Source organism: Acomys russatus, chromosome 1, assembly GCF_903995435.1.
Source record: "Acomys russatus chromosome 1, mAcoRus1.1, whole genome shotgun sequence".
Classification (NCBI taxonomy): domain Eukaryota; kingdom Metazoa; phylum Chordata; class Mammalia; order Rodentia; family Muridae; genus Acomys; species Acomys russatus.
Window position 1 is genome coordinate 44,266,145 of NC_067137.1, and position 144,179 is coordinate 44,410,323.

The following is a 144,179-nucleotide window of genomic DNA, read 5'->3' on the forward strand; positions in this document are numbered from 1 at the left end:
TTAGGATCAAATGAGAAACCAAAGCAGCATCTCATTGATGACACAGGAATACAGTCCAGAGGAACCCACCCAAACACCAGATAAAGTCCATCCCTTTATGAAGGACAGGAGGACTGACTACAGGAGCAGGTGACCTCCTGGGTTCCTGGGCTACAAAGGCCTCAATGTGTTTTCAGTTTGTGAGAAGAACCCATCCCCCAGTATCAGCAGAGGCAGCAGGAAGTTTCCAGGGAGAAGCAGATTCAACCTTAGGTACCACCAAGCAGGAACCAATGGGGTTACAATCCACTGTGCAGTCCTTGAAACTTTCTACTGCCTCTGCTGATGCTGGGGGATGGGCCTATTGTGGACCAGCACCCAGGCTCTGCTCAGATAGAACACGGGCTGAAGCCTAGCACTATGAATAAGGGAAAGAACAGCTTAGGCTGGGATGTAAATCCCAGAGAGAAGAGTGTAGAAGTGGGTGATCCCTCAAAGGCTCTGTCTGCACGGACAGAAATGCACTGCCTTGTTTGACTTTGTAATCTTTCTGTTTTCTTTGGATTCACCCATAAGTAGAACAATGCATGAATGCAAAACATATGCATTCATGAGACACTCAGTGCTACCTTTCTGATCTTTCTGGTGGCAGCTCCCCGATGGTTAGCAGATTATGCAGAGGCTCCTAGCTGACATGAAGACCCCCAGCTAAACACAGACCTGAATGCATATTGGTCTCCACAATTTCTCTTATTTTTTTAAATCTGAATCAAATTGCAAATGTTAGCAAGCACAGAGTTTGTGTTCTGCCCTTCACCAGCACACCATGTAGCCCAGTGCAGGGTCCAGAAGGGAGCTAAGACACATTCATAACAAGGTAGCATAAGCCAGGCCACAAAATACGGGCATCTTGTATAGAAGCTGTGTATTTGTTACTGTGTCTTACACAGTAGTCAGCACAGTTAAGGCACTTAATGGCACATCTCCTGTTCTATGTTCCCTGAAAATTCCATCTCACATCTTTCTAATTCATTCCTTTTGTCTCCTGAATTCTTAGATTGTCATTCAATCTTGAGCTGTTGTGGTCTTAGGACTTCACAGAGGCTCTACCTAAAATCTCTGAGCCTGCACTGTCTGTTCTCCATTCTATATGGCGTCACATTTCTGCCCAGCATTTTGTGTCTGAGGTGTATTTTAATATATCTGTCTAAGATAAAACTAGACAACCTTGTGTGCTACCAAAGTTCTGTGAGTTAAGTAGAGCAAGTCACTCTAGAAGATGGGCATACTAGTTGTAAGTATGTGGTCAAACGTATTCACGGCCCTATTATTGAGATTTTAAATATTAAGGCTTCTTATGATTGAACTAATATTTATACTTTTTATATCACATAGCTGAGCAGTTCTGAAGGCTAGCACCTCTGGCTCCTAATTCACTTGTAGCATGATGAACAAAATGCCATTAGTGACTGCTGGCTATCTGAAACAAAATTAGACAGGGAAGTACCTATAGTCATATTTCCAAAGAACTCAGACAGGTGGTCAAACCCATAGAGCTACACCAAGCCAACTACTACTGTGAGTGATTGCACACTTTGCATATCACTGATTTAAATGCTCTCTGAAGCCACTGACTAAAGGGATTTAAGCAAAGGGGCCGTTGCGCATGTTCACCAACTAATAGTCAGTCTCCTCTAACATGGATTTCCAAACACTCTTCAGTCATCCTGCCAAAGAGAAATACTGATCTTTAGATAAATAAGAAATTCTTTAGCAGAATAGGTAAGTTTTGTTCTCTTAAAAAACTTTATGAGGGCTGGAGAGATGGCTCAGAGGTTAAGAGCACTATGTGTTCTTCCAAAGGTCCTGAGCTCAATTCCTAGCAACTATATGGTGGCTTACAACCATCCATAATGAGATCTGGTACTTTCTTGCCTTCTTCTGATGTGCAGGCACACATATGGGCAGAATACTGTTCAAATAATTAATAAATAAATCTAAAAGCTGGGTGTGGTGGCACACACCTTTAATCCCAGCTCTGGGGAAGCAGAGGCAGGCAGATTGCTGTGCATTCGAGGCCAGCCTGGTTTACAAAGTGAGTCTAAGCCAGCCAAGGCTACATAGAGAAACCCTGTCTCAAAATAAATAAATAAATAAATAAATCTTTAAAAAATTATGAAGCCGGGTACTGCGCCACATGCCTATAATCCCAGCACTTGGGGAAGCAGAGGCAGGCGGACCTCTGTGAGTACAAGGACAGCCCAACACTAGATAGATAAATCTTGTCTCAAATGATTCAGAAGGTAATGTTTGACAAACAAGAAAAAAAGAGAAAGAAAAAAAGAAGAAGATAATGACAGGGTATACTTCAGGTTCCCAGAAGATGCTTTCCAAATGTAGGAGACCAGAGGTGGAGCACTTGACTTGTTCTATATGATTCAAACTATGTTTTTGCCTAAGTTAAACCATATTCTTCCCCTAATTGCTGTCATTTGCCAAAATGCAAGAGAAATATTATATCTCCTTGTGTTCTGTCTTACATATATTTTATTGTGAGCTAACAACCCAACACAATAAATAAGTACACATACTTTTGGGAGGGTCTAAGGAGTGAAAAAAATAATAATACAACGGGGAAAGAACTGGTCAAATCCACAGATTAAACCATCATGGTTATTAAAAAGACCAAAACCTAGTACAGATTAGTTTCATTTAGCAGAACTATAAACTGACAGATTATCAAAGCAACATCTATGGGAGAGCAGAGAACTTCACACATCATATCAGATACCTCATAGCTGATGACCTATTGAATCAGCATGTGTTGAAAATTTGTTTTACTCTTATCTAATAGCAGTTACCCTTAAAGAGTGGGTGACATTGGACCAAAGCAAACAGGAACTAAGCGATGTGGTACATACTTGTAGTCCTGGAACTCAGGAGGTGGGTAGCGGTAAAAGGATCGGGAGTTTAAGGCCAGGTTGGGCTACATAGAGACCCTGTATCAGAAGTGGGTGGGGCGGGTAGGAGGAAAAAGGGGACCAAGTGTAGCAGGAGAACAAGAACTGGAGACTGAAACCTCAAGATTAACACATGAAAGAATCAAGTTTACAGAAGCCCTTAAGCCTGAGAAAAAGCCCAGGAAATTCAGATGACAGGAAGATGCTGTGTAAATGTCCGGTAGAAAACACTTACACCTTTATGCCTGGCTCATTACACCTTTATGCCTGGCTCATTTTTACACTTTCCTCTGCCCATTAGTTCTCTTCCACTCTCAGGAGTGCATTCCTTTTCTTAATAAACCATTTCTATTTCTATCCACACAGCCTTAGTCTTGGGATACCAGAGCCTAGAACTGGTGCCCTCTGAACTCAGATCTGCAGCCTAGACTAAGCATGTTCATCTATTTTTTCATATACTGGGGAGGAGGAAACAAAATATGCTTTTTCTGAGATTCAGCGTTTCCTCATTGTATATCTGATCTCCATGCCAAATTTTAAAGCCGTGACTCTCTCTCTCTTTCTCCATCCTCCTGGCATATGCCTGGATTTACAGCACTTCCGCCTTTTTTGCTTATTTGTTTTTGTTTGTTTGTTTGTTTCTAAATCTCTAATAAAATTATTGCACTTCCTTCCTTCTGAGTATGTTTATAAATCCTTTTATTAGCAAGACTAGCGTTCAAAAGAGCACTCTAATTTCCTTTGTAATAGGTAGTGGGTGGGAAAGAGGGCAATAAAAGAAAAGGAGGAGAGGAGGAAAGGAGGAAAAAATATTAAATATATTTAGGAAAGCATTTGTTTTGTTGAGCACAGATTTGCCAGCTCACATTGCATAATCAGTTAGTGGAATCAGTGTTGGTTTAGGCAGCTGATGTCCTAGACACTCAACCTTCAGCTCCCCTGTTCATAAAAGCAAAGCAGAGATAGAAGAAACTGAGTTTTACCCACTCTCCTTCCCCATCATAGCCCAGTCGGACCCCAAGGCCCTGTTCTCTCTCCAGCCAGCCAGCCCTTGTTCTCTCTGTACAGTAAGCCTGGTGGCCGGCTCATTTCCTTAAAAAACAAGAAGCAAGTGGAAAGAGTTCTTGGAAGCTGCTCAAGAACCTCCAGTCTTGGCTGCTTTTACTGAGACATCCAACTTTTTCAGAGAGATGAGCAGAGATAAGTAGTTTTCAACCTCCTTAAACGTTAAAATATATTGTTGTGAAGCCCAATTGAAAAATAAAAACAGAGGGGTGAGTAAAAACACCCGCCTACCCAAGCCTCCTGACTTAGGTTTGATCCCAGGAAGCCACATAAGGGTTGTCCTGTGATTTCCACATAGACACTGTGGCATACATACACCTACTCACATCATACTCACAACACACACACACACACACACACACACACACACACACACACAAATAATGTAATGATGATGTTCATACAAAATCTTTGTTAAGTGCAAGTCCTGAATTGTTCAGTGTCCCATGATCACATCAGCCAATAAAATCAAGAAACAAAGGAGAGTTTTACACAAAGACTTTCAAATGCAAAAGTCCTGCTGCCTGTAAAATGGAGATTACAGCTCCAAGTGAGGTACAGGGGTAAGCTGCATCCGTACAGACAACATGGAATCAGAGATAATGAGGTATTTGCTTGAGTCAAAGCAAGCTGTGTTTTCTGATATATATTAGCAAACCCAACACTCCGATACTTTATTTTAACCTGTCAGTGAACTAACCAACTCCTCAATCAGCTGCTACGACTGAGGCTGACATCACAAGAGCCAGTCTCCAAAGTCCAGAATTCGAAACCACTTTAAATGCTCCCGAAAAGAATTATGTGTGGTTCTTTCAGGGCACTGACCAAAAAAGCTTAGGATTGAGATGTGCTTGCCCATCACATAACTAACAGGCATTGCAGGAAAAGCAAAGCCAGGCACATAACAAATTTCCAGTTCTGAAGAGAATTTAGCACCGTGCTGCAGATTCGATCTGTGGTACCTATCACAGGCTGTGGGAGAAGAATCAAGACTCTCCACATTAGGTGGAGAAAGCAGATACGATCCACAGGGTAAAAACCATGGCTTTTTCAGGCTCCGACTTCCTGGTACCATGCATATATGAGTCTATGGCACACATGTATTTTATGTGTAATTATAAACCACCTTTGAGTTTTCTATTGCTTGTCACAACAGCCATTGGTATGTCATTTATTTCCAACTTTCAGATCATTTATAGCCTGGACTACACATTCAGTGGCTTAAACAGAATGCATTCCTGTTCAGCTTTAAAAATAAAATTATAAAAACATGATACAGATGGGAGGAGAAAAGAAGCATGTATAGTTAATATTGTCTCAGTTGAATGCAAGATTAAGGGCACATATAATACGAAATCTTCAATAGGGTGTTAGAAAAACCAAAGAATAGAGAAATATTACATTTGGCCACGGCAATACAGGGAAGAAAGGCAGTGAATGATCGAGGAGCTAAGCCTTTATCACACCTAGGACCAACAGCCATTTTTTTGTTTTGTGTTGTTTTGTTAGAATAGTCTAGCCTATTTTAAATGATCTTCTGCCTTCAATATAACTGTGATCACCTAAGCATCTTACTGAAACCAAGGTTCAGGTAAGCAAGGAAATCCAAGCAAGGCTTAGATTTTATTTCTAACTTGCTGATCCAGAGACTCTAATTATCACCCCCAACATCAAGAGACACCAACACTTCAAGAAATTCTGGAGAAATGAGAAGCTTCTGAGTACAAAAGAAATCTGCAGGCATGTGTTGGTTGATCTTTCCAGTATGTTCATCCTTTTGAAAACTGCATGTATGAGAAAGAATACATACAGAGTGAAAATCTGCTGTTAACCCCAAAGATCAAATAGAAGTGATGGTGGGGTTAGAAGAATGCATTTTCCCTGGGTAACAAGAGACAAAGCACACTCATATCTTCCCAAAGCTCCAGGCTCAGTTGAAGTTTGTTCTTCCTGAAGGAGATTTGGAAAAGCAGGTCCAACCGCACCACACAGAATGTCTCTTTCTTGTGAGCAAAAAGGAAATCTTAAATACTAATATTTATAGCATTATAAATTAGATGGCATAAAATGTATGTAAGAAAAATAATTCTAAAATACCCACAACTTGTTTTTAAAATTCATTTCTATGTAGTGACATAATTTTTAGCAGGTTGACTTTTTTCAAAAAAAGGAATAGAAGATAGCAACTTTGCTAATGAAATGTTTATTTACTTTAAAAATAAGGTACCCATGGGTTCTTTAAATAACAAACATCTTTAGCACAGTTAAGAATCATGTCAGCTTAAAATTCACCAGTATTCCCAGGGATACATATAGGTAATTACAGGCATAGCCTCTGAGCCCGCTCAGCAAAAATGATTTTGTAAGAAGTTGGCCGTCACTTCAGTCCAATTTTATAGATGCCAAATGTTTGGGCATCTGGATGGTTGACTTTGTCTTTCTTCTGTGTCTGAATGCCCCTAAACTTGATAGAGTTGATGCTGGCATTTGATATAACAGTTTCTCAAGGGTGGTATATTTTAAATGATGAAGAAAGTTATAATTGCCCACTCTCCATAAGGAACCACTCTTTCACAAATATGCTAATCATAAGGGTTCAAATAAATGTCAAACATGTAAAGAGCTTTCACTTCCTATACATATGAATTACAGAAAAAAATGCTGGCTTACACAGACAGAATTCTGCCTAAAAATGGGCAAGGTTAGATGCAGCCAGAGTTCACTGCCAAACTCTGCCAAGACAGAGTAAGTAAGTCCTCAATAGTTCTTGCCTCACAAATATGTCTGTCAGATATATTGGGCCAGAAGGCTGAAGATGATGCTCCCATGTTATAGAGAGTGTTGGCTGACTGCTCAGGTAACTGTCTCAGTCATTTTTTTTTTTTTTTTTTTGAAGCTGCTAACCTGCACTCCGGGTTCACTCAGGCACTTAAGTTTTATCCCTTCTCAAGTCTCTGATGGGTTTGAAGACCAGATAGTTTAGTCTTTCAATTAAGTTTAGTTAGTTAGGGGTCAAGATGCTTTTAGATCAAGATAGATGTTTTAAGTTAATAGAGATGAGTATGATAGATCTTCATCTCCATTCAGAAATTTAGACTCAACAAGATAGGAAAGATGTTTACTTCAAGTTTGGCAAATACAAATAGCTAAATCACTATGAATGTAACATTTATATAATTCCTGATTGTCTCATGGTTCTTCTTGCTGTATGTAGTTTATTTTATTCACGTGTAAGAATATAAATATATATGTTTAAAAGTAACATAATGAAAATGCTTTAAAAATAAAATTAAAAATACCACAGTTTCATTAGAAGACACAAAAGTAATGATTGCTCAAAATGTAGGCAAGCACTCACAGCAACTGGGACATCTACACAATATTGTTAAAAATGAAATATGCAACAACTGCTTTGGAGAAGGGTTTTCTTATTTCTTAGAAAGTAAATCATATAACATTTGTGACCTATTCATTGTAATTCTAAGCACTTATGCAAAATAAAACACACACATGTATAAACACAAAACAAAAACAAAAACAAAAAATGTTGGCTTAACATAAGTTACAGCTTTGGAGTGGCTATAACTTTTTTCATTATTTTCTATCATTCTCTGATTTCAACATGCTGAAAAAAAACCAATTTCTTCATGTTGGATGAAATTTATAAAAAACTTGTCTTTAGAAATATCCACCAAAGTTGAGTAAGAACATAACCATCAGAAGTAAGAGGAGTTGTCCACCATTTTAAGTAGAGCCAATCAATTCACTTTAGCAAAAATCAGTCCCTCGAAAATTGGTTTATCTTCATGCTATAATAGGAAATACCTATAAAACCACACCCATCAATGTCAGATATTGTATCTATCTAGACCTCTCTGTACCTGCCATGATAACAACACAGGCATTGATAGATTTTTTTGCTATCAAGTCAGGCTTTGCATGTTCTGGATAACGCCAGGGCACATACCTTCTGTCTCATGAACTTACTATTTTTTTGTAATATAAATGCAGTGCAGAGTCAAATATTGTGACATGAAAGACAAGAAACATGTTTTTTGTTTGTTTGTTTCAGTAATGTTATATCAGTACAAAAATACAGACTTTCAAAGGGAAAAAAAATCTCTGATAGCTAGTATTGATTGTCAATTTGACAACATTTAGAATCATCTAGAAAAACAAACTGTGAGGGAGCTTCTAGATCAGCTCAATTGCTGTGGGAGGGCCCACTCTGAATGTACTTGCACCCTTCCATCACATGGACTCTTGAACTAAACAAAGAGGGAAAAGCGAGATGAGAGCCAGTGACCATCTCTCTCTGCTTCCGGACTGTGAATGCAATGAGACCAGCTGTCTCGTGATCCTGCAGCCTTCTCTCCTTGATGATTTGTCTACTCAAACTGTGAGCCAAAGTAAGGCTCTCTTACCTGAAGATGCTTTTTGCCAAGATTTTGTGGTTTGCATGGTTTTTTGCTCTGTTTTTGTTTTGTTTTACTTTTTCAGCAATGATCAACGTAACTAACATGGTGTCCTAAAACAAACAAGCAAACAAACAACAAGTTATTCTTTCTTAAATCCGAATGTTTTCCCTTGAGGAAATAAAAAATAATAATGTGTTGGTGACATTCAGCATTTAGCATTGCACATTCAATAATCAAGGAACAAACCCAGACCCATCATCAAAGCAGAGACAGCGAAGGCAGCCAGGCCCATCATCAAAGCAGAGACAGCGAAGGCAGTTGGTTTATTCTTATCATCACAGATATGGGTCTCACCCATTATCAAAGAAGTTACTTTTTGCAGCATATAGAGGCTTAATATAGAGAACCACAATCAGCCAGCATGCAGAGAACAGTGCCTATCTCCAAATAGTCTTCTATAATACATCCTCTGCACCTAAGCCTCAGGGAACATTGTGGAAGATGGGGTAGAAAGACTGATGAGGTAGAAAGACTGTGAGAGCCTAAGAGCTGGAAAGACTTCTCTGAGCTAGTATCTTCTGGATATGGCAGGAATATTATACCTACAAACTCCCAATAGTACAATTGCCCTTTTGAAAGACTCTCTTTCCAGGATTTAAATTACCCCTAATTACTTATTGCTATAGCCATAGGTTAGTGCATCTCTCAACCCTTATCAGAAAACTTTCTTCTTGCAGTAGGCGGCAATTAAGACAGAAATCCACAAGTGGCCAACATGCAATGAATTTGAAGATGGTGGCGAGCCTGGCACTTAATGGCGCATACCATACCTTTTCCCTTCAGTGCCAAGGATCTTCAAGGAAGATGTTCAGAGATATTGTAAGATAAAAGTTGTTGGGCTGGAGAAATGGCTCAGTGGTTAAGAACTCTGCTCTTCCAGAGATCCTGAGTTCAATTCCCAGCAACCACATGGTGGCTCACAACCATCTATAATGTTATCTGATGCCCTCTTCTGCAGATAAAGCACTCATATACAATAAATAAATCTTTTTTAAAAAAAAGTTGTTGAAGACTTCAAGGACACCATCTTTTCCAAACAGAATAGGGCACTTGCACATATGAACATACAGTAATTGGAACAGCACGCACAAGACCTGTGTAAGCCCAAACTAAATAAAATTCCAGCACTATGGCCTGCTGTCATCTGCATGTTTATATGTTCACAAACTTCTATTAAAACCTAATTCTCAATCCAACAGTATAGGAGGTAGGACCTAGGAAAACTGAAGAGGCCATGAGAGTAATCTCATTATGGGATTACTATGGAAGAGGACCTAGGAGCTGCCTAGCCCCTTCTACCATTGAGGAAGCCCCCAAGAAGGCACATATATGTGAAAAGAAGGCACTAACCAGAATATACTGGTGCCTCCTTATCTTGGTCTTCCCAGGCCCCAGATTATGAGAAATAAATATGCTATTGATATTCTACCCTGCTTATGATATTTTTTATAGGAGCCCAAATGGGTTGGCATAATATCTGATTGCTTTTCTCATAAGGACTGCATAATAACAGTGAGGAAAGTATCAGAGAAAGCACGTTCAAATGTTCTTGTGACTGTAGGTAAGGCTCTGATGAGCAAAATGTAGACATTTCTAATAAGGTTATAAATCCTAGTGTGTCTGTATCCAGGAAGAAAATACCACATAAATATCCACTGAATTGTACATGCTTGTTGCTTCAGATTGAAGCAATAGGCATTACCCACATATATGGAAATTTACCCACTGGCCTAGGGCACAGTCTAGACTACAGCTTTAGACTTAACCTGAACGCTGCTGCCTTGGCCACTGACTCACTAAACCGAGGCCCAGTCGTTATTTATGTCATGGCTGCTGCTACTGGTGCTTTCATGAAAATTTGCTAACTGGGGTTATTTAGGTGCATTTATAGATTTATCTTTTATGTTTGTGAACAAATTACATATTCTGAATCAATATATATTCTATAGGATTTCAAATATGCCCTCTTCATAAAATATAGTCAGAAATGAAGGGAAAATGTAAGTAATTAAGACATACACTATTATATATTAAATTGATAACTTACTATGTGCTTTTTAGGCTTGTTGGAAGTAGTCTCTGAGCACAAGAAATCCTTCCCTTATCTCAGATTCAGTCACATTTATGTCAACTGTCCTTCAAACTCCTAATCTTAGGTCATGTTGTATCCTTTTAAAAAATATATTTTATTAATTTATTCACATTACATCTCACTGTTATCCCATCCCTTGTATCCTCTCATTCCTCCCTCCCTCCCATTTTCCCCTTACTCCCCTCCCCTATGACTGTGACTGAGGGGGACCTCTTCCCCCTGTATATGCTCATAGGGTTCTTAAAGGATACAACATGAAGTCTCTTCTTGAGAGCAGAGACTTCATGTTGTATCTTTAAAACAGCTAAAAAGTAAAGCTTTAGAAACAGAGTTTAATCCCATAGTATAAAAGTGCCTATGGTGGGGACACAAGGTCAAAGCTCATCTTAAAACAAACAAACAAACAAACAAACAAACAAACTCTATCAGGAGCTCCTGCTAATGGCTTCAACACAAGCTTCCCCAGTTGATTTCTGCCGGATGTTTGCGAGCCCACAATTTGATGATGTTGTTTATGTTTGCTCTATCAAGGTACTCTAGTCATCTCTAGTGGATTTTGTATCTGATTTAATGATATATTGCTATCTGTATACTTCTTCTACATATATTTACTATCTGTTCTTTCACTTTTGTTTTATATGGTAATTCACTCATTTGAGACCCAAAGTACAGCAGGTATAGATCATTCTCCAAGGTATACAGAAAAAAATATATTAACTAATACTAAAAACTAATCATTATTGTGTTAAATTTTTATTAAATTTTAGACAGTGTAGTAAGAAATTAATACATGTTATTGTTCCAAGCATTCTGAGGTAGTATGTACACCTGACATTTTCATGTACACAATGAACACATGGGGATCAAGATATATTAACTCATCAACAAGGAGAGGAGCAAAAACTCAAACTGTATTTGCAGTGCTTTCACATTTAATTCTGGAGAGGATTAGGGAGGAGTCATAAAGGTTCCTGTCCTACTGACTCCCTTTTCTTCCTTTCAGCTCCTATTTCTATCTTGACCTTTGACATTCCAGGCCTGACCTTGGATGCTCTATTATGTAATTTCCTCTCCCTGACACCCATGCCAATATGAATAGTCTCCTGCCATGACAGGGCATATTGAATTTCCCTTTTCCTACAAGGATTCCCAAAGCAGTTCAAAAAAAAGCATCAATACTTTTATTAAAATATAGTTGTTAATCTTTACTGCCTGAGCACATGCCTTCAAAGGAACTGGTCTATTTCAAATTATCTTCATATTTTGGCAACACTGGATCTCATAGCACAGGTGCCTGTGATGATTAATATTGGTTGCAAACTTGGCTTTCTGGGCTTTGGTCTTGTTTGGGGCTTGTTCCATTCAGCTCCTTATTCCTCCCGTTTGGTATTGGATGATTACTCTGTGCCTTTATAACACTGTTCATTGGGAGGGCATGGCTTCTTTTTCACTTTTTCACTGAGTTTGCTTGCATCTTAAAGGAGAATTTAAATTTTTACTTTTGAACATAGCTACAGTTTCTGAGACTTCAGGGACTGCATAGGTTTTGCACTTGTGAGATGGCTGTGAAACTTTGGAAACCAGAGGGACACATAATTTGCTATAATTTGCATTTTAAGCATTCCATGTGTTGGAGAATGGGTACCTGGCTTGCACTATTGGAGGATGAGGTTTCCTTGAAAGATGAAGCCTAGTAGGATGTCTTGAGTCACTGAGAGTGTGCCCTTGAGAGGGATAGTGAGACATCAGCATTTCACTCTCTCTATTCCATGCCTGAGATGAGCAATGTTGCTCCATCACATGCTTCTTTTATGTGTTCCCACCATGATGTGCTCCCTTGCCATGTATCCAAAAGCAATGGTCTGAACTCTAAAACTTTCTCTTTATAAATTCATTATCTCCATTATTTGTTTTAGTAATAAAAAGCTGTCTGATAGTGCCCAAGAAATATTGGCTGTAGTAATTATTTGTATCTGTCAGCAAAAATACATAGCAATGATACACTTAGCCATTTTTTAAGTTATATTACCAAACACCAGTGTTTATATAATGATCAAGTACTCTATTGTTGAAAGAACAGTAGTTGAATGGAAGACACAGAAAATCAACTTAGTAGACCCAAGCAAATAGCTCACTAGATAAGAAGGCTGTTGCTGCACAAGCGAGGAGTCCTGAATGTGACTGTTATTCCCCACCTGGTGACAGGGAAAAGCAAGGGGCTCTCTGAGGCTTGTTAGCTGCCAGCCTGACTCTAGGTTCAGTGACAGGCCCTGTCCAAGGAAAGTAAGGTAGAAAGTGACAGAGCAAGGCACCTGCCATTCTTCTCCTGCCTCCACATGCACACCGGCACATGCTCCAGCACACACCTGTGTGCATATAGCGCACACAAGAGAAAAGAACAAAGCAATGGGCATGCCAGGAAACCCTAACAGAGCAAAGCAGATGAGCACTGTGATAGGGGAGCAGAGGGTGCAAGAGAGCCCCTAGCTGGCCTGCAGAGGTCAGTGGGAGATCAGTGACAAGGTCAAGCTAGGCTCACAGTCAGTAAAAGCAAGAAGTAGGAAGAGAGGAAAGTGTAAAAGTGAGTAAATCTTAAATATAAAGGAAATAGAGTTATAAAATGCACATGGTGCACATACATACATACAGGCAAAATACTTGTGTGCATAAGAAAACAATATTTAGGGATCCAAGATGGCGGCGAGCAGTGTGGACCGTGTTTGGAGGCTCCAGTGAACAATTCAGGGATTTGCACAGATTTCTGAGCCAGGAACACCGAGGTCCGAACATCACGGCAGTGGGAGTGCTCCACGGTTCGGAGGGACCAGGGTGCGGAGGACCTGCGTGCCCCTGCACACAGGAGGAGCGTGGATTTTCTCTGATCGGAGCGGCAGCGGCAGAGGCAGCAGCACCAGCGGCACCAGCAGCGGTGGCTGAGGTTTGCAGCTCATAACCTTCCGGTGGAGGCGATTGGTGTGGTGGCTGGTGGGAATTGCTGCGGGAGAGGGGACTCGGGGCAGGATTTGGGTCGCATGGAGCCTTCGGACCCAGACTGGACTCGGCGGACAGTTCGGCCCCAGAGTCCCGGGTACTGGCCCAGCCCAGCAAGCAATACTACCCGAGGCACTAACTCAGCTTTGGCCACAGCTCCCCTGCTGTGGCTCAGGCTTAGTTGAGCCCGCAGCTCCACACTAGGCAGCACCTCAGCTCAGCGGCAGCTCCCCTGCGGTGACACAGTCTGAGCGGAGCACTTGGTTCCAACACAGGCGCTAACTCAGAGCAGCCGCAGTTCTCCTGCTGTGGCGCAGGCTTGGCTGAGCACTCAGTTCCACCCTAGGCGCCACCTCAGCTCAGCGGCAGCTCCCCTGCGGTGACACAGTCTGGGCGGAGCACTTGGTTCCAACACAGGTGCTAACTCAGAGCAGCCGCAGTTCACCTGCGGTGGCACAGGCTTGGCTGAGCACTCAGTTCCACCCTAGGCGCCACCTCAGCTCAGCGGCAGCTCCCCTGCGGTGACACAGTCTGAGCGGAGCACTTGGTTCCAACACAGGCGCTAACTCAGAGCAGCCGCAGTTCTCCTGCTGTGGCGCAGGCTTGGCTGAGCACTCAGTTCCACCCTAGGCGCCACCTCAGCTCAGCGGCAGCTCCCCTGCGGTGACACAGTCTGGGCGGAGCACTTGGTTCCAACACAGGCGCTAACTCAGAGCAGCCGCAGTTCTCCTGTTGTGGCGCAGGCTTGGCTGAGCACTCAGTTCCACCCTAGGTGCCACCTCAGCTCAGCGGCAGCTCCCCTGCGGTGACACAGTCTGGGCGGAGCACTTGGTTCCAACACAGGCGCTAACTCAGAGCAGCCGCAGTTCTCCTGCTGTGGCGCAGGCTTGGCTGAGCACTCAGTTCCACCCTAGGCGCCACCTCAGCTCAGCGGCAGCTCCCTGCGGTGACACAGTCTGGGCGGAGCACTTGGTCCACCACTGGCGCTAACTCAGAGCAGCCGCAGCTCTCCTGCTGTGGCACAGGCTGGACAGAGCGCTCCGTTCCACCAGCTCTAAGACTGGTTGGACACAGTGTGCAGTTTGAATCCAAAATTCCTGGCTGAGATTGGTGGTCAGTTCGGGCCCTGAGTCAATAACTGACCACAGCACGCACTTTGGGCCAAAAGGCCCTAGCGGAGCTTACTGCGTAGTCCCAGCCCAAAAATTCTGGCTGGACCCTGTGTGCATTTTGGGCACAGAATCCCTAGCTGAGCTTGGCAGACGGTTCAGGCCCTGAGAATCTAGCTGAGTTCAGCCCGTGGTTCGGGCCCAGTGTTCCTGGCTGGATTTGGCAGGGAACACAGAAGGCTGTGGATACCTTGGCCTGACCCAATGCTCATTCAGAGACCCAGAACAATTGCAGGATCCACAGCACAGGGGGGCTGAACATCACTGGCTGTGAAAGACCAGAACAACAGGGCTAACGTCCTAACATCCACACCAGTGAAGCTTTGAGCTCGCAGCCTAGGGAAATCATGACAAAACAAGTGAATCTATCGTCAGACACCCTCCATCCAACTCTGGAAGCTACCCAATAAAAACAAAGACAGCAAGATGTCTAAAGGACAACGAAAAAGCATACAAAAAAAAACCCAAAACAACATGGCGTCTCCAGTTTCCAGCTATCACAAAGAAAACGACCCAGAGAACTCAAATACAATGGAAATACAAGAAAATGACCTCAAATCCTTAGTAATGAGGATGATAATGGAGGAAACAAATAAAATTCGTAATCAAATGCAGGAAGATGCGGATAAACAGGTGAGAGACATAAAAGAAGCACATAGAGTGGAACTGGAAAAATTGCAGGAAAATGCAAACAACCAGATGAAAGAAATAAATAAAACGGTTCAAGCTCTGAAGACCTATAAAGAGGCAAAGGAAGAAACTCAGGAATATACAAAAAATCAGATGAAAAAAATCAAAAAATCAGTTCAAGATCTGAAAATGAAAATGGATTCAATGATAAACACACAGACAGAAGAAAAACGAGAATGTGAGACCTCAGAGAAGAAGGCGAGCAACACAGAGGTGAGCTTTTCTAACAGAATCCAAGAGATGGAAGAACAAATCTCAGGGCTAGAAGATACAATCACAGATATTGAATCAACCATTAAAGAAAATGCCAAATCTGGAAACTCCTGACACAAAACATCCAAGAAATTAAGGACACCATGAAAAGAAGAAATCTGAGGATAATAGGCATTGAAGAAAGAGAAGACATCAGACTCCAGGGCCCAGAAACTAGTCTCAACAAAATCATAGAAGAAAATTTCCCCAATCTAGAGAAAGAAATGCCTATAAACATACAAGAGGCCTACAGAACACCAAATAGAATTGACCAGAAAAGAAAAACTACCCGCCACATAATAACCAAAACACAAAACATGCAGAACAAAGAAAAAATATTAAAAGCTGCAAGGGAAAAGGGCCAAATAACATTTAATGGTAAACCTATCAGAATTACACCCGACTTCTCAGCAGAGACCATCAAAGCCAGAAGGGCCTGGACAGAGACCCTAAGAGACCACAGATGCCAGGCCAGACTACTTTACCCAGCAAAATTATCAATAACCATTGATGGAGAAAACAAAACATTCCATGACAAAAACAAATTCAAACAGTACCTATCCACAAATCCAGCTTTACAGAAGGTACTAGAAGGAAAACTCCATCCCAAAGGGTCAAGCTACAACCAAAACTACCCAGGAAATAGATAACTATCCCATGGCAAAAACACAACTACACAAACGCTCGACTGGAAACAACATCAAAATTAAGACTCTTAACAGTCACTGGTCATTAATATCTCTCAACATCAATGGCCTCAATTCTCCAATAAAAAGACACAGACTAACTGAATGGGTACATAAACAAGATCTAACATTCTTCTGCATCCAAGAAACACATCTCACCCATAATGAAAGGCATTACCTCAGGGTAAAAGGTTGGAAAAAAATATTCCAAGCAAATGGTCACAAGAAGCAAGCAGGCGTAGCCATTTTAGTATCGAACAAAATAGACTTTCAACCAAAATTAATCAAAAGGGATGAGAAAGGACACTTCATACTCATCAAAGGTAAAGTCAACCAAGATGACATCACAATTCTGAACATCTATGCTCCCAATACAAGGGCACCCACATTTGTAAAAGATCTCCTAAAAAAGCTTAAACCACACATTGATCCCCACACAATAATAGTGGGAGACTTCAACACCCCACTCTCACGGAAGAATAAGTCATTAAAACAGAAACTAAGCCGAGAAATAACATCATTAACCAATGCCATGGGTCAAATGGATCTAACAGATATCTATAGAACCTTTCACCCAAACAAGAAAGAATACACCTTCTTCTCTGCACCCCATGGAACCTTCTCCAAAATTGATCACATCGTAGGTCACAAAGCAAGCCTCAATAGATACAAGAGGGTTGAAATAATACCTTGTATCCTATCAGATCACCATGCTCTTAGGCTGCAATTCAACAACAACAGAAATAACAAAAAGCCTACACATACATGGAAACTAAACAACTCTCTGCTAAATGACACCTGGGTCAGGGAAGAAATAAAGAAAGAAATCAAGGAGTTTCTGAAATTCAATGAAAATGAAGAAACAACATACCCAAATTTGTGGGATACATTGAAAGCAGTGCTAAGAGGAAAATTCATAGCACTAAGTGCCTTTAAAAAGAAATTGGAAACATCACACATAAGCATCTTAACAACACAACTGGAAGCCCTAGAAAAAAAAGAAGCAGAAACACCCAAGAGGAGTAGACGCCTGGAAATAATCAAACTCAGGGCTGAAATTAACAAATTAGAAACTAAGAAAACAGTCCAAAGAATCAATAAAACCAAAAGCTGGTTCTTTGAGAAAATCAACAAGATAGACAGACCATTAGCCAAACTAACTAAAAGGCAGAGAGACAGTATTGAAATGAACAAAATCAGAAATGAAAAGGGAGACATAACAACAGACACTGAAGAAATTCAAAGAATCATAAGATCCTACTTTGAAGGCATATACGCCACAAAATTTGAAAATCTAAGGGAAATGGACGATTTTCTTGGACAATTTCACTTGCCAAAGTTGAATGAAGAACAGATAAACAAGCTAAATAGTCCCATTTCCCCTACAGAAATAGAAGCAATCATCGATGGTCTCCCAACCAAAAAAAGCCCAAGGCCAGATGGTTTCAATGCAGAATTCTACCAGACCTTCAAGGGCGAGCTAATACCGATACTCTTCAAGCTACTCCAAAAGATAGAAATGGATGGAAAATTACCAAATTCATTCTATGAGGCCATAGTCTCATTGATACCTAAACCTCACAAAGATTCAACAAAGAAAGAGAATTTCAGACCAATTTCTCTTATGAACATCGATGCAAAAATACTAAATAAAATACTTGCAAAACGAATACAGGAACACATCAAAGATATCATTCACCATGACCAAGTAGGCTTCATTCCAGGCATGCAGGGATGGTTTAATATACGGAAATCCATCAATGTAATCCACCATATAAACAAACTGAAAATAAAAAACCACATGATCATCTCCTTGGATGCAGAGAAAGCATTTGATAAAATTCAACACCCATTCATGTTTAAAGTTTTAGAGAGATCGGGGATACAAGGCACTTTCCTCAACATAATAAAGGCTATATACAGCAAGCCAATAGCCAAAATCAAAGTAAATGGTGAGATACTCAAAGAAATTCCTCTAAAATCGGGAACAAGGCAAGGCTGCCCACTCTCTCCCTATCTCTTCAATATAGTGCTCGAAGTTCTAGCCAGAGCAATAAGACAACAAAGGGAGATCAAGGGTATCCAAATGGGAAAGGAGGAAGTCAAATTATCCCTATTTGCAGATGATATGATAGTGTACATAAGTGACCCTCAAAATTCCACCAGAGAACTCCTAAAGCTGATAAACAACTTCAGCAAATTGGCTGGATACAAAATTAACTCAAAAAAGTCTGTAGCCTTCCTATACACAAATGACAAGCTTGCAGAGGAAGAAATTAGGAAAACCACACCCTTCACATTAGCCGCAAGCAATATAAAATATCTAGGAGTTACCCTAACTAAGCAAGTGAAGGACTTGTATGAAAAAAATTTCAAAACTCTGAAGAAAGAGATTGAAGATGACCTGAGAAGATGGCATGATCTTCCTTGCTCATGGATCGGGAGAATTAACATAGTAAAAATGGCCATCCTACCAAAAGCAATCTACAGATTCAATGCAATCCCTATCAAAATACCTACACAATTTTTTAAAGACATTGAAAGTTCAATTCTGAACTTCATATGGAAAAACAACAAACCCAGAATAGCTAAAAAAGTCTTGTACAATAAAAGGTGCTCCGGAGGAATCTCCATGCCTGATCTCAAACTATACTATAAAGCAATAGTAATTAAAACAGCATGGTACTGGCACAGCAACAGGCTGGTTGATCAGTGGAATCGAATCGAAGACCCAGATATGAATCCACACACATATGGTCACTTGATTTTTGACAAAGAAGCCAAATCCATTCAATGGAAAAAGGATAGCATCTTCAACAAATGGTGCTGGTCTAACTGGAGGGCTATGTGTAAAAAAATGAAACTGGACCCATATTTGTCACCTTGCACAAAACTCAAATCCAAGTGGATTAAAGACCTCAACATAAAACCAGAGACACTAAGCCACTTAGAGGAAAAAGTGGGAAAGAGCCTGGAACATATTGGCACAGGAGACAACTTCCTGAACAGAACACCAACGGCCCAGGCCTTAATGTCAACCATTAATAAATGGGACCTCATGAGGCTGAGAAGCTTCTGTAAGGCAGGAGACACTGTCAAGAGAACAAAGCGACAGCCTAGAGACTGGGAAAAAATCTTCACCAACCCTACATCTGACAAAGGTCTAATATCCAAAATATATAAAGAACTCAAGAAATTAAACACCACCAAACCAAGTAACCCAATTGAGAAATGGGGCTTGGAACTAAACAGAGAATTCTCAACAGAGGAATATCAAATGGCTGTGAAACACTTAAAGAAATGCTCAACCTCCTTAGTCATCAGGGAAATGCAAATCAAAACAACTCTGAGATTCCATCTTACACCCATCAGAATGGCTAAGATCAAAACCTCAAGTGACTCCACATGCTGGCGAGGATGTGGGGAGAGAAGAACACTCCTTCATTGCTGGTGGGAATGCAAACTAGTACAGCCACTTTGGAAATCTATCTGGTGCTATCTCAGAAAAATGGGAATAGGGCTTCCTCAAGACCCAGCTATTCCACTCCTTGGAATATACCCAGAAGATGCTCCAGCACACAACAAGAACATTTGCTCAACCATGTTCATAGCAACCTTATTCATAATAGCCAGAACATGGAAACAGCCTAAGTGTCCCTCAGTAGAAGAGTGGATAAAGAAACTGTGGTACATATACACTATGGAATACTACTCAGCTATTAAAAACAAGGAATTCCCGAAATTTGTGGATAAATGGATTGAGCTAGAAATGATCATAATGAGTGAGTTAACCCAGAAGCAGAAAGAATCAAATGGTATATACTCACTTATATCTGCATACTAGCCCAAGGGGCATGTCCCACGAAAGCCTTCACTTACCAGGAAACAGGGACAGAGGGGAAGGCATCCTATTGGGACTCTAAATGAGAGACGCATGGGAGAATAGCAAAATAAAAGGATACAGAGGGTCCTAGAAACCTACAAGTAGAACAATGTGATAGGCAGATTTGGGCCCAGGGGTCCCGCTCAAACTAAGGCACCAGCCAAGGACAATACAGGAGGTAAACTTTAAACCCCTTCCCAGATCTAGCCAATGGTCAGAATATTCTCCACAGTTGAGTGGAGAGTGTGATATGACTTTCTCACGTACTATGGTGCCTCACATTTGACCATGTCCCCTGGAGGGGGAGACCTGGTGGCACTCAGAGGAAGGACAGCAGGTAGCCAAGAAGAGACTTGATGCCCTATGAGAATATATAGGGGGAGGTGATCCCCCTCAGGAACAGTCATAGGGGAGGGGAATAATGGGAAAATGGGGGGGGAGGAAGGGGAGGATACAAGGGATGGGATAAACATTGAGATGTAACAAGAATAAATTAATAAAAAAATTTAAAAAAAAGAAAACAATATTTAAAAATATCTTTAAAGAGAAAAGAAAATGCACTAGACAAAAGACCATGAATTTCTGAACTCTCAGGTTGGCCAGAGTACAGGGTATTGTCCGTGTGCAAGACCTCCTTTTTGTCCTTAGTCCGTGTCTGTACCACTTGGCCAATGGGAGAGGCAGCCCCTGGAGTAAAAGCGAAGCTCATTTGCTCCATTCTGAGTATTGATAGTAATTCACATACCTCTCTGTTGTCTCCAAAGTATACTCTATCTAAACTAGGGTAGGGCTTGGTAATGGTTTCTTCCTGGGCTGCTTACGATTGGGGCAGGGGCATCCTAACAGCCAACTCCTTTTATTTATAGTGGATTTAATCCTACCTGTGGTGGAAGAGCAGCCCAGGATCTCTATGCTTAAAAAAAAAAAAAAAAAAAAAAGCAAAAAAAAAACAACAGAAGTCCAGACGCGTCTACAATTCTACCCATCTACTTCACATCCACTCAGGCCTAAATCTTGGATCCCATGGAGAGGCAGTGTCCCAGAAAGAAGGGACCTGGATACCTACATCAGACATCCCTCTTAATAAGAGTGCATGAGAAACATAGTCAGTATGTATGAGATTGCTACTCTGTATTGATCTGTCAGAACAGTTAAATTATCATCGTCTATGGGGCTGTGTAACACTTTTCGGATCTCTACCTGAACCCACATCATTCTCTGTGTTACTTTTAATCAGGATATTTTACTGTCTGCAGAAATATACATAAAATGTAAATAGTTTGGTGTTGCCCCTGAGCACATAAAATGCTATTTAACTCAGATATTCCTATAGACATATTTGGCTGTTCGAATGCTCTCTTAAACCACGACAGGGGTTTTTATGTTGAAGATTGATATGCACATACAAAGTTATTTCCACTGTTGCCGTGGAAAGATGGCAGGCTGAAGCTGCCAAAGAGCAAGGCACTACCATGTCATTCTCTTCTGCTTGGTTGTACAGCACTAATAAGAAAGCATGCCTGCCCTTCAGGCCTTTCCTACATGGAATAGTCTCTTCATTTTGGCTATGGGAAAATATTGAACAAAAGTAAAGCAGCCATAGTATCAAGTATCTTGGTGGAAAACTTTGGCTCATGGATCTTCTCATGATAACAACAACAACAACAACAAAAGACATCAAAGAAGAGGAAGATGCAAAGGACCTCTATAGTTTAACATATGGGGTAGTAAGATATAGAACTCCATATAGAGTTCTGAATTCTTTCCTGAATTCTTAGACAGTTAGACAGTAATAAGAACCTCCTAAGATATTTATACAGTTTCTAGTACATTCTTAGCATACTATTTCATATTGACACTAAAATCAGCAGAATATATTTTCTTGTAGTCTATAATGCTATTGTTTATGAAAGATGACTGTTCATCTTTCTAATAAGATGATTGTTAAGTAGCTACACCCTGGTAAACATATATGATTATTCATTTTAAGACATGATGTTTGTATTTAACTGTATTATATACTTTATCATGGAAAGAGAGAGAGAGAGAGAGAAAGAGAGAGAGAGAGAGAGAGAGAGAGAGAGAGAGAGAGAGAGAGAGAGAGAGAGAGCGCAGTGGTTTTCACTGAGTGTACTGGCACACGCCTGTATTCTCAGCACTCAGGGAGGCAGAGGCAGGTGGGTCTCTGTGAGTTTGAAGCCAGCCTGGTCTACAAAGTGAGTTCAGGACAGCCAAGGCTACACAGAGAAACCCTGTCTTGAAAAACAGTTTTTAAAAATAAATAAAAAAGAGCAGTGGTTCTTAACCTTTCTAATGCTGCAACCCTTTAATACAGTTCATGTTGTGGTGACCCCCAATTATAAAATAATTTTTGTTGTTGCTACTTCATAACTCGAATTTTTCCACTGTTCTGAATCAAAATATAAATATTTGTGGTTTGTGATGGCCTTAAGTGACCTCTGTTCAATGCCCTTCGTTCAACGCCCCCCACCCACCTCCACCAAAGGGGTCCTGACTCACAGGTTGAGAACTACTGGTTTAAAGGGAGCTAATATTCATCTAAAATTAAATATGTGCTTTTTAGGGACCAAGCAAAGTCATGTTTGAAAATGAAGTTTATTTTACATTGTTTATGACTCAAGAAAATTGTCCAAGAAAATAAATTTCTCAAATAATAATTTGACATGGATATGCAATGAAGGCTCATTACGTACAACTTTTAGCTCCCTGTGGTTTTCTTTGTATCATACAACTTTCTCCAGAAGTAAATTAATTCAAATCTAGCAAATAAACAATCCCCTCATAAGCCTGTGTGTGGGGTGAATGTTTTTGTCAGCTTAACACAAGCTAGAGTTGTCTAGAAAAGAGAACCTCGATTGAGAAAATGTCTCTGCCAGGTTGCCTGTAGGCAAGATTGTATGGCATTTTCTTGATTGATGATTATTAATGTGGAAGGGCCCAGTCCACTAGGGACAGTGCCACCCCTGAGCAGGTTGAGCAAGTCATGCAGAGCAAGCCATGTGGGGCAAGACAGTAAGCAGCACTCCTCCATAGCTTCTGCATCAGCTCCTGCCTCTCAGGAAATGAAAAGGACTGTCCATATTTTCTTGTAGCCCATAATGCTACTTTTTATGAGATGACTGTTGATCTTTCTAATAAGATGATTGTTAAGTAGCTAATACACTGGTAAACAAAAATGACTATTCATTTTAATTCATTATCAATTTGTGATTATTCACTTTAATTCTTTCCACTGAGTTTCTGCCTTGGTTTCCCTCAGTTGACTGTGACTAGGGATATATAAGCCAAGTAAACTCTCCCCTACCCAGGTTGCTTTTGGTTATGGTGTTTATCACAGCAATAGAAAGGGAAAGTTGGACAGGCTAGAATAGAATTTCTTGCTAGTTTTCTCTTTTTAACTCAAGAAATCCTTGACAATAGTCAGTTGTTCATCAAGAAAAGTAGAAATTACATAAATTTAATAACTTTTCTCTTCTTCCCCCCAAAAAATAGATGTTAAGCTAATAGTAATAACTTTGGGTGAATTACCTTCAGCTTTCTATAGGAAGTTGTTTGTTATTTGTAGTATTACAGAATTATATAGTTCTAGATTATGGACAGTATCCATCCACTAAGGCTCACTTTATGCAAAAAATAATTGAAGTAACCAAGTAATATTCTGATCTACCTGCAAATCCTTGTCAACTTGCATGTGTGGTGCTGTAATCAACCTTGGCTGCTGAGGAACTCAACAACACACACCCCCATTCTGGTAAGTGGAAAGCATCACAGAATTCATCCTGACAATATATAAAGGCTGAGGAAACACTAATAATAAATATATTTTTTCAAGTAAGTGTCTAAACCCTGGAACTGTTTATATTGCATGAAACAATGGGGCTTGGAGTCACGTTGGCGTAGAACTTTGCAAGATTGAATAAACACATAAATCGTCTCGTCTTTGATTGTTAGAGTTCACGTCCAAAAACCAAGAAAACACACATTTTCTCTATTGCTTGTGCTCGTAACCATCTTTGTAGTGCACTGAGTTAAGCATAATGCAACTGGGTGATAGGAAGGAGCCCCATGAGGAGCGCATATGTCTCACTGAAAGCCAAAAAAAGACAGAAGGATAATATTCACCACCAGCAAGGTTCGTTGTGCTGCTAGGATTTGAAGGGGTAGATTTAGTTCCATTGTTGTTGTTTTGTCTTGTCTTCAAAATTGAGGCTTTTGGTTCTGTGAAGCATTGTTTTAAATGGGTCTAAGTAAGTCTAAAAGAGTATGTGATTAAGCAAAATATAATCACAATAGCCTAGAAGTTTTCTAAGTTTCCATTGCACTGTGGTTAGTGGTGCGTAGATCTGCAGATACCAGAGTGCTAGATGGCTGCTGACCCTCTGAAGAGGAAAGCTGTTGGGCATGTCATCTCTATAACCAGAGAAACTTTATGTCCCTTTTATACATGGATAGAGGAGGAGAGGAAGGGAGAAGTACCCTCATCTTATCTGCTTAAAATCTGTTTCTCATGGTATTTTACTTCATCTTGCATGCATTTCATTAGGAACCTATGCATTTCAACTCTATTACATGCAACAAAACTAAATAAACTAAAAACAAACAAACAAAAAACTAAACTAAACTAAAACAAAAAAAATAAAAAATTTTAAAAAAACTCTAAATTTGAAAATGAAATTGTTTGCTTTTCAAGATAGACACACCTCCCAGGGGACACATTTAAGGGTCTCCCATAGCTACTCGTCCCACTCCACCAGGCGCTTCATCTTCTAAGGCAACAGAACCAGTGATGGGAGGGAGAAGGTGGTGAAGAGAGGAGACAGAATTACAAGGAAAGGATCCATGCAAGCAGGGGCTTGACACACTGTGATCCCCTCCTCACCCCTGGCCAAAGCAGGTGAGCACCTGCAAGGCACTGCATCTCTGCAACAGCCTGAGCAGCTGCAGGTTAAAGATCAAGGCTTTTAATGCTTGCGTTCTCTCTTTCTGATGTTGTACTAAGAACGCCTTTCCTGATGTGACCGCTGACTTGGAGGACGTCCAGCTCTTGCCCAGAAAGCACCAATGAAATGGAAAACTGTGCAGTTGGTAATACTTATCACAAGGAAAAAAAAAAATCAAGCAAGTAAATTGCTGAGCCTCGTGAATGTGCCTGGCTATATCCAAAAAGATCAAACTTTCTTAAAGATGCAGCTTGTTTGACAAGAGCTCTGGAGCCGACCCAGGCCAGGGTCCAGCGTGGTACAGCAGTGTCCCTGCCCTAAGAACCTTCGCAGGTTGCTTGGATCCCTCCAAGTGTCCGGCTTTCTGCAAGGCGCTAGGGCTCCTACCGTCTTCTTCAGACCCCAAACCTGCCTGTGTTCAGCGGATCTCTCTTCAGATAAGTCCGGACTCTAGATGATACTCAATGTTGAGGCAATCAAGCAGCTCCTTTTAAATAGCCCAAGATCTACATTTAGACAAAAACAGATCCCAGTTCCTGGTAAAGGCGTTTCTGCTCATCCTGTCACTGGTGACAGGAACGGAGGGAAACAGACTGAGGGAGAGGGAGACAGGGGAGGCAGAGGAAGGACAAGAGAGGGGGAGACTAGACGAGGGTGGAGACGTGAGGGAGGGGCGGAGACTGAAGACTGGGCCAGGAGGGGACAGGGGAGGGGGATGAGAGAGCGAGAGGCGGAGGGACCTGACGAATATCCGCGCCCCAGAGCGGCGCTCGCTTGGTGGTTCTAATTAAAGCGGCGCTCGGAACCCGGGGGACCCGCCTGACGTCGGCGGCCGCGGGGATAAGAAGCGCCCGAGGACAGCGGGACTCGAAGCAGTAGGGTCAGCGCTGTCCCCGTAGGAGCTGTGCGTCCTGTGTCCCTGCGCTGGACAACTAGGACTAGAGCTTAAGAAGTAGAGTCGGGACTGGGGGGACCAAGGAGCGCGGCAGGCGCAGGACCGACAGCGAGAGCTCGGGTGCCCGAGGGCAACGCGGGCTCCACGGCGTGGGCGCAGGTGCCTAAGGGCAGCGAGGGACCCACAGCTGGCAGGTGCCCCGGCCTCCCACGTCCAGGGCCGCCCATCTGCTCTGCGGCCGCGGACCTCCACAGCCCCCGCAGGAGGCCCGGCTTCACCTGTGGCCTCGCATCTCCAAGAGGTGTCCAAGACCCTGCGCGCGGTCCCCGCGGTGAAAGAAAGTTGTGAGGCGCGAGCTCCGCGTGCGGGAAACTTGGGTGCCGGCTGGTGGGGCGGCGGGTCCCAAGACCCGCTACGCAGACCACCAGGGCCATGCGCGTGTCCGGGCGCCCGCTGCTCCTGGTGCTGCTGCTGCTGCTGAGCACGGTGGGGGACCGGGGATGCGCGCAGCCCCGGGGGCCTGCAGATCGGCAAACGCTGCTGAGGTTGCTAGTTGAGCTGGTCCAGGAGCTGAAGAAATTCCACACAGGAGACTCCAAGAGGCTGCAGCTTCTCGGAGAGTCCGAGTTTGCCCTGGGCCGCAGAGAGGCCACGGATTATGGGGCAGACCAAGAGGAGCAGAGAGTGGGTGAGTGTTCCTCGGTGTAGACCTAAAGTGCTTAGAGTGGGTGAAAATCCAGCTGTGTAGATTATATTATGAAACAGAGTAAGGGAGGGTTCTGGCGGCATAGATTTGAAAGGCAGAAAGTAAGTAGTGAGTGGCTGGCAGTGTAGACCTGTGGGGATAGGGTGTGGAAGGGGGGGCCTAGCAATGTGAGGAACAGAGTGGGTAAGTTTCCCACAGTGTCGACCACAAGGTACAGAAAGAAAGTGCTGTGGCAGTACGGCCCAGTGGGGTTGACAGTGGATGAGGATCCGAGCAATGTAGACTCCGAAGAACAGAAAGTGAGTATCTTAGCAGTGTAGACCTGAGGGGTGACTGGTCTGACTGGCCAATCTACGAGGTAGAGAGTGAATGAGGGTCCAGGGATGTGGATCACAAGGACCGGCGTGGGTGAGGTCCTGGCAATGTAGACCTGATAGAGGGAGTGAGAATGAGTACTGGCGATATAGACCTGAGAAGGCAAGGAAGTGAGAGTGCCCAGCAGTGTAGACCTAAAGGAAAAAGAATGGGTAGGGGCCTGTCAGTATGGGCCCTGAAGGAGAGTTCACCACAGTGTGGACTGAGGAGTAAAAGTGCGTCTTAACAGTATGGATTGAAGGGCTACCTTCCATGTCTGAAAGACACATTATATCAGTATTTTCTTAGAATTGCTTTTCAAAAACATGTGTTTAAAGATAAATCAAGTTTTAAAAGTGTTTGTTTTGATTTGTTTTTGCTTGTTTCCCCAAAAGAAACTGGCAGAAACAAGAGACTGTGTAAGCTTCTAAGATAACAGTCCTAATCCCCTTCCAAGACTTGCTGGTGCCCAGCTCAGGACACTGCTCTTTCCAGCCCACCATTTCCAGCAGGGGAAGAAGTGGCCAGAGCTTCCCTGATGGAGCCTTTCCCAGAGTGGCCCGTGGGAATTTCTCAGGGAAGCACACAAGCTTTTAATGCTTTCATGACACAATTAGGTCAAATATGATAGGGTCACTTTTGTGTAAACGGACTCAAATAAGGAGTTCATGAAGAAAGGCCTTGGGGAGCAGGCTCTACCTCCCTCATGGAAGACTCAATGTCTCTCTTCAGCTATTGGGAAAGGGGAGAATGATATTTCTGGTAAAAATAAAATGTGACATTACACAATCATAGCTCCTGTGGGCCAGAGACATAGAAAATGACTGCAGATGCTGAAAATAAAGTAAAAACAATATCCAAACTCAGAAAAAAAATCAGGGACCCATCACTGGGGACCAGGTACCAATGAAAGTGTGACTATGAGATGGTGTGTAAAAACGTTTCCTTGGGTTCCCTGCTTTGCCTTAGAAACCAAGGTGATGTACATTCCCTCTTGTCCATACCAGCCTATCAGAAAACCGTAAAGAAATTTGATCCTTAAAAAGTCGCCTACATTGTATAATGTTCAATGACACATTTTAGGGGTTGAAGGTTCAGGTCCATTCCTTAAACATTTAAAAGCTGTGGAGTTTGATCTCAAAGTTCTTCGACTTAACATGTATATAAGTGATTCATCCATTGGAATCTATCCAAAAAAAAACATTTTTTTTTCATCCTGTAACTTTATGGCCTCGGACTCTTATAATATCCAGAGAGAATAGATTGGTAATATTGGAGCTTTAAGAATAGTTAATGCTACTGGAGAAAAATCATGTCCTGACCTAAGCATCCACATTGTATTATGTCCAACTACCAAGTGTTCTCCTATTTTATCTGGTGCACTGCAGTATGGATAACGCAAGTCTCAAAATTTCCCCCACATTCACTTAAGATCACACTTAGTAGGTGCTCTGTTCAAGTAATACGATTTCTCACTCCTCATAGAGATTGTTCCTCGAGATCTAAGGATGAAGGACAAGTTTCTGAAACATCTCACAGGTGTGTGTTCCCTTCACTCCTCTGCCCTCCCTGCTCCTTTTTGCCCTGAGTCTTTGTGACTTTCTTCCTCTGTGTTCCAGGTCCTCTTTATTTCAGTCCGAAGTGCAGCAAGCACTTTCACAGACTTTACCACAACACGAGAGACTGCACCATCCCTGCATGTAAGTGAGCACCCAATAGACAAATGGAGCTCCATTCTTTCTTTTCAGTGCAGGAGGTCTGCTCTTTGACAGGTGTGGGGGACTGAGTGTCCCTACCTGACTGGATTGGGGCAGGATGCCCAGACATTGGAGCAGATGGCTTAAAGTCTGCAGCAACCAATGCCACCAGAAAATATTTACCTCATGACAACCCACTGGACTTAAGCAGCTCTTGCAATGGGCTGAACTCTTTCGTTCACATCCTCATTTGTTTGGCACAAAGTCCATATTCTACTCAGTTGAACATCACACAGGTCAGACGGTTGCTCAGGGGTCTGCTGGTGGTCAGAGTGTTAGGGTATACTGAGTCTAGTTGGCCTGAAGTTTTTCCATCAACCTTTTTTGACCATCTCCACTGCTCTGACCAGTGCTGTTTTCATGCCATCCATACTGAAACCCTCATCACCCAATATTTGTATTTGCTATTCCAAATGCTGCTCTTCTGACTGTTCTTCTTCAGCTCAGAGACATAGGGCTCACGCGTTGGCCCATTTCTCATAAATCTTTACACTTCTTTTCACTTTCAACATGCTTCATCTATTTATCTACCACAGTATATTTCACTTCCCGAAACTGACTCCTTGCATTCTTCATAAAACCATTTTTTAAAATGGGATGATGACTTTCACCTAATTTAAGGCTCACAGGAGAAAAGCCTTGTAGACACACCAGGACCTGGCTGGCTGCTTTCAGAGATGATAAAGAGGACAGCAGGCTAGCTGGCAGGCGGAAGTAGCCTCTTCCACTTGCCACAAATATACCATTTATATGAAATAGAAATTTTTTCTGTTTAGGCAGCAGAGCTTCTCTGAACAATGGTGTCTGTCATTTATAGACTGCTTCTGTGTGCTGGACATTGCTAGGTAGGTGCATGACCTCACACCTGTGGGTCTTGGCCCAGCAAGGCTGCCTAGTGAGCAGTTATCAGACTCAGTCAGGCCTGAAGCCCAAGGTGAGCAGGTCTGCTTCCTGTAGAACTCGAGTTTTCATTTGAACTTGCCATGTGGACCTCTTGTATCGTTATCTCCCCTTCTTTCTTGTGCACTGAAACCATCTTCTGTTAGAGAATTACTACCTTGTTTCATGGGGGCCACAGAACCATTTTAGTGTTTAAGTGTGTGTCTATAATAAATATTACCGTACAATACAATAATATGATTCTAGATTCTAAATTTGAGCATGACCTTCTAGCATTAAGACCTATTCACTTTGAGGTTAGAAGACAGAGTTTCAATTGCTTGTCACAGAAACATCAACAAGACCAGGCTCAAGGCTCATGCTTCACTCTGTAAAGTCTCCGCAAGCTTCTCCCAGGGTGTCATGCTGTACTCCACACTGTTGTATCCTTTTGTAATAATATATAAAGACTTCTGGTCACAGCTCATGCTGATCCCTGGAGGTGGGAGGTTGACACATTTATGCATTGGAAACATTAGCCACTTCCATCTCTTCTTCCACAAAGAATCGAGCAGCGGTTCTTCTGGGATGTTCTAGGGTGTTCAGAAATTCACTGAAATCCTGGGGTGTGGGAATTGGTACGGTCTAGCCTTTTTAGATAGCCGTGGGAGCCTGGAGAATGAAGAAGCAAGCCTCTCTCATTCCCAATAAACAGAATGCAATCTACTACACATGCACATCAGTGGTTGAGGACGACTGTTTGAGACTTGAATTGAGTATGGTGGGAACACCCAGGGTCTTTGCAGGTTACAAGTGGGAGTATTTACAGTTTGCTAATTAGATCACTTTTGAGCTCAGGGTCCACTCCACCTTGGTCTTCAGGAAAACTGCATCCTAAAAGGTGTGGAGGAAGATCAATGAAGCACAAATCTAGATCAACAGTTACAAACAAGTTAGGATCTCTCTCCTCTCTGAACCACGTGTGTACGTCATAAACATTTAGAAGGGAACTTTTGGGGAGTGTGCAAAAATTTATCATTATCACTCATTCATTCAGATTCTTCTTTGAGGAGGAACACTTCCATTTTAAGGGTTTTTATTACTCCTGAGAAATAAACTTTAGTAAATCATCAATGACCAAAGCTTTCCACGTAAGTTTGTCCTGGGGAAACTCTCCTCTAGCTGTGGTAGCTGAACCTTGCTACACTTTTTTCGATGGAACAGAAGAATGAAGTGTGGAACCACAGGACACAGCAGTGAACATCAGGCTGCATTCCAAAAAAAAAAAAAAAACTGCCTTTTTTTTTTTCAGTCTATATTTGAAAATTTGCTTTAAAAAATTTTAATTCCTCTTCATTTTGATGATTGGGTCTAAGGCCTCCCACAAGTACTTTAACACTGAGCTATACTCACCCCCATCTCTTTTTTATTTGGGGGGACATATTCTTAAGTTGCTCAGGGTGGCCTCAAATCCACTCTGTAGCCCAGCCTAGTACTGAACTTCTTATCCTCCTGCCTCCACTTCTCCAGCCTGCCCTACTGCTTTTGACGTACTTACTTTCAAACATCACAGCAAAACTCTGTATTACGGCTCATCTCAGGTGGGACTTAGTCTGCATGCAATCTGAAAGAGGCCAAGGGCTGTAAAAAGCCCATGTCACTAGAAGCAGCACTTGTGGCATTTCTGTGGCCCTGGTAGCCATGGTTTAGAGGATGCTGTCTGTCTGCTCTGTAGCTTTTATCTGATTTCTGCTTGTAATGCCAGTTTTCCCCTAAAGTAAGTAAGGAACTTAGAACTCATGATTGCAGATAAGACTTGATTGCTTCTAGGGACTTCAGGTATTTTTTAAATGGTTATAATAATTTATATACTTGGGGAAAAAAAACAAAACAGCCTATGTTTAATTTTAATGTTGTGCAGGCAACTGACAAGGGTCTATGGTTTGTTTCCACTGCAGACTATAAAAGATGTGCCAGGCTACTTACTCGGCTGGCTGTCAGTCCCATGTGCATGGAGAGATAAGGTAAGCTCCCAAATAATTCTGGTGTCAGAATCCCATGTAGGTCATAAAAACATATGGGCATCTAGACTCATGCACTCTTTCATTACAGTAGCCTCACTCTAAGCAAAAGACAGCCAACTTATTTCAAAACATTGGTCATGAGTAGAAGGCTCCCCCTGCTGGCTCTCCACAATGGACATTGTTACTGGATGCTCATGGCTGATTTCAGCCGACAGTTTACATCAGGATACAAGTTTCCTATTGCTGTTAACTTCCAGGCTCAACTATCACTGACATTTATGAACGAAAGCACATGTCCTTCAATTTTTACTTAATAAACAACATAGAGAATGTGGCAGGCTAGAAACTGTAGCTCCTTGCTGCCCAACAACGTACTGCATTTCAGCCCATACAAACACCCAATTTAAAAACTGAAGCATGGGGGTGGGGACATAGCTTGAAGCATAAGGGTACCCGCTATGCAAGCGTGAGGCTCTAAGTTCAAATCCTACTAGTCACGTAAATGCCAGACATGGTAACAGACACTTGTAATCCCAGAGCTGTAGTGGCTACACAGGAGGATCACCTCACCACCAGCTTCAGTGAGCGAGCCTGTCTTGAAGGACTGCGCTGGAGCATTATATAACAGGACACATGACATCTTTCTCTAGCATACATGGGTGTGCACAAGTGCATACACATGTAAATACAGCATAGACACAAGAACCCAGAAACACGAAACTTGTCAGATCTGCATTCTTTTTGCACCTTAATAAAGTCAAACAAAATTTTAAGTTATATTATTTGTTACTAACCACAGCCACACAAGCTTTCCATATCTGGTAAAGGTCTGTAGTCTTATCGTTATAGCAGAAGCCTAACACAGCTAACATAAATGTTTCTGAGTGCCCATCCACAGTGTTTAGTGGCAGGACCGTAAATGCACTCTCTGGTTGTAACCGTACACTGGCCTCTTGAGGCACTCAGCTGAGCTGCTAACAATGTGTAGAGGGAAGATGACTTGACTTCCCAACACAAATTCCACAGGACTCAGCCATTTCGGGCAGATTGACAGAATTTTAATTTAATCAGTTCCGTATTTTTATGTCATAAGTGTGCCAGGCATTATTAGGTAGGAATTCATAACACAAATGAGACCTACTTCCTGAATGCAAATGGCTCTTCCCAGAAAAGATGCCTGCTGTCCAGAAAATACAAATAAAAAGTGAATGTTGCATTTTAAAAAATTGTTTAGCTTGTCTCATAAAAAATGGATGAGAAGAGCACTCTTTTATATACAGGCATGCTCGGAACAAAGGCAGCACAGTGCAGAGAGGTAAACCTTGGGGCTGGCTGGGTCGGAGGGCCAGTGCACAACAGCCTCATAATCTGGATTGATTCTTTATCAGGATCAAGAACCACTAAAATAAGGGCTTTCTACTCAGAAGTGGAAGAGCAGCGAGGGCTGCACAAGCATGCTGGCTCACTGGGCATGGTGGCGCACGCCTTTAATCCCACCACTTGGGAGGCAGTGGCAGGCAGATCTCTGTGAGTTCTAGGCCAGCCTGGTCTACAAAGCAAGTCTAGGACAGCCAGGGCTACACAGAGAAACCCCAAAACAAATAAAAAACAACAATAACAGAACCCAAGCATACTGGCTTTCTCTGGAGGAAGCAGGTGCTTTTATGCCAAAGCGGAGAAGTGCATGCCCTCCATGCCTTCTTTCCAATATTTTCAATTATATATGTATGTATTACATCTCAATTGTTATCCCATCCCTTGTATTCTCCCATTCCTCCCGCCCTCCCCCTTACTCCCCTCCCCTATGACTGTGACTGAGGGGATACCCTATGCTCATAGGGTATCAAGTCTCTTCTTGGTAGCCTGCTATCCTTCCTCTGAGTGCCACCAGGCCTCCCATCTCTAACTATGCATTTATAGTATACAGTAGTTTTTCTTTTAAATGGACACACACACACACACACAACACGGCATGCTGCTGATTACTGGGGGATAAAAATGTCACTTCCATTATGTGTCTTTATAATGGTGTCACCACCTCACTAGGAACACCCTTGGCAAGTATTCCCATTTACTTGTAAGTCAGGAGAGAATGTTCAGCGTATCCTGACAACTGTCATGCCTTTGGTCCCACCTAGCCTCCTGAGGGCTTGCACAGGATTCAGTTTCCCAAAGAGCCAAACCACCACCAACACACAGTATTCATATGCTGCAGCACATCCATGCTTGCCCAATACACACTACAGAAACACAGCAAGGAAAAGGCAAGGCATGTTGGACAGATACAGCATGAGACAGCCACAGTAAGGTGCACACCGGCCTCTGCTACATCCCTGGTACTATTCAAGAGTGAATTTGACAGAGTAGTGCGACACAGTGCAGAGGCAGGAAGATCTGTGTTCACAAACTTCCGCACTGAAGACCACCTGCTTCAACATTCACGTGTCCTAAGTAGAATAGGTTGTTTGGCCAAAACATGGGTGTGTGGGGCAGTTTTAAAAACACTAGTATCCCTGCCAACTATTAGCTTAAAACTTTATTCACTTTTTAAAGATTAAACCTTTAAGTCAGAAAGGTTTACATGGATAGCAAACCTGTATCTAGTGGCCACCAGTATAAACGCAGCTATGTATCTCTATACTTTGCAGATTAGTTCAGGACACTACTCAGACCCTCAGGGCTAGAATAAAAAACACTATGCCTCACCATGGTGGAGAAAACCCGAGCACACATTCTGCTGGTTCAGCAGCCGCATGAGGCTTCCGCTGTATCCAGTCCCCATTTCCTCTCTTCAAGACCACTGGACTAGCACTGCTGTCCCAGCTCTAGACCAGAGGCTAAAGGGCAGACTTTACAAGTCCTAGAAGAAAAGAAATGTGGGGAAGCTCCGCAACTGCCCCAACCAGAGAAGGCTTATTCTTAAGTCACACCAGAGAAGGCTTATTCTTAAGTCACACATAGACCTAAGTGAAAAGTCTGAACTCTGGGGTATTTTTAAAGTATAGGTTTGAGTACTAAGTATCTAAGTACCTTGTTTAACCTGAATATGGCCTAGTAACCTAGACACTACCCTTAAGACCAAAAGGGAAACAGGTATTCCAGCAAGAAGTACTGAAAGGATCTTGATTAAATAGTAGCTTTATGGTGTACAGTGTAAGGCAAGCACTCTTTCCAAGAAGTGACACAAACTGCAAGTCTGTTGATTGGATATCTAAAGAACGCTTTTGCACATGTAAGGCCACAAAATAAACTTCAGCAAATATTTACTCATGGGTGTGCACAATGGCTTCCATCCCTGAGGTAGTGAACACATGGTAACCAAAGGATTGCCTTGGTTTGCAGGTGGGAGTGGGGGAAGGCTCTAGACTTTGAACATAAGAGAAAGACTCCTTGTTTATACATGTGTTGTTACACTGCTGAACTACCAGTTCCGCTAGAATTGGTGAGTAGCGATATGAAATCAAGTATCATTGTTTTCAGCTGCAAAGGAGCGACACACCAGGAACCTTGAAAAGTGCCTTGGAAACCAACAGAGAACAGAACCATCTCCATGCCCATTTCCTGTGGACAGAGATTTATTTTTGCACTCTTCCATAATTCCTTTGCATTTTCTATGTTGCTGACAGTTTACAAACATACATTCAGCAAACCAGTGTATCTGTTGGTGAGATTTGCCAGTCTTAGATTATAATAGAGAAGACACCACATGTGATGTATAGTGCTATAAAATGAGGTATTTCCCTTTTAAGATTAGGTGGAATCACATGGAATAATTCTTTAGAAATATAGGCAGAACATTAAACCATATTTTCATAGAAAATATAGTATGATTTGACATTTTGTATTACTTCTACAATTAAACTCCCAAAGTATACTTTAAAACTGCATGGAAAACTTTAATGAAAACCAAAAAAACCTCAGTTGTTTTGAAGACAGTGGCATATGTATCTGTGGATATGCCCAGGCCAGTCCTATTTGTCCTCTGTTGATGTAAAAGTACATTCCAGCTATTGTACAATATGTAAATACTGTAAATAAATACAAGGAAATAAATGAGCTGTTTGGTATAATGAACAGTCTTCAGAATGACTCTTCTATGTTATTGCTATATACACACACACACGTGTATGTATGTATGTATGTATGTATGTATGTATATGTAGAGGTGACTAAGTATTGACATAAATTCCTGATCACTTGGTCTCATTTGGCCATCAATATTCCAAGTAAGTTCATATCCATCATTTTCTACATGATTGTAAGAAAATGCCAAACTAATAAGAATCCTAAGAATAGTTCCTTTTTCTTCTTTTTTTCAAGACAGGGTTTCTCTGTGTAGCCTTGGGTGTCCTGGACTCAAACTCAGAGATCTGCCTGCCTTTGTCTCCCAGAGTGCTGGGATTACGGGCGTGCACTACTACCTATAACAGTTCCAAATTTTAATGGATGTATTTTAAATATGATCTGATTGAACCTAAAAAGGTAAGTTTCTCTGTTCACCAAGCCCTTATACACATGTGGTGCTTATGAACACAGCCATAGAACATTCCAAGGTTCTGCATCTAAGATATACTTGTAAAAATTCAAGAAGACAACAGGATTTTACATAAAAGAGAACCTGAGATCCTGAAGCAACTATCAAAGCAGGATAGAAGAGAGTTTTGACTTAATCTGTTTCCTTACTGTGGTGCCTGCTTGTCCTTTCCCTTCCTAGCTCTTAGCTGTGAAAACTCAGACCCAAACCCACAGAGGCCAGCAGCAGTCCACTGGCGAAGTGTCTGTCTTTGCCAGGACATCATGGCCTTTCTGTGAGGAGAGGGTGTGGGGACAGCTGCTTTCCTCCCTGGCCAAGCTTCCTGCACATTCCCAGGACTCTGTGCTCCTTTCAAACATCAGGATGCCTCTTTTTCTAGTTCTCTATGGCTGGAGATCACCAGTTGTGACCAGACAGTTAAGACAGGCTAAACCAGACAGCTATCACCTCTTCAGCTAGGAAACCTGCAAGCAGCACCAGCTACAAGAAGGTCCAAAAATAAGTGTAGTTCCTGAGGTGTCTTAATTAAGACGTACACCACAGCAATGTGCCTATGTTTTCCATCACTCTACTTTCTAATATTAAGTATACAAACTTACACTAGAGAAAATAAAAAGGCACACAGAGGCAATGTTTTAGATTTTTTTTTTTTTCATTTGTCAATAAGAAAGCAGGCAGACACTAGATTTCTATTTTGGATGTATTTGATAACTTCCCAGTTTAATTCACTTTTCTGGCATAGATCTATATAAATTTGAGGTCATTCTTCTGAACGTGCACTAAAATTACTTATGCCTGCCTGTAACTTAAAAATGTGGATAAAAGAACACTTACAAACACATACACTACTTAAGCACACTTACCTTTTTTCTTTTTTTTAAAGAGGCAAAGTGGCTCAAATAGAAACAAAGCTCAAAAAACCAAGACAAACACCAAGTAAGAATAAAAATGTTAATTTTATCACTGTCATGCCCATCTTTTATTATTTGCTTGTGTTTTAGACAGGGTGTCACTGGACAACCCACGAGGGCCTGCTGGAATTGCAATCCCATTATCACATTCAGCTTCTCCTCTTTCTAAAGTAGCTGAATGCCCTCAGTGAATCTGAGTTTAAACTCCTCCAGCGTTACATGGACGGCCACTATGGATGGAGCTATTGCCACAATAAGAGTCTAGAGTAGAGAGGTATAAGGCAAGCGAGCAGCACCCCCGGGTGCTCTCCATGCCCACACTCCAGTCAGAGCAGGGCGCCTGGGCTGGCTGGGCTCAGAGGCCGATCTGCACCTTGTAGGTCATTCTTACTGTATCGGGTTTTATTTTATTCTATATTTGCTCGTTCCACTATCTTGTCATTAGGGCAAGGTGAGAGGTTCAGTTGGTTTAAGAATGTTTATCCACACCTCAAACTGTCTTACTCAAGTATATTTATCCTTCTGAACATATGCTTAATTTTCACTTATAATGATTTGAATGATATGCAGTAAGTCACTGAAAAGACAGGTGGGAGACAGGGATAGGGACTGCCACCACCCTTGAGCATGGTGTTGGTGAGAGAGTTGCTCAATGGTGGTGGGCTGGACCAGCTACTGAGTCTTCTCCAGGAAGGCCTTGCAGCACCTAAGGCATTGCTGGTACACCACCTCGAAGTCAGAGTCATTGCCCTGCAAGGACATAAAAAGAAAACTCAACAATAGTTTATGATGACAATGTCCTCACAAGACCCCAGAACACATCCTGCCCATTTAATACCACGGAATACACCCCACCCATCACAACAGCGGCGCTAAACCTGAAGTGTACTTACATAATAGGGGTCTTCAATAATGAGCTGTTTCTGTGGATCATAGCTCCCAAGTAGCTCAATTTTAGCTTTGCAGTTTTTAACTTGATTACTTTTTCTATTCAAATCTCTGTAAAACCGAAACATGAACTTAGATTTCTGATCTATGATTTTAAGTTAAACAGGGACATCTGCTCAGGGTTTATGAAATATCCTATCAAAATACAACAGTGCAACCTGATTTGAAATGAAACAGAACACCAAGCAAACCTATGGGACTCCTGCTGCAACTGCGTCCCGCCTCGCGAATTCAGATACCCAAAATGTGCATCTTTAAGTCACACAATAATTAAGTTTTCTTCTGTGAAATGTTATTTTGATACAATGAAAAAGATACCACTTCAGATATATAAAATGCCAGGAAAGAACTTAAAAAAGCATGCATACCACATCCCAGAACAAAGGGCTAGCATAGACAAACGCAACAGAAGTAGGGCTGGGTGCAAGGGCAGCTGAGTGAGGCCAGGAGCAGGAGTGGGTGGGGCAAGAAGGCCAGTGGAAAGCACGAAGGCCAAGGTGGCAGCAGCTATGGTTCTAGGCCCTTCTATACCCCCACCATCCATCCTATGAACCTAGGGAAGTAATCTAATTCCACTCTTCTTCAATTTTGTCCTTGATAATAAAGTAAATTTACTGATGAGGGGTGTGGACGGGCAGACCACATCAGCATTAGAGTCAATCATGGCTACTTAACACCCTAGTCCATCAGTGTGAATTAACCAAAAAACATAAACCCAGTGAAGTCTGTCCTGTCAGATTTACTCTAGAGTGCAGCATTTGATGCTCCTCAGCTGTTACAGCAGGAACAGAGTCAACGCAAATCACGGTTTCACCTCTACACCTGTAGCGCCACAACCATTGGTCTCCATGAGCACTCACTGCACTAGCTGGACAGTCTCCTCTGGCAGGCACAGCTCTGTAAACAGAATCTCTGCGATAACCACTCCCCAGTCTTCCTGCCCTCCTGAGAAATTCTGTAGACTGTAATCAACCTTGTACATTAAAAACTGTAAGACAACAGACAGTCATTCTGGACAACTTGCTGGGCCTTTAAACACATCTGAGAGGACAAAATATTGTTTAAAATATGATTACTTCATAAACTGGGCACGGTAGCATTTTGCCTTTAATCCCAGCACTCAGGAGGCAGAAGCAGGTGTGGCCCTGAGTTTGAGGCCAGTCTGCTCTACCGAGTAAATTACAGGACAGAGAGGGCTACATAGAGAAACTCTCAAAAAACCAAATACACTTCCTTGACAAGACAAATTAACTCCTGACAACACCCAGCTAACCTCAAAGAAGATGATGAGCATCAAAAAGCCTCCTTATGGAGATAGCTTCAAATGTGGCAAACCAGCCACTGGGCAAAATGTCTTAGTTCCTGCCACAAACAGAATTCTGCCTAAAAATGGGCAGCTTGGATGCAGGCAGAATTGACAGCCACTCTCTGCCAAGACAGGGTAAGCAAGTCTTCAATAGCTCCTACCCTGAGAATAAGTCTGGAAGAGATATTGGGCCAGAAAGCCAAAGATGAGGCTCCAACGTTACAGAGAGAGTTGGGTGACTGTTCAGGCAGTAAAACTGTCTAAGTTAATTTGTTCATTTTGAAAGCTGCTAACCCACACTGCTGGTTCACTCAGGAATTTAAGTTTTATTCCTTCTCAAGTCTCTGAGGGGTACTGAACGCCAGATAGTACAGTTTTATAATCAAGTTTAGTTGGCTAGGGGATAAGATCATTTTAGATCAATATAAAGAAGTTAAGTTATAATGAATTTCATTCAGAAATTTAGACCCAACAAGACAGGAAAGACGTTTACTTCAAGCTGGACAAATACAAATAGCCAAACCACTATGAATGTAACATTTATAGAACTCATGATTGTCACATGGTTCTCCCTGCTGTTCGTAATTTGTTTTATACATGTGTAATAAATGTATTAAAAAATACACACACACACACACATGATTACCTCAGGTTGCTTTCATCCATGCACAGTATATAATCAAACGTGGCAAAGTCTTCTTTTGTAATCTACAATTAAGAAGTCAAAACACAGTGATTATATCCCCATAAAACAATAGTTGAAAAAACATGTAATTACATGTTAACTCATTAACTAGGTAAATTATATGTTCACTCACCAACTAAAATTTTAGCAAAATATGCAATTTAGGTTTTTATAGGTTAAAATACAATCATTGTATTGCCAAAACTTTACTGCAAAATAATTTTGTAAAGCGTTCTTTGAAAACATCAGAAATATAAAATACAGACATAAAGTTTATTGCTTGTTTTGTACAAGGTGTTTTGAAATACAGAAAATATACAATATATACATAAGGTTTATTGTTAGTCTTGGTGCCTCAGTAAAGAAATGTAATTCTGTTGACACAATGAAATGACCTTCATGCAGTCACCTCCTCTACCTTATTAGTAACTCCACTGACTGTCTTAGGTCTTGGTAACACTCCAGATCAACTAAGGAACAGATCTTTGCTCTTGTGGAGCCATCCATCCATGAAGGAGAATAAATACTCTCAAGGAAAGCAAGGCAGAGTGAGATCCAGGGCAGCAGAAAAGAGAGAGTAACTGATTTACAAAGGGTAGAAAGGTCTTTTGTATCCTTGACTGCAAATTCACAACCTAGGCTGACGTGGAGGGCAGAGCTGTTGGACTTCATCAGATGTACTTTTCCTGGCACCGAATCGTTTAAGATTGGTAAGCGCCCTTGAACGTAGCTGAACAAATTCACCTTCTAGATTTTGACTACCCAGGAAGCACCTGGGTTAAAGGAACAATTACTGTAGCCACTTGCTTGTTATTCTATTAAAAATGGAAAATTTTACCTTTTAGTATGCACCTCTATTAACTTTTAGCATAGCATTTAAATAATTACAAAGGACTGCATTGTTTTAATAACCTCAAGATTTGTAACTCATTTCAAAGATATTAAACAAATACTATAATATAAAATGTTACTTTTTTTTAAGTTATGAAAAAATCTTAGCATTAATTTTGGATATATTATAACTAATTTGTCTTAAATATATACTGCTTAATAACTCAAACCACTTAGGATTTTTGGATTTTAAAATAACTGAGAAGAGCAGCTAGAACTTCATCTCATGAAAAATGCACAGTGAAACATTTTTACACACAGGATATGGCATGTGACAAATTAATCCCATTACGAAATAATCAGAAAACCCACACAGAAACCAAGATTCTTCTTCAAGGTGATGATCATGCTCCTGAGAATACCTGGCTCACTACAGCAGTGTGACAGGAGTACAGGCACAGGAAACAGGTCACTCCCAGCTGAGTTCCTCCGCATGGGCCTCACCTGCTGACCCCAGGGAGCACACACTGCACTACCCAGAGACCTCACAAAGGCTTTAGCTCTCAAGGCATTATAGCCTAAGAGCTCTTTAATGCTCACAGCATTGAGTCCATTTCCAAACAGCCCACTCATGGGGGATTTTACCATTGTTAAAACTAAAACAAAATTATTTTTTCTTTACTACAAATGCAAATCCATTTTTTAATTAAGAAAAAAAAATTTGTTTTAGTTTTAACAATGGTAAAACCAGGGTGGGCGTGGTGGCTCATGTGTTTAATCTTAGCACTCTGGAGGCAGAGGCAGGCAGATCATTTTGAGTTCAAGGCCAGCCTGGTCCTCAAAGTGAGCCCAGACAGCTATGGCTGTTACACAACAAACAAGCAAACAAACACCAAATCCAGGACTAGAGAGTTGCAGAGGACCCATCACCCACAAGGTGGCTCACAGCTGCCTGCAATCACAGTCTCAGTGGCTGGGGCACTCTCTTCCAACCTTACACGCGCTGCACGAATGTGGTATGCACACTTTCATGCAAAACACCTATACACATAAAATAAAAATAAATAATTTTTTAAAAATTAAAAACCCATTATAGCCATGGGCTTTTTTGTTAAGACTTGTTTTTACTTGCCTATTTATTTATTTGTGTGTGTGTGTGTGTGTGTGTGTGTGTGTGTGTGTGTGTGCGCGCGCGTGCGTGCACGAATGATGGTATGCACATGTGTGAGGTGCTAGTAGAGAACACAAAGCATCTGATCATTACAAAGCAAAAGGAAAAGAAAGCACACTCGTAGGCCTGGTAGTGCAGGCTGTAATTTCAGCTCCTTGTGAATGCGGAAGCAGGAAGATCATGTTCTAGGCCAGCCCAGGCTAGAGGGAAATGCTGGGATACTTTCATACAGGCATGTATGGGGCCCCACCTAAGGTTCAATACCCAGCACTCCAAACAGGGAAAGAGAACAGTTCAGACAGGACCAGAAAGGCTTTAACAGGCCTTATTGAAAATACTAACAGTATGTTCACTTTGAATTCACAACGCTTTTGTTACCAGCACAACATGGAGCCCATGGGTACTTTAGCAAGAATGGAATGGGGGTGGGGCCACAGGAAGCCTTATTCCTGGCTGAGAGGGTAATTTTTCTTCACTGGTGCAGCCAACGGTAAGTTACTCACTATCCAATCAATAGCCCCACACCATAGGCGTACAAACAATCCTAATTAAAACTCAGTGGGATGAATGGAGACACCCACACATGCATGCATGTGTGCATGCACACACACACACACACACACACAAAAGTAGGAGAGATTTGTTGGAAAGAAGGAATCCAGGAGTGAGGAGATAAAGAAGAAAATAGAGAAGCAAATAAAACAAACATATTATCCACATGTATGAAATTGTATAAGAGTAAATTATAAAATAATAGTAACAGTATAATGTCCAAAACTCTGTAAGAAGCTAGGTAGGTTTCACCAGAAAACTACAATTACAAAAAGGTCAAGTAAAACTTAGTACAGTCTGTCTAAGACACTAAGAACTTTATAAATACGCCTCCATGGACTTTGGAAATTGCAAAATGTTTAGTCTAACATAAAACTGGCACCAGGAATTCTCTTAAGAACAGAGTGATAGGACAAAACCAAGAGAAAATGAGTGAGATAACGCAGAAGCAGAAAGACTCACATGGTATATACTCACTTATAATTGGGACTAGCCCAAAAGGCACACCCCACGAAAGTCTTCACTTACCACGAGATTGGGATAGATGTGAGGACATCCTACTGAGACTCTAGGTAAGAGAAATATAGGAGATGGGGAAATAGAAAGATCCAGAGGGTCCTAGAAATCTACAAGAAGAACATCATGATGGGTGGATTGGGGCCTGGGGGTGGGGAGTCTGCTCAAACTATTGCACTAACCAAGGACAATACAAGCAGTAAACATCAAACCCCTACTCTGATCTAGCAATGGATAGGACATTCTCCACAGTTATGTGGAGAGCTGGGACTGACATGAACTCTGGTGCTCCAAGATGAGACTTGATAGCCTACAACCATATAGTGGGGGAGGAGGTCCCCCTCAGTCATAGACCTAGGGGAGGGGAATAGGATGAAAGCGGAAGGGAGGGAGAAATGGGAGAATACAAGTGATGGGATAACAATTGAGTTGTAATCTGAATAAATTAATAAAATTAAAATTAAAAAATAAATAAAATCAAAACACTTTCAAAAAAGAGTATAAAGATTTTATGTTCATACAAGTGATGGGATAACAATTAAGTTGTAATCTGAATAAATTAATTAAAAATAAATTTAAAAAAATATTTTATGTTCAATATACATAAAAGATATCTCTCAGAAGAAAGTAAAATATGGTAAAAATAAGTCTAATTTCCCAAAAATTGATTTAAAAAACATCAAGTCACAATTCAAAAAGCATACTTTGGTCTCCCAAAGCAAAGCTGCTTAACTGTAGATCAGAAGAAAAACAAGCATCCAGAAAAAAAAAAAAAGATAGGTAATTTAGAATCAAAAGAACAGCCAAAAGGATTGATCAGATCAATTTCCCAGACAAAGTAGAGATACTATCAGCTTTTTATATATGTCTTAAAGGTAAGAGAAGATCCCCAGTGTGTTTGATGAGGTACAGGCACAGATGTTGGGCATAAAACCACCAGAACCCTGTACTCACGCACTCCACCTGCAACGGCACCGCCCACAGAACTCTCACACAGAAGCTTCTCAAATGTACAGCACAGGTAGAGCAGGTACAACGCAGCCCTTAGCCCTGGCCGGGCAAACTGCTGTTACACTCAGGAGCAACACAGAAAAGATACTACAGGGGCATGGGCTCCGCTTCTATGGCAGGGATACAGTGCAGACTTGCAGTCCTAGCACTGGGGAGGCTGAGTCAGGGCTGCCCTCAGTTTGAGGCTACCTGCTCTATGTGGTCTACACATAGACTTTGTTGACCATGACTCAACAAAGCCTGTTCTACAAAGCTAGCCCAGGACAGCCAAGGCTACACAGAGAAACCCTGGTTCAGAAAACCAAAAGAAGAAAGAGAAGGAGAGGGGGGGGAGGGGGGGAGAGGAGAGAGAACTAGCACCAAAACAGTATGCCATATATTAAGCCTAGGTTTACATACTAGGAAAATACATTTTTAAGAACTGGACTAGAATAGACTAGAATAGTTATTTACGCAGTATGGTAACTAGTAAAGAGAAAGAACCTGTAAACATAAGCAGATGCATGATATTGATGTATGAAATATTCTTTATTAGTGCTTTCAAACTGAAAAATCAAAGAATTAAAAACAATGGTTGAGAATTTTTTTCTTTAAAACAAAGGAAAAAGAAACAAACAAGAAGATTCTATGGAAATCCTACTTCTAAGGCTGATCATTAAAACTGCTCTGGAGTGAGCTTCTGGCTTTGCTTTTCAAGGCCTATGAATTCAAAATCATCCACTTGCTTTTGTTATACACTCAAGAGCATGAAAAAAATGGTATGTCATACAGTCAACACTCCCCAGACACTGGCAGTTGGCCAAGTAGAAAAAGCCTGAACTGACTCAAATGAGCAAATGATGCAAGATCCTTCCTCTGCTGCCTAACAGGAAGTGCACTAAAAAACAGTCAATGAACTAATTAATTAAAGTAGGGAACTCAAAGACATATAGCTGCCATCTTCTGAAAATACAGATGCCAAACTATCTTCAACTGTCACTGAAGTGATTGTTCCTTTTTCCATAGTCTTCAAGACAGACAAGTAAGTGTTCAGAACAACACCAGAGTTCTCCTATCTTTTTAAGGTACTTCAAAGTAGGAAAGAGGTTTGAAAGCACCAACAAACCAAAGCAAGTCTGACACGGTAACATAATAAAGACACAACTGCGGTCTAGCTCACAGCCAAGACCACCTCACTGTGCTTTAAGCCTTTCAGCAAGTTACCCAGGGTCATCCAAATCTTCCAAAACCATATAGGTCGCAAGTTAGTGCACCCTAAGCAAATACACTCAGCCACACACTGGGTGGTCAGTCTCTCGAGCTATGCGATTCTATGTAGTAGAAATTAAACAAGATCTTTTCTACCTGTCTTGCCTTATGGGCTGTGCTAATGCCATGATTTCTTAGGCAGCTGACAGCTCTTGAGTCTGGGGGCCGGCCCACGTTCCAGTCGGAAACGGCGCTGCTGTCAATGGCCCACTGTAACACAAAACATACGTCAAGTTCTAGTACGGTACCTGTCGTGCAACGTGATTCATAGGGATGCCATGTTTTCTCATGCAGCTCTGCCCTCGATAGTCAGGAGGGTTCCCCACTTCATAGGTGGATGTAGCCGCACTGTCTATCCTCCACTGCAGGAGAGAAAAAGAGTTTTTCTGGCATCTTGTTGCCCAGGGGTATTCAGCCTGGACTCTTTCCATTATTGAATAGTACTCACATTGTCTGAAACACTTTCATCAGCTACCAATTTTCTGAAAACTGCTTCTGCAATGGGTGACCGGCAAATGTTCCCTTAAAAAAAGAGGGAGAAGGCACACAGAGGTTGTTAGTTGTGGCAGAAAAGTAAATACCAACTCCTGGCCTAAAGAGTGGGTGGACCATTCCCAGAGTGGATGCCCGGTGGTTGCATCCAAGGTTGGCAAGGCAGTACGGTTAATCAAACCAGGTTCAGGGCCCTGACACAATGGCCAAGTAATTAGAGCTCAAGAAAGCAAATAAAACCCAAATCAATTTTCACTAGCAATGACCCAAAACCAAGTCTTGAAATCAATAAAGTAAGCTGCAATCAGCTTAGTTTAAAAAATGAAACACAATCAAAGAGAAATATGTATTTTCAAATATACCATACATAATGAAGATTAATAATACTTCAAAACAAAACACCGGACAGTTCAACACAAACTTTACTGAGCAACCAGTGCAAAGCTCTGTCCCAAGAAGACTGTGGTCCCCAAGAGTTAGCCAGTTAGAGGAGCAGGAAGAGGTTTCTCTTGACTACCCCAACTTCTCACATTCATAACTAGCTTCAGAGCCCCATACTAGTCGGCTGCAAATCTGCCTGCCCTCCCCGTGCCTCTCAGGGTTAATGATTCCTTAGAGCAACCACAGAATTCAGGAGAGTGATACAGCTGTGACCCATAAGAAGATTAGAGACAGCTGCAAGAAGGGAGAACTCATTTTGGGGGTCCCAATCTTGTCCTTGGAGACACCTAACCCTCCTGTCATTGGCTGACAACATGCTAGGAGTACTAGCAACAAGCCACAAAGTTCAACTTAGAACTGCTATTCCGAGCTCCTAGTTAAATGGGAGAGGATAATGACTCAGGACCCAACTGAGTCCCCAAACAGCATAAACTATGGAGCCTCAAGGTGTTAACAAATGCTCCATCACTCCAAAAAAACAGCAGAGAAAGCAAAGATGACTTCCTAAGAACCAATTTCCTTACTACACTAAGAAAGACAAAAGACTTACCTTAGAGTTACAAGCAGGTCGACAATGAGGCAGGCTCACAGACTGAGAACACACACAATAACTGCTGAAAAACAAGTGTCGTAACAGTACAAGACCAGAGAGACAAATAAGACGCCAGAGAATCTAAGCTTCAGCTGATGTCCACAGGATAAGAAGTTTAAATGGCATTGTGGGAGGACCTAGAGGTAGAACAAGCAGGATGCACAGATGCATCTGTACTGGTCCAGACACAGAAGACAAGGAGGATGAACTGAGGGGCCTGGGACACAGAAGCCTAATCCCATGCCAAGTCTGTGCTTGGTGCAGCAGGTAGAACAACCTGAGAGTTCTGGCATTGTAGCTTATCAAACACACTTACTTTGTATGCCTACTACTTCTGAGTTGAGTACTGTGGTATGCCTGCACATAGAAAGCTGTTTAAGACACAATTTCTTCTTACAAGGTGGGAAGTTCAGAAGACCTCAAGATGGAAGACAGTGATACTCTGTGAAGTTACATGAAAAAGCAAAAAAGTCTAAGGTATGAAGGAACAACTCCTTTCCTAACCTATCCTTACATCAGCCCAGATACTCTAATAAGGCAGGCTTATAAGAAAAAAACATAGATTTATTAGGTTTATCTGACATGAAAACCTCCAGATTGAAGGGCCAAAGAGTTGGAAAAAAACAGTCCCACTTCCCATTTGTTAAACTAGCATTAGCTTAGCTGGTTTTATGACTAAGTCTGTCTGATAAGCATGAATAGTTATATGGACCTGTGACTGATCAGAGCAGCACTTCCTCATGAAACCAATGCAGGGAGACCTGCGCTGTGTGGGGGTCCTCCTAGTGCAGGATCAGTGGCACACAGCTCTCTAATGGAGAAGGGGGAATAGTATTGCTAGGTTTCAGGACACTTAAAGGAAACTGGAGGAATCATAGATTCTCTGTCCTATCTAGGGGAGTTCTGCTTGGCTTCAGGGGGCAAGAGGCAGGAAGGCAGGAGGTAAGAGAAACTTTGTTCAAGGTACAGAGCAAGACAAAACATTGTATTTGGGAGTATCACATAGCCCCAACATTAAGAATAAAATTAAGCAAACAAGGAAGCAACTGTACATGAGAGGCCAAAATCTCCTGCCTTTTGACATACAATTAGACATTCTGAGATGCGATGAAACACAGATAATCTGGTCTCTGGACCAGTTCCTGCCCTGATTGTGGCATATTCTGTATCTATAAAACTAAGTATTTGGCTTCTTTATTTTTTTTTAATAGCAATAAACAGTCTTATCAATTAATCATTAACGGTAAGGCAGGAATTCATTTTGAATGTCCTCCATATGCTAGTCCTGGTTGTGAAGGTTTTCCTCTCCACATTCTAATTTGAATTTTCTATGTATATGTGTGGATGCACAGGCAAGCATGCAGGTACACAGAGAGGACAGGGGGGAGCAGGGACCAGAGGTTTGATCTTCCACAAAACCTGGAAACTTACACATGACTTCATTTCTCCTCAACCACAATGGCTGGAGCTAAGACCACACCTGCATTTGTTGGGTCTCACATCTAGCTTAGCAGCAAAAAGCTCCTCTCATAATCTTGCAAAAAAGGAGCTCTTCTTAACCAGTAGCCCCACTGCTGACAAACCGCTGGTGCTTCTATACACTCTGACAGTCCGATAAACAGTTCTGAAGGAATAAAACATTTACACTTCCAACACAGCAGCTTTTGCTGTACTCCAAATGGGCTCTGGGTAGAACGCATCTATACCATCGTCAAACTTCCCTGGACTAGCAACTTACCGCCTGACTAGCACGCATCTGCCTGCGGAGGATCATGCCCGCTTCTCCCAGGGCCTCCCGGGGCCTAATCTCCACACTGCAGATGGGACAAATTACATCCCTCCCCATTTCTGCTCCAAACCTTCCACGGTTTATCTCACTCAGAGTAAAGCCAAGTCCTCACACAGTCTCCCATGAACTATACTCCCAACAGGGGGCCATAAGTGATCACTCATGGCCTACCAAGTTTCATACAGCCCAGAAGGTTAACAAAATTTTTAGTTTTAAATCATTAAAAACAGAGGAAATGCAGAAACTCTTTTGATATGAGAAAACTGGATCAGGTCCCAGGGTTGGTATCTAAGTACAAGTTCTACTGAACATAACCAAGCTTGATTACTTATGGGCCATCTACGGCTACACTGAGTTTCTACCTTACAAAGTTCAAGGATTCCCTCCAGCTCTTTACAAGGAATGCAGACCCCTGACCTGAAGTATCCACCGTACATATGTATTTAGAATGATACAAGTTTAGTACTCACAGGCAAAGAAGTCTTGGCCATGAAAGGCTGCCTGGTCTCCATACCCAGGTATAATGACTTCTGTGATTACAACTTTGACCTGAAAACCACATGCCCTGTCTTCTGGGCCAGGACACATCGGCCTCCTGCCCACCTTCAAGTCTCTGCTCACTGGTCACTTTCAAGTGAGTCTTGACTATAAACTGTACCCTGCTCCCACTTGGTTTCTGCTCTTACTAAATGCTCTGTACCACCCGAGTGCAGCCACTGGTGTTCCTTGACTGAAGATGACTGACAGAGTACGGGCTTCGGAAAGGCTGGGACTTCATCCCACTATATGTATCCCCATATGTTTACCATATATGTCGTTCACCACTATATGTATCTCCAGTGGCAAAAACAAAATCCTGAGTTATACTGAAGACAAATATATGCAAGCCTGCACTTCCTCTTAAAAGGCATGCCAGTACAACGTGTCAGCATAGTTAACTGTAATAAGAAGAAAGACCCACGGGGTACCAATAGGTTCCAGTGTTTAACGAATGTGTTGTTTCCAGCAGTCAGCCTTCAATAAAGACCTTAATGCCTACTATCAACATGAAATGAGGCCACACTTTTACTTTTCTCTTCATAGAAATTACTAGTACAGATACCTTGTGAATAGCACACACTACAGTGTACTCAAAGTGGAAAGATAAAGAAACATAAGCTATTACCAGCAAGAAAGACAACTCTTGCTAGAAACTCGACAAGCTATCATATAAAAATGAAATTTATGGAATAAAATATCTCTATAGGGGGGTAAAAGGAAGTGACTAATTATCTGGGGAAGAAAAGACATGTGTCTTTCATGAATTTGCAAAATATAAGGCTTTTCAAGCAAAAGCCAACATGGTACCCAGTGACGGTAACCCCACCATCAGAGTAGGAAACACCTTCAGAGCAGTCCAGCAACTGTCCCCACTGGTGGGTGGGGAGGATAAAGGGGGGTACACAGAAAAACTCTTGGCAGATTTCTATCCTAAAAAGGAGTGCTATTCTGTAGGAAATGCAGAGGGTAAAAGGCCTCACTAACTAGACTGCTGGCAAGTTAGGTCTTCCCCCTCAGGGTGGAGGCCCTGAGGCAAAAACTCTGAAAAAAAAAAAAAAATCAAGACATGATGTAAAGGAGAATCAGTTTTGAAGTTCTGAGAATGAAAATTCTGAACCAGAGGGTATTTGAAAGAGTAGTCCTCTTAAAAAAAAAACAAAAACAAAAAAAAACCAAAAAACAAAAAAAAAAACATTTTTTCATGTAGCAAAATGGAGTGATTGTACCAAGGATTGAAAACTGAGGTTTCAAAGACCTAAAGAAGAGAGGCCACCAGCTGAGAGCCACAACTACTGTGACCCAAAGATGACATGAAACAAACTTGCCTGTGACACTCCTGTCACAGAATGTTCTTCCTGCAGCCCAGGCCCAATTTGATACAATGGCCAGATTATCCATAACTAGCCATTGTAATAGAAAGGACCAGTTTAGACAGTCACTCTAGAGATACGAAGCCACCTGGACCAGTTGGCAAGCGACAGGGTTTGGAGGAGGAAAACAAGTTAGATGAGGGAGATGTCTGGGGGATTGGGCAGGGCAATGCTTTATCTTCATGTGACCTTAACTGATTAGAAAAACACAGCTCTCAAGCCCGCCATTGTGGCACAGGCCTTTAATCCCAGCACTTAGGATCACTGTGAGTTTGAGGCCATTGTGATCTACAAAGCGAGTCTGGGACAGTTAGGGTGCCACAGAGAAACCGTGTCCTGAAAAACAAAAACAAAAAAACAAAACAAAACAAAAACAAAGCAAAGAAAAAAAGAAAAACACAACCCTCAGTATGTTGGTGATGGCATATCCTGAGAGGATTTGATCCTAACCACTGGGCCCTAGTCACTGGTTAAACCCATTAGACTCACATTATGATGAGCTTACTGGGAAGTGATGAAAAGCAGACAGCGTGGGACCTAGCAGAAAAAAAGTACATCATGGGTGCATGTTCTTGGGGCTGAGGTTTATCTAGCTCTCTACCACCACGTCCACCATTCTGTGCTTCCCCTCCCCACATGGAGTGAGCAGTCTCTGACTGTGCCCTGGGCACCCAGGTGACCAAGCCCAGAATCAACGATTACTAAAGCAAAACAAAACAAAACGGAGTCAAGACAAACCTGTTCTCTCCTAACGTTGTTTTGGTTAGATAATTTAGACAGGTGGTGGGCGACACAGACGTAAGGGAGGAGGAGCACCTAAGAGGGCCACAGGCTTGGGACAAATATTTGTGGAGAAAGGGCAGTTGAGACAGTGCCATGGGCTTGGGAAGGGCAGGAAGGGGTTGCAGGGACATAATCTGGGACGAAACTACACCGGTCTTAGGTTCAGAGGAGTGCCCCAGGGTGGGGGATGGGCATGGAAAAAGCCAGGCGAATGAGTAAGTTCGTGGGCGCGAGCCCAGCCAAGGCCTTCGGTCTCTGCTTCCCTCCGCCCAGTGTTCTCGTTCGGAAGCTTAACACAGGGAGCACGTCAGGGTCCCAAAGAAAAGCAGACTCTTAAGTCGGCGTATCCTTACCGAGACATACGAACAGCACTGACTTGGACTCAACCTCTGCCATCTTACCGTGCAGCTTCTGGCGCCCAGAAACCGCGTAGGGACGTGGCGCATGCGTACTGCGAAGGCGCTGCACGGAAACCTGCGCAGTCTGGGGCCCGACGTTCGCGCGCCGCGGGGCGGGGCCAGAAGGCTCCTGGAAGGCTGGAGTGCAGAGCGGGGACCGGCCACTGGGTCTGGAGCCCAGGAGTTCTCGAGGAGCTCTGGTCTCATGCCTAAGGAGGGAAGGCGGAGTGACCTTGGGACGTCCCCCTCCAGCCCCCCAGAGCAGGGCCTGGTGGCACGCTGCTGAGCCAGGACGGCCAATGAGCTCAGGGACAGCGGCTTGCGGACCCTTCTAGGGCGGTGCTCCGAGCTACTGCCCTCCCCGCGCTAAGTCTTCTCGATCGCGCCGCTGCATCAGCAGTGTGTTTTCCCGATTAAAAAGAGGCGGTGGTTTAGAGGGCTCCAAAGGAATGAGGCGGGTGGACGCAATCGAGCTATGTTCTGAACAAGGGTATAGGACTAGGGATTGCACCGGCGACAGCAGGGCGCACACCTGTGCCCTCACCTGGGTCAGGTGTGTGTCCGTGGGCGGGTCCCGTCAGGGAGGCGTGCCAAGGAGAACGCCTTCCTCTTCCTGGGTCTGTGTGAGGAGCTGGGGCGCCGAGCGGAGCGGCGAGCATCAGTGAGTAAGGGTCTGATGGGCTGGGGGGCGCGTCAATACTGAGGCCGCTCTTCCTCTCTCGTAGGGCATTGTGAAAGAGACTGACAGAAACAGTCAAGTCCCTGGGTTTGTCTCTGCATTTCCACCAAGTTTTTCCCCCCACCAAATTCTTACTTCACGGATCCTTTTGCAAATCCTCAGAGCTCAAGAGTAGTTTCTCTACACTCTTGGCCATAAAGGTTCTGGTGGACTGTGAACCACAGTCGTTCTAGATCCTTTCAGAAAAGCTCCTCCCTACATTTTCAGTTTTGAAGACTGACTTTCATTTCGTTATTTTTCTAATATCTGATATTTTACTGTCTTCTGCTTTCAAAATGTTTTTTGAGAAATGGCACAGATGGGGGAGAGCTGTGCCTTTGGTGCTGAGCCAGGGATTTGTGTAAGGCTTTTGTGGGAATGGGGTCTCTAGGAAGAGATACCCCTCTAGGCAAGGCGGGCTCATGGGTTTTGGGGCATCCAGAGGAAGAGGTGTCAGGTCTTTCACACAGGGCCTTCAACCTTACAAAGCGGTGTGGGGATGGAGAATGCTCTCAGAGCTGCACCTCCGGATAGAGTGCCTGTATGATCCTTTATTAGTGATCTGAATTGGTCCCCTGACAATCAGAAGCAGGTTTCTCTACTGCCAAAATGCGCCATCCTCATCTCGTTTCAGTAAGTGTACCATTGCCCTGCTAAGACAGAGCAGGGAAGAACAACTTGAAGGAACAACCTCCCTCCACAGGAAGCAATGCCCCGCCCTGGGGCAGACGCCTTGCCCTGTTCCGTGTTTACCAAGTGAACAGGTTCTGGATTCCTGCTGGCCCGGGTGCTTCCTTGAGATATGAGGAAATGTTTAAAGTCATAATGAGTTGGTAAACCTGTACACGAAGTTTAGAGAGTAACAGGGCTGGCGTTAAGGTGCTGTTTTACTCCACTCTGCAGCCTGTTACTGAAATACCATAGCAGCCTCTGGCTGTTTGCAAATTGCGATGGTGGAGGTTTAAGAAACAAGTTTACTGCATCTTAATTAAGGAGAATTGGTTACTGGCTCACTATGTTCAGTTTCTGTGAAATGAGTCAAAACTGTCCTTCCTCATTTTTAACCTTACAAAAAGTTTTTTCTTTTTAAAACTCTGGTACATTTATAGTTTTTAATTTTTATTCCTACACTATGACTACTAAGCGTCCTTGTCTATTTACTCATTTGCAAATGACGTTGCAAAATGACAGGATTCTTTACCAGTTAAGGCCTAAACACACTAATTATTTTCCTTTTTAAAAAGACATATTCAGACAAGCATGCATCTGTGATCTTGTCCTAATCCAACATTTTCCCTGAATTTCTCTGGGAGGCAGGTACAAGGTAAAGATTTTTTTTTCTGTCAGTTACTTGCAGAACTGACCCCCATCTACAGTCAGGTGGGGGGGGGGAAGAGGGGAGCAGTGCTGGGGTTCACATGGATGATTTGCTTGTACACTTTGTTTAAGGAGGTCAGTAGTCTGACCAGGAACAGTGATTCTGACTCACCCATGTGACAAACTTGGTCTCCTTAAGACAAAGTAGTTAAAGCTCAAGCCCCAGAAGGATTCCGCTGATCTACAAACAGAGATGTCAACGGAGTGTTTACATCTGTGCTTCTCAGGAAAGGCAGCATTCCAGAGCCTCTTGAGAGGCCTAACTTTTTGCTTTTTTGGCTTGTTTGGTTTTGGGTTTTGGTTAAGGTTTTATTCTTCTAACTACTGTATAAACTTAGTTGTGTTCTTATTTCTTTGATTTCTAATGGAGGGTTTTTTTTTAATCAAATTAGCAAATTAACCTTGTAAATTAAAATTTTAAGACATGGGTTAATACAACATGAAATTTTAGAAAGCCATTTCTAGGTGTACTGTTCACATGTGTAACCTCTTTATGTTTCTGTTGATTTTTTATTTGTTTGCTTAAGAGCTTTAATGTTTTTGATAGTTGGTTGTTGATGACATTAATTTAGGATCCAGTACTCTAATAGAAAGAGAAGTCGGGCGGGGGTCCTTTGAACTCTGAGCTTTTGATCTTGACCCTGGTTCTAGTTTAGAAGTAGTCATCACCTTTCTCATTCCAGTGGAAAGTTATTCAGAATAAGATGTGAATGACACCCTTTGGCCCACTAGTCTGAGTTATTAACAAATTGTCAATATATAAAATAGTTTCCAGATCTTAAGTTCACTGAAACTGTGAAGTTTACAAAACAAAAAGTTTCTTCTCAATTTTTTATAAACTCTTCTTAATATACTGATAGTATGTTACTATTTTAAAGAACAGAAATTTTCAAATATTTTAGTTGCTTCTTAAAACAAAACAACAACAACAAAAAAAAAACATTGCTTGGGTTGAGATTTTTGTAGTCACTTTACTCCTCAGTAAAGAAACCGTGTAGTTTGCTTGGCTCCGCATTGGGTGGTTTGAGGCTTTTGTGAGTATTCAGATCCTGATTGTGATGTGAAGTAGAGGCATTGTGGTCCACAGAGCCATTGACCAGGAAACCCATATCCATGGTTTGTTGTCAATATAGCAAAATCAAGGAAAAGTTAGAAGCTCAGGGTACAGAGCAGAGGACAGGAAGTGGGGTCTGTGTCCAAACTTGCAGTTTACACGTGTTCTAACAGAAATTTACTCCCTATAACTGAGCAGGTGTGTGCTCTTGCAGGAAGCTTTACAGAATCCAGCCCACTCTGATAAAAAGCATCTCAAGGGAGGAAAAGGTCTCATCAGTTTACAAGTCCAGGTTCCCATCCATTATAGGAGAGAAGTCAGTGTCAAGACCTTGAAGCAGCAGTTACATCATATCTATAGTCAAGAGTAGAGTAAAACAAATACACGAAATCTTGTTTACTTGGTTTTTCAGTAGCTTTCTTCTCTCTTAGTGTTCAGGGGGCCCTCCCTGGAGAATGGTGCCACCCATTTCGGCTAAGTAAAGGCAGTTCCCCACAGACGTGCCCACAGGACAACCTGACCTAGATAATTCCTTCTTAAAGCTGTCTTCCCACGTGGTTCTGGTTTGTATCGAGTTGAAAGTTAAAGCTAACGAGCACACTAACCTATGCTAGAGCTGTTGGAGGTGCACAGAGCTTAGCAAGAGCAAGGCAGAAATTAGTCCAAGCCAAGTCTCCAAGGTACAGGATCTGGAAGAATATCAGTTCAAGGAGACTTGATTGAAATTCCCATGCTAGTGAATATGCCAAACTGAGACCATGGGGACAGTGAGGGGAGCTTTGCCCATCTTTCCTGTTGCTCATCCACCAAATGGTCAGATGATAAGTAGATGGATTTTGCTGCATCATGGGTGAGGATGCAGCTACAAAACAGGGATGTCAAAAGTGCTCATGGACTTAAAAGATGGCATGAATATCACCAGGACAGAAAGGGAGGTGCGGAGAAATAAACAGAATAGTTGAAGCTGAAAGCATAACATTTTGAGGGAAGAAAAATAAGACCATGAACTTGAAATAACAATAACCAAAATGTAGAAAGAAGCAAAGGATAGTGGGAGATGAGAGAAAAGGACCAAACCCTCAGTGATGCACTTGGAGGAAAAGAATCAAGTAAACAAATACTGTATTTTCCAGCGTATAAGACTTTTTAACCCTCCCCCTGAAAAATCCATGTCAAAGTTGAAGTGGAGGGAGGTCATCTTATACAGTAGGTACTTACCTGCAGCTTGCTTCGTATGTCTGTCTAATATAATGGGGGGGGGGTGCCGTGGCCAATACCACGCTCTGTGCTCTGTGCAGGGAGTATGAAGCAGGGAGAAGCAAACTGCACACATCTTCCGGAACCTCGGGAGAACATGAGGCATGGATTGGCTCCCCACCAGAACCTACCCATTCGACTCAGAAGGCTGACTTGAGTGTGGATCGCACTTTAAAGGGGCAGTTTAGGCTGGCACTGGCTATCTGCCCACATTTAATAAAGCACCTGGGTGTCTGTGCCCTGCCTGCAAATAGACACACACCTGAGTCTGCTGCACAGGGTTTGCACTGGAAATGGGGTAGTCGGCAACTATATTCCAAATTCTATATTTTAATTGGAAAAATTGGGGGTCGTCTTGGTAGATAGGGAATTTGTACACCAAGATAGGAGAGAAATTTTTAAATATATTATAGGAAATGATACCCCATGATTTGGGAAGACACCACTGAGAAAATGGTCGGGTAAACCATTTGAAAAATATTCAAGATATGTATGTGTGTATGTGTGTGTGCATATATATACCTATATGTACACATATATATGAAAATGCATATTTATACTTGAGAGATATCCATGATTTATAAGTGTAATTTACAAAAACAAGACAGTGCACATTTTTATATGGGCAAAATGTTTTACAGACACCTTAGCAAGTAGAAATAAGCACTTTGGCCAGGGAAGCAAGTAGGCCAACTACAGATCTTTACCCTCCCTCTGCTTCTCCAAATACAATCCTGCTGATCTGCAGCAGACCACCTGTTGCATCCTCCCTTCCCCCACTACACCTCTCTCTTAAAAATCTTCCACTCCTAACCACCCCCACCCACCCACTTGTGGCCTCCAAGTTCAGAAGACACTCCCTGGGAATCCACAGGCCACTCCTGCCAATGAAGGGGTATGCTGGCTGCAGAACCTCAGTTCTCCCTCTGCTCTTCCAAATCTAATTCTTCTATTTCATCCCAGCTCTACAACAGAAAACCTGTTGCAACCTCCCTTCCCCACTGCCTCCATTTCCAGTGGTTCAAGCAGATCTTCCTCTCCAAACTGCCCTGCCACACACTCATTGCTTTGTTGTAGCCCCCAACCTCAGAACGCCTTTCTGGGAATTTATGGGCCACTATGACCAGGGAAGCAAGTAGGCTAACAGCAGATCTTCACCTCTCCCTCCATTCCTCTATGTCCAATTCCCAGTCTCATCCTTAGCCTTGTAACAGACCTTCTACTGTGGTCTCTCCTCACTCTGTCCCCATTCCCAGGTGACTAAACAGATCCTGGTGGAACACCCTGCTTTCCTTCTTCATGGTGGTTCTCTTCAGTCACCCCCCCCCCAAGTCCAGCACTATTCCTAAGTGTCAGCTTCCAGATACACATTTTACCTAGAACGCCCAGTGGCCATACCCATTAGTATACTAGAAAAAAATTCATATCAGGCAACACACAACCACCACACTCTACTAAGAACTAGAGAGGAAACAAAAACCAAGAAACAAAACACCTACCCAACAAAGAAAAGACAAGATATCAGCACCTCGAATTATAATCTTCCCAAATCTCAGATGCCTTATGTCCATGTAAAAACATAATAACATGTAGGACAACACATCTCCACTAGAGCCCAGCAACTCTATCACAGCAGGCTCTGAGAATTCCAACATAGCTGAAGCACAAGAAAAAGACCTTTAAAAAAAAAAAAAAAAAAAAAAAAAAAAAGAAAAAGACCTTTAAGCAACATTTACAAATATGAGATCCTTAAAAAGGAAATTAATAAATCCCTTAATGAAATTTATGAAAATACAAACAATAGAAGGAGATGAATAAAACTGTTCAAGACTTGTACGTAGAAATAGAATAAATAAGGAAAAACCAAACTGAGGAAAATCTAGAAATGAAAAATTTAGAAACTTGAATAGGAACTACAGAGGCAAGTATCACTAACAGAATACAAAAAATTGAAGACAGAATTTCAGGCATTAAAGATAGAATAGAAGAAATGGATGCATCAGTGAAAGAAAATGTTAAATCTAAGAACAAACATACAACAACAACAATAAAACACCTGAAAAAGAACATCCAGGAAATCTGGGACACTATGAAAATTCCAAATGTAAGAATAATAGGAATAGAGGAAGTAGAAGAAACCCAAGTCAAAGGCACAGAAAATATTATCATCAAAATCATAGAAGAAAACTACACTGACCTAAAGAAGGAGATGCTTAGCAAGGTACAAAAACCATACAGAACATCAAACAAAATGGACTAGAAAAGAAAGTCCCCTCAGTATATAATAATCAAAACACTAAACATACAGAACAAAGAATATCAAAAACTGCAAAGGAAAATGGCCATATAAGGGCGGACCTATTAAAATTACATCTGACTTTGCAAGGGAGACTCTAAAAACCAGAAGGGCATGGACAAGTGTTGCAGACTCTAAGAGACATCTGCTATCAGCCCAGACAACTATACCAAGCAAAATGTTCGGTCACCTTAGATGATTTACATTCCATGATAAAAGAAATTTTAAGCACTGTCTATATATGAAGGTTCTAGAAAGAAAACTCCAACCTAAAGGTTAACTACACCCACTGGGGGAAAAACACAGGAAATAAATCATTTCAGAGCAGCCTTCAAAAGAAAGAAACACACACACACACACGGAATCAATAATCTCTGGTCATTGGTATCTCAGCATCACTAAAACAGGATCCATTCTGCTGCTGCATCCAAGAGACACTGACATCAAGGATAGGCATCACTTCAGGGTTAAACGATGGAAAAGTTTATGCCAAACGCTAAGAACCAAATTACTAAGGAGCAAACTGGTGTGGGCATTTTAGTATCTAATAAAACAGACTACAAGTCAAAATCTACTCAAAAGAGATGGGAGAGGACATTTAATACTCAACAAAGGAAAAATCTACCAAGATAGCATTTCAGTTCTTAACATCTATGCCCAAACACAAGGACACCCACTTTGTAAAAGAAACACTAGGACAGCTTAAATCACATATTGACCCTCACACGCCGATAGTAGAAGAGTAGAAGAGTTCAATGGCCTACTCTCCCTGATGGACAGGTCATACAGACAAAAACTAGACAGAGAAATACCGGAGCTGACCTTATAAGCCAAATGAACCTAACAGATATTGCAGAACGTTTCACCCAAATACAACAGAATATATCTTCTTAGCACTTCATCAAACTTTCTCCAGAATTGGCCATATACTCAGATACAAAGCAAGTGTCAATGGATACAGAAAATCCTATCAGACCACCACAGATTAAAGCCGGATATCAACAACAGAAACAAGAGAAAGACTACAAACTCATGGAAACTAAACAGCTCACTACTAACTGAAAAATAGGCCAAGGCAGTAATTAAAGACTTTCTAGACTCAGATGAAAATGAATACACAATATACCGAAACTCTTGGAGCACAATGAAGGTTGTTGTAAGGGGAAAGGTCATAGCACTAAGTGCCTACATAAAATAATTAGAGCAAGCTCATACTAGCAACTTAATATAACACCTGAAAGCTCTAGAACAAAAAAAGCAAAACAAAACAAAAAATCACACCCAAAAGGAGTAAAACATAAGAAATAATCAAATTCAGGGTGAAATTAATAAAATAGAAACAAAGAAAACAATACAAAAAAAGAGAAAAACAGAGTTGATTCTTTAAGAAAATTAATAAGATTGGCCAATCCTTATCCAAATTAACTAAAAGGTGGAGAGGGAATATCAAGACTAACAAAATTAGAAATGAAAAAGGGGACATAATAACAGATGCCAAGGAAATCCAGGAAATTATAAGGTCATTCTTTTAAAAAATCACCTGAACTTCACTGAATTGGAAAAACCTAATCAAAATGGATACTTTTCTTGATATATACTACTTACCAAAGTTAAATTATGATCAGATAAGCAATTTAGTAGACCTATAGCCCACAGTGATATTAATAGAAACAGTCATTAAAAAGTCTCCCAACCAAAAAAGGTGGAGAGGAGCCAGGACCTTGTTTTAGCACAGAATTCTACCAAACATTCAAAGAAGAGTTGATCCCAGTACCCCTTAAATTATTCCACTAAGTAGAAATAGAAAGAACATTGCCTAATTCATCATAGGAGGCCATAGTTACCCCGATACCCAAACCACATAAAGACCCAACAAAGAAAGAGAATTACAGACCAGTTTTCCTTAAAAACATAGATGTAAAAATTCTTAGTAAAATACTTGCAAGCAAAATCCAAGAAGGCAGAAAGATAATCATCCACCATGATCAAATAGGTTTCATCCCAGAGGTGCAGGGATGGTTCAACATGCATAAATTGATAAATGTAATTTACCAGCTCAAATTAATGTCACAAGCTGGAAGAAACAAACCTCATGATAATATCATTTGGTGCAGAAGGGGCTTTGACAAATCCAACACCCCTTCATGATAAAAGTCCTGGAGAGAGAGGGATACAGGAAATACACTTCAAAATAATCAGGGCAGTTTAGAGTAAGCCCATAGCCAACCTCAACTTAAACGGAGAGAAACTCAGGTAAAAGACAAGGTCGTCCACTCTTTACATAGTCACCATATTTTCCAGCATATAAAACCCCCCAACTTTAACTTTCCAGTTGAAATACAGAGTTTGGAATATACTCACCATATAAACTTCCCCTCTTCCCACACATACCTGTGCAGCAGACTCAGGCTGCAAACTCTACATTTTAACTGGAAAAGTTAAAGTTGAGGGTCATCTTATCTGCTGGGAAATATGGCACTCATAGTGCTTGAAGTCTTCGCGCTAGACCAATAAGAGAAGTGATGGAGATCAAGATAAGATAAACTGGAAAGGAAAGAGTCAAAGTATATTTATTTCCAGATGATATGATGTATATGTGATCCAGGACCGGGACACTCTTACAGCTGATAAACACTTTCAGCAAAGTAGCTGGATACCAAATTAACTCAAAAAATCAGTAACCCTCCCATATACAAATGACACTCAAACTGAGAAAAAAAATCAGGAAAACACCTTTCACAATAATCTCAAACAATATAAAATATTGTGCTGTAACTCTAACAAAGCAAATGAAAGACTTGTGTGATTAAAAACTTCAAGTTTTTGGAGAAATGAATTGAAGAAGATATGAGAAGATGGAAAGACCTCCTATGCTCATGGATTGGTAGGATTGACATAGTGAAAAATGGCCATCCTACCAAAAAATATACAGATTCGGTGCAATCCTCGTCAAAAATCTAACACAATTCTTAATAGATCTTGAAAGGGTAAGTCTCAGCTTCATATAGAAAAAAAAAAAAAAACCAGGCTAGCTAAAATAATCCTAAGTAATAGTAAAAGTACTGCTGGAAGTATCACTATCCCCAATTTCAAGTTGTACTACAAAGCTATAGTAATAAACTGCAAACTTGTACAGTCCCTATGGAAGTTTGTGTGGCAGTTCCTCAGGAAGATGGGAATCGATCTACCTCAGGATCCACCTGTACAACTCGTAGACATACATACCCAAAGGACACGTCCTCCTACCACACAGACCCTTGCTCAGCCATATTCACTGCCGCTCTATTTATAATAGCCAGGAATTAGAATAACCTATTCCTCAACCGGAGACGAGACAAAGAAAATGTGGTGTATTTACACAGGAGGGTATTATTCAGCTGTTTTTAAATGACATGCAATTTGAAGGTAAATGGATGGAACTAGGAAAAAAAATCATCTGATGTATCCCAGACCCAGAAAGACAAATATGGCATGTATTCTCTCATATGTGGATATTAGTTACTAAGTCAATGATGAAAAAAAGCTACCATCTGTAGAAACACAGTGGGTAGATCTAGAATAAGGTTCTTAAAGGTACAGATAGATGCCATTATTAGAAAAGGAGAAGAGAGCCTGGCATAGTGGCGCACGCCTGTAATCCCAGCACTCGGGGAAGCAGTGGCAGGCAGAGCTCTGTGAGTTCGAGGTTAGCCTGGTCTACAAAGCAAGTCCAGGACAGCCAAGGCTACACAGAAAAACCTTGACTCAAAGAACAAACAAACAAAAAACAAGAAAGAAAGAAAAGGAGAACTGAATACATAGTTATGGATAGATAGGTGCAGGACTTAAACAGGAAGACCACGTGGTGAGTGGAGATGGGGATGAGAGAGGTAATATGGGGAGAGACAGCTAAAATTAAGACCATTTGAGAGGTAGTATAGAAACCTAATACAGTAAAGGTCTAAAATATCCATATGAATATGATCTAAATGAAGACTACTTATGATGGAGGAGACAGAGTCACAACTGGCTGTCTCTTGTCATCAAATGAAGTTTCCAGTACTAAGATTCTGTTACATCTAATTGAGCTGTTGGTCAAAGAGGTTCCATGGGAATCCTCAAACACCCACGTTATTCCCAAGACAGTAGGTTGCTCTCCGCAAATTGACAGCAAGGCCTCATTGTTGAAGACAACACCTATGCAGCTCATTGAATGTGGAGTGGTTGAGCTGGTGCCTACATAGAGCTTTCAGTCCTGTGTTCTAGCATCTTTAGTACACAAAGGTATTCTTCTGCAGACTCCCAAAGAGAAACAAATACCAATTAGCCACAAACCTTTCTCTCTACAGTATTGTTCTGCCTTCAAGGTGTGTTAGGGAGTGGCTGCACAAAGCTAGTGGGAGTGGCCAAATAATATCTGATTTGACTTAAGGCCCACTCTGTGTTTGGCACCTGACACTGCCTGTGTGACCAAGAACCAGAGGCTAGAAAGTAGAAATGAAATGACTCCTAATGACATTCTGTTATACTCAGATCAGTGCCTTGCTCAGCAGAAAATTCCTCCTGCAGCATATGGGAACAAATACAGTGATCTACAGAAAGACAGTATACAGATGGTGAAAGACCTTGGAACACTTGGCCTAAAATGGGATGTCTCCTCCTGAGGGATTAGGGAACCCCAAATAAGAGAAGGTGGAAAGACTGTAAGAAGCAGAGGGGATAGAGGACACCAAGAAAACGAGACCCTTTAAATCAACATGATCAAAGTCATTCAAACTCACAGAAACTGAGGCAGCATGCATAGGATCTGCACCAGGTCCTGTGTGTGTGTTTTATTGCTTCCAATTTCGTGTTTCTATGGGATTCCTGAGTATATGATCGAATGGATCTTTTATTCTTGTGTCTTCTTTTAGGCTCCTTCTGTTTGTCTTCTACAACTCTGATGTGATATTTCTGGTTTTATTTTATATTTTATTTTGTTGCCCTTTCTTATTATCAATTAGAAGTCCTTTTTTTTTTTTTAAAGACAGAAAGGGGGTGGATCTGGATGGGAGGGGAGTGAGGAGGAACTAGGAGGAGTAGAGGGAGGAGAAACTGTATTCAAGATAGATTATGTGAGTAAAGAATTTATTTTCCATATAAAGTAGGGACAATAGAAATAAACAAAGGAAAGTTTGCAACTTTGCCAGGAATGTGAGAAATCTACATTGAAATGCCACTCAGATAATATTTAATAGCCTGTCTAATACCATGCACTTGTTGAAGATGTGGAGTAGCTAATTGTTTTGGGAGTTTTGGGTAGAAGAATAAAATACCACTTCAGATGACTGTTTAGAAACATATAATTAACAATGTACTTTTTATTATAAACTGGCAATTTCTGTTATTGGTATTTATCCAAAAGAAATAAAATATTTGTGCACAAAAGATCATGATGGGAATATTTAGAGCAGTGTAGTTTGGCATGGGCCCAAAGTAGAAACAACTAACTTAAAAAAAAAAAATAGATGAAGCTGGGCGTGGTAGCACACGCCTTTAATCCCAGCACTGGGGGGGGGGGGGGGGGGGGCAGAGGCAGGCGGATCACTGTGAGTTTGAGGCCAGCCTGGTCTACAAAGCGAGTCCAGGACAGCGACAGCTAGCACAGAGAGACCTTGTCTCAAAACAAGAAGAAGAAAGAAGAAGAAGAAGAAGAAGACGAAAGAAGAAACAAGAAAGAAAGAGAGAAGAGAGAAGAAGAAGAGAAGAAGAAGAAGAAGAAGAAGAAGAAGAAGAAGAAGAAGAAGAAGAAGGAGGAGGAGGTAGAAAAAAAAGAATAGATGGAAGACTAAATTGTGTTATTCCTTCATATAAGAATACTGCCTAGGGGCTGGAGAGATTGCTCAGGGGTTAAGAGCACTGACTGCTCCTCTGGAGGTCCTGAGTTCAAGTCCCAGCAACCACATGGTGGCTCACAACCATCAGTGATCTGATGCCCTCTTCTGACCTGCAGGTGTAATGGAGGCAGAGCACTGTATAATACATAATTTTAAAATCTTCAAAAAAAGAAAAAAAAAAAAACAGCCTGGCAGGAGAGAAAAAGATGGACTTCGAATCTCTGCCCAACATATATAATTCCACTTACCTTATGGTGTATCAAATAAGGTAGTTAGGAGAAGTTGAACTCCTACTTTCACTTACATGAAATTCAACACAGACAAAACTGATACAGAGCAACAAATCAGATTGATGCTACAGATGGGCTAGGCGAACTAAGTGTTTAAAGGAGATGGGACTATGGTGCAAACTTCATCAGAAGACAGGTAAAATTAAGAACCAATATTTAAATATTCTGAAATAAAATTGAGTTAAAATGTACAATACCATACCTCCTGTTAGGAACTGGTATAAAATGAATACACAGCATATACATTTCATTTTGCTCTCACAAACTGGAAAAGTGCCATTGATAGTTTGTGGGATGGACTTTGCAGCAGCTTTATTCTCACTGATGATCCTGTGTTGGGCCACAACAAGCCAAACTGACGTCTTCTAAGGAAAACACACAAGAGTCTGCTCTGAGTCTATTTCAGCTTTTACTTTTAAAACAAATCACATATTTCAAACTCACCAGCTGCCAATGAGCATCTGTATTATTTTCTTAGATAGCTCTATATTTTGCTGAATAAAAGGCTTTCCCCTGTGCTACTTGGTCATTCCTTCTGTTTTTAGTGTGCATTCACCTGCTGTTGTGTCACCAGGTGAAATGGTAGCATGGCTGCCATCAGCACCTTCCTTCTGAAACATGTGGCCACAGACAACCAGATGAGGACACAGCTGCTGCGCTCACCTGGACCTTGTCCGATTTACGTTTGCTCATCCAGAGACAGAGGAATGGTCCTCCTTCTCCAACATGCTATGGAGTTCAAGAGCTGCATGCATTATGTTATGACAAAGAAACACGTTTATACTAGGGATGTAATGTGTTACTTAAGAGCAGGCATATATTGTGAGGCATACTAATTCAATTTCTGGGTATGCCAGAATTTTACTTGTGGCAGGCAGCTGCTTCCAAAATTTCTGATGAGAAGAGCCAACTGTATCAATTTTTTTTTATCTATTAATGACAACTATAAAATATATCTTTTGTTACTTTCTCAAATTCAATTGTTTTATTCCTAAGAAAGTGATTTAATATGGGGAGAAGATGCTTAATGAGGAAAGGCCAGCCAGCTTTGGCCAAGGATCACATATTTTCACAATTGGTGAGAGTTTGAGTGTTAGTGTTTGCTATCTGCAAGATTTCACAACTTAAGAAAACAGCAATGAGAAATCACTATGTGAGGACTGGAAGTCATTCCTTTTGGTAGCATTTGACTTTAAATACTAATTGTGTGAGAGAAATGAAACTGAAATACATTGTGAAACTAGATTTTTCCCCCTAGTGCAGTATGTTTTTTCCTCTTTCAGTGAATAACCCTATACCTTCTAATCTGAAATCAGAAGCAAAGAAGGCTGCCAAAATATTAAGAGAATTCACAGAAATAACTTCCAGAAATGGACCTGATAAGATCATTCCTGGTAGGTAAACTCTAAATACGGTATGCTTGTTTTCCACATCACTTTCTGCATTCTTCAGCTTCTCTCCCTAGGTGTCCTATGGAGCCCAGCAAGCCTTTGGACCTCCCTAGTCTCGGGCCGCAGAGGGGCAGCACTTTGCAGGCAGTCAGCAGAGGAGTCTTCTTTCACCTTGCCTTCCTCCACTAAAAGTACCAGTGTAAGCCCTTGATTCCCCGATATATTTAGCAAACAGGTTTTCAAACCTCGCTAGCTAATCTCTCAGATAAATTTTTATGATGTAAGCTTTGTAAAATCCTTCATGATGTTTCTTAAAAATAAGGAAAATGTATTTACAAGTATCAAACATATTTCATGTAATCAAAAGGCAACATAGAATTTAGTACCATGATTCTGATGAATTCCATAACTAACTGGGTTCCTGTTCTTCTAAATGACCCTTGTGTTATGTCCAAAGTTTTCAGCAACAATACCAAATCCAGTAACTCCTGAAATGACACATAGCAAGTGCTGGTGCTATGGCTTTAAATCCTGTGTTCACACACATGATAATGTAGTTCATCAAACACAGATCTTCCCTGGCAAGTGACCAGAGTGAATACATAATATTATCTTTCCTAAACCAAGATGTTTTTTAAAATACCAAAGCAGAGTCAAACATGAGTGTTGACAGATAAATTTTAATTTGTAATTTTTTTCCTTTTACATAAGATGCTCAGTTTCTATGATTTTTTTTTTTTTTTAAGACGACACTGGTCAGTAATTCCCAATACAGTTTTGAATCAGTATCTCCTATGTTGGCTCTGATTCCCTAACGATTCTACTTTATTAGAGATTTATTAAAGGCATATACCTCCCTTACAACCTGACTACCCTAAATAGGAGGGAAAGGAGATTAAGAAGAAGAATGAAACCTTCTGGGTATCAGTTTCATGGGACAATTCCCCTGGCCTAATTCTCAGGAGTCTAGCAGATCATATATCCGGCAGAAGAAGCCGCACTATCCGTGGACCGAACTTGGAGTTATGACCTCCCACCCCTGCCCCCCAAGACCACGGCCACCGCAATCCCTGAAACTCCCATGCACCTTGAGCAGGAACCTCAGATCTCTCTCTCTCTCTCTCTCAGATTCCCGCCTCCCAATCTATGGTCGTTTTTGTAATACCAGAGTCATTGGCCTCTCTCTCTCTCTGATTCCCGCCTCCCAATCTATGGTCGTTTTTGTAATACAATGCCCCCACCAGAGTCACTGGCCCCTGTCTCTTGTCTTGGGCTAATACTTGTTCCTCCTAGTCTATCTAAGATATTTATCAGTTTGTAGAGACGAAGTCTCAGTGGGGTCAAGCATCTCAAGACGATTTTCACCTTGGGCCCAGACTAAGGCAAGATTACATTCTCTTCACACTCCTTAGTTATCAAACATCTCATCTTGAGTCCATCCCACTGTACTGATTTACTTCAGAGCAGTATACCAGGAATGCTTGTTCTCACAAGTCTGTTGTATGACTTTCGAGTGGTCAGACTGACCGCTGCACCCTGACCCGGAGCAGAACCCTGGGGATGGTTACCAGTTGGTTACTATAACTAGCATCCAGTTATTGCAAGGATGTTTCAGGGATGCCCATTTTATGCCAAAAAGGTTTGTATGCAGACAGATTGGACAGTGCTCCAAAATAATTTCCACCCTAATTAAAAGTGTGAGTGAGCTGGGCATGGTGGCTCACACCTTTAATCCCAGCACTCGGGAGGCAGAGGCAGGAGGATCACTGTGAGTTTGAGGGCAGCTTGGTCTACAAGTCCAGGACAGCCAAGGCAAACACAGAGAAACCCTGTCTTAAAAAAAAACAAAACGAATAAAAAGTGTGTGAGTGTCCTTTAGTCAAGAAACACTTAAGTTTTTCTAAGCAGATGCCTTGAGATTACTTAATGGAGATTTGAAAGGATTGTTTGAACGTTGTCAGGATAGCCATTAACAGTAGTTACAGTCAGGTCACCCCAGCAGTGGCCTCCATCTAGAAAGAGCATTGCTGCTTAGTGTGTGGCCTGACCCAGCTGCTGAGCATCCCTAGAAGCGTCGATGAGATCAACCCAGAAGCATGAATTTGTGCTTTCCACAAGGTCTCCAGTGAACTACATGCACACGAAGACTGAAACTTTCAGTAGGAGCAGCTCTGTTGTCACCAACTGATGCTAAGGGCTGAGGCATAAACTTAGTTTAGAAAGTAACCCTGCACTAGCTTGTTCTATGTTATAAGTGAAGAGACAGTTGCAGATTATTTAGGGGTGGCTGTACCGCTGTTTCATTGTCTCTTAGTCTGGATAGGTGATGAATAACTAAGCATGCAAAGTGGCATGTGAAGTATGCCCATGTTTAAAGCATGTTTTTATGTTCAATGTTTTGAAATGGACATTAATAACTTGAGAAACATTGATACAGAATGGGGTGTAGAAGGCATGGTGCCAACTTGTGGCAATAAAATGAAATAAATAAAAAAGACACACTTGATTGTATATGATGTAAGTTAAAGCTTTCAATCTGTTACAACATATTCACAGCCTCTTTAAACACAAAAGTGAGGTATTTGTCTAGAAAGGATGCCGCAGTTGAGAGCGCTTTTGCTGCTCTTGCAGAGGCCGTAGGCTTGGAGAAACAGCAGGGTCCACGTGGCAGCTCACAGCCATCTTACTCCAGTTCTAGGGGGTCCAACACTCTTCTGACCTTTTCAGACATGTGATACACACACACAACATGTGTGCACTCACACATACACATAAAATAAAAACAAAACAAGTCTTCAAATGAAAAGTGTCCTCAGTTCCTGATGTACAGGAAGGAACCATTGTCCTCTACCCCATATAGATGAAGAAGAAGGTTCCTTATGTTTTGTGTGCTGACCTTGCCATGCTCTGGGGCACATGATTTCCCAAAGTCTTTTACTGTTGTAAAATTAGAGATTTCACATTTTGTAGAGGAATTTATAAACCCTCTTTTTGTTTTTTGTTTTTGTTTTGTTTTGTTTTGAGACAAGGTCCCACTGCCCCTGGTTAGCTTCTAATTCACTTGTCCACCAGGCTGGCCTTGACTTCTCAGATAACCCCTTGCTTCTACCTTCCAGGTACTGGAATTAATGGTGGATACTACCACACCTGGGCTTAAACTGCCTTCTAGTGATGTCTTTGAAAGCTTGAAAGATAAGCTGTGATACAAGCAAATTCACATTGTGGTTAATTGTACCTTAGTGGACACTTTCACTTATAACTCTCATTTTATTGTATGAACTCTGAAATATGAATAAACTAGTATTGTCAATAGAATTAGACTTTCAGTATAAAGTGGTAGTTCAAACAGATTGTGATTTAAGAAAAAAAAAAAAAAAAACCTTCTAAAGTGGCAAATCACTTAATTTTGTTGTCACATCCAAATTTTCATATTGATAAATAATGAATTCAGCTATATGTCTTTAAACTCAAAGCCCTGTCACAAGCTGTCATTTAGTTATAACAATTTTGTTTGTTTGTAGCCCATGTGATTGCAAAAGCCAAAGGCCTCGCGGTTTTGTCTGTGATTAAAGCTGGCTTTCTGGTGACAGCCAGGGGAGGCAGCGGCATTGTCCTGGCACGTCTTCCAGATGGAAGTAAGTTGGCACTCGTGGAGCCCGTAAGTCTTCTGTGTCCTGCGTCTTTCTTGGATGCTCTCATAGGGAGTATGACCAGTGGCTCTCCCATTGGTGCTTCTTGAGACATGGAGTGTTTGTTAGGAAACAACTCGGAAAGCGAGCCTTGCGTTATTACTACATGGTACTCAAGGCATAACTGACTGTTACATTACATTTTGTAGGCCTTCCATGGGACGCTTTCTTGAACATATGAGTTCCTATGGGAAAGCCAGTGTCTTCCATTTATGAGTGTCACCTATAAACCCCTTGGTTTCTCTGGAGAACATTTGAAGACCTGCCCCCTCCTTCCCACAGAATCATGCTGAGAGCATTGTAACATTTTCTCTCTAAACTAAAAGCTGTTTTGATTTTCTTCTGAGACACATTCAAAGTGCATTTGCTATGAATCCTAAAAGCCAATGCTTATCGTAGTATTTAAAACTTAGTCACATGTCAGAACCAACTAAAGTGCCTTTTCAGTTTGACTTGTGTTGTTCCTCATGTAAGGGAACACATTGTTCTATCAATAACTATTTTAACCGAAATCATTTATACTGTCAGATTATAAGCATGAATATTGATAAGCGTGTCCTTTACCCCTAGGTTGGATTCATTGTTTCCTTCTAGGTATCCCCAGAGCCACTGGGTTGTAGTCACCTAGCTGTAGTTCAGCTTTTCATAGTTCAAGCTTGCCTTTGGTATGGGGTTACAATGTACTGTAGTATCCACCAGTCACTTTCCTTCTGTGCCCTTTAATTAAAAAAAAAAAAACAAAAAAAACTCAGTTTAATTTTTAAAAATTGTCACATTTTAAAATAATGTTTCTTAAAGGTGAGGGTCTGCCTCTACCAGCCTCTCCATCTCTGCTCTCAACCATACTGCATTTTTCTATTGTTCTCAGATGCTAAGTTTCTTTCCCCCATCTTCCAGAGAAAGCAGCTATACACCTGCTGAAACTAAGGCCAGTTTCCAATCCCGAGAACAGGCCTGTAAGGTAGGCGGTTCTTAGCACAGGAATGAAAAGCAGCTTTGGGATTATCAGAACTCTTCCGAGACCAGCAGGTTAATTCTAGATTTATAAATCAGTAATACTTGTCTGGGATATGTTCCCTAGCAGAGGGAGGTCAGCATACGAGTGTCATTTAGTGATAAGGTAAACACTCTCAATGCCAAGCTAAAAATAGCTTTTTTTAATATTTGCTTCTACACAGAAAAGGTAAGTGCACATCGATTTTAAAACTCCAGATAGAATTATTATGCTTTGTTTACAAATATAAGGGAAACTTATTTTGCACAAGAAGAGTGAAAACAAGTTAGTATGTCAGCAAATTAGGATTTTGTTATCTACCCCTCTCTGGTTGTGATTGAAACAAGCTCTTGAATCTTGAGCTCTTATGTCTATGATATGATGGTGACCCAAACCTAGTTGGTTAAGCTTTCAAAACATTGGTACTTAAAATTCTAATTGCATATGTTAAGTGGATAATAAGATTATAGTTTAGTGTTATGTGAGCTAGTAGGGAAAGCATGGGCTACGAAGTTTATGAGTCTAACACTCTTGGTGAATACTCAATGTCTTTTTTTAAAACCTTTAACTTTGAAAAGATTTTAAGGTATAAGATTCATGAGTCTTTTGAAAAATAAGTATTATTTTCTTCCTATGTCAGACATTTATTTATTTTATTTATTGCATATGAGTGCTTTATCTGCAGAAGAGGCTATCAGATTACATTATAGATGGTTGTGAGCCACTGTGTGGTTGCTGGGAATTGAACTCAGGACCTCTGGAAGAGCAGGCAGCACTCTTAACCACTGAGCCATCTCTCCAGCATGTCAGACATTTATATGTTACAGTGTTTTTGGGTTTTTTTTTTTTTTTTTTTTTTTTTTTTTCAGAATGGTCTGCACCTTCAGCCATTGGGATAGCTGGGCTTGGTGGAGGATTTGAAATAGGAATAGAGGTAAGTGGACCGTCTGTGTCATTGCCACCGTCCCTAAAGGTACCCCAACTCAGCTCCTTCGTGCCCTTATAGTCCCTCTCCTGTCCTCTCCTCTTTTCCCTTTCTGTGAGCTTGTCTTGGCCTTCTATATTAGCTGTTGTATATATTCAAGACAACATAAACACAAAGCATTTCAGTTCTGCTCCTCACGGTTTCATCTGCATTGTATACAGTAGACTCCACACCAGAACCTTGGAAGTGGTACTCCCAGCAGCTGTGGCCTCCAGTGCTTTCTCCTGGTAGCTTCCTTTCCATAGATAATCTACCCAGACTTCCAGTTCTGACATCCCCCACCCCTCTTCCTCTAACCTCACCCCTTATTTCCAAAGCCTCCATCTCTTTCCACAACTCTCAATCCCCTTTTTACAACCTCCTAACCTTTCTATAGTCCCTGTGCCCTCCCAGTGCCCCACTCCATGTGAGCCTGCTCTGAGCATCAGGTCAAGAGGCATTTGTTTTGAACATGTTGGGAGATTAAGTAGTAATAAGTAGCTTAAATTTCAAAAGAATAAAAACCAGAAAGGAGAGTTCCAAGATTATTCTTCAGAAATTGAGGATTTGGGGGCTAGAGCACTGTCTCCTCTTCCAAAGGTTCTGAGTTCAATTCCCAGCAACCACATGGTGGCTCATAACCATCTATAATGAGATCTGATGCTCTCTTCTCTTGTACAAGCATATATGCAGGCTGAACACTGTGTACATAATAAATAAATCTTTTTTTTAAAGCCAATAAAATAAAATTTTTGTTTTTGTTTTTTGAGGCAAGGTTTCTCTGTGTAGCCTTGACTATCCTGGACTGCTTTGTAGACTGGGCTGACCTCAAACTCAAAGTGATTCGCCTACCTCTGCCTCCCAAGTACTGGGATTAAAAGTGTGCACCACCACCACCCAGCTAACATTTTTTTTTTTAAAGAAATTGAGAATTTTTTCAGTTGAATAGCCTTGAAAAACACATATAATAAAAACCTTAAGACACTAAACTCCATCTTATTAAATGCTGGACTTTATTGTTTTCAAAAACAACGTAGGTTACTGGTTGAACTATACTGTTGGGGGGGAGGGGTGGCACTGGCCTCTTGCTTTGTGATGTTAGAGGCTACTTTTCCTTTCTGGATTCTGTTTTCTTCATCTACAACACAGAGTGAAAATGGTCTTCCATTAAGCTTATATTGTTGATCAAATAGTCTGATAGAAGCTCCTGGAATGATAGAAGCTATATATTTTTTTTTTTTATTTTTGCCATTTACAAAATTTGGATCACAAAGCTTATATTCATGGTGGTATAAGAATTAGTTCTGGAATTTATTTCATTGACATTCAAGAAAGATAATTATTTACTTTTTAGTGTGCTTTTGAATTATTATCTAGAGTTACTTATTTCATCTTCAGTACTGCCTTTAGCATATTTAGTGCTTCTTTGAAAGTGTTGTTGAGACCAATGCCCTAAAATATAGACATTAAGTAATTAAAAGTTCCCCAGGGATTCCATGCTGGGGGAGGGGAAGCCAGATTCCTGTTGCTATGAGTGGGAAAATCTGAGGATCAGCTTTGTTAAAAGGAGAATTGAAACCCAGGGTAAAGGTCAGGGCCAATTGAACTGGGCTGTAGATACCACACCCATCAGCTAGCAGGCTGACATCAAGGTCACCCTATTCACAGTATCTTCACATGTGACTTTGGGAGCTGCTGGGTGTAAAATAATGCTATTTCTTCATTGCTTCTCCACAATCCCTATGCAATATATTCAGACCATCTGTGATTTGGCTTCAAGCTTTTATGGATGTGTCCCCATCTTTATTAATATAATTTATTCTATTTTCAGAGATACAACCTCAAATTTGTATGTTCTGTAAGTGTGTGTGTGTGTGTGTGTGTGTGTGTGTGTGTGTTGTCGTCTCAGGATCAGGTTTCTGATCCAGAGAAAGTTGACATCTGAGTAAGAGCTTTAGAGATATCAATGGGCTTGAATGAGTGAACGTTAGATGTAAAAAGACCGAATGGGTAAGAGTATCCGGCAAGCTAAATATCTGCAACTGTAGATTGAGATGACAAGTCATGTTTCTCTTCTGAATCCCAAAAACATCCAGCCATCTTAACCTTTACATATAAATCCCCTTGGTTAAACAATTTAAAAAATTAAATACTAGGTGATATAGCAAAACACACAAATTTACCATTCACTGTAAGAAAATGTCCCTGAGGGGAGGGCAGTTAAGTGATAGCTATTTAAATTAGAGTCTTCACCTAGTATGTCTAACAGCTTCCGCATGGCTGCACAGGTAGACAGCCCCACAACGCTGCCCCTGATCCTTAGTTTTCCTGACCTCTATACCCTGGTTCCTCTGGAAAATCTTGAGGCCTAATTGCAGACAACTATTCGGGCAGAATGACTGGACACTGATGTGACAGTCCAGTGGCCTTGCCTCTCTCCTCCTTTCCTGAAGGAATATGAGCATTTGAAGAAGCATAGCTGTGACTATTTTAAGCAAGCAGTTATTCAGCTCAAGATGTTGCACACCATCATTTTTAGTTGTTAAAAATAGTTAAAAATAGTTTAAAAAAAAAAGGTTGAATCCAAATTATACATATTGAGTATTGTGATAAATTAACATTGCTTATGTACATACTGATAAACCCTCAGGCTTTGTAAGTTTCCAAGTAAACCTTGGAGAAACTATGATTTATATAGCATATAAATTGATGTGTATAACATCCAAGCGGATTTAGTTATTTGTGATGCTGGAGGTATTTTTGAATGATTTTAGGTAGTCCCTTTTATCCTTTTCATGTAGGTTTTGAAAGATCTAAGCCTACATGTGAGCACTTCATTAATATACGTGCCTGTACACCTTGAGATAGATAATAGTAACAAAATCTGCACAGCTCTTAGATGTTCTTAAGACATTAAACAGAAAGCATAAAACACAGACATCTAAAGGAACCTAGGAAGTGCTGGCCTCAAGTTGTTCGTTTTCCTTAGTTTGGTGTATCTGTATAATTAAAGATAGGAGCAATGACAATATTGTCTAGGTTGGGTGGATCAAAAACAAAGGCAGAGCACAGGAATAGGGCAGAGGAGTCCCAAGTAAGGAGAAGAGCTTACCTCACAACAGCTTCTATCTCCAGTCTCATGGGGCTCGCCCAACAGAAAACTGACACCCTGTGGCCACTAGAACCCCTGTGGAGCTAGAACCTCAGCCTCACTAGCTGCCTGTGGTGTGCTGGGGGTGGGGGTGGCGCGAAAGGAGGAAGAAGGCAACTCTACTCCTAACCCTGCTGCAGCTCCATTGTGCTCCATACTCCACAGGCCTGGACCTTATTGGGCTTAATCTTGCTGGCAAGACTGTGTCCCTGCTCACAGCAGGCCACAGGAGCTCTTTCTTTCTTTCTTTCTTTCTTTTTTTTTTTCAAGAGATACCTGAACTATTCTTTTGTTCTGAGTAGGATTCAAACTACTACTATCTCTGGTTTTGGTTTTTTTTTTTCAATTGGACCTTCTGTGTCAAGGAAAAAGATATCTGTAGGGGGCAGGCCTCCTGGGGCACAGGTGTGGGGGCGGAGCAGGCTTCAGTGGTGAAAGTGAGTTTACAGTCTGTTTATCCAGTTTATTTATCCAGTTCCATCCAGCTAACAGGCAGGCTTTTGTCCTCAAAGAAAGTTCTTCCCAAACACTGAAGACAAATAAAAAGTTCTGCAGGACACACACACACATACACACACACACACACACACACACGCACACGCACACGCACACGCACACGCACACGCACACACACACACACACCAGCACATTCATCCCCAAGCTCAGGACTTGATATTCTCCCATACCCACCAAGGAAATCTCACTCTAGAAAACTCCTCCCTCAAGAAACCCTGTCTTGCTCAACTCCCTGCTCTTCTTTCCAGAGCAGAGGCAGCCACCCTCTTGTGTCTTTCCCAATAAATCTCCTGTGTGAGGTTTTTTGTGCTGTGTAACATTGTGGTGGTATTCCTTGGCTCTAGAGTGTCAGGCTACTTTTCCCCCTCAGAGATGCAGCACTTTTACTGTGGAAGCCTTCCTTCACCTCAGAGCTGCAGCACTTACGCTAAACACTATGCAGCAACCAATGCAGCATTTCTGGAAAGAAATTTACATCTTTTGAATGTGAATATACCAAGTAATGCAAGAGGTTTGTTATCTTACACCTTATATATTCACTGCAGGAAGTGCTGAAATTTGCACAAAGCATGCTATCAGGTGTAGTGGAATAGGCTTGTAATCCTGGCATTCAGGAAAACAAGACAGGAAGATTGTAAATTCAAGGCCAGCATTGGCTGCAGAATGAGACACTGTAGTAAGCAAACAACAAGAAAGAGATGCTAAAATCATCCTGTCATTTAGCGCTGCAATCCTCAGAAGTTGTCTATCTCTCAAATAAGAACAATTGGTACAAGTGATGGAGCAGAGAAACTACTGACCAGTCAGTCCATGGGCAGACTCACTGCGGATCAAACTGCTCAGGCCATATCTTGGGGGGGTTGGGAACAGAACAATGAGAAAAATGGTGGAAAGCAAGAAGATTTTATGTGGCAGTCAGCAGGCTGGAGACCTAAACTGATACAGGCCACCTGGATTGATTAGGTGCCTTTGTCCATGATAGTTGACCTTTGGGGGAAGGCTAAAGAAAGCTCCTGGAGGGTTAAGGTTGGTTGCTGGCAAATAGGAATGGTCTTAGAGATCTGCTTCTCTGGTAAACAGAAACCATGCCTTTAGGCCTTAGTCATTCTGTTTACCTGGCCAAAGTCCTTGTATTTAGGACAGTGTCACTCTTACTGACAAGGGAGGGGGGTCAGAGTGGGTGACTTTGCACTGAACAGTTGGCAAGAATTGAAAAGAGTTGAGAAGACTTCTGCATTTACCAAGAGCTGTTTATATCAGGGACGATTTTGATAACAAGATTTTTCTGTACACCAAATGAAACATTGGTTAGAAAACACTTAGAAAAACTTAAAGAACTATACAAGTTAAGGCATCTTTTAGGATCTATTTGGCCTGTTACGTGGCCAAAATTCATAAATGATTTCTTTTCCTTAGACAGTGGAGAGTGTCTGTATGAACATGCCACCATTACAAAACAGGAGATAGGCTTTGAACGTTAGTTCCCCCAAGATCACACAACAATTGAGAATTAGTGGAGTGCACACCCAAATATTTTCCATTTTGAGCCCAATTTCTTAGCCCCTGCCATATTGCTTTCAGTTTTACAGATACAGGTGATGTGTATTTCTGATCCTTAGGAGAGCTGGGTGAGATGGGAGTCAGCACTGTGCTCTCCAGGGATGCCTCACCTGTGATAGATAATGCTCTCTTCTCTAACTTTGGGGTTCCTGTGGCCATTACGAATTTGACAAACTCTATTATGTTGACTTAAGCATTCACTTCAGTCTTATTATAGTTTTTATTCTTATTTAGAAAAAAAATAAATCACTACCTTGGACATTACTAATGGAAGCCCACTAACACCACTCAAATATACAGTATGCAGTCTTGGGGTGTTAAGTATACAGCCACTTACAGAATTAGAGTAGAAGTCACCTGATGTGAAGTCCCAGCTCTATATTCTATGAGACTAGATTTTGTAGAAATTTATTTTGAGATCAGAGGACAGTTTGGTCTTCACCTCCCCCCCCCCCTTTTTTTTTAATCTTTTCTGGTTATAAGTGTGACAACTTACAGGCTCATTGGTGCATTATTAGCTGCACTACCTGTTGTTAGGAGGGATAGAGGAGACTACTGAAGGTTGGATGGCTCACAGGTATTTGTCATAATCACTTGTACAAGGCTGGCTTCTGGCTTATGTACTCAGAGTACTGGCATCCCTTTCATAGCTGACTTCCTATCCACATTGAAAGTTTACATTATGTATGGTATAGTGTATTTTATGCAATATTTACATAAAGCTGTTTTGTTTGTTTCTTCTTGTGTGGGAGTACTGTTTGTTGAAACAGTAGACTAGCTAGCCTCCTGGAATTTGATATGTAGACTGGGATGGCCTTGAACACACAGAGATAGACCTGCCTATGCCTTCCAAGTGTTAGGATTAAAAGTATATACCACTACATCAGGCAGTATATCTGTTTATAAATGCCTGCGATTCTACATTTCAGGTATCAGATTTGGTGATAATTCTGAATTACGACAGAGCAGTAGAAGCCTTTGCAAAGGGTGGAAACCTGACACTTGGAGGAAATTTTACTGTGGCAGTTGGGCCACTGGGCAGGTGAGTAAACATTCTAAACCATAAAGACTAAAGAATCATAATTTTTTCACATTAAAAAGAAATTTCAAGTAAAATGAATATGATGTCTACAAATGCCAGATGAGTAAAGGTCTCTTCATCAAGAAATTTATAAAAATAAAGAAGAAAAAGAAAACAATGAGTGAAATAAACTCTGAGCCCAGAACACACAAGAAAAAAAAAATGAAGTTTTTCCTATGCACGGGGCTATGCTTCCTGTTTAATTGATACAGATCTTCCTATAGTTGTGAGGAAGCTAAGTGTAGTCGAATTGTATTAACTGATAAAGCCTATTGGTGTTCTGGAATGAAGAAAGGTTTTTCTTAAACTAAATCAGTAGAATGGAAAATGGTTGACTCTTATTGAGCAGTGTTTTTATCGCTTTAATTTTATTCCCCTTCTCTTAATGAAACACCATTCTTGAGTTAGTAATCATGCTAAAGAATTACAAATGCTGCCTACTTATGGCAGCTGGATAGCCAGACGTCTGAACATGCCCTGTGTAAGAAGAATCCACACTCAGCACTGCTCTGGCTGAGAGGGCTAGCTCCCAAATCTCTCTCTCTGCAGCGTAATCTCTCTGGCCATCGGCCTTCTACAGCCAGCTGTCCCATGTGGCATGGTTTCCCACAGCTGCCTTCTTGTCGAGCCACATGAAGACTCCGGCTTAGCCAAAGAGAACCGCAGCCTAGGAAGTCAGGCCTGTGGCTAACTGCTGGGATGAACAGTCATTTGGGGTCTGCCATCTTTTGTAGGAACCTGGAAGGAAACGTGTCCCTGAGGAGCTCTGCAGCTGTCTTCACTTACTGCAAATCCCGGGGCCTCTTTGCTGGTATTTCCCTGGAAGGAAGCTGTTTGATTGAAAGGAAGGAAACCAACCGGAAGTAAGTTCAGACAGAGAAGATAATACTTCAAAGTTCTTCATAGTTTAGGAGTTTATAAGTACACCTATACTGTCATTCAAATACAACAAGGTCTACATTTAAAACTTTTAAGATGAAATTGGTATTGCTTGGGGCTGAGATGTTTCAGCAGTTAAGAACACTTATTGCTCTTACAAAGGACCTAGCTTTGTTTCCCAGCATCTACATGGTGCCTCACAACAACCAACCATAATTCCAGTTCCAAGGGATAAGACACTTTGTTCTTACCTTAGAGGGCATTGGGCAAGCATGAGGCACATAGATTCCCAGGCAAAACACATAAAATATAATAAAATATTTTTTAATTTGAAAAGTAGTATATGCTTATGAAAATAAAACTTATTTAAAAATGAACAAAGCATGTTACACTTTTTTACTAATACTCTTCGCCTACTTCCTCTTCCTCCGTTGTCTTCTCTTGCCAAATAAGATTACAGTCATGATATATACTTGATTGCAAATGCGTTTTTTCTGCTTGGCATTATAAGAAGCACAACCATAAGTTGATGGCCAGGCAGTGTTAACTAGGTGACAATATGACATTATCATACTTTGTAGTGAGCACAGCAAATAATCTGGAGGGTCAGTCAGAAGTGCCCCACTGTGAAAGGTTTCCTATCAACACACTCTGGCTTTGTCTTCTTTCATACCAGATAGGGACCAGTTTTGATTCAAAATTGAATTCTTTAATCTTGTGTCTGAATAGTTTTTCCTCAGGTGATTCTAAGAAATCAAACCAGCAGACTCCAGCATCTTAAACACAGAGGGGCCGGTTTCTTAGACTATAGGAACAAACAGGGACAGACGCTCCCCTGAGGAAGTGAATGCTCCTACCAGGCCCATAGCAGTTTCCCCAGGAGTATAGCATCAAACTGCTACCTTGCATATAAACCAGGACTAGTCTGAATGGGGGAGATTGTGGTTTGCCAAAGTCTTCATCTTATAGAAACAAGAGTTGTGTGTCTATCCATTTCTGGTTTCATGAATTTGAGAATGCTTTTAGGAACTATTAATTCTAGGTCTTTGGCAGTCTTCTCCCTGAAGCTCAGCTAAGTCACTTGATGAGCTTCAAATCCTCCAAATCTGCAAGATAAATTTTTAATTTTGATAAAACAAACATTTTAAAGAAATCACAAAGCTATGTATAGAACTTATAGGAAGGCATAAAGATAAAGTTTATAAAACATGTACTTTATATGTTTATGTATTTCTATATAAATGTGTGGTTGTATATGTGACATGCTTTTGTATGAAGAAAAGTATCAATATTTATGTTCATTGACTTAGAAAGTGAGCTTGGGGCCAATCTAAGACTTTGGCATGGGGTAAGACTTGTGGTATGTGATATATTTCATTAGCATGATTCCACATGATTCTGGATGTGCTATATTTGCCTCCAAAAGCAAATAGTATGTTACAGACATGCTCTTAATTTCGTATTTACTAGATTTTACTGTCAAGACATTCGAGCCTATGACATTTTATTTGGAGATGTCCCACGGCCTGCTCAAGCAGAAGATCTTTATGAAATTCTTGACTCCTTTACTGAAAAGTATGAAAGCGAAGGACAACGCATCAATTTGAGGAAAGTGGTGCGGGAGCAGAGGAAGGTGCTGTGACGAGGTTTCCCATTTCTCTCAGCGGACACAGTAGCATTCTGTCTTAGGACATACTATTTCTAATATGACGTTCCCAGTGATATAATGAACTTTCTTTATGATTCATTTGTGTAAAGTCTTCAAAAATGTCCCAGAGTTTTGACATTGTGGATTTTAAGAAGTTTGTCTTTGAGCTGGGCATGGTGGCACACACCTTTAATCCCAGCACTCAGGAGGTAGAGGCAGGTGGATCGCTGTGAGTTCAAGGCCAGCCTGGTCTACGAAGCAAGACTAGGACAGCCAAGATAACACAGAGAAACCTTGTCTAGAAAAAAAAGTTCTTCTGTAATCGTATATCTCTTAGGATGAAATCTGATAATGTTAGAGAGCCAGTACTAGCTGTGCCTTTTTTCCTTTGATCTCTACTTAATCCCTGCTGTGCAGAGTAAAATTGAAGTACAGAGTTTAAGTTATCACTGCCTTTCTCTGCTGTCTGCTCCCTGTGACCACATCCCTGGACTCACAGCACCTGCAGACCACATACAGTTTGACACTCGGGGGTGGTAGGGTGGAGGGGGATGCGGGGGAGGGGGAACACGTGCAAAGTGTACTAGGCCACACACACTCATGCCAGAGGGGAGGGGCTCAGGTGCAAAGTGTCCTAGAGTAATCCACACCAGAGTCTCCCATCTGCCCTGCACCTACACATATGTTTCTGGGAACCTAGTTAATAAATGCAGAGGATGAAGCCTGCTAAATAAACAGATTAGAGACAAAAGCATCGTGTTCTCCTAAGTAAAAATCAAATTTTAAAATTCTGTGTATTTATTCTTGTGCCTCCCAGGCTAAAGAATTACCTCCAAAAGCATCATCAAGACCACAGCAGTCCCTGCCACCTGCCCAGCTGAGTGCCAGCTCCCACAGTACGTGCTTCTGTTGCACTTTAAATATAACAGTAATTTAAGTAATTACTAAATATTAAGAAAACAGGTTACATTGTTATATTTCAATGTCAAATAGAAGTGAGCATTAAAGAGAAAAATAAGTGTTCAGCATATTCTAAGACATAACATAGGCTTTTATGTATGAGTTGTCACTGTCATAATTTGTGGAGACTTTTCATTCACAAGGCATTTTCTGAAGTCTACAATGAGATTTATATTTGTGTTTTCTTTAAATCATATGGGTTTGAAAAGTTGCACTGAGTGCTCTCGCAGAGGTTGCGGTGTTCATCGCTAGCACCTACACCACAGCTCAGAAACGTCTGTAATTAAATGTCCAGGGGCTTGGACACCCTCTTCAGGTCCCTATGGGCAGTGCTCATGTGTGGTTCACATACACACAGCCAAAACGTTCATACAGATAAACTAAAAAGAACGTTTGCAAATACAATTTATTTTGCTCTATGTATATTCCTTGAAGCACATGGTCTCCATGAAGTGTCTTTAATCTAGGTGAAACTAGGTTTTATAAACACATAGCTTTCTTGTCATCACATGTGCTTTAATTTTTTTTTTAACTTAAGGCTTTCGTATATGAGTGCTGTACATCATTTCCATCCCCTCCTTTATCCTCTCTAGTTCCTTTTCAAAGTTAAACCCCCTTCCTCCTTAATTTTTATCGAAGAGGACATGTGTCTATGCATATATGTGTTTTGTATATATGCACAACTTTGCATCCCTTCCATAGTTCCCATTGTGTGTAGATAGCATCTTTCCATCTGTTCTTCCATGATGATTTCAGTGCCTTGTTTGCAGGGACTGTATTGTAGATACATGAACTAGGATTGAGTACCCCACAGGCAGCTGCTGCCGGCATTCTGACAAGAAGTGGCCTATCAACAGTAACTTTAAACACTAATGGCCTCAACCTCCCAATCAAAGGCACACGTAGTTTGAAAGATTAAGAAAAAAATTATTTTCTGTATAAGAAACTCATGTTGTCTTCAATAATAGGCATCACCTTAAAGGGATTTAAAAAAAAAAAAAGTGTGCAAATGGGACCAGGAAGCAAGTAGTGGTCACTATTCTAATACCTAACAAAATAGACTTCAAACAAACAACACTTTCTTCTAATTAAGTCAAAAGACAAGACATTACCATGTATGCATGCATGTATGTATATATGTGTGTATCAAATCTGGCATATGCAGAAAGTTGACCCCCTGCACAGAGACAGCTTAACAAACCAACTGAAAAGAGATAGATAGTCCAGCTGACTGGCGGACTGGAAAATATTGATGCTGACATGCACTGTTGCCAAAGGACGGATGAGCAGGACTTCGATTATGGAGGATCATCACACCCACCGCTGAATGGACCTTCATAATGACATTCAGGGATTGATAATTGTTTCTGTTTTAAAATGTGAACTGTACAATTTTTAGTTTAAAAAGAAATGGTAAGTTGCAGAGGAGTGTTAATTCAGAACAAGGCCTGTTCTGGCAAGAGATCATATCCAAAGGTCTTCTGAATCTGTGTGATCCAGCTGGAATACAAACACTTTAATCCAGGAGACAGAGGCAAACAGATCTGAGTTGAAGGCCAGCCTGGTATAAAGCAAGTATCAAGTAAAGAAAAGCTTAGGTCCAGGTGTGATGGTACATGCCTTTAACCACAAACATTAAGGGTAAAGTTAGTCTGTAGAAAGAAGCACCTGTGTTTGAAAGTGATGTCTAATTGAGTGACAGAAAAGGTGACGAATCAGAGAAGGTTTGACAGAATAGGATACACCCAACTCTCAGGAGAAGGCAGAAGAAAGGGAAGCTACATAAAAGGCAGTTTTACCAGGACAGTAATAGAGAGGTGGGTTGCAGAGAGGGAACTCAGGTGAAGACAGAATGAGCCGAACAATGAGAAGAAGCCAGAAGTTTAGAGCAGATTGCTGAGTTAGTTTGAGGCCAAGCAGAGCAAGTCTGGGCCAAGAGAGAAGCCAGATTAATTGTCAGCTGGGAGAAGAGCTAGAGCCAGAACAGCTGAGTTGAACAAGCTACAAGTACAAGTGAGCTCATTAAGCAGCAAGTCTCAGAGGCTGAAAACATTCTAGGCTTCGAGGACTAGGCCTAGGCCAGCAGGAGATAGTAAGCCTTCCCGAGACAATTGAAATGGGAGAAGAAAAGTTACTCTTACATTGGCTATACTCATTCCTTTCTCCAATCCAAAATATTGCTTCCAGTGTTCTTTGTCAGTCTAATGTGGTGGACATGAATTCTTTTAGTCTGTTTCTATTTTGGAATGTTTTCCTTTCTCCTTTTAACTGTGGTAGATAGTTTTTCTGGGTACAGTAGTCTAAGTTGGCATCCGTGGGCTTTTAGAATCTTTAGTATATTGTTCCAGGTTCTTCTGGTTTATAAAGTTTTCATTGAAAAAGCATCTGTTACTCTGTTGGAGTTTCATGTATATGTGGCTTGTGGTTTGTCTCTTGTAGCTTTCCGTACTCTCCTTTTGTTCTGTATACTTAGTGTTTAGCTATAATACACTGTGGAGCATTTCTTTTCTGGCCCTGTCTACTTGGTGTTCCCTCTGCTTCTTGTTAACTGTCTATCAGTATGTCTTCCATTAATTTGAAGTTTCCTTCTATGATCCAGTTGAGGATCTGGCATATGTGACTGACCTGGGCTGATTTGTCTTCTTTTATTCCTCTAATTCAAATAATTGGTCATGTAGTCAAGTTCCTACATGCGTTTACCTATTAAAAAAAAAAAAAAAAATTCATATTCTTTGCTTGGGTGGTCCAATCTATTTTCTTTGTCCTCAGGTTGGACTAGTGCAGGAGGAACTGGGATACCAGAGCTAGGCCTGGGAATATACAGTAGTGTGGTGGAGCTCAGAGCTGGGGAAATTCACTAGAGAAAGGATGTGCAGGAGCTACGTGGCTGGAGGCAGGCCTGGGAGTGGCGTTAGCAGGAGAGACGGTCAACTTGACACAAACCTAGACATATGTAGACAGAAGGAATTTTAATTGAGGAATTGGCCTGTGGTATGACTACGAAGTAATTTCTTGATTGATTATTGATACGGTACAACCCAGCCCGCTGTGGGCAGTCCCACGGTGGACTTGGGAGGTATAAGAAAGGTAGTTGAACATGAGCCTGAGAGCAAGCAAGTAAGCAGGTTTTCTCCGTGCTTCCTGTCTGTGCTTCTGTCTACTTACTGACTTCACTTTCCCTTAAAATGTGGACTGTGATCAGGTAGGTAAGCCAAGTAAATCCTTTCCTTCCTAAGCTACAATTGGTGATGGTGTTTATCACAGTAGTAGAAAGTGAACTAGACAGACAAGTCAGTCTGTCATCACTTTTTTATGACACTATTAGAATTGTATTCTTCATGTTTATAGTTTATTATCAAATAGGTTATATTAAATGTATACTACAGTGGGTGATATTTCATAGAATGGAGCACAAAGGCAGCTGTACCTTCAATCTTGCCCTTCAAAAATTTTTGGTATAGGAAGAACAGCATTCCATGTTAAAATGCCACTGCTATTAGTCAGAGAAGGAATAGAATAAATAAATGAGATAAATAGAAATAAATATTCATGAGGATAGCATGCTTGTCCTCAGTCCCACTGGTATGTTCCAAATCCATTTTCTTAGCCCAGGTTAATAGTGAGACTTTTGGAATTTTAGTTTCTTTATAAAACACAAGCTGGGCTTAATGGCTCACACCTGTAATCCCAGCACTTGGGAAGCAGAGACAGGCGGATCTCTGTGAGTTGGAGGCCAGTCTGGTCTACATCAGAGGGCATATGAATGCTAGGGCCTCAGCAAGCGTGGTAGGTTGTTATTAGTTAGCGGTTTCTGTTGGCTGCAGTTTGTTAAGTTGTAATGCACGATGAAGAAATGAGAAGAAGAAATTATATATCCTGATGGTGAAGGTCAAACTTGCCCCCAAGGAGCTCTGCACCCCTGGTTAGCAGGAAGCAGTATAATGATAGCAGCACCCCCTTTCCGCCCCTGACTTTATTCAGGGGTCTTTTTCCTTTATTCTCTGTCATTTTTTCTTGCATAGCTTGTGTTAGGGGGTTGAAAGGGCTTTTTTTGTTTGGTTTTTTTTTTTAAGGGGGTGGAGAAAGTATAAGAAAGAAGAACCCATAACGTAGTTAAAAGTCCTGTTACACAGGTTCCTCACTCATTGCTTCTTGACATTCCTCACACAAACATTACCGTCTTCATTCTCACCACAAACGCTCTCTCTCCACTGTGTATACCTCCAGCCAGATGCATTCCTCAGCGTACAATACACCTCCTCGTGTACATTCCCACTACAGTGTGTGTCATGGCCCCTCCCTGCTCATGCCTGCCTCACTTCTGTTAGTGTTGGAACAGTTCAGTGCGTTTCTCAGGAGAGGATGATAATTTGCCTTGTTCACGGGGTCATGTTCATCCCTATATGTTAGTGAATTTTAATTTCTTCATATATTTTCTGGTATTTTTTATTTACTCTTTTAATTTAAAAGTTTCCATTTTATTGGTCAGTGTTTTTTTCTATTGGGATATTTATTTTCTTGCTTAAATTATGAAAATATTTGTATTCTAGTGGCTTCGTCGTTTGGGTTTGGTGTATTCTGCCTTTATTCTAGGATATGTTTGTGTATTTTACTTAACCATGACTATCCTAGAACTTGCCCTGTAGACTAGACTGACCTTGAACTCACTGAAATCCACCTCTCCCTGCTTCCTGAGTCCTGGCATTAAAGGTGTGCTCCACCACCACCCAGCAGAAGTTTTAATTGTTGTAAATGTCTATAAATTCATACATTTATTTTTTAATCATGACTAAGGAGGTCTTTCCACCTTCTGTTGAAATATTATATTCAGTCCCTTGGAGTTCCTTGTGATGGTTTAACTGTCTGGTTCAGGTGTGATGGTGTAACTGTCTGGTTCAGGGATTCTTATACTTTGACACTTTGGGGTCATTGTATCAATTCTTCCTTCCTCTCCAAATATATGTCAAAACAGTGTTACCCTTGTTCACTCTATAACATTTGAAACTCATCTGTTGTCTTGTTTGTATATTAATTTGCACTATATTGTAACCTGCCCTTGCTATGTGTTCTACTTGTACACATGTCTTTCAGTAAAATGTTTAGTTTCTTTTGTCTTCTCTTTTAGATTTCTTTCCTGGTACAGTAGAATTAGGGTTCCCATTTCCAGTTCAGAAAGGTGTTCGTTGGTTGCCTCTGGAAGAGATGTGCATGGACCATGGGACTAGTGTCAGGCGCTTCAGCCTGCAGTGTGGCCTTTTGTAGGATATTTAGGCATCTCTCAGCTTAGAGCCTGGCCCAGTAATGTAAGCCTTTAATAAGGTTAGGATTTGATAGGTTTGTGTGTTTTGTATACCTTAGTGAGCTTTTAAATCTTCTACCCTCATTTTATTTTTTTAAACAGGTAATGGAAATGAATATAAGCTATATCCTGAGCTTTCTAGCTATCATGAGAAAAATGGTAAGTAAAAAGCTATTGCTTAAAAGTTATTTATAACCACCCTACAATCATGGAATTTCCAGTTAATTTGATAGGTTATAAAGAATCTCTGAGAAAGTGTTCATAATTCTACTTATGAGATTCCTTAAAAGCAAGTTTAACTGTAAATATTCTTTAGTGATAAACAGCACGCTTGTGCTCTCGGCTCTGAGAACCCAGTGGAAACTGTGCAGGACCAAGCGTTGTCATTAACAGCCCATGATCTTCTAGTAAAAGTATTTCTCCACTTGTTTTACTTAAATAGTCCTTAGAAATTTTTCTTTAAAGAATTAAGCACTTTTCTAAAAAGTGAGTTGGCTGGGCACAGTGGTGCACACCTGTGATCCCAGCACTCAGGGAGGCAGGGGCAGGCAGATCTCTGTGAGTTTGAGGCCAGCCTGGTCTACAGAACAAGTCTAGGACAGCCAAGGCTACACAGAGAAACTCTACCTTGAAAAAATAGAAGGAAGGAAGGAAAGAAAGAAAGAAAGGAAAGGAAGGAAGGGAGAAAAAGTGGGTTGAACTCACGTTGAGGCCTAAAATTAAACAGTCATTACTTTAACGGCCTAAACTTTTGCCAATATTATGTGCTATTTAATTTACAAACTATTGAGGAATTACCCATTTTGTGTAAGTATAAATAATATTGTCAAGAAATCAGGTAATAAAAATTCTAAATATTATCATGTAGATTAAAAAAAGTTTAATGTCTTTCTTGGTGAACCTGTGACTTTCCCTGGCTGAGCTAGGACCTGCTGTTCTTGGTTTTCATGTTTCCTGCTGTGATCCCATGGATCTGGTCCTGTTTTAAGGCAGTGTGCACACATGAAGCATCTGTGGAAGCCAAAAGACACCTGTAAGGAGTCAGCTCTCTCTTCCTACCATATGGGTCTGAGGGATCGATCTCAGGTCTTTCATCTTTTGAAAGGAGAAAATTCTAATTTTAATGTTGTGAACATGGCCGAGGTTGTGCAGTGTGGGTTCTGACACCCTTCAGGAAGCCAAAAATTAAACCCTAACCAACCATACTTGAACTTCTTCCCTAAAATATTTATAATTTGGTCATATTTTCCTGTTCTAGGCAGTTTGAATCCGCCAATAGAGGTGACAGCACTATACTCTTTTGAAGGGCAACAGCCAGGAGACTTGAAATTTCAAGCCGGAGACAGAATCTTGGTTCTATCAAAGACTGACTCACATTTTGATTGGTGGGAAGGAAAACTTCGAGGTCAAACTGGAATTTTCCCAGCCAACTATGTAACTATGAATTAAAGTGAACTTTTTTTATTCTGCTATTTTATAATTACACAAAAGTACTTCCACACAGACAGAATTCACTATTTACATCAAGCTGCTTAAACACATACCTTGCTCTGCAAATGTTTTATCCTGTTGTAAAAGATTTTTCTCTGCATATAAATAAATGGTTAAATTAACCTGTTGCTCAACACTCTGTATTAACTTAGTCACATAACCTACTCTTCACTTGTCATCGACAGTTTTTATGGTCATGGTTCTTTTGTGCTCATCAGACCCACTGACCCTTGAATGTGACTGACCACTGTTTCAGTGTAAACAAAGCGTGTCTGGGAGCACTGCTCACCTTTGTATGTACACGGGCCGACCTCTGAGCATCTGCGTGTGGTGGAGGTTTCTTCTTCTCACTTAACAAGGCTTAGGTGATTAAGTGAGCTCGTGAACATAGATAAAAAGCAGGCTCCCACAAAGTCAGGGGCCTCAAAGCCTTCAGCAGGGAAGCCAGCACCTGACTGGTTCCCAACCGGCCAGGTTTTGTTCTCTATTCTCTCCCAAGACAGACTATAGAAAGTAGAACTTCTATTCCCCAAGAAGTATCATAGAAACTAGAACCTCTTTTTCTCAAAGCAAGTCTTCCTGCCTAGAAATAGTAATCTTCCCCCACTCCTCTACCTTTCCACCTTGGAACTAACCATGAGGAAGTGCTGTGATGTGCTTTGCCTTATAAATCCTAAGACTCACACTAGGCACAGGCAATGTCAGGTAGTGGCCTTCGCCAGTTGCAGTCATGCACAGCTGTACGTTCATCATGGAAGCTAAGCACAAGTCAGTCTGGAGGCTCCTGTAAAAGGTGTCCCATAAAGTGACAGTTAAGTATATTGCTTTTACTTCTCCCCTGTTAACTTGTCATTTGGGAATGAGTGTCCTCATGACATTGTGTAGCTGGCCGGAAGTGGATCTCTTCCTTTCCATCTCTGAAGTGAACAAGATCAAATCATCCCACATAGCACAGGAAACACTTGCCCTGTACATGAATGTACATGTTTGGGTTACTTCATAAGCCTCAGACTAGCCTTCATGACTGATCTTGAACAATTTACCCCACCTCTATGCCTCAGTTTCCCCACCTCTGATGACTGCATAAAATGCTTAGAACAGTTCTGAGCGTGTAAAGGAATCATTAAACATTAGCACCTAATGTTCAACTCCTTACATGGCATTGAATCTGCCTTTTCTAGTGACTGCCCATGTAACTAAGACCCACTAAAAGAGAAGAGCCTTGCTTTGCTTTTCCTCTGTGTTCAGGGCCTGAAATGGCTCACTGATACAGGCAGTACCATGTTCAGGATGCATTCCAAGGCTAATTCTACCATGCCTGTCACCTTCCTAGAGGTCACCCTTTGCTCTGAGCACCTTCTTTACAGATACCTGCCTAGCGCCCCAAGGTGCAGAGCATCAGCCACTGTCTCACCTGCCCAGCCCCCCAAGGTGCAGAGCATCAGCCACTGTCTCACCTGCCCAGCCCCCCAAGGTGCAGAGCATCAGCCACTGTCTCACCTGCCCAGCCCTGGCTGGGAAGCTCAGATCCCACAAGCTTGTGTTGCCCATAAGAAGGGCCTCAGAGCTTTAGGAGTTTTGGACTCTATCCAACAGGTCAAGCGAAGATGTGGACAGATAAACTTGTGGGTTGGTCCACTGGTACTTTCAGACCACACGTTTGTTGAAGAGAAACTGAATGAGCTAACCTAATGGAGAGGAAGGACAATAAAAACTGAATCAAAAGTAAGAAAGTGCAGTAGATTTAGACACTGATAAGCACTATAAAGAATATTATTGGTGGCACATAGGGGTAAGATACGGGTCCATCAAATCTGGCTAGGGAGACCCATCTATGGAGTATGTGGCATAAACACACAGCGACTAAGAGAACTCTGTAGAGAAGTTCAGATTTCTTATACAATGTACTTGGTGATGACATGTCCTGTTCTTGAAAAATCACCAAGACAGTGGATGCTCAGTGTTTTCACTCCTATGATGGGGATGTGATGTGATACGAGATGTGAGATTTATATCTACACTCTAAGTAGGTTTAACTACTCCACTCCAGTATTTACATAGTCCAAAACATCTTCTCATACACGATAAAGACATCAATTTTACTTTTCAGTTAAATAGATGTTTAGAGAGAATCTTTAGTTAAATTAGAATGCACTGGATATAGGAAAAGATTTCATAAGTAGAAGAAACGATTGTACCTAAAGAGGTCATGAAGGCTGAAGGAAGGGTTTCTTTCACCAAGGATTGTGACACCCACGGAGGAGGTTTTCATTCTCCGTATCTGCATTCTCACGGCAGGGACTACCCTTGTTGTCCTAGAGCTGTAGGTAGGACTGAGAGACAACGACTGTGAACATGACCCGGTTAGAGGTTTCCGAGGTTTGTATTGTTACTAGAATGGTTTGCAGGATAAAGAGAGGCTATCAATAAGTTGGCTGTGAGCTTAAGAAGATAGAGTAGAGAAAGCAGGATCTTCCCAGCAAAGAAGGTGTGTACTCCGTAGTAGAGTAGTGGCATGGGAGAAGTGGGAAAAGCTTGGTAAAGACAGAAAAAAGGCAAAAAAAAAAAAAAATGTGCTTATCCTTTTTAGCCATGTTAATTTTAGGGATCCCACCAGACACATCCAAGTGTGTCTTAATGAAGTGGAAAGACCTGAAGTCAGTACTAGAATTTGGAAACATTTGCTAAGTAGTTTGTGATTAAAAACAGGGAAAGGGTTTATTCTGAGGCAGCAGAGCTACACCTCTGCACAACTCCTGTCAGAAACCAGAACAGAAGAAGGAATTTCTTATGTGGGAAAAAGGTGTCCATGTCGGCTCAGAGTGTAAACCCACGAGGAAATGAAGAGTGCAGTGCCTTGGCATGGGTGGGTGGCTCAGCAGTTCCCTGAGTCACCATGGACATCGCAAGCAGAGCCCCAGTGGGCAAGCGCCTGAGTTGGCACTGTCAGAGGCTCTGAGACAGGTACAAAGTCTGGGGCCAACGGAATGCTAACACTCATAGGAAGGAATGAATAAATTCTTAGGATAAACCCTGCTGGCAGCATCAGTAAGCAGAACTATGCAACTTTGAAAGCTTTTGCTATAATCTCAGGAAAGCTTGTTTGATTTTTATGCTTAGTATTTGAAAAGTGTGAAGGAACTCTAATTGGTCTAAAACTTTAGGAATCGTATAGACTGCTCACTTTAGGGCCAAAAGGTATTTGTTAACCCAACTGTACGCAACAATAAATTTAAAAGTGGCTTATATTACATTTGAAGACTGTTGACTTTATATTAGACAGTCTAGAAATACAACTGTTTCTTCCAAGGATTAGCTTATGAATGCAGTCCAGTCAGACTTTGCCAACCCCAGATCAGTGGCTCTGGGAGAGGCCTTAGGAACCTGGTTAATTAAATGAGTTCAGTGAGGTTGGCACAATCATCGGCTCAGTGATAACCACACCAAAGCATATCTGTTAAATTGCGGCATTATTTAATAATTTGCAAAAATATTCTATATTACTGAAAAAATAAGATTATAAAACCATGTCGTTTAAATACACTTCAAAAGTACATATTAAAAAGGAAACCATACATTCAAACTGATAACAGGGCTTCATCTACCCAGATTGTACAGGAGACATCATTTGTTAGTGAAAAAAGTTCTTTAAATATAGAAATCTGTTTGTCCTAGTGAACAAATTTTAGACCTATTCTTACTGCTGTGATTTGGGGAGAAGGGTGGATGGAGGCAGAGTCACTGTCCTGGGAGCACCAACTTCACTGACTACATAGAAAGCCTGGGTGATGAGCAGTGTGGTGCCCATTGCTTTACTTTTGAAGGCACCCATGCTGGCAAAGGCCAGTGCACCAGGGAATCACAGCAGCATCTAGCTGAATATAGTTGTCAACCCACAGGCTCTACCACACCAAGGAGTTACATAGGTCCTTTAGTAGGGTATGCAGACCCTAGGTTGTTACTGTTTAGGAAAGTGTTGTTCCATAGAAAGAGTGATACCTCATGCTCATAGATGCTGCCTCTTCTCCCTGAAGGCCCATGTTGAAGCAAAGGCCAGCATCAGGACCCAGGGCTGAGCTCTTAGGGCCACCTGATTGTTATCAATTGCATGTCCTACAGGCATCCCTCTTGGTCTATGCAGAGCCAGACCTGCCATGGAGACCTATCTGAACAGCTGCTTCTCAGTGCAGAACATAAACTGGGGCTGTCATTTAAAAGTGTCAGGGAGGACAGCTGTCGCTGGAAGGAAGCCTGGTCTACAAGATTAGAATTCTGGAGGCTTTCAGTCTCCAAGGGAAAGGTCCTGGTTTCAGACCCTAAAAAGCCCAGTCATCTGGAAAATGTCTTAGAGTCTGAGGAAGGTGCTGCCTATTGTTGCCCCTGCTGCCTTTGTACCGGTGGGTCGTTACTCACCTTCCCAGGCACAGGCTTGATGGAAAATGCTTCTGAAATGATGAAAATTCTGCTGGACATGAAGCAGTACTCTGATAGCTCAAGCTCCTCCCTCCTTTCTTCCATCCTCCCTCTAGATTCCCTTTCTTCATTCCTTCCTTCTACCCTTAACTTTTTCCATGCTTCTAGTTGAGTTGAATGTGGATAATTTAAGTTGAAATAACTTGCAAAAGGATTGAATTATGATGAAAATGTTTTAAACCATAAGTGAGGAAAGCGTGTTTAACATTGATCATTTCTAAATGCAACATTTATAACTGAATACTGTAATAATTAGGATTAAAATATGAGTCTGCCTTAATTTCATGTCAGACTTAGGTCTGAAGAAATTATTTTGTACAAGTAAACAGATAATAATTATAAAAGATATTCAAAGACAGTGGGAAAATAAACAATGAAAATATCCTGTTGTAACATGGAAGACACACCCACTAGTGCACATTGACAAGTAAACAATAGAATGAATGGTAGTTCCTCCTAAGAGAGGATCCAGATTTATTTAATATGAAAAGAATCAGGCAAGTAAAACACTATTAGGCAGCAGGCTATCATAGTAGTAAGTACTGTAGGTAAACTCTCTTAGTGTTCAGATGTTTAATGGGAAATGCATAAATGTACAGGTTTAAGAATCCCCCCTTCAGATGAGAGGAGCATGGGAGAATGGGGAAATAGAAGGATCCAGAGGGTCCTAGAAACCTACAAGAACATTATGAAGGGTGGATCTGGGCCCGGGGGTCCTGCTCAAATTATAGCAACAGCCAAGGACAATGCGTGCAGTAAACTTTGAACCCCTACCCAGAGCTAGCCAATGGAAAGGACATTCTTCACAGTTGAGTGGAGAATGAGGACTGACTTTCACATCAACTCTGGTGCCCCATATTTGACCACGTCCCCTGGATGGGGAGGCCTGGTGGCACTCAAAGAAAGGATAGCAGGCAACCAAGAAGAGACTTGATACCTTATGAGCATATACAGAGGGAAGAGTTCCCCCTCATACACAGTCATAGGGGAGGAGAGTAAGGGGAAAATGGGAGGGAGGGAAGAATGGGAGGATACAAGGGATGGGATAACAATTGAGATGTAATATGAATAAATTAATAAAATATTTTTTAAAAGCATTTCCCCCTTCAGATGCCAAAAGCAGGAGTAGTCTTCTCCCAGGGAGGGGCCCCAAAGTTGGTTAAACAATACCATGCCGGAAATCACATACCTGCAAGCAAAACTGAATGGATCCATCAGGTTGTATTTACATATTTATATACACCTATATAACAAACATGAGAAGGCCAGGTGTGTGAGAAGGAATTTGGAGGGTGTGGCTGGAGGAGTTGGAGGACGGAAAAAAATGGAAGAAAATGGCATGGTTATATTTTCATTTTGAAAAAGAATCTCCCTTATACTTAAAATTATAAAAAAAAATAGTCTATCTTAGTACGGTTCTATTTCTGTGAAGGGACAACATGACAAAGACAACTTTTATAAAAGAAAGCACTTAACTGAGGGCTTGCTCACAGTTTCAGAGGGTCAGATCATCACCAACATGGCAGGGAGCATCATGGCAGGCAGGCAGGAAAGGTGCTGGAGCAGTGAGAGCTTTGTATCCTGACTGCAGGCAGGTGGAGAGGGAGGCTCAGGGCCTGGTATGGGCTTTTGAAACCTTGAAGCCAAGTCTTAGTGACACTCCTCCTTCCTCAAGGCCACATCTACTCCAACAAGGTCACACCTCCTAATTCTTCTTGAACTGTTCCATTAACTGGGGACCAAGCCTTCAAACACATAAGCCTATGGGGACCATTCTAATTCAAACCACCACAGAGTTCTTATTCTAGCCTGGCTGGTTATCAAAGTCAATTTTGTCAACAATTTCACACTGATAAGCAGTCAAAAATTACTAACATCCTATCAGGGCCACGGACTGGTTTCCAACCAGTACCCTTCCAAACTACAAAACAGAATCCTCCTGGGACTTCTGACCTCTGCTGCTGTTAAGATTTCTGGCCATTACCTTCCAAATGTAACTGACCAGTGCTCTCCCAAGCTACCCATAATACTCTCCAAGATAGCCAAACATATCTTCCCAAGACTCCCAGCCAGCACCCTCCCAAGGATTCCTTCAGGGTGTCCTCCAAAGATACTCAGCTGGTGCCAGTCAAAGGGATCCAACCTGAGTTCTTGCACTTGGTATGTTGAGGCCTGTTGTTTCATGGCAATACCAGGTTAATCTTTGGTTGGCAAGGCCACTGCCACTGTGGTGTTTGGTTTTTCTATGTGATTTTATATGTATAATTACATTATTGTACTACAATGTTCCAAATACCATAGTGAGAACAAGCTGTCTTGGCTATAAATTCTACTGGGACTCACAGCTCAACAGAGGGCAGAAAGAGGAAAGAGCAAAGGAGACAGAAAGGCGCATGTCTGGCTACAGCCTTGGAGGGATCTTGGCAACCTTTATACCTGTGTGTTTCAATGTTCAATGTTTCTCCCTGCGAGGTGCCCCATACTTTGATACACACTGTAAGTGAAAAGAAATCCATCTTAAGTGGCCTTTCGCTCTGGGTGGACAAAGCCTTGGTGTGTACACACTACTTTTTATTTGAACAATTGGTCACCAGAGGTTGGCACTATTTAGGGAAATTATGGGCTTCTGAGGAGGTGAAGAATAAGCCATCTTCCTGCCTTTACTGCCCGTTGGCTCCCACAATGGACTCTGTGCAAGTGGAACTGTATGCCAGAACAAACCTCTTCCCCCAAAGTTCCTTTTTATCAGTGTATTTTCTAACAGCAGCGTCAAAGAAACCGAGAATCTGATTTCCTGCGTTTTTATTCAGATAACTCCAGAACTAGCTTAATGCCTAATAGAGTGAACGTAGATGAGGCTGCTGGTTACAGGGTAAATTGGCATGATTTACTAATCCATACACATCATGTTAAGAAAGAAGTGGTTAAGTAATCCAATTAAAACCAACAGCAAAACAATTTCACTTTATATAATTGTTTATTACTTAAAAGGGTGAGAATTTTCTGACATCTAAATAATGAAGTATTGTTTTATTTAAATCACAAAAATATGATCCATGCATTTCAGTATTCCACGTTTACTAAGTGCTTTCCACTCAGCCATCTGCCTATTAAAGCCTCACAGCTGTGTGTAAATATCAGCAGTGAGGAACCATGACCACAGTATTACAACTCTGCAAAGGGATGGAGCAAGCCTGTAGCCTGGGTCTTAACCCCCACGGAGCACCACCCAGCCCAAGGTGGCTCTCCGTCACTGTCTACCAAGGTTTTTTCCTAACATGTCTCTGGTCTTGAAGTGAATGAAGTTGTACATTGTCACATCATATTCCTGCCAACATGTATGGCATGAATTGCCTGGCTATTGAGAAATGAAATATCAGTTCTGGAGCTTGGCTGCCTGCTAGTTCTGTGCCTTTCCTGAGGGACTTTCCATTCTTGCACTTGAGGCTTTCTGTTTGCAAAGCAGATATAAAACCGAATGATGTGTAGAGGTGTTCTTACCAAGTGCTGGGCCCATGATTTAATGGTCATGCCACTGTTGCCACTGTGGCAAAGCATTTTAGACTTGGACTGTGGGCATGTGAACGACTCACCAGACACAGTTGATAGCTAAGGCTCCAACTAGAAGCAAAGCCAACAGTCCCTATGTTTCTACAACTTTCTAGAACGGAGGTCCTAGATGGCATCTCAGTGATCTCAGGACACCTTTTGGTTCTCACATCAGTCTCTCTGGCCATAAACTTTGCCCTTCAGGGCTGCTCTGCTCCAGCTAACCTAGGTCTAGGGCATACTGTATCTTGTGATTCTAGTCCTGTCTGTGTGTCTTACCACCACCATCACCAGCAGCAGCAGCAGCAAGGAGCTGCCAGAGAAGCAAGCTGTGTCCTTGTATTCTCTGAGCTTAACGTGCTAACTGAAAGGTCATAAGTACACAAGTGCCCTTTTACTGGATTAATACCAAGCAGACAAATGAAAGTGTCTTAAAATACCCACGTTAAAATGCTACATCCATACATTTAGTGAGACCACTAGATTTTAAGAGTTTAATTCAAGAATTTATTGGGTTAAATGATTTCCTTGTTATCTATGCATTCAATCAAAAAGTGTTAGTTGATTAGCTACTGTAGGCTAGATGGCGATCAAGGCTCTGTAAACACTACAGAGAATTTAAAAAGGCAAACATCATGTTTTTGTGCAGGTGTGAGAATTACCGAGTGGCCAAATGGAACCGTGTCTTATAGTGTTAACGTGAAGCAACCTACCCACATATTTGTCCCTCTTCTGAACTTAGAAAGATGATATGAGATGCAGCATTTGGTACTCTGTGGTATCTTACTAAGCAATGTGACCAAGGTCCATCCAGTTTCTGTCAGTCCTTGAAGTCTCTCCAGGTGTACTTCTGTCCATTGTTGAGGCATTCAGTGTGCCTTTCAGAAAGACATTCTTTCATTCTATCTCCTCAGGAAAAAAAAAAAATGTGACACTTTAGTGGGGAAAAAAATGGTAGCTAGTGTAACTTGCTCCCCTACAGATGCCATGCAGTTCAGCAGATGAGCTCATACTGCTCAACACAGGGGAAACAAGTCTCCAGCTTGCATTCAAGCAAAGAAGGTGAGAGCCAAATTAGCGCACCAAAGTGACAGAAGTGCAACTGGGTGCCTGTTTAAGGAACTCGGAAATGGTTACTTGACTGGAAGCACTGATTTGCCCCAGTGCTTTCTGCCTTCCTCCCTGTCTATTCTGAAATGACTGTGTCCTCTTCCTCCCACAGATGTACAGATGTACAGATGGACACAAATACCACCCTTAGCCAGCCCTGGGTGGTCTGCTGCACCTCATTTTCCCTAAAAAAAAAAAAAAAATAGACCTCATCTGAATTTATTGTCTTAATTGCATGTGTTATATGAAAGCAGCACAGAAGGTGGGAAAGAATACAGTCAAAGTAAACGTTACACTGTGGGAACACAGGGGTGCAGTGATTTCACGGGCACTGCTCCCTGGGGTCACGAATACACAAATGCCCTTTTATTCCTCGGCATCAGGGGTTGGTGGCCACAGCAGAAGTTCTATACTCAGGATAAGAGGGATAGATTTTATTTTAATATGTTTAATTAATTTCGAAGCATATGAAGCAGAAAAATCAGCAACTATGGACCTGTCTTAACAGCACAGAGGTTCTGCCTCCCATCACGGTACACTAGTGTTTTATTCGCATGTTAACATGTTTAGCTGTGTGGAAATATGACAGAATATGACAGGCTGTCATAGTGGAACAGCAGCACAGGAGACTACTTACGAAAAACGCTTGGGAAACTCACAGTGCCCCTCATGAGCTATTGCAACCTGACAGACACTGAATGAAATTGTGTGTACAGAGACCAGCAGTGAAAATATATGACAGCGAAAACATGTGACATACCACTGGTTTGCACAGCAAGAGTTTTCTTCCAACCATGTCCCCTGGAGGGGGAGACCTGGTGGCACTCAGAGGAAGGACAGCAGGTTGCCAAGAAGAGACTTGATACCCTATGAGAATATACAGGGGGAGGTAATCCCCCTCAGGAACAGTCATAGGGGAGAGGAATAATGGGAAAATGGGGGGGGGGGAGGAATGGGAGGATACAAGGGATGGGATAAACACTGAGATGTAACAAGAATAAATTAATAAAAAAAAAAGAGAAAAAAACAAAAAACAAAAAAAAACAGAAAAAAAAGAGTTTTCTTTATGTAAAGTTTTATATCTTGCTTTACTTTATTGATACTGATATCATATGTGTGGCTTTGTCAACTTGACACAAACTGGGGCCTAGAATGAGGGAGGCTTGGCTGAGTATTCGTCTGAGTGGTGTGTGGGTGTGTCAATAGGACCTTTTCTTAATTAATGCCTGATGTGAAGGGTCCAGCCTTCGTAGGCAGTGTTACCCTTGGACTGGGGGTCCTGAGTTGCTTAAGATAGTAAAGTGATCCGGGCATGATGACACACACCTTTAATCCCAGCACTTGGGAGGCAGAGACAGGTAGATCTTCTGAGTTCCAGCCCAGCCTGGTCTACAGAGCAAGTTCCCAGACAGCTAGGGCTACACAGAAAAACCCTGTCTTAGAAGGAAAAAAAAAAAATATATATATACATATACATACATACATACATACATACATACATACATACATACACACACACAACTGAGTGAACCATGGAAGGCAAGCCAGATTGCCGCATTTCCTTGTGGTTTCTGTGGAACCTGCCTTCAGGTTCTTGGCTTGGCTTCCTTTAGTGATGGAGTATGATCTGTTAGGTCAAATAATCCCTTCTCTTCCAAGTTGGTTTTAGTCATGTTTTAATCACAGCAGCAGAAATGCAAACAAACATAGGCAAACATGTTTTTAGAGTGTAAAACATTTTCATCTGCTCTGTTTTATTCATTATCTTTCCCAAAGTACCAGAGACCTCTCCAGTGCCTCCAGGGAGGTTATAATTACAATGAAGAGGCTGTAAAAAAAGACATAGAAAGCCTGCCTCAGGGGGTTGTATCTGATAGCCTTGGTCAAGGAGAGTACACTACAGTATGATTCAATATGGTATCCATTGCAGAAATATGCACATTTTTTAAAAAACTTTAACTATGAAATGTCTTTTGTTCAACAGATGTAACTATAGGTATCAAAAAACTGGTCTTTCTTAGCGTTGAAATCAGCACTGATTGACCAACCTGTCCAAGGTTTTCTCAATAGTGTGCTTGTGGGGTTGATATGGGCTTCTTGATTTTCAGTAGTTCTTGAGGGGATTCTTTACTATATACATATATAAATATATAGCTGAGGAAGACTGCTATCACATTTATACATATGGGCACAAATCATTTGACACTAGGAACAGAAAAATAGAAATCCTTGCACTTTTGCCTAACTATATAGCAATACACTAAAATACATGTGGTAAAGTGAAACAAATATCTCAGTATATTTTTCTAAATATTGATTCAATACAGTAAAATATTATATATATATGAATGCAGAATAAAGGGGTATGTGAGAAAACACAGAAATGTTTTTATAAGGCAGAGAATGATAGCAAAATAAAATCACTCTGATTTATTTTATAATATCTTTACATAGGACTATCTTTAAGGTTCTATACAATATCTGTAGACTCATCGTAGGCACATGTGTCAGGTAGTGCCTGCATAGTGGGAACAAAGGTTCCAGATGCTGTTCACACATTCACCACGTACCGTTCAAGAGGACTTTCCTCTCTTTTCCAGCTTCTTCTACTGGGAGCTGGTTTCCTCACACATGAGTAACCTGCTGGGGCTATGACATGACAGGAACAGACTCTCTCCTTCTAGGTCCTTCCCTCTCCCCAACACCAGTGCAGCCTAGGCACACATCCACTGGGCCAGTCAATGGCGATGATTTCTTCTTGCCTTTTGTAACAGAGGCTACCAGCTAGGAAGAAACAAAGTATCCTCCAGACTTCCAGATGTCTTTTTCAAAACAACTTCCCCCTTCAGCTCCTGAGTATCGTTGGTTATGGGAAAATGCCTGTACAGATGGGAGGGCCAAGGTCATGGAAAATTGGAAAGTTTAAAGTAAACTCTAAAATAAGCATCTCTTTCTCTGCATTCCCCCAAAGCTAGAAAACATTAGAAGTCAGATGTTCTGGAAAGAGAAATAAAGTCCCCAAGAGGAATGTATAATTCTGGACAGCAGGACTTTGGTTATATGGCCTATTTATAGTTGTCCTGAGCCTGAAAGGTACGAACGCTTGCAGGAGTCAGTAGCCAGGCCTTGAGCACCAGGGCACACATCATCGATCCAAAGAGTTCTGTGGAATCTGGTCACTGGGCAGAAAGCACCAGGAGGGATGGGTGCTGCATCACAGTTCTCAGAACAGCAGAGAAAACACACACACTAAGGAACCACACTGAAAAAATAAGATCCACGTAAGCAGATCTCAGTAACAGGTCCATGGTCACTCCCCAGAAAGGTGAGTTTTATAGCTACCTTCCTAGGAACCAGGAAAATAAGACCCCAAGCTTCACTAGACGTCACAATGACTGACAGGAAGTGTTTCCCAATTCTCCTCCTATTCTATACACGATGTCTTCAACTGCTTGGTAAGAGTGGAGAAGGAGGAAGAGTGCTCAAATAGTGAGAGGCCCTGGTATGGCCCAGTGAAAAGAGCCTACATCTGGGATTTTGAGAATTAAATTGCTTCTTAAAGACAGCCCCCAGGCACCAACAATAGGCCTCTAACTTAGCAGATGCCTAGGTTCCATAGCAGAGTATGAGACACAGAACATTTAGGAGAAAGATGCATGGGAAGGGAATGAATAAATAAATAAATAAATAAATAAATAAATAAATAAATAAATAAATAAATAAATAGAAATAGAAAAGATGCGTGGGAAAATCCACATTCAGTAAATGTTTCTTTTTTAAGTTTTTAACTAATTTATTCTGATTACATCTCAATTTTTATTCCCTTGCTTGTCTCTTCCCATTCCTTGCTCCCTTCCTCTTCCACCCTATTCCCCTCCCCTAGGTCTGTGACAGAAGGGGACCTCCTCCCCCACCATATGGTCACAGCCTATCAAGTCTCATCTTGGTTGCCTTCCTATTCTTTCTCTGAGTGCCACCAAGCCTCCCCACCAAGAGGAAGTAGTCAAATATGGGGCACCAGATCTCATTATGGATAGTTGTGAGCCACCATGTTGTTGCTGGGAATTGAACTCAGGACCTCTGGAAGAACAGTCAGTGTTCTTAACCTCTGAGCCATCTCTCCAGCCCCAAATGTTCCTTCTTTTGAGGTTAGTGTTGCTACTATGCCAAACAAGGCCACACATATTCTTTTTACTTGCCTTCCATTACAGTTTCAGCCAAACTTGGATCCTCTTCAGCTCAGTTCTCTGGTTTCCTTGGCAACCATAGTTGTGCTGTCTGCTGCTAGACCAACCACCTTCCATCTCATACACCTTTTTCTGGAAATAGTTGGCTGCTGATCTCCCTGTGGTGGAAGGGAGCAGTGTGGTAGGACTTGCTGTCCAGAGCTGAAATGAGAGACCATCAATTGCAGGACTGTTTCTACAAGTTGACACCCTAAAGCTTTTACTAATCTAATTATGTGCTATTATTACGTAAGCTCTTGCAGTTTTAGCATTTTGTTTGGATTTTAGCTGCATTTATAATCACGTAGCACAGCATTTATCTTCTTAGATCTTTTTTTTTCAGTCCATTTTAATTACATTTCATTATTATACCCAGATTTCAAGAGCTTTCTTTTCATTGTTTAGCACTGAAATTTTAGGCTCATTAAACACCAAATTATTTTCCTCCTTATTTCCAGCTCTTTTCAATAACTTTTCCATCCCATTTTCATGGCTTTGACAATGATTCTTCACATTAGTGCTGTGTGGGATCTGTCACCTGTTGTGATGTCATCCTGCAGGAAGGGCCGGCTCCTCCGTGTTGCAGCTTCTTCTCCTACCTCCCTTATTTTTAAGGCCACACAATATTCTAGTGTGCTATGTTCTTTCCATCCATCCACCTCTGAGCACTAGAATTGCTTACATCTGTTGGCTTTTGCGAATATAGATATGCAATTACCTCCTTAAGAGCTTGCCTTGGATGCTTTGAGACACACAACTAGAAGTGGAATTATGGCATCACGTGACAGTGTTAACTTAATGCAGCAGCTGTGCCATTGAAGCTTTCGCTGGCAGGATGGAAGATTCTAATTTTTCTACAGTTTTACACTTCCTTTCTATTTCTTTGAAACTGGCCATTCTAATGCTTTTGAAGTGGTGTCTCCTCTGGCTTCTGACAAGCATTTCTCAAAAGAAAAAAAAATTAAATTAAAAAAATCAAAGCCAAACAAATAAAGCCTGCAACAATGAGTCTAGGGAAAATTTTTATACTTTAGAGAGATGTAAACTTCACTTATACTTTAAAATCTTATCAGCAAGTGATTGGAAAGACACTAGCAGATACAATTTGTTTGCAAACAACAAACATTATTTCAATTATATTTGACATGTGTATCTGACTCTAAGAATATAAAAATAAAGCATCTCTCTAGGCCACTTATACATATTATTTAAAAAATAAACTTTATGTAATTGTTTTTTATTTTGGCAATGAACACAGAATTCCTTAATTTTTCCTGATGCTTATTTTAGCAAATGAAACTTGTTCATTTTTTAAAAACAAATCTAAGCATAACTCATGCTTTAAATGTCTTAATTATTAAAGAAAAGAGCAGATAAGCCATAAATATTTCTAGTATTGTACATTATTTATTGTCTAATCTTAGTATATACATGTTTGCAATGTATTCAATGCCTGAATTGGAAATGTATAAGTGTATAAGAACTTGCTTCTTCTTCAAGACTTTTTATCAGTTATAATGTGACTGAGATCACACTGTGTTTCCATCTTCGTATGTTTCTTTTTAAATTGCAGTATTTTCATCTTTTAAAAGGTATTCCTCTCCATTCACCGCTTCAGGTTATACCATACCGCCCTTTTTATATAGGGCACTGTCGTCTGCCTGTCTGTGCCCATGTCTTCCTCAAAGCATTGTTTGCCAAGGGAAGTTTCTGAGACATTAAGTCAAAGCTGTGTGAATCTTCTGACGCATATATCGGCAACTTGTTTCTTTAACAATTTGTGCAAATTTGTTCAACACTAGTAGGACTAAATAGTCTCCACATGACATGTGTCCAAAGGATCACAAAATACCACTCCTTTTGGAGTGACAGTCATCCTCAGGACCCCCAGGTACTTGGAATCCCATAGTTTTCACAGCCCTCAGACATTGCAGACCTTGTTGGAAGACAGAAGCCTTTACACAGAGCTGTATACATCCTCCCAAACATTTTAATCTCCACAGCCTTTGTTATGCCTGGTATGATATAAACAGTTCCTGTGCATTCAGGGCATGATAACATGGAAAATGTCTGTTCACTACCGGCACACTTTTATATCACACGCTGTAGAGCTGTAGTTGATGCTGAGGCCATGGGAGGGAAGACACTGTGGTGGCCTGCAGGACTCACCTCTTTGCTCACAGATCTGTTTGCCAGGAAGAAGCAAGAGTAATAGCTCCCTCCCTCCCGTATTCTCATCAAGCCTGAGGAGTCTCTCAGATTTTTCAAACTAAAACTGCTAGACGAATTTAAGAAAATAATATTGTTCATTGCTTTAGTCTTCTGCAATTTCTCTCTGTTGTGTAAGTCAAGCATGCTTCTTGATTTTCCAACCCTTCATCTTAGGTCTGTTCCAAAACTTTCCATGTGGTCACATGGTTATATGTCACATATAATCAAGAAAAAAAGTTCCTTTGTTTTTGTACTTTGCTTGGTTAATGTATATTTACTAATCTCAGTTTTACCAGCTTTAATAAATCCCCTTTAAATGTGTCCTTTTTCTTGACCTTATAACCTTTAATCACGATGTGAATTTAAATATTTGCTCAGAGAACTGCTCCTTTCTACCAGTTGTTTAAACTTTTCATTCTCTTTCTCTATATTTTTTTGTGTATACATATTATTTCTCCTGAGCCATTAAAGAATCTTACTGAAAGCACAGGTCACTTCTTCCCTTGGAACTAAGTGCTCAGTCTTTAAAAGTAAGAACCCAGGGAAGAAGTATGCTTTTTCCCCCTAATGAGACACAGAAATTACCCTGGGGCTTAGTTAGTTGCAACAGAGTCCCTGCCTTTGGGAACCCAGGTAGCACTCAGCCATGTGCTTTGACCTCAAGGCAAAGCTGCCATTGAACTGTTTCCAGGACTGTTGTCTGAAGACTCTTTCAAAGCCCTGTAGCCTGGCTGGAGGCACACACAGCCTCTGAAGCCTGGCACCTTAAGCGTTCCTCTGTATTAAATAAGTAGACCGGAACAGGCACAGATGGTTTGTGACCTCACGTTGAAAGACAGCCTCTACTGCTGTTACATTTACTGTAAGAAAGTCCAAGTTCAGCTTCCTCTCTAGAAAAGAGACCTTTTAAGAATGGGGGCTTCTGGGCAACTTAAAGGCTCAGACAGCCTGACAGCCTCTTTAAAGTGTGCTAAGTAACCATTTTATGGCCACAGTACATCCTCTCGAATTCATCATGTGACCTTTTTTTTTTTAACTTCTTTTTTCTACATATACATTTATATTATTACACATGTATAAAATAAATTACACACAGCAAGAAGAACCACAGAACAATAAGGAATTATATTCATGTTACTTTCATAGTGTTCTGGTTGCTTGTATTTGGTAACCTTGAAGAAAACATTTTCCTATCTCAGTGAGTCTAAAATTCTGAATGTAACTCAATATCTATCATGTCTCATCTCTATCAACTTAAAACATCTATCTAGACCTAAAAATATCTTAACCCCTAAATGACTAAGCTTAATTGTGAAACTAAACTATTTGGTCTTCAACCCCATCAGAGACTTGAGAAGGAGTAAAATTAATTGCTTGAATATACAGGAAATGCAGGTTAGCAGCTTCCAAAGTTAAAAAAAAAAAAAATGACAGAGACAGTTTGACTACCTGGAGAGTCACTCATAACTCTAAAACATTAGAGCATCATCTTCAGCCTTCTGGCCCAGTATATCTGACAGACATATTTGTGAGGCAGGAACTATTGAGGACATACTTTCCCTGCCTTAGCAGAGTTTGGCCATCGACTCTGCCTGCATTCAAGCTTGTCAAGTTTTAGGCAGAATTCTGTCAGTGGTCGAATCTAGGCCATTTTGCCCAGTGGCTTGTTTGCCACATTTGAAGCCATCTCCATAAGAAGGTTCTTTGATGCTCATCATCATTTTTGAGGTAGGCTGGGTGCTGCCAGTAGTTAATCCATCTTGTCAAAGAATCATTAAAACAATATGAACATCTTCAAATGCCATATTCTAAAGGACTCTGAGGTTTTTGAAGACCTCTAAGTATTTTAGTTTATCTGTTGATAGAATATGTGAGCTTTATGTTACTAGAAAAGACAAAAACATATAATACTTTCAAGTATTTGTGATGGAGACACATTTGTTTTTTAAATGAATTATTTTCAAGTGCACACATGCATGCACTTGTGAGTGCAAACAGATGCCTGTGGAGTGCAGGCGACGTATTAGATCCCCTGGAACTGGAGTTATAGATGGTTGTGTGTCACCCAATGTGGTGCTTGGAACAGAAAGTGGGTCCTCTTGAAGAGCGGAATCTGTTCCTAAGCATTGAACAGTCTTCCTAGCCCCTCACGCCACATTTCTACTGGTGAGTGACTTACTGTAATGTTCGCTTATCACCTTCAGGTAAGACCTATCGTGCTCTTTGGGAAATGAGATACAAACCACACTCGTGACAGGTTCTCCTACAGCTGGGCGTGTGTGGTATGGACACCTATAACTCCAGGAAGCTGAGGCAAGAAGTCCTGGAGATTGTTATCCAGAGCAAGCCTAGGATACATTTCCACTTGCAACTTTTAGCAGGCAGATGCAGAGAATACAGACTCGCCATGGGTTTTTCTGCCTGTTTCAGAGATTGCCTTTTTGCAGCTTTTCTTACAATAGAAATGTATGCTTTTGTCAGATAAATGCCTAGGAGAAGCAGTGTCTGTGTTCCTAGCTACACTGTTGGGAGGTGTACTCCAGCTAGCCCTTGTGCTCCTAGGCCAGAGGCTTTGCATGTTTAATATCTAACTGGCAAGATTTAGCTTGTCAGAGTGCAAAACTCCAAACAATGACCTTAGCATTTTGGAGAATTTTATTTACATGACACTAAGCTACAAATGACCTTAGATTCTAAATAAAAGTTACATGGGCAATTTGTATAAGGGGCTTGCTTTTAAAGAAAATAAATTATATGACAAGTTTAATTGTGTGTCTGTGTGTGTGTGTGTGTGTGTGTGTGTGTGTGTGTGTGTGTGTGTGTTACCAATCAGGCTAGTGAACACCACTCAATTTTTTTTAAAGCTTTAATTAAAAACTTTTGGTACATAATACTCACATAACAAAATCTAGCAAAAAAAAATCTATAAAATCTAAACACAGGTTTAAGAGAGTGGTGGTGGTGCTGAGATTTGCAGGCCTGGCCTTCTGGGTGGCCCTGCCTGTCGGCTCCTTCCTTATCCTTGTCTTCTCAAAAGAACTTCTGAAACAGACATTTAGAAACAGCATGAACTGGGGCATTGAGCAGGGTCTGCTTAGTGTGGGGTGTTGACAAAGCCAAGGTCCTGGTGTCCTGCAGAAGCACCCCTCATCCCTGGTCTTGGCATTTCCGTAGCCTTCAGTTGCTCGTCTCTTCTTGGAACCTTCTCCCTCCCCATGTACAGACCATGCAGAAGGGCTAAGGTCTTCTCCCCTTATGATCTATACTTTCTCTAAGGATGGACACAAGATTTTACGTACACAGTCTTTCCGGGTGGGGTTACTTGCATGTGTTCTTATTCTTGTGGAAGCACTAGCTACTCAGAGCTTAGATTCAAATCATCACCATTAGTGACCCCAGTGTACAAGGATTCTGTGGAGTTCATTCTCAGCGGGGACCATAGTATTTCAACTTCTCCTCCTCGTCCTCCTCGTCCTCCTTAACATTTCCAAAACAAATCATTTGAAAGACAGAAGAGGCTTGTAGCACTGAAAAGTTTCAAATAATTAGGCAACTGACTGAAAGTCAGATCACGGTTATGGTAGCCATCACATGGAGCAGCGTGGTGGCAGATGTGAGACCCACAAAAAGGGCAGCTTTATTCCATAGCATCTGGGCCAGAGCCCGGCCTCCTGTGAGGAGGAATCAACACACTTGGGAGGTAGAAGAAACATCAAGAAAATTCCTACAACACAGAGTTAGACAAGACAGAACTGCGAGAGAACCCATGCTCCCTCTGGCCGGAAGTAACTGCTGCTTGAACAGAAGACATGGAATGAGGAAGGACTCGGGAATTTCAATGAGGCTGCATGAAGAAAGGCAAGGTGGTTTGTGTTTCTTTGATCTTTCAAATGGGGACATCTGGTACTGAGCTTCTTCAGATACAGTGCATGAGTGTTAAGAGGAGCTATGGGTCAGGTGCATTTTCTGATTTTCGGCGGTCTTAAGCCCCACATGCTTGTTCATTTACTGTGAGAATCAGAACACCTTGGGGCTTCCATCAGGCACCCGCCTCATCAGTGCACAGCATGCACATCTTTTCTGTTACACAACTGTTCTCTTGTTTCCTGGAAGCTATATACAATGACAATAAAATAATTATTTGTGCCTCTACCCAAAGTGTCCTTTTCCTTTCATGCTAAGGTGACTGATAGATTCAACAGCACATGGTCAGTAGTGTGTGAATGGAATCCAGTCCCACATAAGCAAAGATGCCAGAGCCCATGATCATCCTGTGTTGTGCAATCCTCCAGCCATCAGGTTACCTGTTTGTCCTTCACTTGTGTGTACGAATGCGTGTGCAACAGTGTGTGTGTGTGTGTGTGTGTGTGTGTGTGTGTGTGTCTGTGTGTGTGTCTGGCTGGCTGGCTGGCTGGCTGTGCGCATGTGTCCATATGTGCACGCAGGTGAGAAATTACCAATTTAGTTCCCAGACAACAGCTGACAAAAGCAAACCCTTTCCTGCCTGTGTCTTCATGTGGGTATAGATAGATTTCAGGCTCTAAGTATAGAGACTTGTGTAGTTTCTTGGTTGCTACTTCCAAGACTTGGGTTGATTGCTCATATTTAGAGGATTTCAAGCTCATCCTTTTTGGAGTTGGTGTCATGAGCATTGCCTTAGGTCGTCTTGAGAGTCTAGCCACACAACGTTCTCTAATTGTGCTGGTTCTTGCAACTTCTAACCTTGGACATGAAGCTTTGTGTTTAACTTGTTCCTCCCTTTACATCAGTTTATATATCGTGTTTGGCTCAGCTCTTTTTCCATGCTTCTGTCTTGAGTCTCCCCCAAAGCTCTATCTCCAGATTCTCTTAGGCAATGGAGAGTATGCTTTGGAAACCTCAGACATCAGTATAATGTTCATAATAATCTTCCGTTATTATGTACTTATAAAATCTTCGACTCCTTGTTTCTTCCTTTGTTACTGCAGGTTTGAATCAACTCCATTCTATTTTCACTAAAATAATATGTTGAACATGTTAAATAACTGATATTTGAGTATGTAAATATCCAATGCTTTATTCCTAATAATTAAGGATATAGCAAAGTGACATATTTGTAAGGTTGAAACCCCAGACAATACCACTAAGAAAATAATGGTATAAGGCTTCCTTGTATCTCGTGTGGCTAGAGTGTTAGTCTTTGTCATATAATTGTATCTGCTTCTCAACTTTGGTCTTTCATTTGGTTGTAGCTCCCTTCCACGCTTGTTATCCTCATTAATGGCTGAATGATCTAATAAGGAGAGTAGATGTGATGGTCATAGTAAGGGTCTCTAGTAATCTTGCATTGAGACTCAGTTTCTCAGACACTAATATGTGATACTTTGTTCTAGACCATTTCATTTATCCAGAGGCAAGCTGTGGCCATGGCTCTCTCATTTGCTTATTTGATGAGTGGAGTATGATAAAGGATAGACAAGATAGGACATGAGGATGGAATGCCCAATGAGAAGAGTTTGATGAGTCCCTTTGTTTCATATGCCTGTCTCAAAGTTTTGGCATGGCAAGTCAAGCCCTAGGTGCACCATTTTGTGCTGTATCTTTATAAGCTGTGGGAAATCCCTTAATGTTGTATGAATACCAAGTCACCTTCCATTCCTGCCAATCACCCACATACTAATGCCCATGAAATAGACTGTTGGGAAGGGAAAGAGATACCCTGAGTGAGACTTTGGTTTTTTTTATTTTTTTGACTTGGAGAGTTTTAGGTTTCTTTTTGTTGAGGTGATGGTTTGTGACTCTAAAATGAAAATTTAAAAATAAATAGTAACCCAAATTCTTGACATCATTTACCCAACACAATACTGTTATTATTATCATCACAATAATGATCATTATTGTTTTATAGTTCTGGGAATGGAACTGGGGCCTTGTACGTGCTGAGTAAATACTAACAATTGGGCCAAAGCAGTCCGGTCTAAGCTCCTTAAGACTCCAGAACCCTCTAGGAGTCCTAGTGGAGGGAGGAGAATACCAACCCACCCACAAAAACATTAACCCAAAATTTACTCTGCATACAAGATATACAGGGATAAAGATAGAGTAGAGATTGAGGGAATCTCCAACCAATACCTTGCCCAAACTGAGACGCCGTGGGACAGAGCCATTAACAACACTCTGCTATGCTTGCATACTGGAGCCTAGCATAGCTGTCTTCTGAGAGGCTCCACCCAGGAGCAGAGCTTGTGGAGCCTTGTGGAAGAGTCTGGGGAAGGATAGAAGGACTTAGAAGAGTCAAGAGCTCCACAAAAAGACCAACAGATCCAACTAACCTGGGCCCAGGGAGGCTTGCGGATGCTGAAGCACCAACCAAGAACTATTCATGAACTGGACCTATGCACCCTACACATATGTACCCAATGGACAGCTTGGTCTTCATGAGGGTCCCCTAGTAAGGGGAGCAGGGGCTGCCTCTGACATGGACTCTATTGCCTACTTTTCAATCACTTTCCCCTGGTGAGGCTACCTTGCCTGGCCACTGTGGAAGAGGATGTGTTCAGTCTTGATGCGTCTTGATGTGGTGGGGTGGGTTGGTTGGGGAGGGCTCCCCTTTTCTGGGGAATAGGGCAAAGAGGGAGGGAGGGGCCGGGAGGAGAGGAGGAAGGGGGTATGATTGAAATGTAAACTGAATAAATGCATATTTAAAAAAAATAAGCCAGAGCCCCAGGTTTCCTGAAGTGATAGAAGAAAAAATAGTGTCTGCTTGTTTCAAACGTGTTGTGCTGTTGTTATATTATTTTTTACACTAAAAGAAAGTATAAGGTCATGTTTTATTATATTTTATTTGTAGAGTCCACCCACCAAATCCCTGGCTAGTCATGTGTCTCCCTAATAGTCTCCTGGCACCCTCTAGTGGCAGAGTCCCAAGCTGATTCTTAGGCAAGCATGCATTCAAACTCAAGGCAGAAAATTAATGAATTGGCGATGGTGCACACCTCTGAGACTATTGAGCCAGAGCTTCCAAAATGATTTGAGGAAATTTCCGTTTAGATGTTACATATGTACATATGGGTGGCCACGGCCTTTTTTCACTCTTGAACACATTTTTCAGACTCTTAATGTGATGAAGTTTTCTCTTATCCCTGAAAAGATATTGGCTTAGTGATGTTTTTATTTAATAGTCTCTAAAATAATTAGTTGCACCATGATGTTAATAGATAATAATGTCATATTTACTTCTTTAGATGGGCCTATTTAGATCTGAAAAAGTCCTGAAGGTCATCAAAGCTCCTCTCACATTTAGTGCAGAACCCTGGAGGTGGCTGTGTGGGACATGATCTCCTTTTCTTTCACTATTTAAAGTTTTTTATTAATTCTTTGATATATTATATTTTGATTTTATCCTATCTCTATCTGGGATGTCTAGTTTATGTCAACTTGACACAAGCTAAAGTCATGCCTCCATAAAATTGGGCTGTGGGCAAGCTTGTAGGGAATTTTCCTGATTAGTGGTTGATAGACAGGACCCAGCCCATTATGGGTGGTCTTGGGTTCTGTATGAAAGCAAGCTGAGCAAAACAGTAAGCAGAACCCTTCCATGGCCTCTATATCAGCTCCTTCCTCCAGGTTCCTGCTCTGTTTGAGTTCCTATCCTGACCTCCCCTGACCTCCTTCATAATGAACAGTGATCTGGAAGGGTAAGCCAAGTTAACCCTTTCCTCCCCAGCCTACTTTAGGTCATGGTGTTTTTGTTTTTTGTTTCATTTTTTTATTAATTTATTCATATTACATCTCGATTGTTAGCCCTTCCCCTGTTTCCTCCCATTCTTCCCTCCCTCTCATTTCTCCCCTTCTCCCCTCCCCTATGTCTGTGATTGAGGGAGACCTCCTCCCCCTATATATGCTCTCAGAATATCGAGTCTCTTCTTGGTAACTTGCTATCCTTCCTCTGAGTGCCACCAGGCCTCCCCATCCAGGGGACATGGTCAAAAAAGGGGCACCAGAGTTCATGTGAGAGTCAGATCTCACTCTCCACTCAACGGTGGAGAATATCCTGTTCGTCGGCTAGGTCTTGGTAGGGGTTCGAAGCCTACTGCCTATATTCTCCTGGCTGGTGCCTTAGCTTGAGGAGGACCCCAGGATCCAGATCTGCCTGTCATAAAGTTCTTCTTGTAGGTTTCCAGGACCCTGTGGGTCCTACTATTTCCTCTTTCTTCCATGCTACTCTTGCCTAAAGTCTCAATCAGATATCCTCTCCTCTGACCCACTTTCTTGGTAAGTAAAGATTTTCATGGTACGTATACTAGTGTTTTGATATAAGTGAGTATATACCGTTTGTTTTTTGCTTCTGGGTGAACTCACTCATTATGATAATTTCTAGATCAATCCATTTGTCTACAAATTTCGGGAATTCCTCATTTTTAATAGCGGAGTAGTATTCCATCATGTAAATATACCACAGTTTTTTAGTCCATTCTTCTACTGAGGGACACTTAGGCTGTTTCCATGTTCTGGCTATTATGTATAGAGCATCTATGAACATGGTTGAGCATATGTCCCTGTTATATGGTAGGGCATTTTCTGGGTATATTCCAAGGAGTGGGATGGCTGGGTCTTGAGGAAGCCCTATTTCCATTTTTCTGAGAAAGCGCCAGATAGCTTTCCAAAGTGGTTGTACTAGTTTGCATTCCCACCAGCAATGAAGGAGTGTTCCTCTCTCTCCACATCCTCGCCAACATGTGGTGTCATTTGAGTTTTTGATCTTAGCCATTCTGATGGGTGTAAGATGGAATCTCAGTGTCATTTTGATTTGCATTTCTCTGATGACTAACGAGGACGAGCATTTCTTTAAGTGTTTCTCGGCCATTTGATAGTCCTCTGTTGAGAATTCTCTGTTAAGTTCCAAGCCCCATTTTGCAATTGGGTTGTTTGGTTTTGTGGTGTTTAATTTCTTGAGTTTTTTATATATTTTGGATATTAGACCTTTGTCAGATGAAGGGTTGGTGAAGATCTTTTCCCATTCTGTAGGCTGTCATTTTGTTCTCTTGACAGTGTCTCCTGCCTTACAGAAGCTTCTCAGCCTCATGAAGTCCCATTTATTAATTGTTGACATTAAGGCCTGGGCTGTTGGTGTACTGTTCAGGAAGTTGTTTCCTGTGCCTATGTGTCCCAGGCTCTTCCCCACTTTTTCCTCTAACTGAATTAATGTCTCTGGTTTTAAGTTGAGGTCTTTAATCCACTTGGACTTGAGTTTTGTGCATGGTGACAAATAAGGGTCTAATTGCATTTTTCTACATATAGACATCCAGTTAGACCAGCACCATTTGTTGAAGATGCTATCCTTTTTCCATTGAATAGATTTGGCTTCTTTGTCAAAAATCAAGTGAGCAAATGTGTGTGGATTCATCTCTGGGTCTTCAATTCGATTCCATTGATCCACCAGTCTATTGCTTTGCCAGTACCATGCTGTTTTAATTACTGTTGCTCTGTAGTACAGCTTGAGATCAGGTATGGAGATTCCTCCTGAGGATCTTTTGTTGTGTAGGATTGTTTTTGCTATTCTGGGTTTTTTATTTCTCCATAGGTCATGGTGTTTTATCACAGCAGTGGTAACCCTACCTAGGATAGCATCCTTACTCAGCTATGCCTATAAAACATTTTCTCACAGTCTATAGCTTACTTTCATTCTCTTAGTAATGCCTTTTGAAAAACAGTTCTTGCCAGGTGTGGTGGCTCACACATGTAATCCCAGCACTCCAGAGGCAGAGGCAGGCAGATCTCTGTGAGTTCAAGGCCAGCCTGGTCCACAAAGTGTAGTCCAGGATAGCCAAGGTTACACAGAGAAGCCCTAACTCAAAAAAAAAATTTCTTCACTCATTTGCACAGGAGACAACTTCCTGAACAGAAACCAACAGCTCAGGCCCTAAGATCAACAAATAGTAAATGGGACCTCATGAATCTGAAAAGCTTCTGTAAGGCAAAAGACACTGTCAAGAGAACAAAATGGCCGCCAACAGACTGGGAAGGGTGGTAAGAGAAAGAATGAAATGTTCTCCTTGAGTGTGATAAAGCCTGGTCAACAGACACAGGAGGGCTTAGTATTGGTGCAGAGATGCTATAGCTAAGATTGGACCAACACTCACCAGAGGTCCCCATCTGTAGGAGTCCCAGGGATGTGTTCTTATGTTCTGTTGCCTTTTTTTTTTCTTCTTGAATTGGGATGTTTTAAAAGGGCTTTGCAGAGGGGAGGAGACTGTGGTTGCAACAGCCATGAGCAGCTGTGCTGTTTCTAGGAACCAGAATGTCTTCAGCTGTGTTTTCAAGTAGTTATCAACCACCAACAAGCTGTAAACACAATAGCAGAAGCCTATAGAGTTGCCAGGACCGCATCTTGACTGCCTGGTGTGAATCTGACTAACATAGGAGTGAGATGGCTATAATGTCTGTCTTAGACACTCACTGACTCTCCCAAGGGTCAGCTACAGGTCAGAGGTCAAGTCCAGGGTGATGAGCAAGACACACAGCTATGGAGTGATGTGAGGTACAAGTGGGAAGTTGGTGTGTAGGTCACAGCCCTCTTCACAGCATTAAGGAAGGAAGCCAGAAAGTTTGCCAAAATGCTTCTGTGGGAAGAGCCCTGAATAAAAGCGTAGTTTTGTGATCACATGTTTCTTCTTCTAGGAAAGTGCCTATGGTGGGTCAGGAAAGACATTATTTCCACTTTCATATATGTCTGTCTACTTTGGGAAGTGTTTTTGAAATATTCAGGTGCTCTCAGTCACTGGTGCACCTCACAAATATACTCATTAAAAGCCATGATTCTTTCTCAGTATTGATAGTGATGTCTGGTGCTAGCAGCAGGCAGCCACATCTTCTTAGAGTAGGCGGAGTCTTTCTGTCCTTAGAATGCTACTTTTGTTAAAAATGCAGTTCCTCGGAGAACATTCCACATCTGGCCACATGATGGCAGAGTAGGGTCACGGAGCCTTCCAGCTCATCATACTGTTGATTTGATCCAGTATCTGCTTTGTGCACTCAAACCCTGAATTCACAGGGATTCCTGCGCTGAACTCCAATTGATAAAGTGCAAGAATATTGATCTTATTTTAGTAGTAATTCTGTTTTTACTAGAACCAATTGCAACACTCCGGGCCGTTGAGAGCTGTTACCCCAGTGTGAGTCCATAAAAGAAATTCGCATGTAATAGTTTAGCCCTGCTTCCTGTTCATAGCCTGGGAAGAGGGACAAGAATGGCAGAGCCAAGTATCTTTTGGGGGTTTTAGAGCCCTTATATCAGGAAAAGATGACATCATTTACTGAATCCTAGATTTTCAGGAATTTCAAACCTTAAGATATTAAGTTTGACCATTTGCTGTAGCCACCAGGAGCACCTCTGGCCACCCAGAAGACACACGCTATAGTGGATGTAAACATGTTTTTGTTTTGATCCCAAGTGTGGGATGTGAAACAGACCTGTGTGAGGGTGTGTGGTGTTTGTCTGCTGGAAACAGACTTGTGAGAGAACCGGTGATGTATGTCCACTGGAAGAGGAGCCGCCTTTTGTGGGGGCGTGGTCTTTTCCAGCTGATAAACATCCTAGTATGGACTCTGAGAGGAATACACACACACACACACACACACACACACACACACACACACACACACAAACAAACAAGAGACTTGGCGTTGCTTCTTAATGTTTGGCTATTTATTGCTCTGCTTTGAGACACTCCTAGAGAGAACCACTCCAGAGAACACTTCAAGGTTCAGGCTGCTGTGGTTCACCTTTGCTGAATTGCTGGTCTGCTGACTACACCAGTGGAATCACTCCAAGAAACTGATTCTAAAAAGGCCTACTTCTCCTGTTCCCATTAACCTCTTTTTTTCTCCTATCTAGGGTAGGTGGGTTAGAAGGGAGGTAGAAGCATTAAAGAACCCCAAGTAAAGTAGGTTTCAAAACTTCAAAGCCTACAGGTGGTGCCCAAGATGGGGTTTGGAATAATGAAAAAATCTGGCTTCTAATGCCATAGAGGAGACAGCAGGATATCAAGAAATGAACATAATGTTTCAGGATATGAGCAAAAGGTTTATTGTGGCTTTGCCGCTGGGTTCTCTGCTGCCTTACACCCAGAGGGGATTCTCTGGTTTTGAGTCATTGTCTTCCTGCATTCCATCTTCTTTTTTGGAAAGGGTTGCAGAGTTGACTAGAGAGTTTGCACGTAGAGGTTGAAGCATTTGGAAGGCAAAAAGCACCATTGGTAGAGGGAGAGCACTTGGTAACTGAGAGCCAGAGTTTCCCACAATTGCTGCCCCACTCTGTTCTGGTGCACTTTTTGGGTTAAGTTCCCGCAGGCCCTGGGCAGCCTGGGAAGCCAGAAGGAGCAGAAGACTGTAGAGGGTAAAAGTGTTAAAAAAGAAAAAGCACGTTCTAAGAAATAAGCTTAATCTTGAACAAATTGTGCTCCTAGAGGAGCAGCCTGGGGTGAAGAGATTACCACCACTAACTTTCCCAGTAACTGTTAAAAGCCTCAGAGGTCAAATGGGTCAATGCATTAAGTCTGAGATATATGGTACGTGCTGCCAGAGAAACAAATAAGCCATATCTGGCAATCTTGGATTACTGGCAAGTTATAAAAAACAACACGTAAAAGAAAAGCCATTTTTGAAAGACAGAAATGGGGAAACGTTGTGGAAGTTTTGGTTTATATGTAAACATGTTTTTGTTTTCATCCTAGGTGTGGGATTTGGGAGCTGCTCCAGTTTGCCCACCGCTGATAGTTGCCTCCAGAGAGGACACAGGATGTTTGTCAGCTGTGAACTACCTCCTGCAGGAGCGTGGTCTTTGTTAGTGGTGATAAAAGACAAACCCAGAGATAGACTAAGGGCTCCAAGAAAGAAGAAAGTTGCTGATGCTTCCCCCCTGCTGCTCCTGGGTCCTGTTGATGCAGTGTGATGAGACAAAGTCAGAGAGGTCCTCAAAGAAAGTTGGATGTCCCCCCAAAGAACCCAACAACCCTAAACAGCAGGAAGCATCTAAAGAAAACTACACTCTACTCCCCACTAACCTTGTTTCTCTCCTACCTGGTGTAGAGGTGTTAGAAAGGATTAGGATGGTATAGAGAGAAAGAGATTTGAGGAACCCAAAATAAAATGGTTGGTTAAAAGTACACCAACAACATGCTACCATCATTAAACAATATTATTGCAGTTTCCTCCAGGTCTCAGATTATCTTGGTTTCAATGGACTTCCTAAAGTTAGCCCATGTGTTTCATTAAATAATAATCATTAGTAACAACAATAGTAAATACCAATAACAATACACTTTGGGGTTATTCCTGTAATTATTTAACCTTTTTACAAATGTAATATCACACATAACTTGTTAGAAGATTTTCAGTGTAGAACTGGCAAGATGGCTCAGTGAGGAAAGGTTACTCGCTGCCAAGCCTGATAAGCTGATATTGATCTCCATTGATCTCCAGGATCTTCAGGGTGGAAGGAAAGAACCAGCTCCAAAGCATTGCTCTCTGACCACCACACACGTGTGCTAGTGCACACAAACAATATAAAAGTTGTTTGAAAATAAAAGCAGTTTCTGTTAGTGTGTGTATTGGCAGAGTGAAGAAGCTATTCCAGAAACAATGAGGAGAGCAATAATGCTACTGGAAATCCTCACTTTATCACGGTTCTTGTCACTCTCCTAACGTATGCTGTAGAAGCAGTAAAGCCTTGCCTTCCACGGGTCGGATTTTTTTTTTAAAGGTTTATTTATTTATTATTATGTATACAGTGCTCTGCCGGCATGTACACCTGTAGGTCAGAAGAGGGCATCAGATCACATTATAGATGGTTGTGAGCCAACCATGTGGTTGCTGGGAATTGAACTCATGACCTCTGGAAGAGAAACCAGTGCTCTTAACCTCTGAGCCATCTCTCCAGCCCCATGGGTCAGATCTTATTAGACCTTTGTTCTTCTTTTGGATAGTTTCATCTTGTTGGTGCCAGCTCTAGAGTTTCATTTCTGTTATTGTGATGAAACGTCCTGACCGAAATCAACATAGAGGAGAAAGGAATTAGTTTAGCTCATAATTCCAGTTTTAAGTCCATTGTAGCAGGGAAGTCAAGGTAGCAAGAACTTAAACTAGCCAGTCACGCCGCATCCATAGTCAAGAACAGGGAGAAATGAATGTGTGTGCGCGCGCACACACACACACACACACACACACACACACACACACACACACACACACACACACTCACCTGCTGGCCTCCTTTTGCTCAGCTCAATGTCTCCACTCCCACACAGTCGGGGCAGAGTGTTCCCGCATCAGTTAACTTAATTAAGACAGTCCCTTAGCAAACATGCCCACAGGCCAGGCCAAAGCAGAAAACCTCTCATTGAGAGTCTTCACAGATGCTGTCCATTGACAGGAGCCATCAGGAAGCCTGACAGGGTGGGCCATTTGAGCATTGGCTGAATGAGGTCTCCCCATAGCTAAGGAGTTTGGCATCTCACAACGGAGAGCATGGGTTCACAGGTGTCTGCTGGAACAGCGCTGGGATCCAGTGGTGATACTTCTATATAACACACCCAGCCGTTGACCAGCAAGCACTGTATCTAGTCGGCCCTTGAGATGTGTGTAAACTAAACTAGGATTCTCTCTTGGGGATCTGAGTGTTGTTAATAAAAGAATTTAAGAACAAATAAATGTAAACATAAACTTGGGGGAACTTTCTTAGACTTTAAGAGAGAAAACAAATCCCAGGACAGGCAAGCTCCAGATCTATCAGCAGCTGCAAGGAGGAGAATAGGGAAGAGAAGGACAAGCAACCAAGTCATTTGATTAAGTGAACATGGAGGTCAGCCACATGGTGGGTAGGGTAGCTATAGAGAAAAAATAAGGAGACTCAAGTATTAAGGAAAGCACATTTAGGCTGTGGTCATCATCTGAAAAGAGAGAGAGAAAGACACACAGAGAGAGAGAGAGAGAGAGAGAGAGAGAGAGAGAGAGAGAGAGAGAGAAGAAAAGGGGTCCTAACTCAGGAAAGTGGGCAGATCTTCACAAACCTCATGGCACCTCTTGGAGACTGTTCTAGAGAGAGGGGAATTCTGGGGAAACTACATTATCTTAAGGTGAACCTGCCTTCCTCGTGGAGGTCCTGCCTTCCTGAGGTATGGACCTAAGGTATGGTTCTTCAGCCAGGCTTGCTCAGCTGGATTAACTCTCAGGGAGAAGACAAGGACACAGTTCCCACCTGCAGAAATGGATTCTGCTCATTACTATACCAGAAGTGGGAGAGTACAGTGGCAGTGTGACTGCTGCAAAGCTTTGTACAGTCTTGTATCTCCAGAACAACAAGGTGAAAAACAAATATAGGAAAGTGAGCAAGGGGCCTGAGTGCAGGCGCCACCTGGGTACCACCAGCAGCTTCCCTTTTCTCTAAGAGGTGTCTTCTGGGATCGCAGAGCACAGGGCCGTGGTGTGCACTGCTTTTCTCTGGATGGGAACATTCCCTTCCGGAGTGAGGAAGGAGGCGCATTAGACTTAGAAAGCTTGGGGACCTTACATGTGTTTCTGTGGAGTTGCCTTCTTGCTATACAGGGGACTCCAGGGATGCAATTTTCCTGAGATATCATACGTTTTGAGCAGATGTTTGTTACTTGTGGCAACAATTGGTCCATCTCAGTTGTACCTGTATTTATTCTGTGGGTATATTGTAACTGTCACCTTGCTGTAACTGGGTATTTGGAGTTTCTTCTAAGGATCTCTTCTTAGGAGGATATGGCCATAGGTACAAACATGTACAATACTATGAGGCCTGTCCCTATGAGCACAGATCCCTGAGCACAGGATGTGACTCTTTTGTTTAACCAGTCCTCTCCTATGTCATATTTCCTTAAAGTCAAATGTCACTTGATTTTTATCTTTCAGAGATTCCTTTAAATATTTTTCTGTCCACATTTCATTGTCATTAATTTATTATGTTTTTGTATGTTTTCTATCCATTTCTTCTATAAATAATTGATTCCATGTTTTTTATAATTTCAAGGGTTTAGGAAGAAAAATAATTATGAAAGTGAATAATGGTTTTCCCTTTTCAACTCAAACACACCCACTTTAGATCACAAAGAGGAGGTAGCAGATGCCCCTGTGATTGGTGCCAATTCTTAGTTTTTCAGACATTCAAAGATGAGCTAGAAGGGAGTTGACAACACTTACCCTTTAATAGAAAGAAGTGTCGTTATTTGACTTAATTTATTTTCAGAGATAAAGTTATTATTACTACTTTTAAAAGCTTTGGAACTTATTCTTCGTATATATGAATTATGTTGGGACACTATTTTCTGTTTATGTAGTTTACTTAACCACTTGGCAGAATAAAGGAAACAAACAATCCCCGCCATGTTTTAAAGACCAAGAAAATGAAGTTATCTTAATGCATTTAACTATTTTAAGATGTGAATATAGAAAACAGTAATTGCACAGTGTGTGGTATTTAGAACACTGGGTCTGGTCATCACCTCCAGCACTGTCCAGCCAGACCCTGCCTGCTTGCTCCTAGAACCTGTTAGGATTTGCATCTGAAGTGGCCCCTCGGTCTCTGGGAACGTATTGCTGGTCTCTTCCTGGTAGTGCTATTTGGTAAGTTTGGAAAACTTTTGGAACTGGGGCCTGAGAAGAAGCATGTGCGAACTCAGGAAAGATTACACGTCCTTGACTCGAGTTTCTCTTTAGGAAGCAAGAATAAGTAGACTTGGAAGGTATAAGCAAATACTTTTGATTACAAACAACATCTTGACAAGTTACTCATTACACTGGGTGATGAATAGGCCAGTGGCTCTCAAGGAAGTTTTGCACTAGAATCATGCTGGTGGTTTCTTTGTTTGTTGTTTGTTTTTGTCAGTGTCCTTTCTCTGCCTCAGTCAAAGTTACTCTAGTGTTTAAAAGCTCCCCCAACATAAGCCATCATTTGAAATCCAGCACCAACAATTACAGTCAACTGAGAATTCTGAATTAGAGTTTATAGAGTAAAAACTCCACAGCATCTTGCCAAATATTCAGACTGCTCTGCGGAGCCCTCAAACAACTGTGCCGAAGAATTCAGAAGGATTTGTTATTGCGGTGCTAAGAGTAATTGCCAGAGTCCAAATGCCCCTTCCTTCCCCAGACCCACACTGCACCTGTGTTTTCCCAGGATTCCCTGGGAGTCCTCCCTAATTCTATTCTGAAGATCAAAGGTCCTGTGAATTCTAAATCATTTTGCCATCCACCAAAATTAGTCCTGTGATCTATGCCTCTAAACTCGTATTTATATCCTCCACAGTACAAAAATGTCTCCTGCCTCAGAAATTTGATTTCCTATATTACAGTGTCACACTAAGAATAAAGATGTCCTCCTTAGAATCTCTCCCTTTATGGTTGATTCAGGTCGGGTCACCTTTCCCTCCCTGTATTTTCATATTGCCTCAATCTAGGCCCCTGCTGACTACTGTCTGAATCCCCGGTGCTGTTTTCTTGCCGTCTCATTGTTTATCCTTCTCACTAGGGTTTATTTTACCATTACCATATCATTTAAACCATCTTCAGAAACCTAGAATGTATTTGCAGCTTCCTTAAAGTTCCCCTGTCTCCCTAATCTATGAAGACTCCTCGTAAATTTCTGGTAGCCCAATTCCAGCCATACTTTAATCTGGCTCTGGGCCTCCTGTTACTTTCTCAAAAGGCCTCACATATTCTTTACCCTTGGCACCAGCCTTCCCAGACCTGGTCACTATGAGGAATGCATTTTGACTTCTTGTCTATAAGCAGGACTAGTCTTAAAAGTATAGTTTCCTGGTAGAGAATGCCTAAAATCTCAAATACTTAGCAGGCTGAGGAAAAATGATGAAAAGCTCAGAACTAGCCTAGGCCAAAGAGTACAATCCAAGCAAACCTGAGCAACTTAGTGAACTTCTGTCTCAAAAACACAAAGAAGGCTGGAGCTGGGAGCTCGGTGATAGATCACTTGCTGGAAAGGAAATTGTCAACCAGCGGAATAGCTTGTACGTCACGCTGGAAACTCCAGGGATGCAAATCCCATTAGTCATTACCCAGGGTGTGGCGGGGTCATCAGTGATGCCGTTGCCTCTTCAACAAACATATAAGTAACCTAGCATGCTCACTGGTAATTTTTTTTGGTGTGTACTCATTGATTTATTTGTGATAAGTAGACTATGACTCATGCATTCCCCCAGAAAAGGCAGTAAACAGTAAAACTATGAGTTTCATGATTAGTAGGACTCCTAGTCTCCTTGGAGTCACAGCAAAATGATCCCTGTATACTCTTACTAGTTCCTGCCAATGGTAAGTTATACTGATGTGTTAAATTGTCTATGCTACATATCACCAAGTTAAGTGTCTGTAGGATCAGAGCAAACAAGGCAGTGTGCAAGTTACCGAGATGCACATAATACATTATGGTACATTAATTACATTATAAAACCTGGTAATCATTATTGTGGCTGAGTCACAAATAAGTTAAAGTTCAATTTAACAGTTCACTGAACTCATATTTTTAAGATCTTTCACGGGATGCTTGTAATATAGTCATTGTTGATAATATCAATATTTTTAAATTCTATGACAGAATATTTTTTTAATTTTAATGTTTATGAAATCCTGTGAAAGACTCTGGAACAGAAGATATTTGCACTATAGATCTCAGAAGCAGCAAAGAGGATGCTTCCCTTTAGCAGTGTAGTATGGACGAAATGTAGTGCAGTTTCAGGAATGCTACAAGATGCAGTTCCAATGGATCTTCCATGGCAGGGAAATGGAATATACAGTTAGAAATGACAGTGGGAGACTGGAACAGGAGGGCTAAACAGGTAGGGTTCAAGGAGAGTAAAGGAGGAAATGGGAGAGGGACAATTAACATTAAGGATCTTTTGAAAGCTCATACTGAAGTCTACTAGAGTAGAAACTTCTTAAAATACATACCTGTATGAAATGAATCCAAAAAGACAAAACCCCAGATGGACATCTTTTGCCAACAACTGAAACTTTCAGTGCCAGGAATGAGTTACATCTAACTGAGCTGTTGGCCAAAGGGGCCCCGTGGAAACACTCAACAACTCAGGCTATTGTCAAGGCTGTTGATTGCTCTCAACAAACTGATGGGAAGGCCCCACTGTGGAACACAACACCTACATTATTTATAGAATATGGAGAATTTTGAACTAGAGAGCCTCGACCCCGACTGACTAGTGGTCATGGTACTAGAAGGCACTGTGCATGTTACCAGAGAGGAAAGGTAACCACCAACCCAGATACAAACCCTGCAACCTACAATGCCCACTCCATGAGATGGTACCCATGCTCGATACTGCACAGGTGACCACAAATCCAAGATTAGATAGGCTATCGTCCTGGAGAAAAGCCAAATTCATTTGTTCTGCTAGGAACATAGCAATAAGATGAGTCCTAATGCCATTCTGTTACTCCCATAGACCAGTGCCTCACTCAAGCCATCACAGAAGCTTCTTCCTGCCATAAAAAGGCACTGTCTTAGTTAAGGTTTCTATTGTTGGGAAGAGACACTATGACAATGGCAACTCTTATGAAGGAAAATATTTAACTGGGCCTGGCTTACAGTTCAGCTGGTTAGTCCATTATCATCATGGTGGGAAGCATGGTGCTGGAGAAGGAGCTGAAATGTCTACACCTTGATGCACAAGCATCAGGAAAAGAAATGAACCACTAGGCCTAGACTGAGCTTCTGAGAACTCAAAGCGCCCCCCACCCCCCACTACTAGTGATGCACTTCCTCCAACAAAGCCACACCTACTTCTTATGAACCTATAGGAAGCCATTTTATTCAAACACCACAGGAACTAATACAGAGACCCACAACTGGATCATGTGCAGAGTGAGAGACTTTGGAACACCCAGTCTGAAGTATAATGTCTTCATCAAGGCCCTCTCCTCAGGGATCAGGGAACTACATGGAAGAGGAGGCAGTAAGAGGGTAAGAGCCAGGCGATGCATGGAGGCAAGATATCTTCCAGACACAGCAGGATTGGCAGACAGGTGAACTCACAAAACATATGACAGCATGCACAGTGCCTGCACAGGTCCAAGTCACATGGAGTCCCAGTGCTGAGGGGGAACCTGGACACAACCTTCCATTCCTAAGCAAAAAGCTGTCTCCAATTGGCAACGACTTGCAAAGGAAAATTAGCTTTTCTCCACTGGAGTCTGACTGGATGTATAAGCCACATTTAAGAGCAAGCCCCATGCCTAGCAGCACATGGACAACACAAAAACAAACACAAGAGTAGCTTTGTAAAGATTTTGTCTCATATTGCTTTGTGGGTATTTTTACCTTACACTGGTCTTTTACCAGTAAGATATTACGGTTTCCAATTTTGTCTTCAATGGTGTGTGTGTGCGCGTGCGTGCGTGCGTGCGTGCGTGCGTGCGTGCGTGGGTGCGTGTGTGTGTGTGTGTGTGTGTGTGTGTGTGTTTTAAATAGGGATAAAAAGAATATTTGAATATGGATGGGTTGGAGTGATCGGAAGGACCAAGAAGGAGATAAGGGATGGGAAATCACAATCAGAATGCACTGTGTATGGGGGAAAAACTATTTTCCATTGAAGGAAAAAAAAAGATGTAGTTCCATGTCACTTTTGCTGAGCAGTGAGTTGTAACAGGTTTGTTATCAGGAAAGGCCTGCTCTGAGATGCCATGAAAATCTCAACATTAGCTATTTGCAGGGGAAAGGAGAACATAGCAATACGAATGCCAACTAAAAAGCTATACAACATCGGAATTCATTACTTAGACAAAGAGCTCGGTGGTATCAGAAGGTCATACAGGAATACATGTTTCTCTCAGCAGCATGACAAGTGCTGTACCATTCAGAGATGCTAGGGATCAGCTAGGTCAGCATCTCAATATAGTACCACTCACACCCACACATTCCTTTGAGTTGCTCTCACATATTTTAGTAAATATTTCCCCCAGAACTGTTCACTCAGCAATTCTAGATCACTTAGGAGGAACGAGGTCCTGATTGCAGTCTCTCTGTTCTGAGAAAAAAGATAGCTGGAGAAAGTCTTATGTGTCCTCATGTTGGGTAGAAACAAAGCCTGGGACAGAGTCCACAGAGTGTTCTCTCCTTCATTGTTACACATCTGAGCAACTATTTAACAAAAATATCTCTTTATTTTTAGTGCTAAGTGATTAACGTCATTAACTAAAAGTTAACAAAAGCAAACTTTGTAGTAACTGAAAAAGAAAATAGGTATTTCTTGCTGATAGGTGGTATTACAGGCAACAAAACACATATTTTCTTTCAATTAAGAGCTGCCTTTAATGTGTAAAATCATATCTGTCACAATAGCATGCTTTGATTTCTTCCTTTCCTGTTTGGATCACCTTTAGCTCCTTCAATTATCTTATTCCTTTAGCTAAAATTTCAAGTATTATATTGAACAAGAGTGGAGAGGGTAGATGTCTTTGTCATTTTCTGGGTTGAGTTTTAGGTTCTTTTTGTAATAAAGCAGGTTGAGCAAGCCATGGGAGGAAAGCAGGAAACAATACTCCTCCATGGCCTCTGCATCAGCTCCTGCCTCCGGATTCCTGCCCTGTTTGAATCCTTGTCCTCACTTCTTTCATGATGGACTTCCTCCAGTGTGGAACTGTAAACCAAAGGAATCTTTGTTTTGGGTCTTTGTATTTTGACATAATAATAATAACTCTAAGACAGACACAAAATAGAGTTATTCATATCAAATAATTTGTGTCAAGTATACAGTACCTCTCATCCAATGATAAAAGTGTGGTCATGAGATAATTGAAATAGAAGGCTGAGGCAAAAGAATACATGACCATTCCCACATTCTGAAAGCCTAGAACTATGCATGAACTTTGAGTGATTAAAGCATATATGGGAGAATATTACCCCTTGCCTTTGCTTGCCAGTACAGGTGCTGCTGTTGAGTCAACGGATTCCTCATTCCTCACATGAACCAGGGCCACCAACCTTCTCTACATGTCAGTTATCTCTTGCCAATAAGGGCCTCCTTTCAATTACCTCGTTCTGTGATGTCTTTTTTTAATGGTCTAAGTAGCATGGAAATTTCTAGGAAGCATGCCAAAAGAAACTGTCAGATTCCAGATTGGCCAAGTGACACATTTTAAAGACAAAATTAAAGTATGCAACATATATGCCAAGTTCTTGCTCATGATACAATATAGTTGGTGTTGGCCAACAAGCCTTCAGAGGGGGTTGCTAGCCTCAGAAGGCTCAAGTCTCTAACTCATGTAAACACAGTTCTTTCTCTGGTTAAAGTTGAACCACAATCTTTATCTGTCTCTCCTCTCTCCCTCCCCCCTCTACACACACACACACACACACACACACACACACACACACACACACAGTGAACAGGACAGTTCCAAATTATGCAAAGAAAAGCAAATTAGGACAGCTGATTTACAGCAAACTGGGGCAGGAGGGGGGCTGTGTAAATCTATAGACCTCAGATTCTATCTGATGACATTCTTAGCTTTAGAGTCATAGAAGATAATGCTCAGCTAAGTCAATGCAATCTAAGAGGCTTGTATTTGTTAGTCACAGGATGTTAGGGCTAACACAGAGTTGGGCAAGGAATGTCTATTTAAGGGGCTAAAGATAGCCCAAGATAAATTTTAATTAGGCTCTTGACTTACAACACTCTAACCTCTCTATATTACTGTAATTGTGATCAACCAATCGGCCTTTGAAAACAACTACTTCTTCTCAGGGAATTTTCATTCACTTGATGAAAAGATCCTAAGACTCAGAGGAGAAGGGAATGGTAAAAAAAATAAATCTGCCTTTAAGGTCTAGTACTATAAAGTGCTGAGTGCCATGGTGGACAATCTAAGGACTGGTAACAATAGAACGCAGAAGGACTATAGCTTCATTGATGAACCTATAATTTTGAAACACATGGTGTGACTAACTGGCCTTTTGAGAAAGAGGTGAATTTAAAACAAACCCAAACAGAAGGAACTTTATAGCATTTGCCAAGTCATAGAGATAAAGATCAATTTGGGGGAGACTATTGTGAATGAGAGAGTCATTTTCAAGCCAAACCTCCTATTTGTCTAATCTATGTAAGAAATAGGGCATGTTGCTATATAATATCAGGCACTTGGGTCAAATATCTCTTTCCAATAAGATAGATTTGAGGTTGTTAAAGAGACATTATAAAGGGACTCCCTTGGGAGGTGTCAATTGATTGTTGCCCATGATGGTACCTATAGGAAGGAGAGAGAAAGTTCTGAGGAAAGTAACAGTCAGGAGGAAATAAGTAAAAGGGGAAACATTTTCCCTAGCATCCAGAAGATGTGAGCCATGGCTGGTGAAAAGAGACGGAAGAGGTGTGTCCCCACTCTTTGGCAAATCTCCTGGAAGGAGGAGGAAGTACAAGAAATCTATGCACAAGGAGGTTTTGAAAAACATTATTTGTAGAGTCTATCCATTGAAGTTTAAGAGAAAAATAGTTATTGAACCAAATTAGAGTAATTTACATAAGGTAATATGTGCTGTTTCACTCAGGGGAATTAGCGTTCTCTGCCGATTTATTAAAGGCAATAAGCAGGTGAGCAAGGCACTGGAGGCCCAGAGGACATCCATGATGTAGTTACAAATAATCAGTACTTGAGAGTTCCAAACTGAGAATAATTTGGTTCTCTTATTTTAAAGATAAAATATAAAAATATCCTAGCCCAGGTCAAGGTTCCAAGATGGCGGCGCCTATCATGCACTGTATCTGATCTACTGCACAGAGACCAGGGACCGGACTGGGGAGTCACAGACTGCAAGAACTGGAGAACTTTAGGTGAGTGGGGTCCTCATAGTGCAGACCACAGGCGGACTTGATCCCCGGGCCAAACAACAGCCCACGGAGGACCTGAACGCACTCTCCAGACTTTGGAATGGAACCCCCCTGCGGACTGCAGCAGGCCTCTATAACCCAGGCACAGTGTGTGCGATGGTGGAACACCAGAGCCCCTGGCCCGGGGAAGTCTCAGGGAAACAAGTGAATCTGTCCTGGGACACCTCCACCAACCGTACTCCAGTCCACGGGGAGCCCTGGAGACTGCAGCGAAGCACACGATGTCCAGCAACAGCGTGCACGGTCTGGGCAGGTCTGGCTGAAGCCAGGCAGCAGCTGGTTTCAGCGGACCAAGCCTGCAAAATTGGGCTGATAGAACCTGGCCAGGACAGTCCCCGTGGCCCAGCAGGGACTCCTACGCTCCTGGGAGAAGCTGGACTGCCCTGAGGGTCTGGAAGAGGGTCTGAATTGCGGCCACCGCTCAGTAGGACTGAGCTGCCAAAGGTGTGCAGTCTAGACTGGTCCCCTACCTAGACTGATCCGGGCGGGAGCCTGTCTGATGATGACCAAGGCGGTCCGGACCTGGACAATTGAGCAGATAAAGCCACAGTCCCCACGGCCCTTGGTGGAGAGGCCTGATGGCAATCAAAGAAAGAATAAGCAGGCTACCAAGATAAGACTTAATAGCCTATGATGACATAGTGGGGGAGGAGGTCCCTTTCAGTCTTAGACCTAAGGGAGGGGAATAGGGTGAAAGCAGAGGGAGGAGGAATGGGAGGATACAAGGGATGGAATAATAATTGAGTTGTAATCTGAATAAATTAATAAAATTTAAATTATTTTTTAAAATCCTAAGCACCATTACAAGCCCATACACTCTCATTTCCTGAAATATTTGTCCCAATTTTCTTGAATAAGCTGAAAAAGAAATAATGTGATGTCTTATATATTGTTCACTTGACTCAGCATTGCGCTATGAACATGTTTTTAAAACAAAAGTAGAATTTTCCAAATGTTGGCATCAACTAAGTTTTATATTTATTCCTGCATTATAAAGCAGCATCTCTTTGAGAAATATCTATTTCATAAATATACTATAGTCCTATGCTTAACAAAATGCTTTTTACTAAGCATGAGTTGAAAATATTTTAAAATTATATATCCAGCTGTTTCAACCTTATAAACTATAGCAGTTAACAATTTTTAAATATCTTTATAATTAGAGAAATTTATTTGTAATTATTTATTTTTATAGCTTCAATCTTTAACTCTGCTGAGTTTTTAACACAGAAATGAAAAGTGATTGGGTCCAGTGTACTAGGTAGTGATGGGTTTTGTAGAATATTAGATTTCCTTTCAAGGAATAATAAAATGATAGATTTTGCCTTTCTTAAATTAACAGTTCAACACTAATCCTAAAGTCAAGATGGATTAAAATGGAAAATCCTGATATTTAGTTAAGTCAAACATCAGTCTGTAGGTTACCACCTTAAAGTGTGTGTCATTCATATTTGTATAGAACCAGCCTTCAAGCAAATACGGCTTCTACCCTTTTCCAGAATCATAAGAACTCTTGTTAGTGTTTGACCTTAGCACAGCTGACTTTGCTTTTTGTCACCTCATAAGTAACTTTCACTGTAAAAAGTGTACAGTGGCCTCTGTGAAACTCATCGAAAGTAAAGAAAACAAAACTTCCAATGCCTGACGACCCAGCATGTAAAGTTCAGGGAGTGTTCTAGAAATTATAGGCAGATGGCTGAGATCACTAACTTTATAAGACCATAAAAACATCAGCATTGTACAAACGCCTTGCAGAGAAATCTGAACAACGTGCAGTTTGTGTGAGTCCACAGATTTCCAGCTTGTACTACAAACTGTGCCAACAGAAAACAAATGACAACTATGGAGGAAATACATCTCCAGAAGTAAACGGTTAGGTTAATCAAATTAAGTATTTCTTACCTCTCCCTTCCTTCCCCCCTGTTCTTTCTTCTTTCTTCCAATCATTCTTCCATCAATTTATTTCTCTCTTGTCTCATTGCTCTATGTTTATTTGAATCACTAATAATTGATGAGCAGTAATAAGAGCTACCCATAGGCCCAAACACAGATTAAACAAGATAAGCAGTTTTGCATTAAAATTTCTGTAGTGGGCAAGAATAGCCCACATTGCAAACAAAGATTTGATAGTTTAGTTTCTTGCAGCACTTTACTTCCAATTCTAGATGAGATATGATCTCATGTTGTATGCAAGGTAGTGTTCAATGATCTATTTTTATTTACTGCTTAAGGATTTGACTAGGTAAAAAAAACAAAATCAACATATTTCATTGCCTCATTTCAATGGCTAGACCTCATCTGGTACACACAGAACCAGGAACTCTCATCCTCTTGGAAATCCTATTACACTGGTGATAGTGTTTCCCAAGTGTCTCAAACATTAAACTGAGGAGGAAATGGGGAAGTGGGAATTTATCTACATTGGTATGATGCTTGTCTAGCATACATAAAGCCCCAGATCCCATGCCTGGCAGCACATAAACTCTGTGGGGGCGGGAAGAGCAGGTGCTCACATTTGCCTACAAAGTGCATTTGAGACCAACTTGGGATACTCTGTCTCAACAAAAATAAAAAAGAACAGACAGAAAATAAGGTAAAAGGGGAGGAAGGGAGGGAAAGGAAAAAAATAAGAAACTGAGGAGGGGGATGAAAGTCAAATGGCTGAACTGGGACTCAGACCCATTTGTCTGATGCCAACAGAACAAGCATGAGCTATAAGCGCTATGAACATAGTTGAGCAAATGACCTTGTTGTATGGTGGAGCATCTTTTGGGTCTGGACCTAGGTGGGCCTACACAAACTCTTGTACCAACCAAGGATAATGCATTCAGTAAATCTAGACCCCCCATTCTGATCTAGCCAATGAACAGGTCATTCTCCACGGTTGTGAGGAGAGCAGGGACTGCTTCTGACATGAACTCTGGTGCCCCTTATTTAATCACTTCCCCTTGTTGGGGATGCCCGGCAGCACACGGAGGAAGGGGAAGCAGGCTATCTAGATAAGACCTGATAGGCTGTGGTCATATGATGGAGGAGGAGATCACCTTCTGTCAGAAGTCTATGGGAGGGGCCTAGGATGAAAGTGAGAGGGAGGGTGGGAACAGGAAGATACAAGTGAAGGGATAACAATCAGGATGTAATCTGAATAAAGGGAAGAAGAAGAAGAAGAAGAAGAAGAAGAAGAAGAAGAAGAAGAAGAAGAAGAAGAAGAAGAAGAAGAAGAAGAAAAAGAAACAAAATGTCTAAATTTTTCAAGTTAAAATAAAGTTTAAAAAATAAAAAATGGTAAAAAAAAAATGGTGACAAGGGGAGGGATGACAGTACAGAGAGGGAGGGAAGATGAATAAACAACACTGAAGTTATTTGAAAAACATGCAGGTAATTATATCATTTTATGTATCTAAAATTACATAATACTTATAAATATAGCGCACACACCACATGCTTATGTTTTCAGGCCATTTTACGTAGTCTATTTTACATACAAAGCCATCCAAATCTGTCAAACATTCCTAATGAAGAAATAATATGAAGGGGTTGTCTCATGTGTGTACATGTGTGTGTGAACCATGTTCTCATGTGTGTATGTTTGTGTGTGAATCAAGTTTTGCCACTTGGGATGCTAATGTTCCTTCCAAGAGCCATGAATTATCTAACAAAGACCCCAGTTCCAGGAACGAAGGCTTCTCTTGTAACTGGCTCATCAGGGGAGTCTAAGGGCCTCCCAAAACAGTACAGGTCACTGCTGTTGCCCTTCTGGCCTCCCAGAAGAGGCCTTCTTTGCAGCAGAGACCATTATAGAAGCAGTTAAACTGGTCAGTATCTGAGCACCACTCACAGTTTGGTGCTGAGATCCACTTGTTATATCTCCAATACAGCCCCCACACCCAAGGCTCAGGAAACATCTCGGAAGAAGAGGCAGAAAGACTGTAAGAGCCAGAGGACCAGAGATTCTGCTGCAAAAGTATGTCTTCCATATATGATCAGGAAGATATACCCTCACTTCAACAATATGGTTGCCTAAGGAAGACTTAACAATAAAGCCAAGTAGCATCCTTTGAGGACCTTTATCTTCTCAGTCACAGTCAATAAGGATACAACTCACTTCGGTGGTACTGGCAAGAGACATCTGCATTAGAACATGTCCTTCTGAGCTCTTTGCCCTTGCTGTCATTTATACCTATCCTTTTCTTGCCCAACATCTTGGTTTGCTGAACTATTAAGTCATTTAGACTCAGTGTTAGATATTCAGACCGCATCTTTATACATACAGCAGCAGCTGTGTGATAAGAGGCCCCTCCCCTTGGAAGTTCTTACATCCTATGGCCCCTCCCCTTGGAAGTTCTTACATCCTATGGCCCCTCCCCTTGGAAGTTCTTACATCCTATGGCCCCTCCCCTTGGAAGTTCTTACATCCTATGTCTCTAGTAAGAGTATTAGGCTCTTCTCACAGACTCTGATATTAACTCTGAAGCAAACATGATAAGTATGGGCTTCATTTGAAGAGAATGAGAAAGCCACTTGAGAATCTTAGGCACTGAGAATTTTAAAATCTAGCCCTTTAAGCAGCTGTGAAACCTTGAATAAATTACTTCATTTATTGGAACTTTAGTGTCTGTATAACCAAAGTAATCCTTTAGTTGTAGGATTAGCATGGGCATTGAACATGTCTGTCATGAGACCGTGGGGTAAATGACCAATTCTAGAAATGCTTGTGAAAACTGCCGTCCATTCCCCCGGGGTTTTTGTAATAATATAACAAAAAGTGAATGAATGTATTCCAAACAGTCCTGTCATCTAATAAGTGAAAACAAACAGTTAATTCAGTGGAAGCAGAGGCTAAAGTGTGACTGAGCAGCAGATCCATTGCTACTGTACTCCCAGTCACCTTGGATTTGCTGCACAAGAGTGATCTTTGCAGGAGTGTCCCCCTTTTCCACATCCTTACCAGTAAAGTGTTCTCCCTTGAGATTTTTATCTTAGCCATTCTGATAGGTGGCAGATTGAATCTCAGAGTTGTTTTGATTTGCATTTCCCTGATGTCTAAGGACACTGAGCATTTCCTTAAGTGTTTCTTGGCCACTCAATATTCCTCTGTTGAGAATTCCCTGTTTAGCTCTGTACCACATTTTTTAATTGGATTATTTGGTTTGGGGGTATTTAATTTCTTGAGTTCTTTATGTATTTTGAATAATAGCCCTTTGTCAGATGTAGGGTTGGTGAATATATTTTCCTAGTTTGTAGGCTATAAACTTGTACAACCACTTTGGAAATCAATCTGGCACTTTCTCAGAAAATTGGGAATAGTGTTACCACAGAACCCAACTAAACCACTCCTGGACATATACCCAAATGATGCTCCACCATACAACAAGGACATTTGCTCAACTATGTTCAAAGCAGCTCTATTCATAATAGTCAGAATTCTGGAAACAACCTAGATGTCTCTCAACCGAAGAATGAGTAAAGAAACTGTGGTACATTTACACAATGGAATACTACTCAGCTATTAAAAACAAGGAAATCTTGAAATTTTCAGGCAAATGGATGAAACTAGAAAATATCATCCTGAGTGAGGTAACCCAGACCCAGAAAGATATGTATGGTATATACTTACTTACAAGTGGATATTAGGCCAACATAGATGTCCTCTGAGAGACTCCACCCAGAGGGAGATTGGGATAGATTCCAAGACTCGAAGCCAGACCCTGGCAGAGTGCTGAGAGTGGTATGGAAGAGTCAGTGGATGGAGGGACCAGGAGGGTTCAGGAGGGTTCAGGAGCCACACAGGGAGACCATCAAAGCTGGTGGGTCTGGGGGACCCAAGTGGGCCTGCACAAAATGAAGCACCAACCAAAGATAATGCATGCCATGAATCTGGACACCTTGTCCAGTTGTAGCCACTGGACAGTTCACTCTTCATGGCATGAGGGAGGGAGGTAACAGGAACTGCCCCTGCCATGTACTCTGGTGCCCACAATTTGATCACTCCCCCTTCCTGTGGGCACACAGAGAAAGTGGATGCAGGCTATCAGGCTGAGACGTGATAGGCTGTGGTCAGCTGGTGGGGGATGAGGCCCCCTCCCCTGGTCAGAGGTCTAGGTGAGGGGGATAGGATGGGAGAGGGAGGGGGAGTGGGAACAGGAAGATAAGAATGAGGGAATAACAATTGGGATGTAATGTGGATAAAGTATAATAAAATTTAATTTAAAAAAGAGTGATCTTTGTGTCACTGCAGTATCAGAATTGCCGAGACAGTCTACACAAAAACAAGATTCCCTAGCTATACGCACGTGTGCACTGCATTTTCCACTTTATGCTATTATAATACATACAATGAAGTTTATAGTCCTAATTTTGCAGTGTCTATACCTCAGTGATCTAAGCACACTCACTTGAACAGCCATTACCACAGGCGTCTGCTGAGCACATCATCTTGTAAAACTGAAACACCATAATAATAGTGACTCCCCCTTTCTACCTTGGCTATTCCCTAGCAGCCATTCTACATCTGTCTTTAGGAATGAAACATTCCAGCTATCTCAAATATATACTCGTGATTTTTGTGCCTTATTTCACTTAGTACAACGCGCTCAAGGTTCATGAAGCAGTAAGTAACATCCCTTGATTTAAAGAGACCATATTTGTTTTCCCATTTATCTATCTGGGAGATTTGAGATGGCTATACAAACATCTTTTCAAGGCCCAGCTTTCAATTCTCTTGGATATACCCACAAGTGGAATTGTTATATCATATGATCATTCTGCATTTGATGTTTTGAGGAACCATTATAATGTTTCCTATGGGGGTTCCACTGTTTTGCATGCCCAACAATAATAGTACACAAATCTCCACATCTTTGACAACACTTGTTATTTTTTGTGTTTATAAAAAAGTAACCAACAATGTGGGTGTAGGTGAATGCTCACTGTAATTTCGAGTTGTGTTTTCCCAATGAGTAGTGGCTCTAAGTGCTTCTCCATATGCTTGGTAGTCATTTGGATATTTTGATATTGGCTTTCACTTCACTAAATTCAAAGCAAATTTCTTAAAACTCAGCTTGTTGATTTTTTTTCTTTTGTTTTCTCTGCCCTGAGTGTCACATCAAGAACTCCACTGCTGAGTTCATAGTCCTGAAACTTTGCTCTGTGTTTACTTCTAAGAGTTTAACAATTTTAGGATTTTAATTTAAGCCATCTGTTTTGAGTTATTTTTGTAGATGCTAGTAGATAAGGGCCCAACTTACATCTTTTGTGTGGGGGTGTTTTCCAAACATTATTTGTTGAAAAATCTGTCCTCACTGAGTAACCTCATCTCAACCCTTCTCAAAACTCATGTGCCTATAAAGGAGGGATCATTTCTGAGTTCTCAGTTCAGTTCTGTCCTTATCAGTCTGTTGTGGTTATTGTAGCTATGTCGCAAATTTTGAAACAAAAAATCCTGAAGCTTGAAACTTTGTTCCTCCCTGCCCCATTTTTTTAGATTCCCAGTAAGTTTTAGGATGGCGTCATACTTATAGGCACTAGTTTGAGGGTGTGCTGCCTGATTAGTGCTCTAGTACCCAGCATCTTCCCAGTAGCGCTATAGATGCAGGCAGGCTCCCTTGACAACAAGCTCATTGTTTCCACTACTTCTGCATTATGACAGCTTGCTCTTTACTATCTCTGTCCTTTCTTCCCATGTATTTATTTATTTATCTATCTATCTATTTATAGCCTGATGGCAGCCCACTTCCTCTTCTCTCAGTTCCACTCTTATGTCCCCATCCCACCATCCCCCTCTTCTTCTCAGAGAAGGAGAGGCCCCCCATGGGTACCAACCTACCCTGGCACATCAAGGCACAGCAGGGCTAGTTGGATCCATTCCCACTGAAGTCAGACAAAGCAACCCAGCTAAGGGAAAAGGCCCCAAAGGCAGGCAGCAGAGTCAGAAATAGTCCTCACTCCCATTACTAGGGGAGTCACATGATGACCAAGCTGCTCGCCTGCTACATGTGTGTAGGGTCCTAGGTCCAGCCTATGCATGTTCTTTGGTTGTTAGTTCAACCTCTTTGAGCCCCTATGGGCCCAGGTTAGTTCCCTCTTTAGATCTTCTTGTGGTATCCTTGACCCCTTCCACTCTTTCAGTCCTACCTCCCATTCTTCCACAAAGCTCCCAAACTCAGCCCATTATTTGGCTGTGGGTCTCTAAATCTGTTTCCATCAGGTGCTGAAGCCACTCAGAAGACAGTTATACCTGGCTCCTGTCTGTAAGCATAGCAGAATATCATTAATAGTGACAAGGGTTGGCTCTCTCCCATGGGCTGAGTCCCAAGTTGGGCCAGTCATTGGTTTTCCATTCCCTCAATCTCTGCCCCATCTTTACCATTACACTTCTTGTAGGCAAGACAAATTTTGGGTCACACCTTTTATGGATAAGTTGGTGTCCCCATCCTTCCACTGGAAGTCCCACCTGGCTACAGGAGGTGGCAACTTAAGGCTCCATATCCCCGCTGCTATGAGTCTCAGCTAGGGTCACCCCCATAGACTCCCAGGAGCCTCCCCTGTTCCAGAGATGGCCCCCACTGTTTTCTGTTCTCTCTCCTCATCCTATATCCCCATCCTTCCCACCCTACCCCACCCCCACTCTCCCCACACCTGATCTCCACCCCGTTTCCCTCCCTACCCCCTCTCCCACCCAGCTCCCTCCCTCCATCTACTTCAGAAGTGTATTTTATTTTCCCTTCTGAGTGAAATTCAAGGATCTTCCCTTGGCCCCTCTTTGTTACTTAGCTTCTTTGGGTCTGTGGATTGTGTCATGGTTATCCTGTACTTTATGGCTAATAACCACTTATAAGTGCGTATATATCATGTGTTTCCTTCTGGACATGGATTACCTCACTCAGAATTATCTTTTCTAGTTCCATCTATTTGCCTGCAACTTTCATGATGTCTTTGCTTTTAATAGCTGAATAGTATTCCATTGTGTGAATGTACCACAGTTTCTTTATCCAGTCTTTGGTTGAGGGACATGTAGGTTGTTTCCAGTTTCTGGCTATTACAAACAAAACTGCTATGAACATATTTGAGCAAGTGTCCTTTTGGTATGGTGGAGCATATTTTGGGTATGTGCCCAGGACTGGTATAGGTGAGTCTTGAGGTAGAAATATTCCCAATTTTCTGAGAAAGCACCAGATTGATTTCTTAAGTGGCTGTACAAATTTGTACTCCCACCAGCAATGGAGGAGTGTTCCCTTGCTCTAATCTTCATAAGCATGTTCTGTCACTTCAGTTTCTGAGTTTTTGATCTTAGCCATTATGATGAGTGTAAGACGGAATCTCAGAACTGTTTTCATTTGCATTTCCCTGATGACTAAGGATGTTGAGCATTTCTTTAAATGCTTCTTGGTCATTAGAGACTTCTCTACTGAGAATTCAGTTTAGCTCAGATTATTTGATTTGTTGGTGTTTAAATTCTTGAGTTCTTTATATATTTTGGATATTAGACCTCTGTTGGATGAAGGGTTGGTGAAGATTTTTCCTCTGTGGACTGCTGTTGTGTCCTGTTGACAGTGTCCTTTGCCTTATGGAAGCTTTTCAGTTTCATGAGGTCTTACTTATTAATTGCTGAGCTTAGGCCTGAACTGTTGGTCTACCTGTGTCTTTTTACATTGAGAAAAACAAACACTAAATACTATAAACACAAATAAATCATTGGTTCCTCACTCATTCAACTCCCATGTACCTTTTCTGGGAATATTTTTTAACTCTTAAATAAAATTCAAGCCAAAAAATGATGAAAATGTAAATGAAACTGACGTAATTGTGTTAAAAGGTAAAATAGGAACAAACTTATGACCTGGAGAATTAGAGTAGGCTTTACTTAGAATCTGGTTCCTGAGAATTTGCAATATATGTAGCAAAAGATGAGTGTGTGTGTGTGTATGTGTGTGTGCGTGCACACGCACACATGCACACACATGCACATCTATGTATATAGAGATTATTTCCCCAGCTCTGCCCATAGATAATGTGTATACCAATTTGTTCCATAGTTCTTCCTATAATGTCCTGGAAACAGCAATGTTGGAGCCTCATTAAACACAACTCATGTTTGCTTCTTATCTTTAAAAAAAAATAGCCACAGCAAACATTACCAGGTTTCCTTGAAGAAATGGCCAAGGTTAAGGCTGAAACCAAGAAGAACCTGTAAGAACTTGAGACATGTTATTGTGACAGAAAAAAAGAGACTATTCAAACAAGAACAGAGACACATTAAAAGAACTATGAGCTGCTTAATATATATTTTAATTGTTTATGCTTATTTTAAATATAAATATTTATATATGTCTTATTTATATAAGTAATAAACTATGTATATTGCTCCTATTATATATCATATGATAGATATATAATTACATAATGTATACATGATAAATTAGACACACACATATATATATACAGAGATACAGAGAAAGAGAAAAGTCTGTTTCACTTCAAGCTTTGTTATTTCCAATGATATTTATTTATGAGGTTATACCTTTGTTGGATAAAGTAACAGCAAAGACACCAGGCTACCTCCATGTCAGGGAACAGAACAGGGTTTGTTTGCATACTTTTCTCAATTTCAGAATTTTAAAAATCCTTAGAAAAATAAATAACCATTTTATTTTGCAGATAAAGCTTATTTCTAATATAGTAAGAGGAATGTTTTTAATATCTAAATATTTTTTATTTTATTAATTTATTCATATATATCTCAATGGTTATCCCATCCCTTGTATCCTCCCATTCTTCCCTCCCTCCCATTTTCCCCTTACTCCCCTCCCCTATGACTGTGACTGAGGGGGAATTCCTCCCCCTTTATATGCTCATAGGGTATCAAGTCTCTTCTTGGTAGCCTGCTATCCTTCCTCTGAGGGCCACCAGGTCTCCCCCTCCAGGGGATGTGGTCAAATATGAGGCACCAGAGTACATGTGAGAGTCATACCGCACTCTCCACTCAACTATGGAGAATGTCCTGTCCATTGGCTAGATCTGGGTAGGGGTTTGAAGTTTACGGCCTGTATTGACCTTGGCTGGTGCCATAGTTTGAGCAGGACACCTGGGCCCAAATCTACCTATCATAATGTTCTTCTTGTAGGTTTCTAGGACCCTCTGGATCCTTCTACTTTGCCTTTCTTCCATGCTTCTCTCATCTAGAGTCCCAATAGGATGTCCTCCCCTCTGTCCCAGTTTCCTGGTAAGTGAAGACTTCCATGGGACATGCCCCTTGGGCTAGTATGCAGATATAAGTGAGTATATACCATTTGAGTCTTTCTGCTTCTGGATTAACTCACTCATTATGATCATTTCTAGCTCAATCCATTTGTCCACAAATTTCGGGAATTCCTTGTTTTTAATAGCTGAGTAGTAGTCCATAGTGTAAATGTACCACAGTTTCTTTATCCATTCTTCTACAGAGGGATACTTAGCCTGTTTCCATGTTCTGGCTATTATGAATAAGGCTGCTATGAACATGGTTGAGCAAATTTTCTTGTTGTGTGTTGGAGCATCTTCTGGGTATATTCCAAGGAGTGGAATAGCTGGGTCTTCAGGAAGCCCTATTCCCATTTTTCTGAGATAGCACCAGATAGATTTCCAAAGTGGCTGTACTAGTTTGCATTCCCACCAGCAATGAAGGAGTGTTCCTCTCTCTCCACATCCTCGCCAGTATGTGGTGTCGCTTGAATTTTTGATCTTAGCCATTCTGATGGGTATAAGATGGAATCTCAGAGTTGTTTTGATTTGCATTTCCATGATGACTAAGGAGGTTGAGCATTTGTTTAAGTGTTTCTCAGCCGTTTGATATTCCTCTGTTGAGAGTTCTCTGTTTAGTTCCAAGCCCCATTTCTCAATTGGGTTATTTGGTTTGGTGGTGTTTAATTTCTTGAGTTCTTTATATATTTTGGATATTAGACCTTTGTCAGATGAAGGGTTGGTGAAGATATTTTCCCAGTCTGTAGGCTGTCGCTTTGTTCGTAAGAGAAATGTTTATGAAAGATTAAAGGAGTCTCAGGCACAAACATTGATAATAGTTAAAACAGAAAAGTAGAAGAGTTGGAAAAAAAACAAAAACAAACAATCAAAAACCTTCAAACTCGCTGTGTTACAGCAAAGAGAACATTCGCATGAGAACAGGACTGAGCACATGTTGGGATTGTACCAGCTGTGTTGTTTGGGGGCAATATCTGCAAGATCCGGAGTTGATCCAAGAGTCAATAAACCCTAGTCGCCTTTGTCCTTGACCATAGTTCTTCATGTTTCTAAACAGCAATGTCACAAATCTTGTTATCTTATATTTTGCCTTACTGCTCACTTTTACTAAAGCAAGAAGAAAGGAAAAGCCACGCCATTTTGTGTTTATGCCTGGAGCTGCCGTGGAGTGCATGGATACTTTCAAAAGGCTAGGACTAAAACCTTCAATACTTTACTTTGTTTTGATTAGTATATATTTACTTTGTTTATATAATAATTTTCTACCTCAGATTTCTCAAAATATTAAAAACTAATGACAGAACAGATGAGCTTGCTTATTGGAAGTTACAGGAAAGGTGGTAGGATACTTAGTGATTCCTAAATCTATCAAAACTATAGAAATGTTCACCAGTGAGAATTACCTAGAGCAGGGCTTCCCACCCTTCCTAATGCTGTGACCCTTTAATACAGCTCCTCATGCTGTGGTGACTACCAACCATACAATTATTTTTGACACTTTATTGCTGTAATTTTGCTGCTGTTATGAATCATAATGTAAATGTCTGTGCTTTCTAATGGTCTTATGCAATCTCTATGAAAATGGTAGAGACCACAGGTTGAGAACCACTGACCTCAATGAACCACAGCACACACAATTTTAAAAAATTTTAAAAAATATAAGAATGTTTAAGAACAACCATAAACCTCAGATGAAACGTCATCAAAGAATCCAAAACGTTTAAAGAAGACACAAAGAAACTTAACAATAATGAACTCAAAGAAAATAAATGCTTCCATGATGCCCAAGAAAACAAACACAAGGTTGATGGAAATGACCACAGCAATCCAGGACTGTCAAGACTGTCAGTTAAAGTGGAATAAATAGATGAAATAAGCAAAGAATGTGAAAAAAATTAAAGCACAAGAAAGGAATATACCAAAAATGTGGAACACCATGTAAAAACGAAATTTTCCAATTGTAGGGATTAACTAAGGAAAATAACCCCAGGTCAATGGCACAGAAGAAAGCTTCCCCAAACTAAAAGAAAGGCATATCCATACAGATACAAGAAGCACACAGAATAGCAAATATTCAAGACATATAATAGTTAAGACAGTAAGTATAGAGAACAGAAAAAGCATATTGAAAGCTGCAAGACAACAAACAACAAGCCACATACACAGGAAAATAAGCATAACAGAATTATAGTTATAACTAACAGGGAGCCAAGGAAAGGGCTAACCACAATGGCCATTCAAATGGCTCTTGGCATATGCATTGGCGGAATCCTTTATTGTCTAAGAAAAGCGGTAGCAGACATGTGTAAACGGTAGCAAAACTGGATTTATTTAAACTATTGCCACAGGGTACATGGGCCAACTCCAAATCAGAGAAGACTGTGTTTTCCACATGGAAAACAGAGAGTTACCAAAAAGATAGATGTGTGTTAATTGAAAGTCACACAGGGAGTGAGCTGAAAATCACTCAAAGTATTTATCAATGTGGATAAGTCACACGTTCTTTAAAGTTTGTAAAGACTCCCTTGCTATGGCATCACTTAGGATTTGCACTGCCTGGAAGGTCACTGCATTTACTGTACAGATAGGGGAACCTGTGGGTGTGAGTGCTATCAGACTGCCATTGTGTCAGTCTTTCACAAATGTCTTGCCACTCAGTTCTGAGGGGCCAGAGATGAATCTCCTTATGAACCTTTTGCCGCTCCTGTGCTGCCCAAATCTCTGCCTGTGGCCCGTTCCTCTATCGCTATAGCCAACATCCTGGCATCTTCTCATTCTGTGACCCTGCTCCATCCCCATCTCTTTGACCCTCTCCTCACTCTCTTACGCAATGATATCAGACTACTCAGTAATCCAGGATGATGCTCCCTTAAGCCCATTCACTTAATAGAATCCTAGAGTCCCCTTTTGCCAGTGAGGGTCACACATTCACAAGTCCCAGGAGATACAGGCATTTTGTGGATTGTTATTCTTCTGGACATAATGATTTAAAAGAAAAACTAGCAGAGACAAATGCTTTAGCTAGACTTCTATGGATACAGTCTTAGACTCAACTTTATGATATAATAAAGAAGTAGGGGACTTCAGGGGAAACTGGCGATCTTTCTGGCTCCTTCAATAGAGAGCCTCTAAGAAGTAAATCTTGCCTGCATAGGCTGGCCTCCTTCTGTGAAGGAGAAAGCTGCCTAAAAAGATATGCTAGAGAGAACATACTTACTAAAGCCCTCCTGTGAAATAATCTCGGAATAGTTCTCTATTGGAATATTTAGATTCCTCACAATTTCTAATTCTTAAATGTAACAAGATGCCAGAAATACACCACCTCACAATCCAATGACTTAAACAATTAATCTGAGGTGTACACTACAACTTCATTCTTCTGGGATATGTGGCCAATCTTAGACTGGCAAAATCTCTGCAGTTCCTTAGGCTGGCTTCTTGGTTCAGGGGTTAACTTCTGTGGACTTGTCTGTGATGACTTTAGCTGAGCTTCTGGCTCCCATGTGTTCGCATGTACACATCTCTTACCCATTGACTAGATTAGCAAGGGTGTGTTCTCAGCCTGCAGAAAAGCCCCAGGTATTAGAAATGCATGGCTTTTCTTCAGACCCTTTCTTTCTCTAGGTCTGCTAACATTCTATTTGCCATAGTTAGGATAAGTACCAAGTGAGGCTCGGGTGCAGAACTTAGAGGTTATGCAAAGACATAGATCAAAGGCAAAAGGAAAACTGAAAAGGAAGGGCCACACTTGGCTTATAGACAGTCTCCAAATGTCTATTTCTAGCTCTCTTACTTTTCAAAGCATTTGACAGAGGACTCCACCCACTAATTTATCTCCTTAATTTACATCCTTAAAAACTAGAATGACTTCAATTAACTTAGCGCTTTCACACATACAGCAAAGTCCTTTCCTATTAAAGACAAACAGTACCAAACACTTGTTGAGGTGTTTTATTATAATTATAGAAAGACATGCTCCATTTAGATTCCTGCCACTGACTTCAAGAACTCAACTCCAATTCAGAAGAGACTGAGGTTTCCAAATGGAGAGGTTTCCTGGAGTCTGGGTACCTCTAGAACACTGAACGGGGAGTTTTCAGGCAAAGCCCCATCTGCTGAGTTGGAATAGCATTTTAGTTTACTTTAGCAAACATCTAGGAGAGCTTCTGGAACTGCTTCCCCCCACAACACTGCAGGTTGATGGGTGCACTCCCATCCTACTTCACAGCCAACCTGCATCGCCTGTGTTTCTCCAGGTTTGTAAGGAGAAACAACTCACTAGAAAGCAAGGAAACTGGCTTTTAAGGACATTTTCTCCTGTGAAGACCGACAGCTGCCTGGCACAGTGCTAATGACACAGTTCAGGCTTTGGTCACACATATAATAAATGTGGAGGCAGGACTAGCTCCAGATCATGTAGATTTAAAACTAGTGTTCATTCCCAAGCCATGGATTTATTTATAATCAGAATCTGCTTGACAGTGGCCAGGATCTGGAACAAATGAGCCAACTTAGCTGTTTGCATGCTCTATTAATCCCCATGTCTTTTATTTTTTATTTACTATAATTTATTCATATTACACCCTGATTATTATCCCCTTGTTCTTGTCTTCCTGATCCCATCCTCCCTCCGTTTTCCACCCTATTCACTTTCCATAGACCTCTGATGGGAGAGGGGGGGTCTCTTCCCTCACCATCTAACCACAGCCTATCAGGTCTCATCAGGATACCTGCATCTCCTTTGTCTGTGTGATCGCAGGGCCTCCCCACCAAGGGGAAGAGATGGAATCCCAAGCACCAGAGTTCATGTCAGAGGCAGTCCCTGCTTCCGCTCACCATTCCAGCTCCCCACCCCACCCCACCCTACCCCACTTCCCATCCTTGACCCCCTGACTTGGACACTATCAACAGAACAAAAGGACAGACTATAGACTGGGAAAAGATCTTCACCAACCCTACATCTGACAAAAGGCTAATATCCAAAATATATAAAGAACTCAAGAAATTAAACAACACCAAACCAAATAATCTAATTTTAAAATGAGGAACAGAGCTAA

General features: G+C 41.4%; 3 protein-coding genes across 5 annotated transcripts; 2 read left to right on the forward strand and 1 right to left on the reverse strand.

The window, feature by feature from the left end:
* The first annotated feature begins 25,954 nt into the window (after window positions 1-25,954).
* On the forward strand, window positions 25,955-35,880 carry Alkal2 (ALK and LTK ligand 2). 2 transcript variants are annotated; one of them, XM_051144514.1, is made up of 5 exons: window positions 25,955-26,789; window positions 28,647-28,700; window positions 28,781-28,861; window positions 31,756-31,821; window positions 35,302-35,880. In XM_051144514.1, the coding sequence occupies exons 1-4, from the start codon at window positions 26,534-26,536 to the stop codon at window positions 31,818-31,820; spliced, it is 456 nt and encodes a 151-aa protein (XP_051000471.1). In that variant the 5' UTR covers window positions 25,955-26,533; the 3' UTR covers window position 31,821; window positions 35,302-35,880. The 2 variants fall into 2 exon arrangements, with proteins under 2 accessions (XP_051000471.1, XP_051000478.1); XM_051144521.1 differs by lacking the exon at window positions 28,647-28,700.
* Window positions 35,881-37,627: 1,747 nt separating this feature from the next.
* Window positions 37,628-52,020, reverse strand: Acp1 (acid phosphatase 1). Of its 2 annotated transcripts, none has more exons than XM_051144540.1 (6): window positions 51,895-52,020; window positions 45,983-46,056; window positions 45,631-45,744; window positions 40,167-40,228; window positions 38,160-38,265; window positions 37,628-38,016 (listed from the first exon to the last, which is right to left on the reverse strand). In XM_051144540.1, exons 1-6 carry the CDS (start codon window positions 51,935-51,937, stop codon window positions 37,939-37,941), a joined length of 477 nt encoding a protein of 158 aa, XP_051000497.1. In that variant the 5' UTR covers window positions 51,938-52,020; the 3' UTR covers window positions 37,628-37,938. The 2 variants fall into 2 exon arrangements, with proteins under 2 accessions (XP_051000497.1, XP_051000490.1); XM_051144533.1 differs by lacking the exon at window positions 45,631-45,744 and adding an exon at window positions 45,783-45,896 and having other exon boundaries at window positions 37,632-38,016.
* Window positions 52,021-52,494: 474 nt separating this feature from the next.
* Sh3yl1 (SH3 and SYLF domain containing 1) lies at window positions 52,495-88,526 on the forward strand. The gene is made up of 10 exons (XM_051144553.1): window positions 52,495-52,600; window positions 66,070-66,180; window positions 69,699-69,812; window positions 71,730-71,794; window positions 77,981-78,093; window positions 78,867-78,995; window positions 80,482-80,644; window positions 81,477-81,555; window positions 87,021-87,077; window positions 88,177-88,526. Coding segments are annotated over exons 1-10 (1,023 nt in total). The 5' UTR covers window positions 52,495-52,599; the 3' UTR covers window positions 88,368-88,526.
* The last annotated feature ends 55,653 nt before the right edge of the window (window positions 88,527-144,179 follow it).

Excerpts from the sequence above, each read along its gene's own strand:
- Acp1 (XM_051144540.1), bottom strand. The coding sequence starts at position 51,937 with ATGGCAGAGGTTGAGTCCAAGTCAGTGCTGTTCGTATGTCTCG. Across the intron at positions 46,057-51,894 it reads AGTGCTGTTCGTATGTCTCG|GGAACATTTGCCGGTCACCC; the intron begins GTAAGGATACGC and ends TCTTTTTTTAAG. Across the intron at positions 40,229-45,630 it reads CAGCCCATAAGGCAAGACAG|ATTACAAAAGAAGACTTTGC; the intron begins GTAGAAAAGATC and ends TCTTAATTGTAG.
- Alkal2 (XM_051144514.1), top strand. The coding sequence starts at position 26,534 with ATGCGCGTGTCCGGGCGCCCGCTGCTCCTGGTGCTGCTGCTGCTGCTG. Across the intron at positions 26,790-28,646 it reads CCAAGAGGAGCAGAGAGTGG|AGATTGTTCCTCGAGATCTA; the intron begins GTGAGTGTTCCT and ends CACTCCTCATAG. Across the intron at positions 28,701-28,780 it reads GTTTCTGAAACATCTCACAG|GTCCTCTTTATTTCAGTCCG; the intron begins GTGTGTGTTCCC and ends TCTGTGTTCCAG.
- Sh3yl1 (XM_051144553.1), top strand. Across the intron at positions 78,996-80,481 it reads AGGAAGGAAACCAACCGGAA|ATTTTACTGTCAAGACATTC; the intron begins GTAAGTTCAGAC and ends CGTATTTACTAG. Across the intron at positions 80,645-81,476 it reads TGGTGCGGGAGCAGAGGAAG|GCTAAAGAATTACCTCCAAA; the intron begins GTGCTGTGACGA and ends TGTGCCTCCCAG.